Source organism: Vipera berus, assembly GCF_964194415.1.
Source record: "Vipera berus genome assembly, chromosome: 2".
Classification (NCBI taxonomy): domain Eukaryota; kingdom Metazoa; phylum Chordata; class Lepidosauria; order Squamata; family Viperidae; genus Vipera; species Vipera berus.
Window position 1 is genome coordinate 150,485,581 of NC_138203.1, and position 118,759 is coordinate 150,604,339.

Here is a 118,759-nt window from a genome sequence, read left to right on the forward strand (position 1 = left end):
TATTTCTTCATAGAGAATCAGTAATTATATAGATCAGGGGGGTCAAACTCAACATCACGTGACGTGTCATGACATATTGTGACTTTTTTCCCATTGTCGGCAATGGGGTGGGCGTGGTTTCGCCACGGCAATTTGACACCCCTGATATAGACCAAACCAGATCTATATCACATTCTCCTCTACTAAGCAGTCATAAGCATTCTGTCCTGAATCTGTTGCCATATCCTCCTGTCTGGTTTTAGAGACAGCCCTTTTGGTGATCTTTTGACCTTTCTGATAAATTCATCTATCCATGAAATAAATGTTCTCACTCTGATCTACTCTGGAACCTGTTCTTTTGTTGCTTTTTCCATGGTCTATTTGCTCATGGCAAATAAATTGCAGTAAGTGTTTCCTTGTTCTACCAGGGCTGCAGATAACAACTCTGGATCTGGCAACACTTTAGTAGTAACTTTCTTCTGAGCAAATGATAGCAGTATCTGCTGTGCTCATCTAATTTTGTTGCCATATCATTTTAGTCCCAATAAAATACGTTAATGATATAGGTGAAGTTTCTAAAATTATTGGAGCATCCTCGTATGCATTTTAAAAGCATAAGGCTCTAAAACTTTTTTGGTTTCTGCAATACTCTAGAATTATAAGCTACAAGGCTATTTTGCCTTTAGGATGTATTTTATAGCAAAATTGGAGAAATAGCTTCAGTTCTGGAAACCTTTTGAATGCAAAATAGTTTAGTAGAATAAGGTTGATGCTCAGAGGGAAGATTTTTTTTCAGATCAAAATAGCTTTGTACCCCATTCCTATCCCCCCCCATTCTCAGAGGTCAAGATAGTGTCATGAAACATAAGATGTAACAATTGAAATTAATTGTCCCCTAGAAATGGGCATAATTTGTTTTGGTTCTTGTGTTTTGCCATCTCAGACAGTCGTTTTCTTTGTGCATTATTTACAATCTTGCCTTTCACTTCTGAATATTTAACTCTTTGCATTGCTGAACTATTTTTTTTATATTGGCTTTAAAGTTGATGTCTGCAATTTTTTGTAACACCTCTAGGTCGCAGTGTTTGACTTTGAATCTCTATGTCCGTGGTGGCAAACGATGGCATGGGTGCCACAGGTGGCACACAGAGCCCTCTCTGTGGGCACACATGCCGTCGCCCCAGTCCTAGGCCTTCAGCTGGGTTTTATAAAACCTTTTCGCTTTAGGCCTCTGATGCCATGTACCCCCCAAAAAAGGTTCAATTAATCAACTTCTCATGGGAAAAAAAGTTCTTGCAAAGTTGGAATTGATTGATTGAACTTTTTAGTCCCACCAGTGTGTAGCTACCACTCCAGCCACACCCACCCAATTGGCCACGCCCACCCATTGGCCACACTCACCCAAAGGGCCACACCCACCCGGCACCCGATAATACATAAGTGGGTTTCGGGTTGTAGTTTGGGCTCTCGGTCTCTAAAAGGTTCGCCATCACTGCTCTAAGTCATCAACTCATCCCTGAGAAATTCAGATATATGAGTATGTTAGGAGATTTGGCTGACTTCGTATTTGTTTGTAAATCATTCAACTTCCTGTAATTGGTGTATTAAATTATTTTTCTCTCTTTCTCAACTGGGGGGCTTTCGCCCAGGTTCGCCTGGTGCGCCAGTTGCGGCCCTATCTGAACCGGGATGCCCTGTGTACAGTCACTCATGCGCTCGTGACCTCTCGCCTTGACTACTGTAATGCTCTCTACATGGGGCTTCCCTTGAAGACCACTCGGAGGCTCCAACTGGTACAGAATGCGGCCGCGAGAGTTGTCTTGGGAGTTTCCCGGTACTCCCATGTTACACCTTTGCTCCGCGAGCTGCATTGGTTACCAGTTGTCTTTCGGGTGAGGTTCAAGGTGTTGGTCACGATCTTTAAGGCCCTACATGGCATGGGTCCGGGTTACCTCAGGGACCACCTGCTGCCGGCATCGACTCCCCTCCGCCCTGTGCGTTCCCACAGAGAGGGCCTCCTCAGGGTGCCGCCAGTCAGGGAATGTCGACTGGTGGCCCCCAGGGGGAGGGCCTTCTCTGTGGGGGCTCCGGCTTTATGGAATCAATTGCCGGTGGAGCTCCGGATGGCACCAGACCTTCGAACTTTCCGTCGGGGCCTGAAGACCCATCTGTTCGAATTAGCTGGTCTGGCCTGATGGGGGATTATGGGCTTTTAATTGTTTTTAATCTGTACTTCTGTTTTAATTGGGCATGGATTTAATTCTTTTTAATTTTTGTATAGTGTTTCTTATGTATGCCCTGTGAACCGCCCTGAGTCCCACCAAGGAGAAGGGCGGTATATAAATCAAATAAACTATAAACTATAACTATAACTTCTGCTTTTCACCTCTTTGGGCTCTTCAGATTTCTTACATAGCTTTCTATGTTTTCATTCTTAATTTCACTTTTTATATGTTGCTTATGTACTAGACAACATCACCATCAGATGGATCTGTATCTGGCTGGCCAACTGTACTCAACGAGTAGTCCTCAATGGCACTACATCCACATGGAGAGAAGTAAGCAGTGGAGTACCACAAGGTTCCATCTTAGGCCCAGTACTCTTCAATATCTTCATCAATGACTTAGATGAGGGAATTGAAGGGGAACTCATCAAGTTTGCAGATGACACCAAACTGGGAGGAGTAGCCAACACCCTAGAAGACAAGCTCAGTATCCAAAAAGATCTTGACAAACTTGAACAATGGGCCCTATCCAACAAAATGAGTTTCAATGTGGAGAAAAGCAAAGTTTTACATTTAGGCAGGAAAAAAAATCAAAGGTGCAAGTACAGATTGGGCGAGACCTGTCTTAAAAATGGTAACTGTGAGAGGGACCTTGGAGTGCTAGTGGATGATCATTTGACTATGAGCCAGCAGTGTGCAGCAGCACCCAAAAAAGCTAATACAATCCTGGGTGGTATAAACAGAGGCATAGAATCAAGTTCACGCAAAGTATTAGTACCACTTTATAAAACCCTAGGAAGACCACACCTGGAATACTGCAGCCAATTTTGGTCACCATATCACGAAAAAAGATGTTGAGAGTTTGGAAAAAAATCAGAGAAGAGTAACTAAGATGATTAAAGGCCTGGAGACTAAAACATACAAAGAACACCTGCAGGACTTGGGTTTGGCTAGTCTAAAGAAAAGAAGAAAAAGGGGAGACATGATAGCAGTATTCCAGTATTTGAGGGGCTGCCACAAAGAAGAGGGGGTCACATTATTCACCAAAGCACCAGAGTGCAGGACAAGAAACAATGGCTGAAAACATCAAAGAGAGAAGCAACCTGGAATTAAGGAGAAACTTCCTGACAGTGAGAACAATTAATCAGTGGAACAGCATGCCTCCAGAAATAGTGGGTGCTCCATCACTGAAGATTTTTAAGAGGCTAGACTGTCACTTGACTGACATGGTATAGGAGGTCCTCCTGTTTGAGCAGGGGGCTGGACTAGAAGACCTCCAATGTCCCTTCCAGCTCTATTCTATTCTTTTCTATTCTTATATATTGCAAAATAACTACTGTAGTACTTTTTGTTTCTTTAAATTGACACAAAGCAATGGCATTCACCCTTCTGGGGAAGTCTGTTCAAGTGACAAGACAAGCCTTGTTCATTCGAGAAATTCCTGGTGGAGATCTTGTAACTAAGATTGTTCACAATCATCTCTCAGAACTATTCCATATTATCAGTTAAGTCAATACATTTTATTATCCAGGATAACAAGGAATCTGGTAAGCATCTGACAAGATGTTGGTATCAGTACGGCAAGGAATGAAATATCCTTGCTAGATCACTAGCGAGGAAATGCTATGTTGAAAAATATGGTTTTCATCTTAGACCTCATCATATTCAAGCTGCATTGTTTAGTTAGATTTTACTTTGTGGTCTGCTGACTTTGCAGCGATCCATTTTTTAAATGCCTTTATTAGGTTTTGTGTGATTTTGTTTGAGACTAGTAAACTTAAAGATCTTCTCAATGTAAAGGTAACAGGAAAAACAAATATGTTGTGTTCCAGCAGCCATTAGATAAAAATAGCTTTCCCATTTGCAGTGCCATCTATGTAAATGTTAAAAGCTGTAATATAATTTAAGTCATACTTCAATCTATTATAGGTTTCTTCTGCCATCTTTAACTTTTTTGTTTTGGCCAGGCATTTATTATATCCATTATTTTACCACTTAGTACAGGGCTTTTCAACTGGTGGTATGCATACCACTGGTGGTACGCGAGCACCTGGCTGGTGGTATGCGGCATTGCCTTCCCCCCCCCCCGCTCCTTCCCACCTCGCTTGCGAACCCTACTGAGGGCGCGCAAAAAGCAAAGGCGCAGAGTGAGGCCCCACCCTCCCCATGGACTCGTGCAGCAACTGGATTGACTTCTCGTGCAGGATTCCTTTTTTTCTTTGGGTCAAGTTTTTGACACCTTGCTGGGTGACTGGTGGTACTCGGATATTGCCTTATCCTAAAAGTGGTACAATGGGTGAAAAGGTTGAAAAGCCCTGGTTTATTCCACCTTTTTCTAGCTTACCAAGGAGTAGGTTGTGGTCTACGTTATCAAATGCCTTACTGAAATCTAAGTATACTACATCCACAGCATTTTGCTGGTCTACTAGTTTAGTCACTTTATCGAAGAATGAAATAAGATTGGTTTGGCATGATCTGTTTTTAACAAACCCATGCTGGCTACTAGTTATAATGTTGTTTGCTTCTAGTTGTTTGCAGATCTGTTTTTTGATTATCTTTTCTAGGATCTTCCCAAGTATTGATGTTAAACTGACTGATTGAAAACATAAATCAAAGACTATGAATGAGATCTGGTCCGTACTGTGTTCAAGGGGGAAATCTTGAAATTGCCATTTTTTTAGCATTGTGAACTTTGAATGAAGAAAGGGTCATGCTACTGAAATACAGAAACAAATTTGGAGACTTGTGCACACCATGGCATCATGTTGATGTGGGACTGCATTTGCAAGAATTGTAGCTATATCCAGGCCTGCAAAATCTCTCCAGAGGTAGGAGAGATCACTGAGATTGCCCATGATTGTAACAATCTGGACAACAGCTTCTTGTGAGTAGACCATTCCCTGAATCTGCCTGTTTCGCAGTCTTCTTTGGAATTGAGTGAGTAGAAGTTGCAATTCCATCGTTCACACTGATAAAGCAGCCTTTTATTGACATTAAGCTTGACTGACTCATTTCTTGATCAATTTTTGGATTATTTTTTTATTGTACTGGAGAAATTGCCCTTCAGACTGGCAAGTTTTGCTGTACTCAAGTGAATCCCCTCTCATTAGAGGAAAATGGTGCAAATTTGAATTTAAGTTTTGGAAATATATTTTTGGATATGCAGCATAAAAGTGTTTAGATTATGGATCTTGGAAAGTTAACAAAATCTGTAAGAGTCCAGATGGATTTGAAATTATAGCTTTGAATTAATTATAAGATTTTTTTCCCCACAGGATAATGGTGATTATTTGGGAGATAGGGGAGTTTGAATGTTAGAGAGAGCTAGAGGATAAAGAACTAAATGGAAACCAGTAATAGGTTTTTGAACATTGGATTGCTCAACTTGTTAGTTAGGTACCGGTACATTTCTTGATAAGATGGATTGATAATGAAGTTACAGAACACCAAGTAATGGATAATTTTTTAATTATTTTGAATATTAAACTTAGTGAGAAGGATATGGACATTACAAATGGCATTGATGGATATCTTGTTCCCTAAATGAATTGTAAAACTATTACAACAGGAAATTAACTGCACAAAAGAGTTTGGTTAAGATGTTGAAGGATTTCGATATTAGTGGCAAACAAAAAGACAAACTTTACTTATTGGATATACCAAAGGAATCTGCAAAAGTTCTGAAACATTTTTGGCTTAAAAGACAGACAATATAAAAAAGAAGGAACTTTTGGTATTTTGGTATTAGATTGGAAAGTATTATTTTGTATTTGTATAATTATTGATATATTATATATATATATATATATATATATATATATATATATATATATATATATATATATATATATATATATATATATATATATATATATATATATATATATATATATATATATATATATGTTTGGAGTTTACCTATATGAGTTAAAGTTCGATAGTTTAAATAGTTTAGGATTGTTTGCGTAAGTTAGATTATGATTGTTTGTATTTTTATACCCTGTATTCTGCTCTGGGAAGTGGGGGGGAGGGGAAAGGGAGGGAGGGGTTGGGGAGGGGGAAGAGGGTGGGAGGGGAGGGGGTTGGGAGGGTTTTTTTTCTTTTTTTTTGATTTGTTAAAGATAAAATGTATTGTAAAACTTTTTAATAAAAAAAAGAAGGAACTTATTTCAACTTATGAATATTTGTCCTAAAATTTGAATTAAACCACACTTTGTAAGAAAAAAAGAAAATACGGTAAGTTGACTCACATATTACCTTTCATAAAATGAGATGAGTAGTGTAGAACTTTAATAAATAAAAGCAGATGTATCTCATCTGCACACTTCTGTTCGATATGGAATTATAAACTAAATATTTAAAAAAAGGTGTGTGCGAATTCACAGAGAAATAAACTAACTCCAGCCAAGCATTTACCCGATAACCTATGGGCAAGTTAAATGTGTGTGGATTCCGATAGAAGAGAATAGTTGTAGCTAAGGGTTGAAATGTGGGGTCCTTGGTGTTCTTGGAGCTTGACCCAAAACTCGGAAACCCCCAAGGACCGGAGCGGGAATTCATACTGAAGCAGCCACGTGGCTGGCTCAGGTCGCGCCCATAGACGTTCATCGAGGGTTCCTCACACTGGAGAGGATAAAGGGGTGCGTCATGCGATTCAGCAACGGCTCCTCTACTTTCCGAGAGTTTTATTAATAATTTGGATGAAGTAGTGAGAGGAACCGCTTATCAAATTGGGTAGAACAGCTAAAACCATAAAACAGGGGTCTTCAAACTTGGCCCTTTTATGACTTGTGGACTTCAATTCCCAGAATTCCTCAGCCAGCTTGCCTGGCTGAGGAATTCTGGGAGTTGAAGTCCACAAGTCATAAAAGGGCCATGTTTGAAGACCCCTGCCATAAAAGGAAGAAGCAGAGACAATCCAACCCGCACGGACACTTTCTCCCGCTTTCCATCTTTTCTCGAGTTGCAACCCTGCAACTTCGCAACTCAAGACAAGATCGGCCGACCCCCACCGGTCGTCTGCGCGGGCAACAGGCCAATCCCCGCCTCGGTTGGGTCAGCGGGAGCCCGCCCCTTCCTTTGCTCCTCAGCCCGGCTTTCTTCCCGCTCCTTCAGCCTCAAACTTTCTCCACTCCCGCCCGCTTAAACGAGCGTCAAGGCGACGCATGCGCTCTGCCGTTCCTAACGGTACCGAAGGGGTGAGGAAAGGGGCGTCGGCCTGACCACCTCTCCGGGAAGCTTAGATGGGCGGGGACTGCCCAGGCCCCACCCCCTCGTTCGCTACCGCCTTTTTTCTTCTCGCCGGCGGCAGTCACGGCATTCTGGTGGTGGCGGCGGCCGCTGCTGCTGGAAAGACCAGGAGCCCGGGCGGGCGGCGAGTGGAGGAAAATGGCGGCCTTGGCAGCCTGGCTGTGGAACGAGCGCTTCTGGCTTCCGGGCAACGTGACCTGGGCCGATTTGGAGCGAGAGAGCCCCGACGGATACCGCGCCGTTCACCTTCTGGCGGCGCTCCCGCTAGCGGCCGGCCTTTTGGTCTTACGGCACTTCTTCGAGAGGTAGCGATTGCGGGAACCCAGGGGCCGGGTGTGGGGTAGCGGAGGCCGGGGCGGCCGTGGCCGACGGACCCCGCCCCAGGGGATGATGCTTTGGGTCGGGGGCACGCTTCCGCCTGACCGCCCCTCCTGGTTCCGGTTGTGGGTGACTCTGACTTCCTCCTCTGGGCGTGAGAGGCTCCGGGCGAGGCTGGGTTTTTCTTCCTCCCGGGGCTGCGGAGCGGTCCCTTCTCCTGGCCTGTCAGTGGATTCGCTCGAGTCTGCTACGGTGCAGCCTGTGTGGCTCGACGTTGTTGGTCTCAGCATCCGGGCGAGTCAGGAGAACCTCTTCCGAATGACAAGCTTCACTAACCTTTGATGAGATTTCATAAACCGTGGTCGTCGGAAACGTGTTACTAGATTCTCTTTCTGATGGCGTCGACCGAGAGAACCCAGGCCGCTCTGCAAATAGAATCTTATTTATTCGTTTATTTGGTTTCGATATCCCAAAGGAAGGCAGGGAAGGTGTTCCTAGCTCACATCTTTATCTTGTTGTTAGTTGCGAAGTCGTGTCCGACCCATCGCGACCCTATGGACAACGTTCCTCCAGGCCTTCCTGTCCTCTACCATCTCCTGGGGTCCATTTAAGCTCACGCCTACTGCTTCAGTGACTCCATCCAGCCACCTCATTCTCTGTCGTCCCCTTCTTCTCTTGCCCTCAACCTTTCCCAGCATTAGGCTCTTCTCCAGTGAGTCCTTCCTTCTCATTAGGTGGCCAAAGTATTTGAGTTTTAGCTTCAGGATCTGGCCTTCTAAAGAGCAGTCAGGGTTGATCTCCTCTAGGACTGACCGGTTTGATCGCCTTGCAGTCCAAGGGACTCGCAGGAGTCTTCTCCAGCACCATAGTTCAAAGGCTTCAGTTCTTTGGCGCTCAGCCTTTCTTCTATCTTTATCTTATACTGCACCAATCCTGGATTGGTAAAGATGGGCTGAGAGAGGGCATGCAGCTGACCTTAGACCTTCATGGGGGAATTTGAACTCGAGTGTCCCCAGTCGTACTTTGCAACTGAATCTGTCTGTAGACTTCCGCTGTTTGACTCAACATTCATTATTTAGGAAGGTGAAGTCAGTTTTTTTAAAATAGTTTTAGATAGGCTGCAGACCAAAAGATTGTGTCTGTTAATTGTAGTTTAAACTGGATTGGCAATCGCTTTATTTTCTAGTCTGGGACTGAACACGCATTTTTCTCAAGTATTTGAATGCTTTATGTTATTTTTATTAATGTAAATCAAGCCGTACTTTTAGAAGCAATAAATATACAGGAAGTCCTCAACTTACATCAATTTACAATGGTACTGAAAAAAATGAATTATGACCATTTTTCACAACTGTTGCAGCATCCCCATGGTCATTTGATCAAAATTCAGACGCTTGGCAACTGATTCATATTTATGATTTTTTCCCCCACTCACATGAATGATCCATGGCATGAATGGCAACTCCCAGCAATCCTAGCCACATAATAAGGACTCCTGGGAGTTTAGCAACATCCCAAGGGCTAGAGATTCCTCTCTGATGCACACACTGTGGGGAGTACTGAAAATTTTGAAGCCAGTTTTCTTTGGAAAAGTACAACATTTATTATTAAAATTTGATAGAGCTATTTGTATCTAGCTGAATTTTTCAAATAACTTCTATTTATTCTGAAACTGATTTCAATACATTGTAGGAAAAGCTTTTATCAGGTAACAAGGTAACACAGAGATACTATACTTAAATCAACTAATACATAACTGCTGAGCTATATTGTTTCCTTCCATTGTTTTCAGTCATCAAACTGAAATCTTGGGAAAGCAGCTTCAGCACTTTGGTTGGAATAGAAGGGTGTGGAAACGTGTTGGTGCACAGTAGATTTAGTGTTTTCTTTCATTGTTTTTAGCTGATGATTTTTTTCTCATTTCTTATTATACCTTTCCTTCACTTACATAGTGTTGCGTATCTTGAAAGGGAATTTTATGCATATAGTTATTCATACTTACTAGAAAATATGAAACCATATTAATTTCCTTTTAGTTCTTCTCCTATACGTCTGTATCATAGTATTTATACTGATTCATTATATTTCACTGTTCTTTTTCACCAATTCTAGAAATCTGCCAGAAAAGAGAATGGACTTGCGGTATTGATAATTTGCAATTGAGCTGAATTCTCCTGCCTTTATTGCTTTTCCTTATAATCTATAATTATGTTGATTTAATGTTAAGCTTTATGTGAATGATATCTTTACTTTTGGCTCGTTATAATGAAATAATTGTTTCCCACATGCCTGCTGCATTTAGGCTTACACTGGCAATTTGTTTCACAATTTTTAGAAAGGCAGTTACATTTTCAGTGTTGGAAAAATATTTTGTTATGAAACTTCATTTTTTGAGGTTTTTTACCAAACTCTGGTAAGTTCACTGAGATGACTAAAGATCTTTCCCCCCTTCTTAAGACAATTGAGATTAGTTATTTTATTATGACACATAATACAGTATTTTTGGTATAGGAAAAAATCTTCACAATATTTTTTAAAGCTTCAGGAAGATCCCTTAATGCACAAACTTAATTATAAATGTAGAGGAATGCTACAAAAGTTGCAATACTTTTCATCTTTGTGTTCCACGACCTTCTCTTGCTTCTTGGAATTATTTTCCTCTAATGTTTCTTTACTGCTTGGGAAAGAGTATCTCTTTATTTATTTACATTTTAAAATGTATATATTATTGCTTTTTCAACTTTAATGATCAGATTTTTATCCTGCCTTTTTATATTTAACTCAAGTAACAGATACCTAATACTTCTGTCTTCTATTTTCCTGACAACAACTCTTTGAGGTTGGTTGGGCTGAGAGAGACAGAGAGAGAGACACTGGTCCAAAGTAACCCAGCTGGCTTTCATGCCTAAGGCAGGCACAGAAATTGGTTTCCTGGTTTCTAGGCCACCACTTTAGCCAGTGCACCAAACCACTTGTTTTTATTTAGAGCTAATTGGAAGTTTTCCATTGAGATAAAATAGTTATTATATCTTTGTAAACATCTATCTGGTAGAAAGTGGTAAAGATTGCTTTTCTATTTCTATTTTGTTTAAACAGAAAAAAGGCAAATATTTTACATACTATCTTATTCCTTATTAAATTAGATCTTGTCCACTAAGGATTGTTGAAGGAAAAGTCTTCATCATGGTTCAGTCCGAGCCGGGGATAAACAACATGGTGACTGCTTTAGAAAGAAGGTTGTAGTTTATTGAAGAGGAGGGCCAGACAGAAAGATGGCTCTGGAAGAAAAAAAAAGTATGAGCACATGTAGGGAGGCTACCCTCTGGAGGCTTTGTTCGGAATTGTTTCCTGTTCCTGTTTGAGGCTTTGTATTTCCTGTGTCACGTATTCTGACCTGAATCTGGGTGTGCCTTTCTGGTATTCTGATAGTGGTAGGTTAATCCTATTATGTCCCAAGGGTCATATTCTGCTTCCCTGGAGCTGTGGCTGTGGCTGATGACTCTTAGACTTTTGGTGTTGATTCTAGGGATCTTTCTTCCTAATCACAGTTCCCTGATTCCAGTCTTTTTGACGATTCATACATCTGTAATTCTGCAGACTTGGTTTCTGTTTGGGACAGAGAGACTTGGGGGCGGGGGGTTGGTTTCTGCCTTTAAATCCTTTAGGGAAATACATTCTGTCTTTTAAATATTTCCAAAAATATTTCTTTCTCGGGGGGGGGACTGACTTCCCACAAATCCCCCCCTTTGTGCCATAATAGTGTGGGCAACACACTTTTACTGGCACAAGATTAAAATTGATCTGATCAAGGAGACTTGGTAAACAACCTTTAAACTGTTAAGCCAAAAAGAAAAAAAAGGGAAGACACTAATGGAGGCAAGCAGAAAAAGATCCTTGCAGTGGCTCCCAAAAGGGGAACTTCCAACCCATAAAGTTCTAAAAGTCAGGGCAAAAATTCTGTTAGATGGAAAACAAATTTATAGTGTCCAATATTCTGTGCCAATCATTTTCAAATGTTGGATGTCACTTTGAGCTTCCAGTCAGGTTTCCACATTCCTCTCAAAATTCTTCACAGCTATAGTTTACCGCAGTACATAATCACTGGCTGCCCATTTTCAAGGTTTGTTTCCTGCCTTAGCTCTTAGTTCAATTCATCCAGGTTTATAATGTCCAATTGAGGTTAGCCAATATGCAAGCCAGGCTATTACATCTTCTTAAATTGCACATAGTGAGTCCCAGGACTCACAATCAGAGTCCACTAGTGCAAGATATTCAGGGCTTACGGTTTGGAGATCTCTTTCCTTCTACTTCCTCAGTCAGGGCATATGAATTGCAAATTGCCTGAGGGGGGCTGGTTCCTTCCCGCTTGGAATTTGCAGGAAGTTGTACATGCAGAGCTTTTGTGCAATAGAGCAAAAATCAGCCTGGGGAACTTTACTGAAGGTAGGTGGAGGGTAAAGACTGTGTGTGTGTGTGTATATGTGCAGCTGCTTCTACAACTATTCCAAAAGGCCATCTCTCCATAAATACATTCAGCTGGCTTATTACAATACAAATGGGGCAAGAAAGAAAACTTTACAGTAAGTTTCCACCTTCCCCCCATAGTCTTCCTAATTTTCTTCTGAGGCTTCATGTGGGACCAATGGTTCCAGGACTGCTTCCTTCTTCTGCAGCTTTCACAGGCATCTGGGCGAATGGTAGGACTTTGGAAGATCTGTTCCATTCTGGTTGCATGGTGGCTTTTTAGTGGATGGCTGGATTCAAAACCCAATTCCATGGCTCAAATGGATGGAGGCAGCATCTGGGTCAGTGTGGTCTGCTTCCAAAAGGTGGTTGAGTCAACTACGCAGGGCTGAAAGACATGAGAGCAAGATCTCCTCTCCTCTTTCTGGGTGGATTCTCCCAGGAGAGGCAGACAAAGGCATGGTGAACGGATAAGAAAAGTAGAAGTACATGGGGTGGGGGGGAGTGTAGCTTGCAGACAGAGTTTGAAAAGGCATTAATACTGCAGTGGTTAAAGGAACAGACAGGCAGATGAGGACAAAAGAAAGATGGATTCTGGTAAGAGAACATAAATGTTCTGAACTGAACATTTGCAACATGTTAGGACTTAAGGACTTGCAACTTGAAAAATACTGGGCAGCTTGAGAATGCTGAAAGCTCCAAATAATCTTAAAAGCCTAATATTTTAAGGTGTGCAATTTGCCAGTGGCAGGAGAATCTACCTTTAACATTTATTCTAAAATAGACCACATTATTTTAGAGATTGAAAAATGCTTATATTTTCCAGGATTAGCTTCATAGTAATTTCACCAATTAGTGATAGGATCAGAAAAGTAACTTAAGAAGAAGATTATTTCCCTACACAAGCAAACTTGAACTTCAAGAGGCTCTTGCAACTAGACACACCTCATGTTTCAGGAAAAGGATAGACCACAGGTCTGCAACCTGCGGCTCCGGAGCCACATGCGGCTCTTTCAGCCGTCTCCTGCGGCTCCCAGTCCTCTATGTGTAGTCCCCCCCCCCAAAAAAAAAGTGGGACTAAAAAAGTTCACCCAATCAATTCAAATATGCAGGGTAGGTGCATATCTCACCTTGGCTCCACTCTTCAAACCCTGTTCTGCACATGTGCGCATCTACGTCCATGCGCACACAGTTTTTTGCTGCTCCCAGTTTTTCCTTTTGTGAGGGAAACAGTTCCAAGTGGCTCTTTCACTGTTTCAGGTTGCTGACCCCTGGGATAGACAGATAAAACCCATTTACAACACATAGAGTAAATGCAAGAGTGAAACTTTTCCAGCAGATGAACTTAAAACATTCCCTCCTGCTAACTTTGGGCTGTTCTTAAGAGTACAGAGAGAGAAAAGAAGAAGAAGAAAAACAAACACCTTTTTCTTCACTCTGTTGGCCAGACAAACAGAGCGAGAGTATTTCCTTTTGGTGGCTTATTTTAAGCAGAATTTCTAGCAGAATTTTAAAATTCTTTTTTCTTTGGATTAGAGACAACAAACAGTCACATTTACCTCACACACAGAGACTTTGACCCACATATACAAACAAAGACAAGAGAACAGAAAAGGAAACAGAAGTCTTAGTTTTACACATATTCCCACTATAAATCTCAGTTAACTCAAATTAGGGAAGGCACAAATCTTAAACATACCACGTGGTTGCAGAGAGAGGGAGAGAAAGAGAATCACTATTTTCTTATTTTCCCTTTAAGTACCTTTATTTAGCCAAAATTACACTGGGGAGCCTATCTCGACCCTTGAACTAGAACACCCCCCCATGATTCCCTTATTCCTGATGCAGGAGTTCACTTTGGTTCTATCGGGTCTGGTACACCGAAGCCTCCTAGTGAGACGTCTGCCTACCACCACAGTTTTTACTCAAAAAGGGACTCATGGAGCACTCGGGATCCCTCACAGACAACTTTAGGGATCTACTACCAGGGTTTCAGACCAAAAAGGGGTCTGTCAAGGACTCTTCTGCTCCCCTGCATAAGGTACGGGACGCTCTCTTACCAGCTTTACCTTCACTTTTCACCACCACTGTTTGCGGACTTCAAATGTCCGGGAGGATCTCTGCTTGTTTTCCAGAGGTAAGGGACGCTCCTAGTCTGGGGGCTTAATTTCCTAACGTTGCTTTGCTTACAGGGCCTAACCAGCTAGTTGCCAAAATCCAATTCTCTCATTCGATTCCATTTTCATACAGCCTCTCCCTTTTCTCTAACAAAAGGTCCTGTGCTCTGGCCAAACCCCCATGCTTTCCAGGGTCTGCCACTTGAACAGATCCTTTCTGCGGTTAGGAAAGGCCAGAGGAGCAAAATCCAGCGCTGATTGTGAAAAAGGATCTTCACACACACACACACACACACACACACACACACACACAGAGAGAGAGAGAGAGAGAGAGAGAGAGAGAGAGAGAGAGAGAGAGAGAGAGATTTCCTTTGTTCCCCTGGGCTTTAAAGTTAAAATTTAGAGGTACTCGCCTTCTTTCCAAAGCAGCCCTTGAGCTTAAACCCCAAATTCCGTTTACTACTCTGGCTCCACATGGGTAGGGCCTGGGAAACCCATCCACAGACACAAGGGATCTGCTGCCGGCAAGATGGGGTTTATCAGTCTCAGTCCATTGGAGAGGTTGGTTTCTGTTTGGGACAGAGAGACTTGTGGGCGGGGGTTGGTTTCTGCCTTTAAATCTTTTAGGGAAATATATTCTGTCTTTTAAATATTTCCAAAAATATTTCTTTCTCGGGGGGGGGGAGGGGAGGGGGGTGACTTCCCACAGCAAGAATACAATATGTTAATCATTCTGAACTTATTATGGAACAGGGAGGTAGTGCATTTCTCAACTGAGAGTAAAACACTACATCTGCATGTTGACCTTAGCTTCCTTAGGAAATTAGGAAACCTCCAGTTGTGCGGAGAAGTTAATACAGTTGGGTATTTTCGTAAACAACTGTGCTGATCATGATTCACTATTGGTACCATGAAGTATTATTGATATTACAGTATGGGCTTTTAATTATTTTTTTTTCATTTAGGTTATTCAATGATTGATCAGCCTTCAGTTCAGCCTACAATGTTAAAAGTTTAAATTTGATTGTTAAAAAATTCAGTTTTTGTAACAGAGTTGTCAAAGTCTGGACTGTTGTTGTTAGCTGTGAAGTCGTGTCTGACTTATCGTGACCCCATGGTCCCTCCAGGCCTTCCTGTCCTCTACCATCTTCTGGAGTCCATTTAAGCTCACGCCTACTGCTTCAGTGACTCCATCCAGGCACCTCATTCTCTGTCCCCTTTTTCTCTTGCCCTCAATGTTTCCCAGCATTAGGCTCTTCTCCAGTGAGTCCTTCCTTCTCATTAGGTGGCCAAAGTATTTAAGTTTCAACTTCAGGATCTGGCCTTCTAAAGAGCAGTCAGGGTTGATCGCCTCTAGGACTGACCGGTTTGATCGCCTTGCAGTCCAAGGGACTCGCAGGAGTCTTCTCCAGCACCATAGTTCAAAGGCCTCAATTCTTTGGCGCTCAGCCTTTCTTATGGTCCAACTTTCACAGCCATACATTGAAACTGGGAAAACCATAGCCTTGACTATACGCACTTTTGTTGACAGGGTGATGTCTCTGCTTTTTAGTGTACTGTCTAGATTTGCCATTGCTTTCCTCCCCAGGAGCAAGCGTCTTTTAATTTCTTGGCTACAGTCGCCATCTGCAGTGATCTTGGAGCCCAGTAAAATAAAATCTGTCACTACCTCCATTTCTTCCCCATCTATTTGCCAGGAATTGAGAGGGCCGGATGCCATGATCTTGGTTTTCTTAATGTTAAGTTTCAACCCAACTTTTGCACTCTCCTTCTTCGCCTGCAACAAGAGGCACTTTAGTTCTTCTTCACTTTCTGCCATTAGAGTAGTATCATCTGCATATTTTAGGTTGTTGATATTTCTCCCGGCAATCTTAATTCCAACTTTTGATTCATCTAGCTCTGCCTTTCTCATGATGTGCTCTGCATATAAGTTAAATGGGCAGGATGACAGTATACAGCCTTGCCGGACTCCTTTCCCAATTTTGAACCAATCAGTATTCATGTCCAGTTCTCACTGTTGCTTCTTGACCCGCATATAGGTTTCTCAAGCGACAAATAAGATGGTCTGGTATTTATTTATTTATTGATTGATTGATTGATTGATTTGATTTGATTTGTATACCGCCCTTCTCCCGAAGGACTCAGGGCGGTGAACAGGGACATAAATACCAAAATACCCAAAATACAGAAATTAAAACAAATTAAACCCTAGTGCCCAAATGCAGAAAATAAATTACATTAAAACAATAATTAAAACAAAACCCATCAGACCAGGCCGGCTTGTTCAAACAAATAGGTTTTTAGGTCGTGTCGGAAGGAGCGAAGGTCGGGAGCCATCCGGAGCTCAACCGGTAAACGGTTCCACAGGTCAGGCGCACCCACAGAGAACGCCCTCCCCCTGGGGGTCACCAGACGGCATTCTCCGAATGGCGGCACCCTGAGGAGGCCCTCTCTGTGGGAGCGCACTGGGCGGAGGGAAGTTGATGACGGCCGCAGGTGTTCCCTAAGGTACTCCGGACCCATGCCATGTAGGGCTTTGTAGGTCATAACCAGTACCTTGAATCTCACCCGGAAGGCAACCGGAAGCGAATGCAGCTCACGGAGCAGAGGTGTAATATGGGAGTATCGGGAGACCCCTAACACAACTCGCGCGGCTGCATTCTGCACCAGTTGGAGCCTCCGAGTGGTCCTCAAGGGCAGCCCCATGTAGAGAGCATTGCAGTAGTCTAACCGAGAGGTCACGAGCGCATGAGTGACTGTACGCAAGGCATCACGGTCTAGATAGGGCCGTAACTGGCGCACCAGGCGCAACTGGGCGAAGGCCCCCCTAGTCACAGTTAATATATGATCTTCTAAAGAAAGCTGTGAATCTAGGAGAACTCCCAAATTGCCAGCCCTATCTACGGGGGGTAATAACTCACCCCCCATAGTGAAAGATGGAATGATCTGAGTTTCCTGAGATGCTGGCACGTACAGCCACTCCGTCTTGTCAGGGTTGAGCCGAAGCCTGTTCCTCCCCATCCAGACCCGGACCGCCTCCAGGCAACGGGACATCACGTCGAGGGCATCACTGGGGTGGTTTGTGGTCGAGTTGAAAAGCTGGGTATCATCAGCATACTGATGATACCCAACTCCAAAGCCACGAATGATCTCACCCAGAGGCTTCATATAGATGTTAAACACGAGAGGCGAGAGGACCGACCCCTGAGGAACTCCACAAACGAGAGGCCTCGAGGTCGATCTCTGTCCCCCTGCCAACACCGACTGCGAACGTCCCAGGAGGTAGGAGGAGAAACATTGAAGAACCGTGCCTCCCACTCCCAATCCCCTGAGACGCTGCAGCAGGATACCATGGTCGATGGTATCAAAAGCTGCTGAGAGGTCTAATAGGACTAGGACAGAGGAACAACCCCTGTCCCGAGCCCTCCAGAGATCATTCACCAGAGCGACCAATGCCGTCTCTGTGCTGTGCCCGGGCCTGAAACCCGATTGGTACGGGTCCAGATAGTCAGTTTCCTCCAGGACCGAAGGGAGCTGATGCGCCACCACACTCTCAACAACCTTAACAAGAAAGCGAAGGTTGGAGACCGGACGAAAGTTGTTAAATACAGATGGGTCCAAGGTAGGTTTCTTGAGGAGAGGTCTCACCACCGCTTCCTTCAAGACGGAGGGGAAACAACCTTCACTCAAGGAAGCAGATATCACCGCCTGGAGCCAGCCTCGTGTTCCCTCCCGAGCCGAATAAACCAGCCAGGAAGGGCACGGATCCAATAAAAAAGTGGTGGAGCTCAGCTTCCTCATAATCGTGTCCACTTCCTTTGGAGTCGCAGGGTCGAACTCCTCCCAGATAACATCGACAAGACCACCCATGTCCTGATCGTCAGACTCTGCCCAGTTGGAGTCCAAACCGGTCCGAATCTGAGCAATTTTGTCTGACAGATGTTGGCTAAACTCCTCGGCACGACCCTGTAAGGGATCCTCCCTCACCTCCTGATTAAGGAGGGAGCGAGTCACCCTAAACAGGGTGGCTGGGCGGTTATCTGCGGACGCAATGAGGGTAGCGAAGTAATTAGACCTCGCCATCCTCATTGCCGCGAGATAAGACCTAGTAAAGGATCTTAGTCGCGATCGGTCGGATTCAGACCGGGTGGATCTCCAACAGCTCTCTAGGCCCCGTCTCCGACGCTTCATCTCCCAGAGCTCCGCGGAAAACCATGGAGCGCACTGGGATTTGCACCGGGTCAGGGGCCGCAAGGGAACAACTCGGTCAAGTGCCTCCGTGGCAGCCTTTTCCCAGGCTTCCACTAAGGCATCAACCGAGCTGTGAGCAAAGGAGGCAGGTGGGGACCCCAGCGCTGCCTGGAACTTCTCAGGGTCCATTAAGCGCCTGGGGCAGAACCATCTTGATGGTTCAACAACCCCACAACGGGGGGTGGCAAAACAGAAGACCAGCCTCAGGAGATGATGATCGGTCCATGACTGGCATAACAATTGGAGAACCCCCACCAAGATCATCTAACCACCGTCTAGATAGAAAAACCAAATCGAGCATGTGGCCCCCCACATGAGTCGGGCCCTGAATTACTTGTGTGAGGTCCATGGCCGTCATGGAAGCCATGAACTCCCGAGCCAACTCAGATGATCCTCCCAGGGATGGTAGATTGAAATCACCCAAAACCATAAATTTGGGGAACTCAACCACCAGCCCCGAGAGGATATCGAGAAGCTCAGGCAGGGCTGCTGCTGTGCGACTAGGCGGAAGGTACACCAGCAGCAAGCCCAACTGCGCCCTAGGGCCACATCTCAGGAGGAGGGACTCACACCCGGCTATTTGGACAACGGTGGCCTCCTGAGGACAAAGAGTCTCCCTCATAACTACTGCCACTCCCCCGCCCCTACCCTGAGCCTGAGGTCGGTGAAGCACCCGGAAACCTGGTGGGCAAAGATCAACCAGAGGGACACCACCCTCTGGGCCCAACCAGGTCTCCGTAATGCAAGCCAGGTCCGCATGCTCACTCTCAATCAGATCCCGGATGAGAGGAACCTTATTGACTACGGACCTGGCATTCAAGTACACCAGCCGGAGCTCAGGTGGCTGCTTATCCTCGCTCCCGGAGCCTCGGGAAGAAACCAGAGGGTCGGAGCGCTTCACCGCTTGGAGATAGCGGAGACGCAATCCCAGATGTCGATACGGCCCTCTGTCCATACACCTGCTGCCATTCCCTAACGTCGTGGGAATAGGTAATCCCACGACCCGCTCCAGAGCCCCGGAGGCAACCAACCCCAGCTCCCCCCCATTTGATCAATCCCAGACCTGGCCTGAACAACAGTTGGTGGACTCCCCCCCCCCGTTTCCATCCAACCATGAAAACCCTCCCCTCTCCCTAACCCCACAAAAAATTTAACTAAAAAATTAACCAGGGGCCTCTTATTAGATTTGTAACGGAGGCCCCTATCCCTGCCCAGCCATCTCTCAGGGTCCTAACAATTGGGCCCTTCATCAAGAGGAAGAGTGGAAAGTGAGGCGGGTCGTACCCAGGAAGGGGGGGGCACCCCTGAGGGCGCACAAAACCGTGCTGGAGTAGCTGAGTCGAGTCATAGTTATTGAAATAAGTCCGGCAAAAAGGCAATCCCTAGATCGATCAGGAGGATCTTAAATCAGCAGGTAAGTGTCCCGTCTGCCAACCCAGCTCAACTGCCACTTGAGCTGGGTGTACCCTGGAACAGATCAACCCCCGTCCTCTCACGACGGTCAGTTCCGGGGAGCAGCTTGAAACACATAACCGGGATGAGGCATACCACCTAGAGCTCTCACCTCTAGGAAGGTAGCAGATGGTAAGACTAGGCCACTCTCTCACAGTGGCTTTTTGCCCGGGTCCTCCTGAAACCTTTGGGGGAGAGGGGAGGAGAAAGGTAAAGGAGTCAGCAGATTAATACAAGGCATAATAGCCTGCGGAGTCACAAAGCAGTGAAAAGTACTGGCTTCAATGATCTTCTCCGCATCAGAAGAGGGCTAGGTGATGGTAAACCAATAGAGGAGGAAACCAGGAACCCGGAGTGCTTCTACTGGGCCATAAACTCGGTATAGTTGGTTCCTAGCGGCACAAAGTTGGTATGTGCCTCCCAACAGTCCAAAGCACAAAGCGTCTGCTCTCAACCACTGGGGCATGGTCTCCACGCCGGAGCGGACGCAGCACTCCAATTCCTCTCGCTGCTAGCCGCCTCAGACGCCACCATAATGTTTCCACCCCTCCATCACTTCGACGCTGCTCCAAGCCGCGACCATCCGGGCAGCTGGTAGGCTCTCCAGAGCACCGCCGGATTCGTCAAGTTCTCTCAGGCTCCGCCGGGCTCCCACGGCACCGACAATCAGCTGGTCGGCGCCGTATGGAGCACAGCTATTCTGGGCTCTTCCGGGCCTTCCCAGGCTCCAACGGACTCCACCGAGCCCTCCACCGAGGGCCCTCCGAAGGATCAGGGCTCGCGGAGCAACTCCCATAACGGAGAACTGTATAGCCGCCCATCTCTTTAAGAACTTGCCACAGTTTGTTGTGATCCACACAATCAAAGGCTTTAGCATAGTTAATGAAGCAGAAGTAGATGTTTTTCTGGAACTCTCTAGCTTTTTCCATGATCCAGCGTATGTTGGCAAATTGATCTCTAGTTCCTCTGCCTCTTCAGAATCCTGCCTGTACTTCTGGTAGTTCTTGAATATCTTACCCAATTAAGTTGTCTCAGCTACTGACTCTCATAGTTTTAATTCTCTTAACTTCTGTGGACCTCACCCTATATTTAAGAGGTTCCAAAGAGGATGTGCTGTGTGTAAGTGTATCAATGTGTCTATCGTCCCTGACATATTCTATTTTTTTTCATTTTGCTCAAATTTGAATTTGAATTTTGTAATTTTTGATTAATGAATAATAAAGATCAAAGATCAAAACAGCACACACACACACACACACACACACACACACACACACACATTAACTTAATGCACCCATTACAGGTAATCCTTGATTTACAACAATTTGTTCAGTGATTATTCAGTTACAACAGCACTGAAAAAAGGGACTTATGACTGTTTTTCACACTTATGACTGTTGTGGCATCCCCATGGTCACGTGATCAAAATTCAGATGCTTGACAGTGGACTCATATTTATGACAGATGCAGTGTCCCAAGGTCATGTGATCACCTTTTGCAACTTTCTAACAAGCAAAGTCAGTGGGGAAGCCAGATTCATTTAACAACCATGCTACTAACTTAACTGCCACAATTATTCATTTAATAACTCTGGCAAGAAGGGTTGTAAAAATGGGGCAAGCTCACTTAGCAAACGTCTTCAAGGAAAAAATTCTGAAGTCAGAACATTAAAAAGGCCCTGATTCCTCTCTGTGATTGGTCTCTCTCTTGTCCTCTCCACCCTCACATTCACACAAAGGGAAAGATGCCCCTGAGAGAATCCCTGTCTTGGAAATTACACTGAATATTCATTTAGTCTTTTTTGTAACATACCATTTTAGAATAAGATGCATTTGAAATAATTCCTCACAGTGGAATCTCATTTGTATAACATGTTCTTAGGCCTTTACGTATCAGAACCAACATTTTAAACTCGATTGATTTGTAGGCATAAATGAATAAATCTCAGAAGCATACTGCAAAGTGTTTGGAATCCCATGATATAGCTGTTTTAAATTTTACGACATATTCAGGGCATTGCCAGATAATTGTCAAAGACAGATGAACAAACTTGCTGCAGTGGTCTCTGTGACCTATTTCTGCTATATGCGTTATTGTAGTTTGCAATAACTAATGTTAAACTCAGCTTGTAAAAGTTACTCTTGTCTTGCTAAGGATGCTGAAAAAGAACAGTTACAATTTTCTCTTGACTGATTGCAGAAGGCTTTATGAGGCCATGTGTTATATACATAGTCTGTATATAAATTTAATTTGTAGGCTATGAGTGATATAACCTATTTGTTTCCATTCTGAGAGGAGAACTAAATGTGGTAATTTTTCTGGACTTCCTACTAGAAGCTTCAAGAGTTCTCCTCAGAGCTAGGGTTGTATATTTTTTTTATTACTGTACAGTGATTATCACTACAGACCACTGGGAGGCATTAGACAAAAGATTTTGTTCATTTTGTAACTTGTGAGGCATAAGAAGCCCTCATTTACAAAGAAAAAAAATGGATTGTTTATACAGTACGTGTAACACTTAATCTTCAGGGCTGCTTAGACCTCTTCACAAGGACCGACATGAATGAAACTGGCCATCTAGTCTCTCCTAGTGGTCAATAGTTATACTGTTGTAATACAAAATACATATCTATTTTATTTCTCAGACACTTCTATGAACATTTCACTCTTTGGGGTCTGGAAGAAATACACACTATTTCATATTTAAAAAAATCTTTAAAACACTTTTCTGGAGAAATTTGCTTAACCTTAAAAATAATGTGATCATATCGCTTAATATAGTTTGTCTCCATACTGAAGTAAATAGTAAGCAATGCTAAAGTTACAGATTTTTGATAAAGCATTTCTCCTGTTGACAATATATTGTTATATTAAAGCATATAATGTGCTTTAGTAAGAGACCTAGTAGGAGATTCTATTTATTAGCAGTACATACATTGGCTACATTTTGCTTGTTTAAAATAAATGCACACATGCACAGATATCTGGAAACTGAGCCATGGCATCTAGTCTTCTTTTTTTGTTAGTTCAAGAGGTTTAGCTGCTTATTTAAGTAGCTTCCTCAGTTTTAGATAAGCAGCGAAACCTTTCACACCAACAAGAAAAGGAGTGCAATTGCCATGACTCAACTTCCAGGCAACTGTACCTGGATGACTGAGAAACTTCATTAACACAGGAACAGATACTTCATCAGCAGTGACAGCTTGAAACAGCTTTTGTAGTGGCCATGGGAGCCTTATAAAACATGCTGCAGTCCATTCTCTTACAGATCAATACAGAGAAAATCAAAAGAAAAGTCTAGACCTGCTGATAGAACTTTGTATGGTTAGTGGTAAATGGATAAAGATTTCTGATTCCCTGTGGTAAACCACAAAAAGTGGATTTACAGATAGGATGAAAACTAAGGAGTGTATTTGTAGGACAACAGGCTCAAGTAGATCACCTTTTTGTAATTCCTTTCTGGACAAGGAAACAACTTGAGATTACCCACAAGTACTCCATATAGTTGCTCCTCATGAGGATAGTGTAAAACAGCAGTCTCTGATGGATTGACAGTTCTGAGAGACGGGGCATATTTCATTCAAATTGCAGTTGGCACCTTTAAGAAGGTCAGTGGGTTCACACCATTCCTTTTCTTTTTCTTTTTTAATATATATATTTTATTGATTTTTTTAACATAGTCACCTTAATATTTGGTAAACAGCGTGTTATCTGGGTTTGCATTTAAAAATAATTCATAACAATTAATTTCTGTAATTCCATAATCCACATAGTAGCTTTCTTTGATTTTCTCTTCTTCCAGTAATATTCTCTTTAACCAACCTTAAATTAGTACATTTCTTAATATTTTGATAAATAGCACTTGAATATAAACATTTTTCTAGTATTTACTCTAGTATTTAACATAGTATTTGAAAACAGGACTTATTCCCTCACTAAAACAGGGAAAAATGTACTTGGAAAAAGACTGGCCCAACTCACCAGGAGGGCTTTAAAATAAAATTGAGGGGGAAGGATGACCAACCTTCAGAATCTCTAGAACCCAAAATCAATCATAAATCACAAGAAAACAAATCAAACAATGAGGCAGGCAGTGATGAGAAAAAAAGAAACACTCAAACCATCAGGAGATGCAGGAAACATATCCATGGACAGGCATAAAAGTCTTAAATGCCCACCCAGTAGGCCACACCCACCCGGCCCCCTGAGGGCAACCGCAATGCTGATGCGGCCCTCAATGAAATTGAGTTTGACACCCCTGGCCTAGCTGATGGTACCCTGAGGAGGCCTTCTCTGTGTGAGCGTATTGGGCGATGGGAATTCGTTCCCGGCAGCAGATGGTCCTGCAAGTATCCCGGGCCTAGAACACTACATATCTACAGAAATGCACATGATCAAAGATAAAATCTCTCCAGAATGTATATGGGTGAATATAAAAGAGAAAAAAAGTGACAATCAGAAGAAACAGATGAACTCTTTGCCAACCAGTTAACAAATGTATGTAGGAAGCATACCACAATAGTAATGGGAGACTTCAACTATCCAGATATCAACTGGGAGACAAACTCAGCAGGGAGCAGGAGATCAAACAGATTCCTAACCAACCTAGCTGACAACTTTGTCATCCAAAAGGTGGAGAAGGGAATTAGACGCAAAGCTATACTGGACTTAATTCTTGCTAATAGAGAAGAAGGGATAGAGGAAGTTGCCGGAACCTTGGCTGAAAGTGACCACATCATACTGGAATTTAATGCAAACACTAGCAATAGAAAACAATCCAGCCAGTGTCTTAAACTTCAAAAGAGCTGACTTTAACAAACTCAAAGAGAACCTAGGAAAGATCCTATGGATGAAAATCCTAAAGGGGAAAAGAACTCAAGAAGCATGGGAAACTCTGAAAAATGCTATCATAAAAGCTCAGACCAGCACAATACCACTGAAAGAGAAAAACAAGAAATTCAAGAAGAAACCAGCATGACTGCACAAAGATCTCTCTGACAAACTGAAAGGCAAAAGGACAAATACCAAAAAATGAAAAGAGGGGCACATAACTAAGGCCGATTATCAGCAGACAGCCAAAACATGCAAAGATGAAATTTGGAAAGCAAAGGCTCAGAACGAACAAAGACTTGCAACAGAAATAAATAAAGGGTAATAAATAAACTTTCTTCCAAGATATTAACAACAAGAAAAAAGTCAAGGAAACTGTAGGTCCACTAAAGAGAGAAGATGGCAAGGAAATTACAGGCAACAGGAGAAAGCAGAGCTGCTTAACTCATACTTTGCATCAGTCTTCACACAAAAAGAAACTATAGCCAAACATACAAAAAAAACACTGAAAAAGACAAACTAGAAACAAAATTAAAATAAGCAAGAAAATGGTAAGAAAACACCTATCTGACCTTGACGAATATAAATCACCGGGACCCGACAGATTACATCCCAGAGTTCTGAAGGAGCTGGCAGATGTTATTTCGGAACCATTGCACCATATCTTTCAAAAATCCTGGAGCACCAGGGAAGTACCTGAGGATTGGAAAAGGGCTGACTACCTGTACTTTATCACTTTTTTCCTCTCTTTTTTTGGTCATTAAGTTTTTGACACCTTGCTAGGCAACTGGTGGTACCTGGATATTGCCATATCCTAAAAGTGGTACAATGAGTGAAAAGGTTAAAAAGCCCTGCTCAAGAAAACTAGAAAGAATACATTTTGGAAGTTGCCCTGTAAATCTTATTTGGGGGACTTTAAAACAACCCTGTGGAGAAGGAGTGAGGGGGAATGCTGGAAAACAATGCAGTGTCTAGGAATGGGAGTTGGAAGAATAGGCAGGATATGGAGGCATTGAAAAAAGTATGTAAACAGGGAAAGGAATAGTCAAGTTTTATGATCCAAAGATTCTCTTGTTATTATACAAATGCACAGGGCATGGAAGACAAACAAGATCTACATGTCTTGATGGAGAAAGACAAACATGTTTTACCAGATATTGCTGAAAGCTGGTGGGATGAATTTCATTAGTGGACTACAAGGATTTAAAGCAGACATGTCAAACACGCAACGTCATGTGACTCGCACGATGTATCAGAACTTTTCCCCCCTTGCTGGCAATGGGGTGGGCGCGGTTTCATTCTGACACGTCCGGTCCGTGGGCCGGCAGTTTGACACCCCTGATTTAGAGTATATGTTATGCAAGAAGAATAGACAGGACCAAAAGAGAGGAATAGGTATAAGTGAAGGAACAGCATGTCTATATTAACTGCAATCAAAAAACTCTCATTTACTTACAGTCTATATTAGTCAAAAATGAAAACATCCACAAGTTAAAGCCAATTCAAAACATAATAAGGGCAGCAATAAGAATTACATCAATCCCCACCTTAAAGCAGCAGAAACAAAGAAACAGAAACTAAAAGGAGAAAGCAAGATATATTTTAAGGGTACTATATTTTAAGGAAAGGATCTCTGGGATGTCTTTGGAAACTGCAGCAGGAGCAAAATGTCATAGCTAGACTTAGGCCCTCTGCAGACTATTATAGAGTCTCCTTATATTCCAGACACAATTTATTATTTAAATGCACTACATAGTTTTGGATAGAACTGCTTCATTTGGATCTTCCCACTATTATCAAGTGCCATTGTTAAAAAGCACATTACTTGGAAAGGCTGTTTATCTAACTTCTTCCCTCTCTTGCCCATGAAGGTAAAGTGAATTGTCTTTAAAACTCTTGTTTTAGACAGGATATCACACTTTGTATCATTACAATCCTCAAGTAAGACAGTGTAATGCAGGGGTGTCAAACTGCTGGTGCACAGGCTAGTTGCATCATATGGAGCCCACACCAGCTCCGGCAATGCAAAAAATGTCATGATACATCACGACACATCTCATGATGTGGCGAGTTTGATACCCATGTAATGTATCAAAGGATTATTAATTAAATGATTAGGTATGTTGTTGTTAGTTGCGAAGTCGCGTCCGACCCATTGCGACCCCATGGACAACGTTCCTCCAGGCCTTCCTGTCCTCTACCATCTCCTGGGGTCCATTTAAGCTGACGCCTACTGCTTCAGTGACTCCATCCAGCCACCTCATTCTCTGTCGTCCCCTTCTTCTCTTGCCCTCAATCTTTCCCAGCATTAGGCTCTTCTCCAGTGAGTCCTTCCTTCTCATTAGGTGGCCAAAGTATTTGAGTTTTAGCTTCAGGATCTGGCCTTCTAAAGAGCAGTCAGGGTTGATCTCCTCTGGGACTGACCGGTTTGATCGCCTTGCAGTCCAAGGGACTCACAGGAGTCTTCTCCAGCACCAAGTTCAAAGGCCTCAATTCTTTGGCGCTGATTAGATATAATTGAGGCTTTAGAAAAGTTGTGTTTCATTTTTTAAATCTTTAGAAATATAGTGAAATCTTAACATTTTAAATTTCATGTGGGTGAACTCTTAACCATGTAGTTATTACTGCGGTATCCAACCATGTAATTGAGAATATTGAAATGTTCATGTTACCTTTACACAATATTGGTATTATTTTGTGTATGATTGTTTCTCTGGAATTGGCTCCCCAGGTTTATTGCCAAACCCTGTGCTGCGCATATTAACATTCAAGACAGTGGACCTCACAGAGTGCAACCCAATGCAATTTTAGAAAAAGTGTTTACATCCATCACTAAAGTAAGTGATTGTTTTGTATCACATTGTCAGACTGTTATTATCAGATTGTTTTGCAGTATTATATTGCATACTACTTTAGTCCCTTGGGGCAATGGTTCAGTATTCTTTTCTTATGCCTTAATTGTAATATGGAAGTAGTATGTAAGCTTTTAATTATTTAAAATTCTTTTAAGTTGGTCTAAGTAATATTTTTATCTTTTAATTCCTGTCTTAATTTGCTTTGTTTTTTATTGCCTATTTCCTGCTCTCCCTCACCCTCAGATTCATATTGTAGCCGTGTGTTGTTGTAAGAGGCCAATAAATATTGTCAGAATTTAATAACTAATTATTTTTGATTCAAGGATCTCTAGCTACATTGGTAGGGATGCCGGGGACAAAAGAGAGGAAGATTTATGTAGGATTCTTTCTGCTTATGTGAAACATGCAAATACTGTGTCAGATCTGCCATCTTCACTACACTTTGCTAAGCTTGCCAGCATCTTGCCATAAATGGAGTGAGGTGAGAGCAGTAAAAGGGTGGGAGAGATGTGCAGGAGGTGCATGTAAGGGGGAATGGCACTGACAGGAAGCAGACATGTTAAGCCAGATTGATCAAGACGCCTGGCATGGGAAAGAATGTGAAACGGTTGCAGGATGTGCCCAACATAGCGGTTCCCAAAACATCGCACCAGCATGTTATTGGAAAAGGACAATATGATCAAGGGAGGAGGGCCACGAAAGGGGAAAACTTTGTAGTCTCTGCACATGAAACCTTAGTTCTAGCTTTGCTTTGTTTGCAACCACTAATCCTTAGTATAAGAACCTGTCACTTCAACCAAATGGAGTTGAGGGTCTTTTTTTCCTAGGGACCTAGCTGGGGCAAGCCTGACATACAGTCAGCGGTTCTTTTACACATCTATAGTCTTGATACTGTTTATTATATATATGAAAGCCAGCACTGCCTTGTAGAGAAATAAGGTTTTTTTTACCCAGTGCAAAAAAGGGAGTTGAAACCACCTCCAGACACGCAAAAACACAAAAAACAAAACCCCCACATTTCTGCCTGAACTTCACATCCAGATTTTGCTGACAAAATTGCAGGTACAGTAATTATAATGGTTTACTTGGAAAAGTGTCTGTAATTGTGGAGAAAAGGTAGATTTCAGCAATATGAATAGACAGCAGAGGTCCCCAACCTATGAGCTGCAGCCCACTACCGGGCCGTGTCCTCTTGGCCGCCAGGCCATGTGAGTAGCTGGGCACTGCATGCGCAAGTGCGAGTGCTCACCCCCCTTCGTACCACTGTTGCCATGAGTGTTGTGCGGGTGGTTGTAGCACCACTAGTATTGTGCAGGCAGCGGTGTTGTCACGCCACATGCAGGTGGCGGCATTGCTATGAAGCTTGTGTGGGTGGTGGGCCGCAGCATGATCATCATGCAGGGGTGGTGGTGTGAGCCTCATGCTGGGACGGGATTGTTGCAGGCTGTGGCGCAATTCTTGTGCGGGGGTGACAGCACGAGCTTCACACCAGGGCAGCATCACTGCGGGCTGCAGTGCAATCCTTGCGCAGGGGTAGTGGCGTGAAACTCACACCGCAGTGACATCGTTGCAGGCCACGCTGAGGGCCTCGCGCTGGTGGTAGCATCGCCACGAGCCTGGCAGCGGTGGCGCCACAAGCCTCACACAGGCGCTGCCGTCACTGAGAGCCTCGCGCGCATGCTCGCAGACCCATTTGCATGGTGCGCATTTTTGCAGCCTGTATGCACGCATGCATGTGTGGCCACATTCACATTTGCACATACGCGTGTAAGGCGCCTGCCCCTCCCTCTCCCACTGGGCCCGCCAATCCAAGAGGTTTGGTGACCCCTGGTATACAGTATAGGTAGTTCTCAACTTAACCATTTGTTTGATGGCCATTCAAATTTATAATGTGACTTATGACTGTTTTTCATACTTAACGATCATTACAGCAGCCTCATGATCATGTGATCAAAATTCAGATGCTTGGCAACTGGCTCATATTTATGATGGGTTGTAGTGCCCCATTATCATGTAATCAGCTTTTGTGACCTTCTGACACACAAAATCAATGGGAAAGCCAGATTCACTTTACAATTGCGTTACTAACTTAACTACTGCACTGATTCACTTAAGAAAGAAAAGTCATAATATGGAGCAAAACTCACTTAGTAACAGAAATTTTGGGCTCAATGAGTTAAGGACTATCTGTAGTTGAACATAGTTGGAACTTTTTCCAGTACATTTGTGCAAGGATGATAATAATAATAATAATAATAATAATAATAATAATAATAATAATAATAATAATAATAATAATAATAATAATAATAATAATAAAAAAGTTGGAAGGGACCTTGGAGGTCATCTAGTCCAACCCCCTGCTCAGGCAGGAAACCTTATACCATTTCAGGCAAATGGCTGTCCAGTCTCTTCTTAAAAACCTCCAGTGTTGGAGCATTCACCAACTCTGGAGGCAGGTTGTTCCACTGGTTAATTGTTCTAACTGTCAGGAAGTTTCTCCTTAGTTCTAGGTTGCTTCTCTCCTTGACTAGTTTCCATCCGTTGCTTCTTGTCCTGCTTTCAGGTGCTTTGGAGAATAGCTTGACTCCCTCTTCTTTGTGGTAGCCCCTGAGATATTGGAACACTGCTATCATGTCACCCCTCACCCTTCTTTTCATTAAACTACACATACCCAATTCCAGCAACCGTTCCCTATATGTTTTAGCCTCCAGCCCCCTAATCATCCTTGTTGCTCTTCTCTGTACTCTTTCTAGAGTCTCGACAACTTTTTTACATCGTGGTGACCAAAACTGGATGCAGTATTCCAGGTGTGGCTTTACCAAAGCATTGTAAAGTGGTATTAGTACTTCACTTGATCTTGATTCTATCCTTCTGTTAATGCAGCCTAGCACTGTGTTGGCTTTTTTGGCAGCTGCAGCACACTGCTGGCTCATATTGAAGTGATTGTCTACTAAGACTCCGAGATCCCTCTCACAGTTACTACTATTGAGCAAGATACCACCTATACTATACCTATGCATTTGATTTTTCCTGCCTAAGTGTAGAACCTTACTTTTTTCACCATTGAATTTCATTTTGTTAGATAGCGCCCAGTGTTCGAGTCTGTCCAGATCCTTCTGTATCTTAAGCCTATCTTCTGGAGTATTGGCTATTCCTGCCAGCTTGGTGTCGTCTGCAAATTTGATGAGTTCCCCATCTATCCCCTCATCCAAATCATTAATGAAGATATTGAAGAGCACTGGGCCCAGAACAGAGCCCTGGGGCACCCCACTACACACTTCCTTCCATGTAGATGCGGTTCCATTGAGGACCACACGCTGAGTACGGCCTGTCAGCCAGCTACGAATCCATCTGGTGGTAATGCTATCTAACCCACATTTTTCTATCTTATCAAGTAGTAGGTTGTGATCTACTTTATCGAATGCCTTACTGAAGTCCAAGTAAATTATATCTACAGCATTCCTCTGGTCCACTAGTTTTGTCACTTGGTCAAAGAATGTAATAAGATTTGTCTGGCATGATCTGTTTTTGACAAACCCATGTTGACTTTTAGTGATGACTTTGTTTGCATCAAGGTGTTCGCTGATTTGTTGTTTGATTATCTTTTCCAGAATCTTCCCAGGTATTGAGGTCAGGCTGATAGGTCTGTAGTTTCCTGGATCTATTTTTTTCCCTTTTTTGAAGATGGGAACTACATCAGCTCTCTTCCAGTCCTCTGGTAGTTCCCCAGTGCTCCAGGATCTTTGAAAAATATAGTTGAGTGGTTCTGAGATCACGTCTGCCAGTTCCTTGAGAACCTTGGGGTGTAATCCATCTGGTCCTGGTGATTTGAACTCGTCTAGGCTGTACAGGTGCTCACTTACCATTTTCTTGCCTATCTTAACTTGCATTTCTATTCTGTTTTTTATGGCACTGGTTTGGGTAGGTTGGACTGTATTTTCCCTTTGTGTAAAGACAGATGCAAAAAACGAATTAAATAGTTCTGCTTTCTCCCTATTGCTTGTCACCTTCTTGCCACTTTCCCCCACTAATGGACCAATCATTTCCTTAACTTTTTTCTTGTTTTTTATATGTTGAAAGAAGCATTTTTTGTTATTTTTGACTTTGGTCGCAAGCCTTAGTTCATTTTGAGCCTTAGCTTTCCTCACTTCATCTTTGCAGGCACGGGCTATTTGCTGATATTCTGACTTAGTTATGTGCCCCTCTTTCCACTTCTTATACTTGTCCTTTTTATCTTTCAGTTTATCAGAGAGTTCTTTATGCAGCCATGCTGATTTCTTTTGAAAGCTGTTATTTTTCTTCTTTGTTGGTATTGTGCTAGACTGGGCCTTTATTATCTTACTTTTCAAAATTTCCCAAGCTTCTTGAGTTGTTTTCCCCTTTAGGATTCTCATCCATGGAATTCTTCCCAAGGTCTCTCTAAGTTTATTGAAATTAGCTCTTTTAAAGTCCAAGACTCTAGTTTGGCTGTATTCTATTGCTTGTGCTTCCATAATGTTGAATTCCAATATTGCATGATTGCTTCTTGAGTTGTTTTCCCTTTTAGGATTCTCATCCATGGAATTCTTCCCATGGATTTTGTTTCTCAAACTGAATATTTCCTCTGTTTGCCTTTCCTAGCAAAATGTACAATTCTAGATAATATCCAGCAGGTTGCACACAGAAGGACAATTAAGCAGAAATGAGAAGAACCTATTTTAGAAAATTGATAAGAACCAAAAAGAAAGCTCTTTTATATCTGTTTGATCATCTCCTAGTGTCCAGATGCAAGACGATTGGAAGGTTTATCAAAACAGCTAGACTGGGATGTCCGAAAAATCCAGCGGTGGTTTCGTCATCGGGGGAACCAGGATAAACCAAGCACCCTTACAAAGTTCTGTGAGAGCATGTAGGTTTGTGTAGAATTCAAATTCAAATAGTTTCAATTCTTATTCTAAAAGTAAATATCAAATAGTCCTTGAATTTGAGACCTTAGAATTAGTAATGCATAATGCAAAAAAAAGTATATAACATTCATACCAGTAGGGATACTTGTAGTGGTAAAGACCCCAGAAACAACTGTTGAAGACACAATCCTTTATCTAGATCTCTTTCACATTATCAAAACTGTGCATCTTAGTTTGTTAACGCCATCTCCTCTGAGTTATTTCGTAGAATTTACAGTTATAAAAGCATCTTATCTATTTCTTTGCAGGATTTGTGTCTTTTATCGTTGCTTTTTACTGTCTGAGGTTATTTTCCAAAGCATTCACTTGACTTTTTTATAGACTCTTGTCTCTTTTCTGTCCTACTTAAATTTATTTTCTCACTTTTTTAATGCATGGCTTGTATCACTATAGTATCTGAGCATTTTGCCTTCCTGCCTGCTACCTCTATGGTTTCTGCCTCTCTTCCTCAATGACTGCTTCCCCAAGATATGTACCATAGGTGAGTGGGACTCTTATTTGACCTCCATCTTCTGTGCACTAAGGGAAAGCTGTTTGATAAATAGTAAAAGTTTTCAAAAATTGAAGACATTTTGAATCTGAAAGTTTGATTGGGCAAACATTTTCTCTTAGCATGAAGACAGATATACTTTTTAAATAAGGTGTTTTTAGCTTTTATTAGATCAATAATTGTATGTCATATATTTTTGTTTTTTAATTCTAGGTGGAGGCTTACATTTTATTTATGTATTTTTACATATGGACTCAGTTTTCTTTGGTTGGTGAGTATGTCGGACAATCTTCAAATTATGCTGAATGAAATTATAATAATTTAACTGTAGGAGTTGATGCTTGGTACTTTTCCCTAGTGTTTTTATTTGGATGCTCAGTTTTTATTTATTGTCTTAACACAGACATGTCAAACACAAGGCCCGGGGGCCAGATCCGGCCCGTGAAGTGGTTTCATGCGGCCCGCAAAGCCATCCTGGAAACAGTGAGGGAACGGCCCCCACTGCCTTGGCCCTGGCCCAGAGACCCTCCTTCTGCCAGAGACCCTCAGATCTGTCCCACTCCTGCCCAGGCCCCCATAGGCACCCTTGATGCGAACGATGTAGAGCTGGCCACGCCCACCCAGTAGGCCACGCCCACCCAGGCCACACCCACCCGGCCCCTTAAGGGCAACCGCAATGCTGATGCGGCCCTCAATGAAATTGAGTTTGACACCCCTGTCTTAACAGAACTGGAAAAGTAGCTTTCAGTTTTGCTTTGTCATAGAAATGCATTTATATTTTTTAATATAGAACCAGAAGGACTTGTTTGAGATCTGCAATATATTATTCCTTATAGAAGGATAGCATTCTAGCATATAGATTTTCTAGTGTCTTATATGAATGTATCTGTATATAATTCAGCTATTAAAGCATTATACTTATATATTGCCTTTTGATGGCTTAAAGAAAATGCTGAGTTTTTAGATCTATATAAATCTATTTATATGATAGAATTTATCATATAACTATATTAAAATTTGCTGAAAATGTTGTTATTGTCCAATTATGGCAGATGTCATACCTTTACAATCTAATGTTTGTTGATAGGGTTTTATGGATAATTTTAAAGAAATAAATAATTTAGTATTTAATAAACAATTCTAGTAATTTTTCAAAAGATTAGTTGCCAGATTTTATTTTTCTTTGCATGGAAAATGTGCTTGGCAAACTTTGATAAAAATAAGCACCTGAATGGGGAATCTGCACAACTATTCCACTAATGGATACTAGTCTGTCTTGTGAAATTGTAAAATACAATTTTAAAAAATACTGCAAATATTTTATAAAAAAATTAAGGCTAGTTTTCATGCAAGAAGGTGTGTGTGTGTTTTTTTTACTGCAAGAGACATTCTGGAGAAATATTATTTGCTTTTTTTTAAAGATAAAAATAAGCAGTATAAGAAGAAAATAAACTTCCCAAACTGAGTTAAACTAAGAAATCAAAATATTTTTCAGAAGCCACCATTTAGACATTAAAATCCTGCTGATAAAAGCGCTTTGTATTACTCTATTTTTCTCTTTATTGTAGTCACCCTGGTTTTGGGATATACAACAATGCTGGTATAATTATCCTTATCAGGTATCCATTTTCTTTAATAATATTTGTAGCAATGCTAATGTAGTAATGCTAATTTAATGTTTTTATTTTCTTATTTTTATGGTGTTGTAAACTGCCCGTACTCACTCAGTAGTAAGATGGGTGACATATAAATAAAAGAAATACATAAATGCTGTTATAGGATAATTTGGTTTAGCTGCTCTGGAGTTTTTCCTGACCACGGATATATCATTTCCAACATTTCTTCTTTTATTTTCCTAATAAAATTCTGAGCTAGCACTATGTCATTTTAGCATTGAAAGAAATACTGAGCTTCATGATTTGAAAGGTTAAACCAGGGGACGCTTTTATGCTGGCTCAGGAATTCTGGAAGTCCACAAGTCATAAAAGAGCCAAGGTTGCCTAACCCTGGGTTAAACAAATCACCTAGATTCCCCTGTAAGAGCTGCAGTTGCGGCTACTCCAATAAGTAGGATATCATGAAGTAGTTATCATGATGCTTGAGCACATTAATTTGCACATATTTGATTTTAAAATATAATTATTATATTAATCATGACAGTAAATCCTTGGCTGGCTCAATATATCTTTTTTAACTGTTTACTTCATTATTTTATTAATGAACTATAAGAACGCCAAAAATAAAGATACACCAGTGATTGTATAGTGGAAAAAATGGCATACATTACTGAGCATAAATGAAGAAGAAAAAAACCTTCCATGTACAATAGTCCTCAGCTAACAACCATTCATTCACTAACTAACAATATAACCCTGCTGAATGAGGAGATAATGGCCATTGCACAACCATTGCAGCATCTCCACAATGAGGTGATCACAATTTGGGAGCTTGGCAACAGGGTGGCAGTTATGATGTTTGCAGTGTCTTGTGCCCTCACAGGTTTGCCATTTGCTTCATTGCTGACTTCCGATAAGCAAAGTCAAGAGTAAACTGGCAGGAAATCACAAATGACGATCACCTGACACTACAAATTTTAACAGCTTTGTACAATTCACTTAATAACTGGAACTGCTGCAGCTGTAATTCAATCCTGAAATCTTTAAATCTAGACCAGGGGTCCCCAACCCCTAGTCCGTGGCATGCCAGCAACCGGTCCGCACAAAAAAGCAAAGCCCCATCTGCGAGATGCAGGCAGCACACAAAACCACGTACCCTCCGGTCCGTGGAAAAACCTCTCTCCACGGAATTGGTGCCCGATGCCCAAAAGGTTGGGGACCTCTGATCTGTTGAAATGAATTGCTCCATCTTCTAGTTTTAGAATATTTTTAAAAATTCAAAAAATAGTAACAAATGCAGTTTTTGTGTGTATTATCATTATTAGAAATTTGAGGTCTCTTTAAACTTACCTGATTTGGTGTTGCCCCTAAAGGTAAAGGTAAAGGTACCCCCGCACGTGCGTGCTCGTCGTTTCCAACTCTAGGGGCCGGTGCTCATCTCCGTTTCAAAGCCAAAGAGCCAGTGCTTGTCTGAGGACGTCTCCGTGGTCATGTGGCCGGCATGACTAGACGCCAAAGGCGCACGGAACGCTGTTACCTTCCCACCGTAGTGGTCCCTATTTTTCTACTTGCATTTTGACGTGCTTTCGAACTGCTAGGTTGGCAGAAGCTGGGACGAGTAACAGGCGCTCACTCTGCTACGCGGCACTCGGGATTCGACCCGCCAAACTGCACTCATCAAATTGAAGGGGTTTTTTTTGTTAAGGTTCCATTAAATTGAGGTTTTGCTGCAAGTAATTCTGTCAATTTGATCATTGTGCAAATAATGTAAATTAACACAAATGATTTACTTTGGATGTAATGGAACTTCTTCCTCTCCCTGAATGGTTCATTAAATAAGAGAAAATAGGGCTGTGAGCCTGTGAATGAAAAGTGCGAATAATAAGGTGACACACAAACAAACAAATAGAAGTTTTCTTTGTATTATGCATTTAACCAGTGGCGTTTTTGCCCTGCATTAGAATTTAAAGATTTATTTTAAGAAGGATTTGGACAAATGGGAACAGGTTTAGAGAAGGCCACTAAGGTGCTTCAAGGAATTAGAAGGTTTAGTTAGTCTTGAGGAAAGTACTCAAGAGGAGATATGCTGCAGTTTTCAAGGGCCTGAAAAATGTTATAGAAAATAAAGCCGGGATCTATTTATCTGTCAACCCAGAGCACAGAATCATAGATATATATTTGTATTTTATTCTTTTATTTCTCATTATTAGTATGCTGCCCACTGTTTTGAGACTTGGGGCAGGTTGCAACAATAAAAGCATCAAAACATTAGAACTGTAAAATCATAAAATATTCTCCAAATAAAATAATAAAAGTAGAAAAATCAACTTTAAACATAAAAACATTTATAGGAAGACATGCCTCCATTACACATTATGAAAAATTTCTGACAGAGTAGCTCAACAGTACAGATAGTCCTCATTTAACGACCTCTATTTCAGCAGTTGCTCAAAGTTATAATGGTACTAAACAAGTCATACTTATCATAGTTGTGGCCATTATAGCATCCCACAGACATACAGTTGCCTTTTGTGACCTTCACTGCCATCTTATAACAAGCAAAGTTGCAATGGAGACCATGTCATGTTGTATGATTCGCTTAACAACAACTGGAACTGCCATTTCTAAGTGGTGCGTTCATGTGACAGTTACTTAGCAATGGAAATTTTAATCCCACTTACCATTGTTAAATGATGAATATCTGTAGAATCAATTGTTCAGGAAAATGTTGAGCTGCCCCTCCCTTGGATGAGTCTGAATAGAAGCAGACAGCCATCTGGATTCTTCCAGAATATTGATTTTGATGGGATAAATGTCCACTGCCAGATCAGTGGATTTGGTGTTATATTATTTTATGTACCAGAGATAAATCAGGGGGAAAAACTCTAGAATACCTTTTTTTCCTAATGTAGTTTAGGCGTGCTTTGACCTTCCATTACAGTAAGAATGGGTGGAAGACTGTTTTCAGTTCATACCAGTCAACCCATTTAAAAATAGTTTGTGCAGAAGAATTTCAAGACAATATTAAGACATTGATGTTCAATGCTTCTTTGATCTTTTCTTTTTAAAATACCTTTTGAAAGGGAATACTCACCCATTTGAAGCAAACACAGGTCATTAATATGCCTCTTTTCATGGTCTTCAGTTAATTATTAGCCAGGTTTGTCATGTTTAAAAAGCTAAGGAACATATGCAAGTGCATTCTTCCCACCAACCATTCTTCTATTGTTCTTCCATCTCCTATTCTCACCTCCCATATTGCCTCAGAGATGGTTGAGTTCATCCTTTTGCCCCCTGTTCAGCACTGAAACACATCTTTCAGGGATAAGGATAAATAAGGGCTGCATAGGGCCTCCCTCCACCTCATTTGAGTTAATTCTGAAGGGGGGGAATACTTTCTGTACAGATATTACTTGACTTGTGAACTTTTGAGTTTGAGCTTTTGCTGATATGAACAAACCTGTCCTCAACTCTAACCTAGAAGGTTCCAGAAGTCAGGAGAAGGCAGAAAAGGGTTAGTTTATGATGTACTGCATATGTATGCTTGGCAGCACTATTGTAAAAACCATCTGTTGAGAAGGACCGCTGCATCCCATGTCTGAGGGCATGGAGCCAATGGAATATGTCAGCTCATGGGGTGGGTAGAAGTGGACGAGGGGAGGGAGTCACCAAGGTGTGAGGAGGAGTCTACTCTGCCTGAATACCAATCTGGGAGGGTTGGCCTGCCGAGTCCACAATTGATCAGGTGGTGAAATAAAAAAAAGTTGAGCCATGCTTACATCTTCCCTGAATACCCACCCTGAGAGGCTTTCAGTGGGGAAATGCCCCCCACCCCACCAGGAGAACATCCACTTGGTCATCCCCTAGGTGCGCAGGACAAGAGGAAACCAAGGATAACTCTGCATGTTTTTTATGCCTGTTGGACTTGTGAACAAATGGACTTATTAACAACCTCTAGAAACGTAATCCATTTGTAAGTAGAGCATTGTCTCTATTGCCATGCACCATCCTGTATTTTGAAGTTCAGTGGGAAAGGCATGGAAACATCACTTTTCACCTTCTCACTAAGAGCTGCTAGTAGGAAAGAAGATGCTGCTTTGCTTTCCTGCTTTTGGTTTCTGTGATCAATCTAGATATAGATATATTTTCTTACATCTTAACATTATTTCAAAAGAATATTATGGTTGTGATCAGATGTCTCACTATTTAAAGACTGATAGCAATTTTTGCACAGATAAGAATTGTTGTTGTTGTTGTTGTTAGTTGCGAAGTCGTGTCCGACCCATTGCGACCCTATGGACAACATTCCTCCAGGCCTTCCTGTCCTCTACCATCTTCTGGAGTCCATCTAAGCTCACGCCTACTGCTTCAATGACTCCATCCAGCCACCTCATTCTCTGTCGTCCCCTTCTTCTATTGCCCTCAATCTTTCCCAGCATTAGGCTCTTCTCCAGTGAGTCCTTCCTTCTCATTAGGTGGCCAAAGTATTTTGAGTTTTAGCTTCAGGATCTGGCCTTCTAAAGAACAGTCAGGGTTGATCTCCTCTAGGACTGACCGGTTTGATCGCCTTGCAGTCCAAGGAACTCGCAGGAGTCTTCTCCAGCACCATAGTTCAAAGGCTTCAATTCTTTGGCGCTCAGCCTTTCTTATGGTCCAGCTTTCACTGCCATACATTGCAACTGGGAAGACCATAGCCTTGACTATACGCACTTTTGTTGACAGGGTGATGTCTCTGCTTTTTAGTGTGCTGTCTAGATTTGCCATGGCTTTCCTCCCAAGGAGCATGCGTCTTTTAATTTCTTGGCTACAGTCCCCATCTGCAGTGATCTTGGAGCCCAGGAAAATAAAATCTGTCACTACCTCCATTTCTTCCCCATCTATTTGCCAGGAATTGAGAGGGCCAGATGCCATGATCTTGGTTTTCTTAATGTTTAGTTTCAACCCAAGTTTTGCACTCTCCTTCTTCACCCGCAACAAGAGGCTCTTTAGTTCTTCTTCACTTTCTGCCATTAGAGTGGTATCATCTTATTTTAATGTTTGTATTCGCTATTTTATTCTGCCCTGTGAACCGCCCTGAGTCCTCAGGGAGAAGGGCGGTATATAAATGTTATTAAATTAAATTAAATTAAAATTAAATCTGCATATCTTAGGTTGTTGATATTTCTTCCGGCAATCTTAATTCCAACTTTTGATTCATCTAGCCCTGCCTTTCTCATGATGTGCTCTGCATATAAGTTAAATAGGCAAGGCGACAGTATACAGCCTTGCCGGACTCCTTTCCCAATTTGGAACCAATCAGTGGTTCCGTGTCCAGTTCTCACTGTTGCTTCTTGGCCCGCATATAGATTTCTCAAGAGACAAATAAGATGGTCTGGTATGCCCATCTCTTTAAGGACTTGCCAGAGTTTGTTATGATCCACACAATCAAAGGCTTTAGCATAGTCAATGAAGCAGAAGTAGATGTTTTTCTGGAACTCTCTAGCTTTCTCCATGATCCAGCGTATGTTAGCGATTTGATCTCTAGTTCCTCTGCCTCTTCGAAATCCTGCCTGTACTTCTGGTAGTTCTCGATCCACATACTGCTGGAGTCTAGCTTGTAGAATTTTAAGCATAACTTTACTAGCATGAGAAATGAGTGCAATGGTGCGATAGTTTGAACATTCTTTGGCACTGCCTTTCTTTGGAATTGGAATGTAAACTGATCTTTTCCAATCCTGTGGTCACTGTTGAGTTTTCCAAATTTGCTGGCAAATTGAGTGTAGCACTTTTACTGCATTGTCTTTTAAGATTTTGAATAGCTCAGCTGGAATACTGTCACCTCCACTAGCTTTGTTGTTCCTCAGCTTTTCTAAGGCCCACTTCACTTCACATTCTAGGATGTCTGGCTCGAGGTCAGTGACCACCTCATTGTGATTATCAGGGACATTAAGCTCATTCTTGTATAGTTCTTCTGTGTAATTTTGCCACCTCTTCTTAATCTCTTCTGCCTCTGTTAGGTCCCTGCCGTTTTGGTCCTTTATCATGCCCATTTTTGCATGAAACGTTCCTTTCATCTCTCCAATTTTCTTGAAAAGATCTCTGGTCCTCCCTATTCTATTGTTTTCTTCTATTTCTTTGCATTGTTCATTTAAGAAGGCATTCTTATCTCTTCTAGCTATTCTTTGGAATTCTGCATTTAATTGGGCATATCTTTCTTTTTCTCCCTTGCCTTTCGCTTCTCTCCTTTCCTCAGCTATTTGCAAAGCTTCCTCAGACAGCCATTTTGCTTTCTTGCATTTCTTTTTCTTTGGGATGGTTTTGGTTGCTACCTGTTGTACAATGTTGCGAACCTCTGTCCATAGTTCTTCAGGCACTCTGTCTATCAGATCTAATTCCTTAAATCTATTTGTCACCTCTACTGTATATTCAACAGGGATATGATTTAATTCATACCTGACTGGCCTAGCGCTTTTCCCTACTTTCTTTAATTTAAGCCTAAACTTTGCAACAAGAAGCTCATGGTCTGAGCCACAGTCAGCTCCTGGTCTTGTTTTTACTGACTGTATAGAGCTTCTCCATCTTTGGCTGCAGAGCATATAGTCGATCTGATTTCTGTGTTGACCGTCTGGTGATGTCCATGTGTAAAGCCGTCTCTTGGGTTGTTGGAAAAGAGTGTTTGCTATGACCATCGTATTCTCTTGACAAAATTCTATCAGCCTGTGCCCTGCTTCATTTTGTACTCCAAGGCCAAACTTGCCTGTTATTCCAGTTATCTTTTGGCTTCCTACTTTAGCATTCCAATCCCCCATGATGATAAGGACATCATTTCTGGGTGTTAGTTCTATAAGGTGCTGTAGGGCTTCATAGAACCGGTCAATTTCATCCTCTTCAGCACCGGTGGTTGGGGCATAGACTTGGACTACTGTGATATTGAATGGTTTGCCTTGGATTCGAACTGAGATCATTCTGTCATTTTGAGGATTGTATCCCAGTATTGCTTTTCCTATTTTTTATTGACTATGAAGGCTACTCCATTTCTTCTGAGGGATTCTTGCCCGCAGTAGTATACCTGATGGTCATCTGACTTAAATTCACCCATTCCTGTCCATTTTAGTTCGCTGATACCTAAGATGTCAATGTTTAGTCTTGTCATCTCTTGTTTGACCACGTCCAGCTTTCCTTGATTCATGGATCTTACATTCCAGGTTCCTATGGAGAAAAAATCTTTACAGCATCGGACTTTCCTTTCACCACCAGACATATCCACAGCTGAGCGTCCTTTCGGCTTTGGCCCAGTCGCTTCATTCTTTCTGGCGCTACTAGTACTAGCCCTCTGTTCTTCCCCAGTAGCATATTGGACGCCTTCCGACCTGAGGGGCTCATCTTCCAGCGTCATATCGTTTTGCCTTTTGGTACTGTCCATAGGGTTTTCATGGCAAAGATACTGGAGTGGGTTGCCATTTCCTTCTCCAGTGGATCACGTTTTGTCAGAACTCTCTGCTATGATCTGTCCGTCTTGGGTGGCCCTGCACGGCATAGCTCATAGCTTCATTGAATTACGCAAGCCCCTTTGCCACGACAAGGCAGTAATCCATGAAGGGGACAGATAAGAATAAGACAGATTAAATAGCTTTCAAATTTGAAAATATAATAAACAAAGCTTAGATTTATAAAATTTTCCCTTAATGGAGATTTTATTTTATTTAGCTTTATCCTGCTTTTATTATTTTTTATAAATAACCCAAGGTGGGGAACATACTTAATATTCCTTTCTCCTATTTTTCTTCCCGCAACAACAAACCTGAGACAGTAACTGAGCCAAAGTCACCTAGATGGTTGTTCACACCTAAAATGGGATTAGAACTCAGTTTCTTGGTTTCTCAGCTTGACACCTTCACTACTGGACCAAGTTATGTTGGACAAGCCATGTAAACAAGATTACTTTTTGTTTTCCAGCCCATGACATCTGACATTTACTACTATTATATCATCGAAATGGCCTATTACTCATCTCTTTTGTGTTCACAGTTTACCGATATTAAGCGAAAGGTAAGAAACAAGTTTTTTTCTAAGATTTTTTTTTCTAAACCTATAGGAATCCTTCTTAGTTAGCCGGGTTTAAAAAGATCTGCCCATAATAATAGAAATACCACATTTTGTCCTTGATTAAATACTATAGCAGATTACACCACAATTCAGAAGGTTAAAATATCTTAATTGGCTAAAGCAGTAATCTTTTGTCATTCTAAAAGTTATATCTGGAATGTTTAGCTGAAGCATTAAATTAATTGTTTTTCAGAAAATGCTAGATGTTTTAAGTTTTTTAAAAAAATAGAAAGTTTGAATCTTTAAGATGAATGCTGTAGGATTGGCTTTTCTCATTCTTTAGCATTGCTAAAATTGCAAGGGGTTGTGAGTAGCCTTCTTCAGAAGGAATTTCTATTGTTGGGTGCTTATTTCAGAACAAAGTTAATGAATGGAAGGCTATCTAACATTCAAGCAAATTCCACAAGTAAGATTGGAGGGTTTTTAAATGAAGAACAGTAGTCCTCTTTGCCCGGACATTTTCTCCCGTAAAATGAAATGCTGCCCTATTCCAACTAACTGTCTTGAAAAACATAAAATAATTATATTCTGGGATTAGGATTATTTTCTGACGCCTTGCAGCAGAGAAACTATTTTTGTTTTCAGTGAGATGCATAGATAATTTGGATAGTATTGATAAGTCTTGAATCTTAAATTTCAAGTTAGACTTTGTGCGTTACATATGCTTTTGTGTGAGCATATGTTGATTAGTGATGAAGTTGTCTTACAGCATTCATCAATTTGCAGGGGTCACAGTATTATAAGCATCCATCCCAGCGGGTCCCTGCAGGACTTGGCCCTGCCTGCCACCCTACGTGGTCCCACACCTTCCTTCCCCTCCCCCCCCAGACCCGTCACTTATTTTTTCAGTAGAACTGCCCCAGGCATCTTAAGGAACATATATTTTCATTGTGTCTATTTCAAATGGATGGAGCAAAATCCTATGAGGTCGATTTTATAATTAAAATTATACAATTATTCTAATTGTAATTTTAATTGCTTCTACATTTTATCTTTTTATTGTTTGTAAGCAACCATAGTTGCCTTATCGGCAAGAGAGGCAGCATCTAAATTTAGCAGATAAATAACTAATTGTAATACAATGGTAGGGAGGGAAGAAAGGGAGGCAAATAGAGATAGGATTACTATAGGAGTAAAATGACAGAATTGTTAGGGCCATAAATAAACTACATAATCTTGTGCTACCTAAAAATCATTCTTTTCTCCACAAAATACTAATGAGCTTTGAAAACTTAGGCTTTCAAAATTAATCAGGGTTTCTGTCATACCTTTGAAGGGTAGAGAGCGCACTGAGAAGGAAGCAGCATAGTTTCTTAAGAGCATAATTGAGTAACTGAAGATTTGGAAACCAGCTCTCAGTAATTGTTTTTAACTTGATAGTATATTTTGGTGGTATCAGGCAGTTAGCACGCCATAAAAAGTTTCCAAACTTACATTATTCTGAATGCTTCTTTTTATCAAAGTACATTAATTCCTTGATCATTATAGCTATTTCAATCCTGTTTCCTCTAAATTCAGGATTTCTTCATGATGTTTCTCCATCATGTGATTGTTGTTGGACTCCTTACCTTCTCCTATGTAAACCATATGGTGCGAGTAGGTACTGTGGTTATATGTATCCATGATTCAGCAGATATATTATTAGAAGTGAGTACTCTAGGTTTTATTATTTAATACTACTGTATAATTCAGTCTACAGTATTGATTTCCTTACCATTAATTTATGTGGGATTTTTCCCCCCACACAAAAAAGATTAAAACAATGTGTTATGCTGTGTATACACAGCATGGTGATTTGTAAGTAGTCCATTTAAGGCAACGGCTGTTTCTTAAAACCATTTGGAAATCATTTGTGAATGACCTAGTGCAGACATGTCAAACTCGCGACGTCACATGACGTCATGAGATGTATCGGGACTGTTTTGCCATTGCCGGCAATGGGGTGGGCGTGGGTTCTGGATGACCCGTCCGGCCTGTGGGCCGGCAGTTTGACACCCCTGACCTAGTGATTAAGGCACCAGGCTAGAAAACTGGAGATCATGAATTCAAGTGCTGCCTTAGACATGAAGGCCAGCTGGGTGACCTTGGGCCAGTCACTCACTCACACTCTCAGTCCAACCCTTCTCACAGGGTTGTTATGGGGAAAACAGGAGTAGGAAGATGTCTTGGATAAGTTTACCGCTTTGAGTTGTTTGTAAAAATAATAAAGATGGGATACAAATAAATAATCATCTAAACATTCTTGGATGACCATGTCCATCACTATTAACAGCAAACACTTCAATATATAAGGAGCATTTGTTTGGAAATATATACTGTCACTACAAATAGTCCTCATTGAGCCACTGCTTCATTTAGCAGCTGTTTGCAGTGATGAAAAGGCAACTTGACAACCAGTCCTCGCATTGGCAGGTCTGTAAAGCAAAAGAAAGCTGAATTAAAACGAGAAGCACAGTCATGCTTTCACTTAATGACTAAGTTGCCAGTCGCAGTTGCGATTGCTAAACAAGGATTGCCTGTAGTTGTAACTGATACTGACTGGTGTTACTGGATAACACCAGGCCTGAAGCATCTTAATTTGAGAGGCTATTATTTGAGTGTTCTTGATCTTTACCATATTCATTTTCTATTAGTTCTTTCTGAGCTTGTATTTCGAATATAAAGGATATTGGGCTATTTTGTTTTTCTTTCTTTCTTCATTTTTCATTGTGCCAAGATCAGATTCACAGTTACTTTTTCTTTAAAAAAAGAAAAAAAGAAACCCAATCAGTAGAATCTTTGATGTAAATAATAATTTTGTTAGATGGGCAGCTAGAGTTGTTTTAATGCTTTCTGTTTTTCCTAGCTTGCAAAGTTGTTCAACTATGCGAAGAGTCAGCGACTCTGTGATGCCACTTTTATAGCATTTAGTGTAGTGTTTATTATTACCCGCTTGGGGATTTTTCCTATTTGGTAAGTATGATGAAGTGGACACCTAACTGTAAATTATATACATTGGAAAGATCAAGGAAGTCGTTTGGTAGAGACTTAATAGTGCAGTATTCTCAGAGGTAGAAATAACATGCAGGTAATTTAATTGTATAATTTTTATTTGTGAAATATAACAGACAGAAAAATAATATGTCAATAATGGTTGAATTAAAATTATACTTAATGATCCTGAAAATAAACTAAATTTTAAGGGAAATATATCAAAATCCATAAAATATTCATAAAAATTAGTCCAATATTACTAAAAGTATAAAAAGTTGTCTACTCAGTTTTCGAATATAAAAGCATTTCAAACATTAATCAAGAATACATCTCTTGACTTCAGTCTTCAACATCAGTGTAAAATTCATTCCATCTACCAGTACATAAGATAATTCTCTTTATTAAGTCCTAGGCTTGATAAATTCAAAGTTCTTCATAAAATGTTGAATTCCATAGTATTCAGCATCACATGTATAACTATTTCCACCACCACCCCCAGTGTTTATTGTACATATATACAGGCAAACATACATTGATTTAGGACCAGAAGAGAATCATGGAAGAATATGACCAAATCATGTGGGTCAAGAGTCATCAAACATCTTACAGTGCCAAAACAGAAACTCACTTTTTAAAAAAAGTTTGAGAAGTCCAATAAACACAAATTTTTCTGAGAAATTGGCATCAAATCTTAGTCATAAGAAGTCTTATTTTACATTTTTTAAAAACTGACATCCATTGATTTGGAACTGAATAGTCCAATTCCTTATTACACGTATCATAAACATTACTAATATCGTTTCATCATTTAAATACAATTGTAATAGCTTTATACTATTACCCAGGGGCATGTAAGATCTGGGAAGGTTACTAATTCCTGAATTAATTGAATATGGTTTGTTGATTTATTCCTGGTTTTTACTGTATTATTTCAAGGATTCCATTTGGCCTTGATTAATTCCTACAGGAATCCCTATAATTTGTGGGTCAAAGGTAAAAAGACACATTTTTCCTTATGAGGCTTGCTGTGAGTTATCTCAGGCTGCCGAGTCATTCCAGAAGGCCTGATGAAACTTTGCCTCTTCTAACACTTGTCCAGTCTCATTAGTTTGTAGTTTCATGGTTATCCTCAAGTTCAATGATGCTTATGTTGCTGGGATACCATTCTGAGCAAAGAGAGTCAGGAACATGGGCCAGTAAGTTTTGGAACTTGGCGTGTGCCACATGGTTAAGTAGCTCCAATACATTTTCTGGTAAAAAGAGAATTACTGCCTTCTGCAAATTTAGCAGATAATTAAATCCTTAATGATTATGAACTCATCATTGAATATAGAAACCATGGGTCCTTAGATGACCCCACAAGACAAATTTCAGTTATTGATCTGATGGATTTTCTATTATGGATTAATGTTACCCAGAATGTTAGCCAAAGTTATCAGATTATAGAAGATGAATGTGTACTTTTCTCCTTGTCCTTAGTAATAGTTTTACAGGCAGTTCTCAACTTACGACAGTTCATTCAGTGACCATTCAAAACTATGAAGGCACTGAATGAAAAGACCTACAACACCTGCTTGAAGTTACGGCTGCTGCAGTGCCTCCATGATCATAGGAAGAAAATTCTGGTTCCTGACAATCGGCCCACTTACAACCAACCACAGGATTGCTATAGCAACTCTCCATCATTCTGCCCCCCCCAATCCTACACCACCGGGTAGCCCCAGGGCTTGGGCTTGTTTCCTACCCTGCTGAGTCCCATGCTCTCTTCCCTGCCCACCTCCGTCATGACTCAGTCTACTTGCCTTTTCCATAGATCTTTGGGAAGCTGTTGATCTGCCTCTGGATACAGTACAAGGTTGCATGGCACTGTCCCGGAAACAGGCGCCATATGGGGAATGAATTGTGGCCACTCTGAAACGGTGCCCAGTCTGGGATGACAATGCATGCCCTGCGTGTATGTGGGAACTGGGGAAGTACTGTGCTCCGGACCTGGGCCTTCACTAGGCCTCTCAGGAACTCTCCCACGGCAACCCATGCTCCACTGTATAATATTTGCTACTCAACATAATGCTGATATTAGGAGTAATTAAATTTACATGCGGATGGATTCAAATTGATTCAATTGTTGTTGGTGTTGCTGTTGTTAGATTTTTATCATCAAGGTGGTGAACATACCTAACATTCCTGCCTCCTTTTAGGTTAGGATAGACGAGAGCTCCTCAGGCAAGAAAGATGCATTGAATCCTTGGAGAGCTGCTTCGTGCCCAAGAGAGTTACATTTTAGCTTGGAGAGAAATACGTCTTTAATATTTAGTTCCAAGGATAAGCTTCTACCTGAGTTTAGGAGGGAATGCACTGAGATACTGCTGCCTTGTTAATTTTCTTGGCACTCTGGTATTTGCAGATAGGGCTTTTTTTTTTACTATGGTTGCCAGTCTTAATGATTAGGCCATATTAGCCCACTCTGCTATATCGCTTAGCAAACCGTTATTAGGTGGTAGGAAAGCAGTGAATTTTTAATGTTGTTTTCCACTATCCTTATTTTAATTGCCCTGGTTTCCTAATGGAGTCCGCTTCTCTCAGATTACACTGGGAAGTAGCTCCGCTGTTCCTTTGCTATGTGTTTTGCAATACCCTACGGCACTTCTTAGGCTAATTTTTCCCCTCTCCTGGCAAAGAGGTCTCCTCTGAAAACCACAAGGCAAACATAGCTAATGAAGACTGGCAGGAGAGGTCTCATGAGCTCCATATACAAAAGTGAGCTGACTTCATTAGCTTTCTTTTCAACTTTCCACGTGGCTCTTTTTGAAGTTAGCTTCAAAGTTAGTTAATGGAAAGCCTACTATAGGTTGATTACACATTGTATTTATTTTAAAAGATTTGTATAGTCACCCATCTTAAACAACTTTTCTAATTCTGGGAGACTTATGTCTTCCGAATCCTGAAAATCATTTAATAAAATAAAACGGACCATTTTCACTGTTCTCAATAAAGAAATTGGTAAGCAATTCACCAGATTACCCAAATCGTTGTGGGGTAAAACCCAAGCGGAGAGAAAACTGGTATCTCTTCACAGTTACCTGCTGTTATATCAGCACTTTACAGATTTGAGGCATTTTCACTCTGGGGAAAAAATTGTAATGGGAGAAAAGTTTCAAAGTTCAGAATAAGACAATGAATGCAAACCTCTTCTTGTTTGATTTCTAGGATACTGAATACTACTATGTTTGAAAGCTGGGAAATAATTGGCCCCTACCCATCCTGGTGGTTGTTCAATGGTCTTCTCTTAATTATACAAGTATTACATATCATCTGGTCTTACTTCATCATTCGCATTGCCTACAAAGCTGTGGCACGAGGAAAGGTATGCATGACTAATTTCATTACCAGAAAAATGAGTGTGGCTTTCATTTTCTTCACAAGGTCGAAAGAGTCAGTCACTCTGAAAAAAGAGAGTTGCCACCTTACTGAAGGTTTCCATCTTAAATCATACTGTAATGCATATAATAGTTATATTCTGTATTGTAATACTCAGCAAAGATTATGTCAGGCAAACTTGGCTCTAATAAATACCTAGGTTCATTAATATTGTTTTCTTCACAACACAATGGAAATGGTGTGCCACAGCTTTCTTCCATATTTTTGTCAACTTTCCACATTAACCTTTAGCACTGAGATTTCCTAATAGTCTTTCATCTAAGTGTAAACAAGGTTCATCTCTGCTTAAGGCTTGTATGTTTTTTGAGATTGCCAAGATCAGCTAGACTTTTCTCATCTAGACTACTTCGTGCAAATCATATCAGTTTTTCATGCGTTTTAGTCATGTATGTAGGACTCAAGTTGAGTTTATTAAAAAATACCTGATTTTTCACAGTTCTTTATTGTACCAGGAAAGAAAATGGGGGCAGGAAAGGTAGAAATACATGGATTAATGTATTGTGAAATATAAATAACAAATTTCTAGACACTTGCTTATGAAACCATTCCACTCTGGAAGTATTGAGTAATTCAGTTTTTTAAATCTGGAATTGAATCAACTGTCCTCCAAACATTGTGTAATGTTTGGAGATAGAATGATAACGTGATATTTTCATTCCTATTCTGGGCCAAGCCCATTACTACTGACAGTTTCATGTGAAGGGGACAAGAATCCTTCAGCTATCCCTGATCTCCTTGCTACATTGTCTCTGTTACATTTTTGGAAATGTAATCTTAGTGGTCATGCCTTGGAAAGGGAAAGATGCTACTTCTGCTTGTTTGCTCAGAAGTCTGTGTAAAGTTGAATTAATGTAAGGCACAGGTCCCTAACTTTTTTGGTTTGGTGGCCCGGAAAAGGAGGCAGGCACCATTATACGTGTGCGAGCGCACAAATGGGCCGCATGTGCAAGCGCAAATGGGCCGCATGTGTGAGCACAAACGGGGCCAAGCGTGTGCCATAAATGGGGTGGTACTAGCACCAGCAGGATGCTAGGGGTGGCGCTAGTGCCAGTGGGATGCTCGGGGCAGTGCTAGTGCCATGGGACACTTACACCAGCGCTAACGACTACAGGGTCAATTTAATATTTTTTAATTTGGTTCTTAATTTTTGTATTTTGGATTTTTAATTCCCTGTAAACCGCCCTGAGTCCTCAGGGAATAGGGCGGTATATAAATATAAATAAATAAATAAATAAATAAATAAATAAACGTGAATGTGGGAGGTGAGTGCATGCCCACACGCATGTGCACTGGCCATCCCTTCAAGCAGCCTGGTGACCAAAAGGCCACGGCTAAGTAGTGGGCCACGGCCCATAGGTTGGAGACTCCTGATGTAAGGCAAGCTTATGTAATTGGAGCATCTGATGTTATATGTGGGCATCAGTTATCTAGTTAGAGCAAGTTGTGTTGATAGGAAGAGAGTTACAAATCTATGCTAAGTCATGCAAGTAACTGAAGCGGTGTCTTTGGCTTGGGAAAAAATGCTCATCAATTGCCCCTTCCCCTTTGGGTTCCTACATACTTTCAAACCCAGGTTTTTAAAAAAATAATTGTGAAAAACAAGTTTCCAAGGTGTCAAATATTGTGAAATCACAAATCATACATGGGACATCATGTAGAGCCGTGGTGGCACAGTGGTTAGAATGCAGTAGTGCAGGCTAACTCACTGCTCACTCTAGGAGTTCGATTCTGAGCGGCTCAAAGTTGACTCAGCCTTCCATCCTTCTGAGGTCAGTAAAATGAGGACCCAGATTGTTGGGGGCAATACGCTGATTCTGTAAACCACTTAGAGAGGGCTGTGAAGCACTATGAAATAGTATATAAGTCTTAAGTGCTATTGCTATTATGCCAAATGGTTGCCATGTTCTAATTTTAAAAAATGGAGATTGCATGACAAAAAATGTCCTGAATTCAGATTTTATACTATCGGGAGGGGAGGGGAGGGACTCTCATTGAAAAATCACAATGCATGTTTAGCTTTTGTGAAGTTTGTGCTTTTATATGAAAGGAATTCTTCCAGATTATTCTCTTTTAGGCTTTTAATTTTTTAAAAATGAAGAGATTTAGTGTTAATCTGAAAACTTCATCTACTTGCTGATGAGACAGGGTTAGGACCATAACTGCTAGTCTATAAGGAAAAGATTTTTCAAAACCTTTCATGAAAATACAAATATTATCTCAGTAATAATCACAGTGCAGTTATTGAAGCATTATGTAAGAACCACTTATATAAAAACTACATTTCAAGATTCTCAGGAATTTGTGTCATGAGAAGATCTAAATCCCATGTCTACAGAGATTCTCAGTCATCTAGGTCAAATCCCAAAGATGCTTTTTCATGAGGCAACTTGACTCTCTTGTTTTTCTTTGAAGACGTTTTGCTTCTCATCCAAGAAGCTTCTTCAGCTCTTGACTGGATGTGGGTTATTCCACCCATAGGAATTCCACCCACTCACTGTATAGGTATGCGGACGATACTTGCGTCAAGATCAAAACACAGGAATTGGAAGCATTCACCAAACATATCAACTCGGTGGACAGATACATCAAATTCACACATGAAGATGTTAAGGAAAATAGTCTAGCCTTGCTGGACTGTGCAGTATACATTAAGGAAGGCAGACGCCTTAATATCAAAGTTTACAGAAAAACCCCCCACACAGATCCATTTTTACATTTTGATTCTCACCATCCACTGGAGCACAAAATGGGCATTATAAGAACCTTTCATCACCGAGCTGAAGGCCTGTCTACCAGCAAAGAAAATGAAGTAAAACACATCAAGGAAGCCCTCAGAACTTGTGGCTATCCCAAGTGAGCCTCATCAAATCCCCCAAAAGACCCAGCAGACAAAAAAGAAAACAATAAACAAAGCAACGTAGTCATTCCATACATTGCAAGAATATCGGAAAAACTCAGGAGGATCTTCAGCCAACACAACGTATGTGCACACTTCAAACCCAAGAATCCACTAAGGCAGAAGCTTGTCCACCTCCAAGGATAAAAACCCCAGACACAAACTGAGCAACAGTACAATGCAGTGAGCCATGTGCAGTTCTGTACCTTGGGGAAACAAAACAATCGCTTCATAAACACATGGCACAACATGGGAGAACAAACCCATCAGGACAAGATTCAGCAGTCCACCTGCATTTAAAAGACAAAGGCCGTTCTTTTGAAGACAGCAAAGTCCACATTTTGGACAGAAAGGACAGCTGGTTTGAAAGAGGGCTCAAAGAGGACATCTATGTCAAAACTGAATAGCCCTCTCTCAACGGGGTGGGGTGGGGGAATACAACATCATCTATCTTCAGTCTACAACAGAGTATTTTTAACAGTTCCAAGAAGGCTCCACACCCATTTGCACTACTCAGGTGACCCTGACTACAAAGATAAATCTCCAGGTAGCCTCAATGACTCTCTAAAAGAATGCAAATGACCAGCTATCTGCAAGGAGTATAAATCCTTCCATTTCCCACCATCCAGTCAGAGGTGAAGAAGCTTCTTGGTTGAGAAGTGGAACGTCTTCAAAGAAAAACAAGAAAGTCCAGTTGCCTCGTGAAAAAGCATCTTTGAGCTATCTAAATCATACTTAGTTTATGTCTGAATACAAGAGAGAAATAAAGTTTCTGATAAATCAAAATATTTTATTACTGAACTCTTCTTCCCTTTGCATAGTAATTATTTCAGGCCTGTGTCTGCAGTGTTGCTGTCAAAAATGAGATTCTTGACATCTGTAACCTGCAAAATTATAAACTCGTTGAATCAGTGTAGTTTTTACTTCTTTTCTTCTGAGATCAATATGTGAGAGCAGAGACAATGGGGTTTTGTACATCAAGTCTCCTGATACTTTAGAAAGATGGTTTAGCTCTACCTGCTGTAACCCTGTAAAGAAAGATTTAACTATCTGATGTAATGTAAGAGACGGCTTATTTGTAGTGTAGAAAGGGATTGTAGAATTTACAATCATTGGATTCATCATTACTTGAATCTAAATGATTTAGGATTAGTGTGTTGAACTAGAGTCCCAGTAACAAGTATTTTATTTTTTTTACAAATGTAAGCAATTCTGTTCCAGAATTATGCATTTATTTCTCAAAAGAACCTTTTTTATGTTTGGATGATTTTTCTGTACTGTTTATTCACATTATCCCCATTTTCTGTTTGTATCTTCCTGTGTTTCCTTTCTCTAATTTTATTTTGTAGTTACTAATTTAAAAGCGTAGGTGTGTATTTCTGCTGAATGGCTACAAATAATTTCCAAGTTGGGGGTCTCTTCTCTTCTCCTCATCAGGTTCCTAGTCAGGAGTGGACTCTTCCCTGTAATCTCCATTCTCTCTCATTCCTTTTCTCTGTACCAGACTGAAGTTATATTTCTTCTTTTTTTATGTAAGTGCCATCTCTGCTACAGTTGTAAGGGAAAGGGGGAGGGCTGCCTTCCCCCCACCTCCTGGGCTTTAAATGCTATCATCCCAAATTAAATCTCAGAGCTGCCTAATGTCAAGTGGAAACTGCTTCACACGTGTCTTTTAAATTGTTGTTATTCTGAAAGTTTAGACTAAAGGTAAAGTTTCCCCCACACATGCGTGCTAGTCGTTTCCAACTCTAGGGGCCGGTGCTCATCTCCGTTTCAAAGCCGAAGAGCCAGCGCTTGTCCGAGGACGTCTCCGTGGTCATGTGGCCGGCATGACTAGACGCCAAAGGCGCACGGAACGCTGTTACCTTCCCACCGTCGTGGTCCCTATTTTTCTACTTGCATTTTTCACGTGCTTTCGAACTGCTAGGTTGGCAGAAGATGGGACGAATAACAGGCGCTCACTCTGCTACGCGGCACTCGGGATTCGACCTGCCAAACTGCCAACCTTCTGATCGACAAGCTCAGCGTCCTAACCCACTGAACCACCGCGTTTAGACTAGGAGGCTATAATCTTCAGTACTATTCAACTCTATAACCACTTGTTGTATTCCATTTTAAAATTATTTGCATTTAATAAATCTTTTCTTTTTAAAGTAAAAAAGTAATTAGAAATGCCAGACACAATAAAATGTTAAAATATTTTATTTTAGATCACATAAGCTTTATGATGAAAAACTACTGTGTACAAAATATAAAATCCTGCTCATCTCATTGCATCTCAAAATTATCCTTTTGCTCATCTTGGGAAAGTTAAGATGAGATCTTACCAAACAGGTGTTGTATAGGGCCCATAATTCCAGGTCTCCTCCTGATGGTATAAGAAGCCATCATGGTATTTAAAAGTTAAAATTGGGACAACTTATAATTGGAATTGGCACAGAAATCCATAATATAAACGCTTTAAAGTGTTTCCCGGACTTCCGGCGACGCCGAAGACAGCCGTTTTCGGGCTGCCCGCTCCGCAGCTGTGTTTTTCCATCGTAAACAGCGCCGATCAGCTGTTTAGATGGATTTGAAGCCCCCTCCTCGGGAGAAGAGGAGGGGGTGAGGCCCCAGGTAGGGGTTGAGCTCTCCGGGGCCGCCTGAGCTGAGAGTTTGGGCGGCTGAAGGATTGAGCCCCCCCGAAGCCTGGGTTGCTCCGAGCTGCGCAGCGCCCCTGCTCCGGGATTTATGGAGCAGAGCCAGGCGTTAGCAACCACCCCTGCCAAAAGGAAATACTTTTGATTATCAAGATGCAGGCAGAGCGGTACAGGAGGTCAAGGTGATGTGGACTCTTATCTTTACTCTCTAGCTCAATGGATTTTATAGCTTTAAAGTGAAAGTGCGCAATAAGTGAAAGTGGGGGAAGATGGCGGCTAAAACTTCTAAAGCTCTTCGGAGTGCGGGGTCTTCCCTGGTGCAACAGACTGTTGTGATTCAGGGTCAGCCTGTGGGTCCGGCAGCCGGGTCGGATGACTCGGATGACTCAGACGAGGGGGAGGAGGAGGGTGTTGAAGACGAACTTGCTGATGATGGCTTGGAGGCTTCGCAGAGCCCCCAGCCAGGGCCCTCTTACTTGGTGGAGACTCAGATGCGCGAGCCCGACAGTGCGGATGATGATGACCCACAGCTGGCCCTGTTCAAGGACGCCCGACGCAGGAGGCAGTCAAGTAGGAGCAAGCAGAGAAAGGCTGTGGGACTTCTCGGAAGGAGGCACAGGGAGGCCACGCCCAGAACTCTAATAAAGGGAGTGTTTGGGGAAGGGCTGGTTGCTGAAAGCAACCGCTCCGTTTGAGGATCAAAGCTCTGGTATCTTGTTTCATGTTTTGTTGTTTGTTTGTGTAATAAACTTGGCAGACGTTTTCCAGCCTCAGACGCTTTCCAGCCTCTGCCGTTTGTACAGGGGTTGCCTTTCTGCAAGGCCGGTAGCAGGCTGGTACAGAACACAGACCTCATTGCAAGCTTTGCTTCCTCCTGCACCTCCTCCGGCATTGACACTTAAGGATTTACAAGATGCTCTTGGAAAGCATTCACAATTGATGTCTGATATGATGGATGAAAAGTTGAAAAAGCTGGAGGAGAAAATGGAGGAGAAAATGGAGAAATTGGAGAAGAAGATGGAAGAGAAGTTTAGAGCAATGAGGGTGGACATGTTGTCTATGATTGAATCTGTAGCTGAATGTGTGCAACAGCTGGATGTAAAAGTGAAGGATCTCAGTCAAAAGAACTCTATATTAGAAGCAAAGGTATTAGAAAATGAAAAGATAAGGGATAAAATGGACGGAGAATTGAGCCTTGTTCAGTATCATCAGATGCAGTATGCTATTAAAATCAGGGGTTTAAAGGAGAATTGTAAAGAAGATTTAAAGCAGCTGATTTCTGAGGCTCTGGAAGGGGTATTGGGCCAGCCAGCATCTGAAATTGAGGGAAATATGGACAAAATTTTTCGTGTAAATTCATGGATTGCAAGACAGAGGAAGTTACCCAGAGATGTGGTGGTCTACTTCAGTGTTTTTCAACCTTTTTTGGGCAAAGGCACACTTGTTTCATGAAAAAAATCACGAGGCACTCCGAAAGGGGGGGGAGGGGAAATAGACATATTTTTCCAAGCTGTCTTTCTACCAGCTCGTTCTAGCTAGCCGTATCAGTTTCATGCCTTCCAAAGGAACCGAATGCCCAGCATGCATCTTTCCCCTAAATACCAATTTAAAATTGTATTCGAGTATATTATATGCAGATTGAACAATGACAAGAGATCCAAGAGCTTCCCCTTCAGAGGTCATGTGAACGGAAAAAAAAGTGTGAGCCGTCCCGCCAAGGCCTAAAAGAATACCATAAAGGCCAAGGTGGTCAAACTTCGCGGTATTGGAAGGAAGCGGGGTGGGGGGGAGAGAAAGGGGTTACCTTACGGCGTTTGCTTGTTCGTTCGTGTTTTGTTTTCTTTAGCGAGCCCAGATCTCCCAACTACCAACCTCCCTCCCGTTTCCTAAGCCACCCCACCCTGACAACCGCATAATCATCTCTTTGCGACAGCGGGACAAGAAAGGAGACTAAAGAGCGAGAGCGAAGCTCGCAGCTGCTGGAGAGCGCGCGGAGATGGGGAAGACACCCCATCTCAACCCGAGGAGCTCTCCGCGCCAAGCCTCCGTAGGGCTGGCACGACCAAAAAGGGGGAAGGGGGGGCTGCGTGCGAGGGGAAACACCCTGCCCAAATCGCACTTCGGCTGCTCTGCAAGCTGATGTGGGAAGGGAATCGCCGAGAACTTCCAGGCGGACACGAGAGAGACTGCCCTGCGGTGACAAGACTTGCAGCCCCTTTTTCTCCTCTTTCCCCCTTCCCGAGCCAAGCCCAAGTCACGGCAATAGCGGTCATGGCGCTCGCAAGAACAGTCACCCCCCCACTCCACCCCCGAAAAAGGGAAGGAGCCGAACGGAGAGGGGGGGGAGGGAAAAAAAACCACCTTCACCTTGGCTCCCAAGAGGCACGCGGCCGCCCTAGTCAACAAGGTCATGGCGAGCAGCGACCAAACTGGCGTGGCGGCGAAAGGGAAAGCAGAAGTCGCCGCCCTCGCGAGGGGAGAGTCTTTTTTAAAAAAAAATTCAAAGTTTTCAATTTTTCCCACGGCACACCAGGCAACATCTCGCGGCACACTAGTGTGCCGCGGAACAGTGGTTGAAAAACACTGGTCTATTTTACAAAGAGAGTAATTAGAGATGAAGTCATTCAAGCTGCTTATGATACTAAATTGGTAGTGGCTGAGCAAGAAGTTTTGGTTTTAAAAGAGATTCCTCTGAAGATTTTAAGGAGAAGGAAAGATTTTGCATTTCTTGTACAGGAACTTAAGAAATGTGATATTAAGTTCAGATGGGAGATTCCAGTTGGACTGGTGGTGACGCATGAAGGTAAAAGACATCGTTTGGTTACTGTGGCCCAGGCACGTGCTTTTTATAGCAATGTGTTAAAAGCAACCCCCCTATCATTTTTGGAAGCTGTAAAGGGATACGGCGAGGGAAAGCTTCAAGATGTTGCAGATAGACAGATAGAGGACAATGGTGTTGGAGGGGATCAAGATACAGTTTCATCGGATGTTGCAGGAGGCCAGAGGATGACGCGTGCCGCCCTAAGAAGAGCGAGACGAGAGCAAGAGCAAGACCAGCAGAAAGTTATGGAATCTCCAGAGTGTACTTACAGTGAAGCTGTGGGAGGGGCGCGGTCCAAAGAGGTTTTGGGGGTCATGACAGACGTGCTCCAAAAGCTTTGGGGCGTTAAGATTGGTGATTAAATTTTTAAATTAGAATGTCAATGGATTAAATTTATCATAGAGGAGAAAGGTTTTTTTTTAATATTTAACACAATTTAAGATTGATGTTATTTGCTTGTTAGAAAAGTATATTAGGGTTATAAGCACATAGGGGTGCTTATGTTTGTTTTTTGATTTTATACCCTGTATTTAGCTCTGGGAAGTCGGGGGGGGGGAGGAGGGAATGGGGGAGAGGGATAGGGAGGGTTGGGTGGGGGTGGGGGAGGGGGAGGGGGGGATTAAAGTCAAAATGTATTGTAAAACTTTTTAAATAAAGTGTTTCCCAATAGCTTTCTTTCAGCTGCTTCAGGAAAACAATAGTCATAAATTAAGAATAGATCACAGTCCACTTTTTTCTGTCTTCTCTTGTGCAAGAAATTTCAGGCAACAGCAGGATTATTACAGCTCTGAAAAGTAGGTCTCTGCAGTTGGTGTTAGCAATCATTAACTTGCCACTGGTATGGCTTTATTCTGATTTTTATGTGCTTTGCTTGGGCTGTTCAAAGTGCATACACCTGGCTGAGAGTAATCAGGGGTGAAGCTAGTCTGAGCACATTCTACCGTTGTTAGCCTTGTTAAATCAGAGGTGTACCTGCCTTGGCAAGTGCTCAAATGATAATATAAAATCATTAAGTTGGCTCTTAAGAATCTTACCAGTTCAGTCTCCTTATTAATCTCAGTTAATGCTTTTACTTTTCTTTCAGTAATAATATATTGCCACCTTGTGGCAAGCCAAACTACTAAACCTTTGAGGCTTAGGGAATTCTGTTTCCCCCCCCCCCTCTTTCAGTCGAAATAATATGTTGATTGGCATTCCAATATCAATTAGTCAACTGGTCCATTTCTGCTAATGTGAAAACCTTCCTCTATCGTTCATGCACGAGTAACTATAAAATTCGAAATTATGGCAATAATTACTTTTGCTGTTACCGTAGTTTCCGATAAAACATTTTCAATCAACTTCTTGCTTACTAAAGTGGCATAACTATAACAGTGGAATAGAATCACTTTTTAATTACTATACTGGGAAATATTGTTATATCTGAGTTAATTTGAGTGATTTGGAATGTAAAGCCTGTTTCCTCCATTGTTTGATATACAATTGACATAATTTTGTTATCAACTATATTTGATGGTACATCATATGGTAGCATTTCTCAATAGTAACTATCAAATTCATGGGGCACATAGAAGATGATATTCAGGAAAATAAATGATATGTATAATGTTCCTATGTATGTATTCTATTCAGAATATTTCCATTTCGGTTTAGATGTCTCCCTTGATCTCTTTATTGTGATTTTCAATTGTCTTCATTATATCAAAATAATGTTGTGTTATAGTTTATCTAAACTGTCTCAGTTATTCACATTTTTGTAATTTCTTTGAGATAAAATAATTATCAAAGTGATATTATAGTGGGAATTAGAAGAGACAACTTCTAATCACCAGGGTCAGCCAGGAGCTGATCTTGCTAAATATATCAAATTATTTTCAGATTTGCAAATTTGACAGCTGTGAATTGTTGCAGAATATTTCTGTTCAGCTTTAAATTAAATTTGTGGATATGTTCAGTTCTTTTTCCTTTCCCAATTTAACGTGTTGATTCTGAGCTGATCATGTATACCTAATACAAATTGTACCCCAGGGGATTCTGCTAATACAAACAGGATAGGTATAGAACAACCATCAGGTACTTTTCTGTCGTTCTGTCTAGGCTATCTTTAACAAATTCTTCATCTGTTATTTATTATTCTACAGTTCCTTGCTTCTTCTTTGTATTGCAAGCTGAGATCTGTTCTCTGTTTAAGGCCAGTCTTTTTTCTCATTTGCTTTTGATTATTTTGTGGCAACATTCTCTGTGCTCCCCATGATTACTTCGTTGACTTAATATAAAGATGGGAGAAGATAAAAGAGTCAGAAGATGGGCTATTTTTTCTATTACTTTGCTTGAGTACCTTAGTGTGAAAGAGATGAGATCAATTCAGAATAGTGGTTGGGAATTACCCATCTTCTCGTGATACTGCTTTTTCCCCAAGATAAGATTGTGGAGGATCGTCTCTTTCACATGAGATGTTTTGTCGGGCAGGTTATGGAACACCGTATCTTAGGCAGATCAATCTGGCTTCTTTAATTTTACTATAATGAGCTATTTTAAAGATACTTTAAATATTCTTAAGAATATTAAATCTATTTAACTTTTAAGGCTATTTTTTATTAATATATAAACATTTTGATTGTTAACTAGGATGTCTTTGAAAGAGAAAAGGCAGAAAACAATTTATTACTAATTAAAAATATATTCCTGTATAGAATTTAATATATAATTAATGCTATCTGCTCTTTTCACTATAATAGCATGTACTATAAGGTAAAAGGTAAAGGTTCCCCCGCACATGCGTGCTAGTCGTTTCCGACTCTAGGGGCCGGTGCTCATCTCCGTTTCAAAGCCGAAGAGCCAGCGCTTGTCCGAGGACGTCTCCGTGGTCATGTGGCCGGCATGACTAGACGCCAAAGGCGCACGGAACACTGTTACCTTCCCACCGGAGTGGTCCCTATTTTTCTACTTGCATTTTTACGTGCTTTCGAACTGCTAGGTTGGCAGAAGCTGGGACGAGTAACAGGCGCTCACTCTATCACGCGGCACTCGGGATTCGACCCGCCAAACTGCCGACCTTCAGATCGACAAGCTCAGCGTCCTAACCCACTGAGCCACCGCGTCCCTTAGCATGTACTAGCATGTGCATCTATGATTCTGCCTCCCTCAAAATTATTTTATTTTTTGAGCAAACCTTGCTCTCAAAGAAAGCTTGATGATTTTTTGAGGCTGTCCAGTTTCCTGGTATTGTTGGTCTTTTTAAGTTCTTCAGTTCCATAATTAAATGTTTAAACTGTACCATTTAAAGAAAAAGCATCTACTGTATATGAGCTTGTTTTTAATTTTTAAATTCCTTATTTGTGGTATACTTCTCCTTTTTATCAGGTATCAAGAGATGAGCGCAGTGATGTGGACAGCAGCTCTGATGATGACGATGTGACTTCAAACAACAGAAAAGGAATTCTGAAAATTCCAAGCAATGATCGCAATCGGATAAATGGCCATGTAATTAGTGACCAGTGGGCAGAAGAGTAAAAATGGGACAGCTGCCCCCACTCTAAAGATTTGAATTCAAATACCTAGAAATGCCCACAGTTACAAGAAATTTTTAATCAAACTGCCACATCATTCCCAAATCCTCCATGCACAGCATGGGCAATTTTGCACAGGATGAAGAAGCTGATTACTAGTGCAAAAACCTTTTTCAACTTTAACTTTTTAAAGAAAATAAGCCATTTTGTATTTAATGTTTGTTGAAATATGTAAGAGAGGAGGAAAGAAAGTAGGCTTCAGAACATATTTTCTTTGTTAAGCTTGATCACCAACAGGTTCTGTCTGCTTTACTGCATTCCAGGATATTTGGATAGTTAGTCCATATTTCTTGTAGGACCTACTTATGTCCTAGGATGCTAAACTGGGCTACACCTAAAACAACCTGGGGATTGTGGCAGTGAAGGATTTGCTTGTTAGTGCACGGCATATCAATGGTAATTTTTTTCTTCCTCATGTCATCTTACTGAGTGATAAGAAAGAGAAAGCTGGCATTTGTTATTTTTCTTGAGTGGTGCAGCATCTCCAAAGTCTTCATTGTGATTCCTTTTTTCTTTTTTACAAACACTGGATTTGAATTCATGTAAGAATTACCAAACAAAATGAGTAGTTTTCAGTGATAGGATTATAGGTAGGGATGACCAGTGTTTGTTGCTGACTGTCCCATAAAGATAAGTTGTGAACGTACCCATGTTTTGAGAAGAAAAGTTGTATCTCAGACGAACCTCCATCTTGCGTGATACTGCTGGGAAGCAGTGACTGTCTCAGAAGGACTGGATGGGTCTCTTGCCCCTACTTGCCTTTTATTCAATGGTACTTCAAAGGAGATGGAAGATGAGGAAGTGTTGTTAGGACTTGGGCTTTGGAAATCCCCTGAATTATCATCGTTTTATATTATTGTTTACTCTGTGATTAAAAAAGTGCTTGATGAATAGGACCTAAGGATTTTGTTTTATTGAGAAAGGTAATTTTCACTGTGGTCTTCGAGTTCTATTTTGCTAGCTTGCTGTTGTTAAGATTTAATGATGAAAAAGAATTATCATCTTGACACTGCAAAACAAATACCGGTAACTCGTGTTTGTGTCTCAGTAGGTATGATTGTTGATCTAACCCTAAGCATGGCCTTCTGTTGGCATGGATGATGATCCTATATTGCCTCTTAGACTGTTTAAATATAGTTTTCTTCATTACTTTTTATTTTTATTCTGGTGCAATGAAAATGGCTAGCAAAATCATCTGCATGCTAGGTAGCACATAGATTTAAAGAGCTGATGGAATACAAGGACCTACCTATAATCAACCGAAGAATGGTCAGGGAATAAATCATCACAATGCAAGAAATTCACATCTTTCAAAAGGTACTTAAACTATTCCCTACGCCAGAATAAACAATGTGAGATATGTTGTTTTAAAATTGGGACAGGAAGTTGATAAGAATGAAAAACTTACTCTGATTTAATGAGTTGATTCTGTTTGAGGAGGGAGGGGTTAAGGCCAGAAAGAAATGAAAACATATGGCAAATTATCTGTAAATAATTTTTTTAATAGTTGCTTCACAGTTTCTATTGTAGGAATGAGAGAGACTGTGAACGAAGAATGGAATGACAAATATCATACAGATATTTCCACTTTTTCAACACAATTTGAAATTCACATTCTTCATGGCAAAAATCCCAGAAGTTTCTGATAAAGCAAACCAGTCTTTCATTTATTACACATACTATGTGGTGTTGAGTGCTCATTACTTTGCATCATCAGCATTTATCCCTAGCTCCTTCAGTCGCTTATTTCTCTGATATGCCTGATATACACCACCACTCAGGAGGTAGCCACCATATAGAGTAAGAAGCATCATGGAGCTTGAAAAGGTCTTGTAGCCAAAGTCAGCCAGCTGCTTTGCAGAAACCATTTTTGCTGCAAAGAAAGCAAAGAACTTAAATCATAATTAAGACACCTTGAGGGGGGACAAATGCAACCCTTTTAAATATATACATTGTATAGAACTTGTTAAAAAACAAGCAGTACAGGGATGTTTGGAGTTTAGCTGAATAGAGCAAACCAAGTTAATGAAGGTTTAAAAAACTAGAATCACCTTGATCAGAAAAGAGAGTTCTCTATTACTATCATGATTTTTAATAACTGGATCTCCTCCACGCTAGTTGATAAAAAAAATACTTAAAATGTTATCTTTTCTTATAGCAGCATAGATACATAAAGTTCATAAAATTACTTCACAGAAAGAGTAGAGGAAGCTTGGCACCAACTTTCAGCAGAGGTGGATCAATCAACAGAAACTGAGTTTAAACATGCTTGGGATAAACACATGTCCATCATCTGACAATTTTTTTTAAAAAAATAAAAAATTCAAAGGGCACTCAATGAAACACTCAAGTTTTTTTGCCATCAGTTCTCTATGTTTCTAAATTCTGAAAAACATTTAAAATCTGCTGTCCTTGAGATCGAGTGCAGCATCTCATTCAGAACATGAATGGCTCAGGACAGCATTTTTTAGACAGGTCATACAACATGTGCTAAAAATAACCTGTAACAATTGAAATGTTTGTGCATGAACACACTGAAATTTAAAAATCACCTCTCTTGCAGCCCATCTCTTAAATAAGTGCTGGTCTGACACTGAAATGAGTTGCAGGTTACTACAGGACAAAGATACTCAAATAAGCTCCCAATGTCCCAAAGGTGCTTTTAAAAAGGCAATTTTCTTGTTTTTTTTTTCTTCCTTGAAAATATTTCACTTCTCAACCAAGAAGCTTCTTCAGTTCTTGAACTGAGATAACCATGACCTGGATGATTGAGAATCTCCATAGACAAGCCTCCCAATGGATTATAGCGATGCTAGGGGCAAAAGACTACTCATGCAAAGACAGTTAAGAAAAGACAGCTAACATTTTTGCCTTTAAGGCCACATGTATTGGCTGGAGGCCTAATAGATGCACACACAGTCTCCACGCAGCAGGCTGGTTAGGAGAAAGTCAAAGCCACCACCCTGTCATTTACCAATGTTGAATCAATTGTTGATTTTCTGGAAGGTCCAGCAACCAACCGGAGTCCTCTCAAGATAGAAGCTAAAAGCTCAGATTCCTTTTATTCTGACAGGATGCCACAGTTCTTGGGTTTCGCAGTAAGAGGATGATTTCTTATGAATAAAACCATATATTATATATTAATATATAAGCCAGACACAGATTTCTCACCATCAGAGCTCGACTGGGTGGACCTTTAAAAAATGGCCTGCAAACTATGATAGCAACAATGCTAGTAAATTGGCAATGGCTGCCTGTGGAAGTTTGCACGGCAGGCAGCCCACTTAATGCCCAAGCCTGCATTAAATGATGGCAGTAATAAAAAATGTTCTGATAGTGCTTTGGAAAATATTTCAATTCATTATATTTCATATAAGTTTAAATTGTGCCAGCAGCCTAAAGGAGTAGGAGTAGGAGAGACATAAAAGTATTCTTGAACTAAGGGCTTTAAAGCTTTATCAATACTATTTTGAATTTTGCCTGGAAATACAAGCTGATAACTGGCAGTTTAATAGTTGTTGTTGTTGTTAGTTGCGAAGTCGTGTCCGACCCATCGCGACCCTATGGACAATGTTCCTCCAGGCTTTCCTGTCCTCTACCATCTTCTGGAGTCCATTTAAGCTCACGCCTACTGCTTCAGTGACTCCATCCAGCCACCTCATTCTCTGTCGTCCCCTTCTTCTATTGCCCTTAATCTTTCCCAGCATTAGGCTCTTCTCCAGTGAGTCCTTCCTCCTCATTAGGTGGCCAAAGTATTTGAGTTTTAGCTTCAGGATCTGGCCTTCTAAAGAGCAGTCAGGGTTGATCTCCTCTAGGACTGACCGGTTTGATCGCCTTGCAGTCCAAGGGACTCGCAGGAGTCTTCTCCAGCACCAGAGTTCAAAGGCCTCAATTCTTTGGCGCTCAGCCTTTCTTATGGTCCAACTTTCACTGCCATACATTGCAACTGGGAAGACCATAGCCTTGACTATACGCACTTTTGTTGACAGGGTGATGTCTCTGCTTTTTAGTGTGCTGTCTAGATTTGCCATGGCTTTCCTCCCTAGGAGCAAGCGTCTTTTAATTTCTTAACTACAGTCCCCATCTGCAGTGATCTTGGAGCCCAGGAAAATAAAATCTGTCACTACCTCCATTTCTTCCCCATCTATTTGCCAGGAATTGAGAGGGCCGGATGCCATGATCTTGGTTTTCTTAATGTTTAGTTTCAACCCAACTTTTGCACTCTCCTTCTTCACTCGCAACAAGAGACTCTTCAGTTCCTCTTCACTTTCTGCCATTAGAGTGGTATCATCTGCATATCTTAGGTTGTTGATATTTCTTCCAGCAATCTTAATTCCAACTTTTGATTCATCTAGCCTTGCCTTTCTCATGATGTGCTCTGCATATAAGTTAAATAGGCAAGGCGACAGTATACAGCCTTGCCGGACTCCTTTCCCAATTTGGAACCAATCAGTGGTTCCGTGTCCAGTTCTCACTGTTGCTTCTTGGCCCGCATATAGGTTTCTCAAGAGACAAATAAGATGTTCTGGTACTCCCATCTCTTTAAGAACTTGCCACAGTTTGTTATGATCCACACAATCAAAGGCTTTAGCATAGTCAATGAAGCAGAAGTAGATGTTTTTCTGGAACTCTCTAGCTTTCTCCATGATCCAGCGTATGTTGGCAATTTGATCTCTAGTTCCTCTGCCTCTTCGAAATCCTGCCTGTACTTCTGGTAGTTCTCGATCCACATACTGCTGGAGTCTAGCTTGTAGGATTTTAAGCATAACTTTACTAGCATGAGAAATGAGTGCAATGGTGCGATAGTTTGAACATTCTTTGGCACTGCCTTTCTTTGGAATTGGAATGTAAACTGATCTTTTCCAATCCTGTGGCCACTGTTGAGTTTTCCAAATTTGCTGGCAAATTGAGTGTAGGACTTTTACTGCATCGTCTTTTAAGATTTTGAATAGCTCAACTGGAATACTGTCACCTCCACTAGCTTTGTTGTTGCTCAGCTTTCCTAAGGCCCACTTCACTTCACATTCTAGGATGTCTGGCTCGAGGTCAGTGACCACCTCATTGTGATTATCAGGGACGTTAAGCTTATTCTTGTATAGTTCTTCTGTGTAATTTTGCCATCTCTTCTTAATCTCTTCTGCCTCTGTTAGGTCCCTGCCATTTTGGTCCTTTATCATGCCCATTTTTGCATGAAATGTTCCCTTCATCTCTCCAATTTTCTTGAAAAGATCTCTGGTCCTCCCTATTCTATTGTTTTCTTCTATTTCTTTGCACTGTTCATTTAAGAAGGCATTCTTATCTCTTCTAGCTATTCTCTGGAATTCTGCATTCAATTGGGCGTATCTTTCTTTTTCTCCCTTGCCTTTTGCTTCCCTCCTTTCCTCAGCTATTTGCAAAGCTTCCTCAGACAGCCATTTTGCTTTCTTGCATTTCTTTTTCTTTGGGATGGTTTTAGTTGCTACCTCTTGTACAATGTTGCGAACCTCTGTCCATAGTTCTTCAGGCACCCTGTCTATCAGATCTAATTCCTTAAATCTATTTGTCACCTCTACTGTATATTCAACAGGGATATGATTTAATTCATATCTGACTGGCCTGGTGCTTTTAATAGTACTTTTGCAATATGATCTTGCCTGTGAGTACCCTTCAACTATCTCACTGCTGTACTATAGACAACATGCAGTTTTCAAAATCTTTTAAGGGTTTTCCTGGGATCTGATGAGAGAGATATTGCAAAATCCACATTTGGGGGTTAAGAAAATACATTAAAGTAAGCACATCATTATTTTTTTCATTTCCTACCAAGAATCATTCACTACTAGTCAATACAAGATAATATACACCACTCCCCTCCTTTTCCTGTACACACAGCAATTTGAAAATAGGAAAACATTGCAAAAGGTTTACACACACAAACACTAGACTAACTTAAAATTGCTTTAATTGCCTTTGGTTTTCCAAGATGCAATACTGAATTAATATATATGTACACATGGTTATTTCTGAATACTCTAATCATATCCTACCATACTTAGCAGACAAAAGCAAAACTCTAAAAACAGTTGCTAGCTTTTGGCAAATATTGCTCTATCTTCTATTATCTTCAAACCCTAAGGCCTACATTGAATAAAGTGCCATGTAGCTGCCTCCTTTTTGGTTTTGGCACACTTTTCTAGATTTTGCCCTTTTCCATTAAGCTTATTTTCCACTATCTCAGGAACAAAACAAAACTTCAGCTATATAACCCTGCCCAGTCCATTTTAGATACTGTATACCAGCCACTATTGCTTTTTACTAATGCCAGCAATATATCTTCCAGCAGCGTGACATTTAATATTCTAGCTATGACACCCCTATCAAGTTCTCACCCCAGTTGTTCTTCTCACAGTCCCCTCTACTTTTCTTATAAATTCACTTCTGATGCCAGCTCAATAATCCTTTGTTTTATTACTACCTCCTAATAAAAGCTTATCTTACTAGATAGCACAAAGTGTTTATATGGATGTCTCCATCAATACATAATCATCCACCAGGCAGCCATGGGTGAATGCAAGCTTTCACTGTATTCTCAAACACAGAATGCTCAAATGGTGTATTTTAGGCAAAACTTAGGCTTCTATTATCAAAGTCAGTTCCAACTTTGTTAAAGCAAATACATTTGGTGGAGAAGACTATTACTGTACTTCAATCCACAGACATAAGGACAAAGTGAAGAAAGAACATGGTCTTCTTTTAACATTTAAACTTTTCCATGTGCCAGGAACCTTTCGAAAAGCAGATGCTATTTCATTGCCATTCTAAAGTAGACCAGTACAATATAGTTTGACCCAGATTTTTTCCATCAGAGTAGCATGATGGCTGAGAATAGTAATAGCACTGGTATGGACTTTCCTTAGGAATTTAACTTGGCCATGAAAGTAAATCTAAGTAAGGAAAAGCAGCATTTTTGTTGAGCAATATTTAAATTACCCCCAATAAAATACAAATGGGACATGATCTCATCCAAATCTCTTAATATATATACATTATGTTTAAATCTCGCACCTGACTGGCTAGAAGACACTCTTGAATTTTGCAACGGGGAAGGAAATTTCAAACTATCTCCATGCTTACCACAGAAATTAAAAACAGAAAAGTGATGACAAAAAAGACATAGTGGTCCATTAAAACCCTTTTGAGTCTTTTGTTTTCTTTTTTATGTTTTTTGTCAGATGGTGGTCATGTATTTATCAAGCATAAATTCAGTTAGTGATGACTGACCTATTACCTCCATGGAATGTTGGTTCCAGGTTTTCACTACTCTTTCTGTGAAGTACAGGTAATCCTCGATTTACAACAGTTCATTTAGTGACCAAAGTTACAACAGCACTGGAAAAGTGACTTATGACCATTTTTCACACTTATTTTTTATTTTTTTTTAATTTTAATTCCATTTATATCCCGCCCTTCTCCGAAGACTCAGGGCGGCTTACAAGCTTAGCAGTAGCCTTCATTCTATGTATATGCCTGCTTATTAGGGCTTTCACACACACCCCAAGCGGCATTATTACAAAGTCAGCTTATTGCCCCCAACAATCTGGGTCCTCATTTTACCTACCTCGGAAGGATGGAAGGCTGAGTCAACCTTGAGCCTGGTGGGATGCGAACCTGCACTAATTGCAGGCAGCTGGTGTTACTTAAAGAGGCATTAGCCCACTGTTCCACCAAGGCTTATGACCATTGCACCATCCCCATGGTCACATGATTTACATTCAGATGCTTGACTACTGGTTCATATTTATGACTGTTGCAGTGGCCTGGGGGGTCATGTGACCATCTTTTGCAGCCTTCTGACAAGCAAAGTCAATGGGGAAGCCAGATTCACTTAACAACCATGTTACTAATTTAACAACTGCAACGATTCGCTTAACAAATGTGGCAAGTCATAACATGAGACAAAACTCACTTAAGAAATTTCTCAGCAACATGAATTATGGGCTCAGTTGTGGCCCTAAGTCGAGGATCACCTGTGGTTGAGGAAATACATTAGAATTCAGCGTCCATCCCCTTCAGACATCCTTAACACACACCCATCTCTTTCCTATCTGAGGATTATGAGACCTTAAGAGGCTAGAAACCAAAGAGAGCCCGAGTTCCTTAAGCACACAGCCAACCTTGGGCCAGTCACTCACTCTCTCTCTCTCAACCCTAAGAAGGAGACAGAAGCAAATCATTTGCAAAATCTTGACGCTCTCCACCCCACCCCACCCCACAAAAAATACTGACTCAAAGGCGACCCCCCCCCCAAAAAAAAACCCTAACAGAGCATTCTGGCCGTTACAAAGACGGATCAGAAGCGCCTCTTCCTCCCCTCCCCCATCTAGATCCAGAGAGTCAGGAGGACGAGCCCGGGCAGGCGTCCCTTCGTCTCGTGACGCCCGGGCTGCAAACGCCAGCGGCTGCAACCTCCTCGCTAGGCTCTCCTGGGCTCTGAGAGCGATTTCTATAACGGTTTAAGAGTTCAGCCGTTAACTATACTCGCCAGTAATAACATACCCGCAAGGATTCCCTCCGCTGCTTGGCTTTGCGGCCGCGCAACGCGGACTTCTTCTACTTCCGAGTTCAACGCGGCTAACGCCGTAACTTTCACTTGGCTAACTCCCCTCCCCTCGGGAAAAGAGATGTCCTATCAGGAGGAGCTCGATGCGTAGACGTAGACATAAACGTAGGAAAAAGTTGAGACTTCCAAACCTGGGTCTGACAAGGGAACACGCTCTCCTTTTCCTCCACCTTCCTCAGGACCGAGGGCGATTCCTCTACCAGGGGTAGGCAACCTCGGCTCTTTTATGACTCGTGGACTTCAACTCCCAGAATTCCTGAGCCAGCTATGCTGGCTCAGGAATTCTGGGAGTTGAAGTCCACGAGTCATAAAAGAGCCGAGGTTGCCGACCCCTGAATGACCTGGGTTAGGTTTCATGCTCTCGTGCAAACTAAAAGATAGCAACCAAGAGGGGAATCTCTGAGATTGTCAGCTTGGGTTTTACTTTATGAGGAAACCGTTTTTTAAATTCTTAGACGCCGGAGCCTGTACAATTTGAAAAGCTGTAAGAGAAAGCAGCCTTTTGACTTCCTCAGCTCAACCTCGTGTGCCGCGCCCGACGCTCCAGATCGTGAAAATGCAGCCTTCCGCAAAATTGCATTGACGCTCATGTTTAAGGGCCTTGGAACGGTTAATCGTGCCATCGAGTCCTTTTCCTGACGACCACATAGCTTTTCCTCCACGATTACAGCTTTAAAGCAGCAATATATTTATATATAGATAGATTATACATTTTAGCCAGGAGACAAGATGCGATGCTACTCGATGCATTATTTAACTTTTTATTTATTAGGTTTATTTGCCTCCCATCTCGTTTTGAAGCGACTCTGGACGGCTTGCAGCATTAAAAGCAATTTTATAGTCAGCTTTCTCAGGATTCCAGACCTATAATGTACGGCATCTAAAGGCGACAATACATTGTATTCCATGTGTGAGTCTAAGTGCTATAACTCTATGCGTGCTGGTATCGTCTCACGAGGCTGATGCTGCGGTGCATACTGGGGCTTGTAGTTTTTAGTGAGTTTCCCTGCCCTCACGATCTCCGTTTCCATGTTGGGAAAAATGTGTTAAAATAGGACTACTGTGCCTGAGGTGCAAAGTACAGATGGTGACAAGTTGGTAATAGATTTATTCCTATAAACAATCTTTGTCCCTTATTGTTATCTTTATATTTTTCGCAATATAAATAGCCCTATGTAGAGGTGTAGGTCTATTTCAGGGATAGGCAACCTTGGTTGTTTTATGACTCATGGACTTCAACTCCCAGAATTCCTGAGCCAGCTGGTCTATACATATGCTGTATGTTGTTGTTGTTGTTGTTAGTTGCGAAGTCGCGTCCGACCCATTGCGACCCTATGGACAACGTTCCTCCAGGCCTTCCTGTCCTCTACCATCTTCTGGAGTCCATTTAAGCTCACGTCTACTGCTTCAGTGACTCCATCCAGCCACCTCATTCTCTGTCGTCCCATTCTTCTCTTGCTTTCAACATTTCCCAGCATTAGGCTCTTCTCCTGTGAGTCCTTCCTTCTCATTAGGTGGCCAAAGTATTTGAGTTTCAGCTTCAGGATCTGACCTTCTAAAGAGCAGTCAGGGTTGATCTCCTCTAGGAGTGACCGGTTTGATCGCCTTGCAGTTCAAGGGACTCGCAGGAGTCTTCTCCAGCACCACGGTTCAAAGGCCTCAATTCTTTGGCGCTCAGCCTTTCTTATGGTCCAACTTTCACAGCCATACATTGCAAATGGGAAGACCATAGCCTTGGCTATACGCACTTTTGTTGACAGGGTGATGTCTCTGCTTTTTAGTGTGCTGTCTAGATTTGCCATGGCTTTCCTCCCCAGGAGCAAGCGTCTTTTAATTTCTTGGCTGCAGTCCCCATCTGCAGTGATCTTGGAGCCCAGGAAAATAAAATCTGTCACTACCTCCATTTCTTCCCCATCTATTTGCCAGGAATTGAGAGGGCCGGATGCCATGATCTTGGTTTTCTTAATGTTTAGTTTAGTTTAGTATGTTGTATATTGTATGTATATGTTGTATATGGTATGTTTAGGTGTGTGTCATGTATGTGCTCACTTTGAGAGCAGGCAACTAAATTTCATTTTTGATGTGTGTCGTCGTGCCCACAGTAAAAAAATGACAATACAGGTTTTCTTATCTTAGTTAAGGGCCGCAATACCGCTGGAGTGAGCTAGAGTTTACATGCAATTAGAAACAGAGGGGCCAGAGGGACGTTACCCTTTTAGGACCACAAATTAGGAAGTCCAAAATGAAAAGGGAAGACCTAGTGAAAGCATTAGTCCGGTCGCTGCAAGGACATAAGAAACGCTTTGTTGCCATCATGTGGTGGGTGTGAAGTTTTCGGTGGAAATAAGTTGCTCTGTTTCTTCCGAGTCACTTCCGACTGAGCCCTGAGAGTGAATTTTAATAGTTATTTCATATTTAATATTTACTTGAAATTAGCTGGCTGCTATCCTCCTGTTAGCAAAACGACATCATTTAAGACATGCCTTAAGAGTCTAGAGACCACTCCTTTTGCTTATGATGGGATATGGTTAAGATGCATGGAAAATGCACTACCTTAAAATGTATTAATATTGTGACTTATCTTTAATGGGATTGAGAAAAATTTGATGCTATTTACATTAGTACAATCTTCATGCACTACAATCTTAAATCACTAGGAATAATATAAAAGTAGAAGAGTTACAAGAACTTTTTAAGTGAAAGCTGAATATTCCAAGAACGTTTTTTGTTACAACAGTCTAATACTGTCACATCTCTAGAAATTAATAATATACTGAGGAAGTCTTGATAAGAGCAAAATTAGACATGATATGCCACTGTCTTAAGTTGGACAGTGAAGAAATAAGTCAGCAATAAAATCAATTCTTCAGAATTACTTGCTGGTGAAGGGTGCAATGGGTTCCATTGTCTGCTGGTGAACAAACTAATCTTTATTGGAGGAAATCAGACTTAAACATATAACAATGCTATAATTTTTCTGTTTTGGACACGTGATGCAAAAAGAAAGGTTGTTAAAGATTTTGGGTTTAGAAAATGCAAAAACGGAAGACCAGCAAGGTGATATATATCATTCTAGAAATAATTATCCATAGGGCTACCATATTTTGACAGCAATTAACAGCAACAGAGTATGTCACATTTGACACCTTGCCTCTCATTATCTAGTAGCCAGCCCCATTGTAACCACAAGGGCTTATGTGTGCTTTTGCATTGCACTATAAAGGAAGAGCTGAAATAGTTTAATAAAATGAACTTAGTGCTACCTCCCATTCCAAAAATGTATTTGAACTCATTTTATTTGCAAAGTCAATGCACATAGTCCTTGCTTGCAAACCACTTGTTCGGTGATTATTCAAAGTTATGACAGCTCTGAAAAAAGGAGATTTATGACTGATCCTTGAAGTTGCAGTTGTTGTAGTGTCACTGTAGTCACATGATATGGATATTTGGCAACCCGTGTGCACCTATGATATCCAGAGTGTCCCACAGTCACATAATCATCATTTGTACATAATTTACTTTTAATTTTATGATATCCTATTCCTGGTACTTTTCTTTATTGAATCTTTGAGTCTTTCCTTTCTGTATGCTCCCTCACCTGGCAGCAGCCACCTATCTGCCCACTGGCCTGCTTGCAAGCCACGGGGGACTTGCAGTTTCCCACAGGCTTCCCCTTTCATTTTGCTTGTTGAAAGTTGTGAGGATCGTCTTGTTCAAGCAACACAAGGGGCGTGCCAGGTTTGCTGTTGCTAAGCAATGTGATTGTGTGACCTCACACTTTATAACCACATTGCTTAGCGATGGAATTTCTGGTCCCAGTTATCGTTGTTAAGCAAGGACTATTTTTAGCTATCCGAAAAAGTTTAATTTTTTGCCAACCCAGAGTCATTCAATAGACCTCTAGCAGCTGAGTGGCATAACCTTTCAGCTCAGTGACACAAATGAAAGGGACATGGTGGTTTGGAAAGAAGATTGTTAACATTAGTTTGCTGCAGAAACCCGTCTCTAGACCCCCATCTCTTTCTAAATATCATGTATGTCTACCTGGAAAGTGTTGAAATTGCATGCAGAGGACTGAGGGATACTTACTACATCTCAAAAATGTAAGGTCTACATTCATAATTGGGAGCATGTAGTTTTGCTTATGTGGCTTGTATTAATTATCTCACTTTTGTCACCAAGGAATTATTATGGAAGTATAAGGATTGTTTAATTACATGTTGACAAAGAACACGATCTATTTATGCTTGTTTACACACACTTCTCTGGATCTGTTCTAACATGATGCTTTCTTTTAAAGTCAATTTTACCTATTCTTCCCCTTGGAAACAGTGAGAGGGTAATTTTGTCTTCTCAGCGCTTTCATTAAAACAGATCCACACATTCTAAAAATATGTAATCTTGTGATGCCACACTTGATCTTAGCCAAAAGGCCGAGTCTTGTGATGCAGTTTTTGCTTGAGTAAACGATCATTTGCAGATTCTGAGAACTGTCTGCTTCTCTAAGAAGGACGGGATCTAACTCTGCTGCCTTTATCCTTCCAAGTCCAACAAATACTGGATTGTCTAGTTTACACTGTCCGTTTCTTTTCAAGACTGAGAACAGTCCATAACAGACTGCTGTGCTGGCAGAACATAATTCCAAATAGCAAAGGGAAGACTTTTTATAGCAACAGAAAAGGGCAGGAGAATTGCCATTAGACCTAAGAGTATTTCAGAGCACAGCTTTCTCAGTTTGGGCAGTTCATCATGTCTCTTAAGTAAATGTTATTTCTCAGCTGTGGTCAGCATTAAGATAATTTTTCCCCAACTACCGTTACAACTGAAAGCCAGTTAGAATTGTCTGCTTAAAAGGCAAATCTGCTATAGCTTTCATAGCAGTGAATTCTAAAAGAATTTGGGAACGTATCATTGAGTGGTTCAAAAACATATACTTACATCTTAAATCCCTGTTCTACATAGTTTTATGGTAGTAGAGAGATCCCTTTCCAACTGACCACCCTAAATACTTGCATGATATCCCTGGTGCCTTGTTCAAGACAAATATAATAACAAACGTCAATCGGATAAGTCATTTGTGAGTATGTTTGGAAATATTACAGACATTAACAGCCAGTCACATATTTCTATATTGTCTAAAGCCTAAGATACCTAACTAAATGATTTTGCCATTTGAAAAGAAATTAAACACATTGTTTTGTGTATTCTATATTGTTCAGGATGGTCAGATTCTGGACGATATATAGCTACAGTTAAAAATACTAATCTTGTTGATGTCTACATTGAAGCCAGCGTACAAATGATATTTTCACTTGAGATATGTTTCAGGCTACTTCTTTGAATAATAACCTAGTTGTTCCATATAAAAAGGGTATTTGGTTGTTCATATTTCATAAGCTAATTGGTTCCAATATTCTTCAGTACTTACCTGAAGACCCAAGTACAGTTGACATGCAGGGAGAAATTTGGTATATTTAAAAAAATGTCTATTTTGTTAAAGAATAGAAGCACATGTTTTCCATTTGGTATTTTTGAAATTTTGATAAAAAACCTCTTTGGGCAAGGACTGTTTTATGGTTCTTTGAAAATCCCATATATGTTTTTTGAGCTGCATAATGAATACATTGCCCAGACCTGCTTTTAAATGCCATTTGGAAAACTGATTCACCAAGGCTGTGTTTCTTCTAGATGTAGGAGGTCACCTAGTGGTTCCCTACAAAAATGTTATGCAGAAGTGTGCCTTGCCCTTTCGCTAAACCAGAAGAAAGAAAGAAAACAGGCTGAAATTAAGAATGCCCTAGGCTGGTCCTCTGTAGACCATCTTGCTGAAAAAGCATGGCTGAAATTTCTTCACTTGGCAGGAGGTTCTCCTCAAGCTAATTACCTTGACTGTTAGGGGAAAGGAATAATTTTTGAGATAACACAGAGGATAAGTTGGAAGAAGTCCCTCCAGCAGGGTTATGGCTCTTTGGAGGTATATATAATCCACATTCCCTTAAGTTCTCGTAGCATAATATTATATTATTTCATACCCTCATGTACAGGGTTTTTACCCGATTCTCCCTGGGGGTGGGTGGAATACAAAAATATATATTAATTGTGCTTTCAATTACAGTCACTCTAGAGAAGTAAGTCCCTAGAATTGTATGAATTCATGAAGTCCCATGAATCGTGTGAATCCACTGTGGCAGAAAATATGAGGCCACCAATATTCTCCCCCCTCCCCTTTAATTTAATTCTTTTAACTGACTGATTAGAAAGGTCAAAGAGTGTCTTGAGTGTCTAATAAAAGGCATGACTTCTGCCCCATCAGCAGATTAAATTGCTATGGGGAGACAGGCAGGACTGGAAAGGTCACTTCAGAAAGAAAAAAAAGACATCTAGCAAAAATGGGTGGGAAGCCATCTGCCATTAGGAAATCCACCTTCTACTCTCCAGTGCCAACTCTGGAGCCTAAAAGCTTCTGCCTTGAGAACTTTTCTGGCACAAAGTTAGCAGAACAGGAAGTATCCAAGGAGTTCATGTTCTCTTTTGTTCTGATCTTGGAATCATGAGAATCTCCCATTTGATAGGAAGTAGAGAAAGAAGGAAAGTGTCAGGAAATCTCTGAAGGGACAGCATTACCCTTTTGATTGACTACAGTATTTTAGAAAGATCCCTGATACTAGGTGCTACCAAGTGAAGAAAGTATAATAAGACTTTTTAAGACTTACTGTATTTCATAATCATAATCGTAAAGTTGGAAGGGACCTTGGAGGTCATCTAGTCCAACCCTCTGCTCAGGCAGGAAATGCTATACCATTTCAGACAAATGGCTGTCTGGTCTCTTCTTAAAAACTTCCAGTGTTGGAGCATTCACAGCTTCTGGAGGCAGGTTGTTCCACTGGTTAATTGTTCTAACTGTCAGGAAGTTTCTCCTTAGTTCTAGGTTGCTTCTCTCCTTGACTAGTTTCCATCCATTGCTTCTTGTCCTGCCTTCGGGCGCTTTGGAGAATAGCTTGACTCCCTCTTCTTTGTGGCAGCCCCTGAGATATTGGAACACTGCTATCATGTCACCCCTCGTCCTTCTCTTCATTAAACTAGACATACCCAATTGCAGCAGCTTTTCCTTATCCTCCAGACCTCTAATCATCTTTGTTGCTCTTCTCTGTACTCTTTCCAGAGTACATTCTCAAAGATATGTATGTATATGTGATTTCAGCCTCCAAAAATACATGTTAGGGCTATTTTCACATGATCACTGAAGAGGACACTCATTAACTTGCCAAATGCCTCTCCTTCACTTTCCTACTTCTCGTGTAAAAGACAGTTTGAGGTCCTGTATAAAGATGAACTACAATTCTAGTGCCGAAGTGTTCCTTCTATATTGATTCTTCCTCTTGTACTTTCAAAATCCATCCTGTGGATATTTCAGTATCATCCCCTCAGTCCTGGCCTGTATATAATCCAGAGGCCAGCAATCAAACATTTCTCATTTTAAGATTTATTCTTCAAAACAACAAGATTCACATTCATGACAATCTTTCCCATACCTATGGATATCAAGAATGCTGAGATCTTGCATGGTCTTCAGAAAAGAACCCTGAAATTAGTGTTAAATATGGATGGTACAGTACTTCTGATCTGAGGCGCAAAATAAGAACTTGCTCCATGGTTTTAACAGGTTCTTTAGCCGAGTAAAACTATCAAGAATCTAGTTTGAACCCAGTTAAACTCAGGTCAGAGAAATGGAACAGAAGTGAGGCAAGGTTAGGAAACGTTTCTTTAAGAGAGAAGATAAAAGCCAAAGCTTTGGCTGCTGTAGATATTACAAGAGGAAGGGGGGGGGAGGTTACTCCAAAAAGAACTGAGAGCTAATAGGACAGGCAGGATTGTCAGCCTAGACAATTCAGCAGATACGGAAGTCGGGCCTGGTAAAGGACAGGAATCTCCTCCTTTGATCCAGAGTTCTATGGCTGGTGAGCACCGGATGCCTTGCAACCATGCTTTGCTTTGGACTGCCATGGTCTGTGTTGGTTCTTTTCCCTTCTTGGGGTGGCAGTCGTGAAGTTGGTAGGGAGAGATCTTTCTACTCCTTGCTGAAGAGAAGTTAAAGGCAGTTACAAGTGTTCAGGGTGGTCCTGAAGACATGTAACGAACTCAGAAACAGGTTTGTTTTTGTAGCAGATCTCATAGACAGCAGTGAAGAGTGGGAATCTGCAAGGGAAAAGATCAGGTAACAGGTAAACTGAAGAAAAATTATTAAAAACAGACCAGAAGAGAACCTTTCTTAAATGTTCCACCCCACAAGAAAGGCCAGACTGAAAGAACAAAATTATTTTTTCATTACAAAGTTTTTTGGGGGCAGGGGAAAAAAAAAACCTAGACTTTCTTTCAGGTAAATAGAGTTATAGTAAATAAACCAGGATGGCATTTCCTTCTATATAGAAATAGTAATTTTTGATTATTAATCAAGATAGTCTGCATATCTGTAATCTAATGCTAATGTCCTGAACGATGGACTAATCAACTAACTAGCTGGTAGTTGCTAGTCACACGTTATTTAACGGCCTAACCATTCTATGAACTAGCCAGCCACTCTTACCGACCCTAACACAAATTTGCCGGGTGTCAGCACAGCCCAGATATTGATGCCAAGTGAAATGGGAAGGAAGGCTATTGAACTCACTTGTCTGTCAGATTCCTGTGCTTCAGAATGTGATGCAGCTCCGCCGATGTCTGAGGACCCTGCAGTTTCTGTCCATGGAGCATCTCATTTTCCAGTTGTTCGATAGACTGTGAAATATAAGACAAAGCCCTACTTGGGAGTGATGGTCTGGATATTCCAAGTAGCCTTTATTGAGCCTTTCTTAGTGATTGCCTAAAGGAAAAATTTACAGTGGCTTCTCTTGCCTTCAACAAATCTAAACTCCACATGTCTTCATCTCTCCTTAGGGCATCCTGCAGCCTTTGATTTAGTAATCAAAAAAGTGTGCTTGCATGTACGATCCAGATCAGGGGTGTCTAAATTTGGCAACTTTAAGACTTGTGGACTTCAACTCCCAGAATTCCTTAGAGTTGAAGTCCACAGGTCTTAAAGTTGCCAAATTTGAAGACTCCTGATCTAGAGAGCACCAGAGTACAGCTTTTGGCATCTTTAGTGACCACAATTCCCGGGATTGTTTGTGACAAGTCGTAGCAGTAGTGCAACATAAGACAAACATTAATGGATAACTCTTCTTAGAGCTGCCAACCTAAAAGTCAGGGTTGCGTAGAACCATAAATACCATTTACCTCACGTGCGCCACCGCCCCAGTCCCTGCAGAGTAACCATGAAAATTGCAACATCGTCTTAAAATAGTTTGAATATAATTGAAATATGCAGGCATGGTAAAAAAGACCTCACCATCATCTCCTCAGTGCAGGTCTCCTTCTCCTCAAAAATTAAAATATTAATACATGTGGTCTCCAGCCGCGCAGAGATTGCGCATTGTTGCTTTATAGCAGATCAATGTTTCTATTTTCGAGTTTAAAAAATAACATTGATGAAATTAGCCAATGCTCTCCATGGCTGGGGTTTTAGAATTACTTCTTATTTTGAGCCAGCTCAAAGAGGATGAACTTAAGTTGTACTATAGTTTCAGGAGACATGATACAGGATTCCTGTCTCACAATATTGCAGAAGACCCTCTATATGCCATTCGAAAGATGCTTTCCAACTTCTGCAGCACAGCTCACATGGTGTAACAAGATGGTGGGTTTGTTGTCACTGAGTTGTGCTGGTGGGGGGCACGAAGGGAAGCTCAGCCAATCTCAATGTATACATGGTTGTACTTTGACAATAACGGTTCATTCAAAGAAGCTGACGATATGTCACCACATATTGATTCAGAAACAGCCTTGCTGCCTGAAACAAAAGATGTTTACTCTTTCTGTGCTTTTAAGCCACTTCTGATGCCAGGCTTCTTGAAGCCAAATTTTACTGACCTTGCAACCCAGTTCCAAGTCTTGACCTTTGCAATTCATATTTGACATAAATTCTAGTTTTTGTGAAATCCTCAATGTTGCAATCAAAACGAACACTGCCACAATTAATTATATATTCCCAACGCCCTTGGCAAAATATCAATATTTTTGCAGAGCAAGTACTGCAATATGAATCTCTTTTGAATTATTCTCAGTAAATACTTGCATACTGCAAGGGAGAAAAAGCAGGGATCTCGGAGTTCTAGTGGAAAATCACTTAAATATGAGCCAGCAGTGTGCTGCAGCTGCCAAAAAAGCCAACACAATGCTAGGCTGCATTAACAGAGGGATAGAATCAAGATCACGTGAAGTGTTAATACCACTTTACAACACACTTGGAATACTGCATCCAGTTTTGGTCACCACAATGTAAAAAAGATGTTGAGACTCTAGAAAGAGTGCAGAGAAGAGCAACAAAGATGATTATGGGACTGGAGGCTAAAACATATAAGGAACGGCTGCTTATGTCTAGTTTAATGAAGAGAAGGATGAGGAGAGACATGATAGCAGTGTTCCAATATCTCAGGGGCTGCCACAAAGAAGAGGGAGGCAAGCTACTATATTCTCCAAAGCGCCTGAAAGCAGGACAAGAAGCAACGGATGGAAACTAATCAAGGAGAGAAGCAACCTAGAACTAAGGAGAAACTTCCTGACAGTTAGAACAATTAATCAGTGGAATAACCTGTCTCCAGAAGTGGTGAATCTTGCAACACTGGAAATTTTTAAGAAGAGACTGGACAGCCATTTGTCTGAAATGGTATAGGGTTTCCTTGCTGAGCAGGGGGTTGGGCTAGATGACCTCCAAGATCCCTTCCAACTTTATTATTATTATTATTATTATTATTATTATTATTATTATTATTATTATTATTATTATTATTATTATTATTATTATTATTATATCATCATCATCATCTCCATTTCAGCCATGATTGCTCTCTTTGACAGCCACTGAGTTTCATACATATACCTATCTGCCTGCCTCCCTACCTAACTGGAATCTGTTGAGCTGTTCTCAGCTGTCATAGTATATCTTTCCTGTCCTTCATGCCCTTCAATCCAAAGCTCTTCAATTCCAGATAACGTTTTCAAGTTCCTTTTGTTTCCCATTGTGCGTTTCTACCTCCCAATAATTCCAGTTGTTCCTCTCATATAGTATCTCATTTTTGAGTGAGCTGAACTATTATGCCATGATTTCACCATGCCTTTCCCCATAGTTAGGGAAAGCCCTCAGAGCCTCAACTATTTTTTCAGCATTGCTGCTTGATCAAGGTATCACATTCTGAGTCCAGATTATAAGGTCATCCCTCAAAGACCCCATTTAGAAATAGGCCTGTTCCCAATCGGGCTAGTCCTCTGAGATGTTGTTGCACTTGGTGAAACGACTCAACTAGGTTAATGCATCTGTCCCCACAAGCTATGCCACACTGGTAGAGTCATTCCAAAGAGAAAGGTTTGTGGGAGGAATTGATTGCCCCCCTCCTATCCTAATAGAAATCAGGATGTGAGGACACCTGGAAAGGTGGCAGTGAACATAAGGAGGCGTACGATGGAATTGTGTCAAATGTCCAAGTAAATCCTGCCGTGTTTACCAGCAATCATTCCCTGATACAAGTGCTGCCTCAGACATTCTGGGGTGGACTCAGCCAACAGAGATTTATTACAGAAACGATGACTTATATACTCATATCTTACCACTGAATCATAACCACTGGCTTGCTTACCTTGCCAGTCTTGGCAAATGCCTCAGCTACTTTACGGTTACGGCCTCCATAGCAGGTGGTAATTAGATCAGCAACCCCACAGCTCTCTAGGAAGGTGGAAGAAGTGACAGGGCCCTTGCAAAAGAGCTTGGCAAAGGCAATCATCTCCATCAGGCCCAGACGGATGACAGCTGCCTTGGTGTTGTCTCCAAAGCCCAACCCATCACAGAACCCAGCTCCAACAGCCACCACATTCTGGGAGAAAAAAGGGACACAAATCTTGATAACCAGAAAGCTTTGGTACTTAGCTGGCATTGCAAATCAATTCAACACAGCAGCCTTTGGTGGCCAAAGTAAAATCACAAATGAGCCCACTGTGATGACATTGTGCTTGAGAACCCCACATTCTAGTTAATCGTGTATCTGCCCCTACCATCTCCAGGCATGGTAGAAAAAATAGTGGTTTTAACCAAACTCGTCCTGAATGATAATTTGAGATTGCTTCTGGCTGTTCCTCTGTCCCCAGAAGGGGGAAATTAATACCTATACCTTGAGGGCACCACAGATCTCTACTGTGTCTGCTTCCTGTACCACCGTGATTCGGAAGTTGGGTGTTTGCATCAGTTCCTTCAGAATCTGTCCATGCTGTACGTTCTTGCAGCCTAAAAGAAGCAGGAGTTTTGTTTATTTATTTGTAAAATTTATTGGCCACCCCTCTTACCGCAGGGTTGCTCTTGGTGGCTTACAATCTTAAAAGGATAAAAACTATACAAAAGCTAAAAAAAAAGATAAAATACTGTGAGGATTCAAGTACTGCACCCCAATTAAAAGATTGGGAAGGCAGGAGTAGGATGAGGGGAGGAGGTATCTATTTTTAATGTATCAACCACCTCCAGCGTGTTACTCTCCCGTTGGAGACCCAAGCCAGCTGATACATAATGTTCTTCATGTGCCTATTGATGTGGCTGATTTGTCTGAGTGCCAGGCTTCCAGGAATTCTCTGGCATTTTTGGATTTGGCTTGATCCAGGATGCTTACTGTTTCCCAGTTGAAACTACGGTTAAGTCTATCCATATGTTATGGAATGAAGGAGTTTTCATCATGTGTTCTAGCTGCTAATTGTGTTCATGGATGCGCTCTGCTAGTTTCCTGCCTGTTTGTCCTACATCGTGGCTGTTACAGTTCTTAACTGTTATGTTGTAGACTCCTGCCTTTTCTTTTGGGGCTGCTGGTCTTTTGGTTTACTTAGGATGTTTTGGAGGGCTTTATCCTTTTCACATCATCCTTGTGTTGGTTGTGATGTAAAGAAATAGATGTAAGACGTCTTCCAATAAAATGGATACTCGTTTTTGATACTTTATCAAAAAGCGCCTGACCACTCAATCCAATACAGCACAAACAACAAAACAACACAAGTGGTGAAAAGTATAACATTGCCATATATATATACAGTATATATATACAGTATATATATATGACTGATGAAAACAAATAAGTTTGAAAAAATATGAGCTGTCACTGGTGTGACTACTGCCTGTCGATGGCCTTCGGTTAGGCCGAAACAGGAAATAAAGATTTGTCCCATGTTTGGGGCCTAGCAAGGTAATCTAAATAGTTAACAAGCATTTACACATATCTCCCTTGCTTTTCAGCTAACAAAGTGAGATAGAGCTTGCGGCCTAGAAGTTAAAACAACTGCCTAATGTGCAATCAGCCCAGGTTCAAATCTCAGAAGGGTATGGCTGACTGATGAAAACAAATAAGTTTGAAATGCATATCAGTCTCCCTTTAATTCTTTGTTAGCAATCTAAAATTTACACAAATATGAGCTGTCACTGGTGTGACTACTGCCTGTCAATGGCCTTTGGTTAGGCCGAAACAGGAAATAAAGATTTGTCCCATGTTTGGGGCCTAGCAAGGTAATCTAAATAGTTAACAAGCATTTACATATATATATATATATATATATATATATATATATATATATATATATATATATATATATATATATATATATATATATATATATATATATATATATATATATATATATATATATATATATATATATATATATATATATATATATATATATATATATATATATATATATATATATATATATATATATACACACACATATATATATATATACATATATATATATATAAGCCCTGCAAAACATCCTAAGTAAACCAAAAGACCAGCAACCCCGGAAGACAAAGACAATGCTAGAGAAAAATATTATGGGATTTAGTGACAGTCGAGGCTTGGCTGATCAAATGTACATAGTTCCCCCAAACCAGTGGGAAAGCACAGTAACATAGTGGCATGTTGAAGTTGGAGCTTTGCTCTATCATTAAGCCGTGGTTTGTCCCTTGGGAACTGTCAGCAGCCAGAAAGATAGAGAGAAGTGCTGTTGAGTCCCTGAGATCCAAGGAAAGGTGGGGGCAGAATAGATTCATACACAGATAAAGAGATCTTGGATGATTAAGGCTGCTTTTTTCCGGAGATGAAGTAATGATATTTACCAATAACAGAATTTGAAATCCGGCAATGAATTCCTCGACACCATTCAAAGCCAGCTGATGAGCTAATGAAACATGTAATCAAGATGATGTTAGCCACTGATTTCTGCATTGGTTTCCTCCCTTGCGCCAAACAAACTGATCTGTTAGACCAGGGGTCTTCAAACTTTGCCCTTTTATGACTTGTGGACTTCAACTCCCAGAATTCCTCAGCCAGCGTGCCCGGCTGAGGAATTCTGGGAGTTGAAGTCCACAAGTCATAAAAGGGTCACGTTTGAAGACCCCTATGTTAGACTAAGAGATACTATGGGAAAAGAACCGCTCAAGAAGGGGAATAGGAGAAAATCCAGACACATATCGACGTTTGTTTTATAATGGTGAATGGTTTGGCAGAAGGGCATTTGGGTCAACAATGAATCTTTGTTAATCCTGAAAGTGCTAGAAGTCTTTTTGGGCGGAGGGGGAGCTGCAACCAGCCTAAATATCACTCTGAAAATTGTATTGCATTGCGTTGCACTGTGGTGCCTTGGTATTTCCTTTTTATAATCAAGCAACTGGATCTCCAATGTGATCAAACTGGTTCTGGAAATTATGTATGCAGCAGTGCAAGGTCTCGTGGCTGGGTCTAATATTACTACTGCCTTCCCTTGATATCAGATATGTAGTAAGAGAGAAGGTGGCCAGGGCTGTTCGGTTCCCAACCTGTTGCTGTCATTTGCTTTCTAGCTGCTATGTGACATTATCTGGATGCCTGCATACCAGAGAAAATGAGGAGGAAGATGAGTGACAGGAGAGTGGAAGCGAATCTCTGCACAGCCCCCAACTATGCCTCAGCAAGAAGGGGGGGGGGTCTTTCTAGACTGCAGGTGTAATTAACGTAGACCCAGCCTCTCTAAGGGGTCTTGAGACAAGACTTTCTCTACTAGTCTGGCAATGTCTCTTTATTTGAATTGTGCCTGGTTCCTTTCCCTTTAAGAAAGCAAAGCAAAGCATTAGACCATGGGGAACATTCTGTGTGTTCCTTGTTCACCAATCTGTTGGCTCAGCTGGTGCAAATCTTCTCTACTAGGAGAAAAGTGCTTTATGAAACTGGGCAAGGTGGCTTCCCCTGTTCTGCACGACATTTTTCTCCTTACCGCCTACCCACAGCAGGTGAGATGGAACTAGTGCCATCTCAATGGGAAATTTAAAAATACATCGTTAATATATGGGATAGTACAGTGATGGCAAACCTTTTAGAGACCGAGTGCCCAAACTGCAACCCAAAACCCACTTATGTATCGTCGGGTGCTGGGGGGGGGGCGTGGCCCATTGGGTGGGCGTGGCTGGAACAGCAGACTGGGTGGGACTAAAAAGTTCAATCAATTCCAACTTTGCGAGATCTTTTTTTCCCCTCGAGAAGTTGAAATTGATTGATTGAACGAACCTTTTTTTTTGCACACGGCGGCAGAGGCCTAAAGCAAAAAGGTTCATAGGTTCGCCACCACAGGGATAGTATATGGCCACCTTGTTTTCCCAGCGGCAGGCAGTAATATGTCTGGGTGGAACTGCAGTGTCCAAATACTAAAGTTAGCAAGGAAAGGTGGAGGAACACCCTACGAATGTAGCATAAAAATAAAGTACAAATCTAGAGAACTGATCTCCAGCTTGCCTCCAGCTTTCCATATGAATCATAAGCTCAAGTCCATTACCAATGGTGGTCTCACAGAACTTCTCATCTGCCACTTCATTGGCTATATTGGCTCCCATCAGCACACTCATTTCAATGCTTAGCTGCTCACGGATGATGTCTGAGATCAGCTTCAGCCCGTCAGGACCTTTGTCCACACCCTGCAAGTGATGTCAGATCAATTAACTTGACTATGGGACTTTGCAATAGTCCTGCTTGACTGAACTCTCAGTGCCACTCCCGTAATGAGATTCAAGACTTAAGTACATGGCTAGGCCCTCAGTTAATGTAGGTTTGTAAAGGCAGTTCAACTCTTGTAATCGTATCATTTGCTAAAGTTATTAGGATGCCACTAAATGTCACAAGTAGACCCTCGCTTTGCATGAAACAGAAATTGCCCGTTTCACATCTGTGGCCACTTGATCTCCCCTTTCAGAACTTTCACACTCTTTGGCTATGTCGGTGTGACTACTTATAAAGAATATAATATACAGCATATACTATAGTGAACCCATTGGAAAAGAGTAAAGGAGACAGATTTGAGCCATCCACTAATTGATATGGATAAGTGACTGCTGAGAAACAAAAATGGCTTTTCTGATTAATTGTAAAGGCATGGACCCTTTAAATTTGACTTTTAAAGTTATCTCTACTATTCATTTCCAAAACTAAATGTTGCACCAACTCGGTATGAATAAAATATTTTCATCTGCCTTTGGCATTTCAGAACTCATGGTAGACTAGCCGAATAGTTTCTGGAACAGCGTCTTTATGTTATTGCATTTAAATGCAATCTAATTAATCTAACTGGCAGGAGAGACAGACCAGCATAACAGAATAGAAATATTTTAAATCAATAAAATGAAATCATTAAAACAAACTAGCCACTCCCGTTTAACCATGTGATTGTCACCAATGTAACAATGGAGAGGAGAGAGACTGCAGAAATGGTTCTAGATCTAGCCATTCTTCCTTTCCGTGTGAAGGAATTGAAACAAAAGACATTTTACTGAGAGGACTGTGTCTTTGCCGGATGCTCAGAGAGGGGAAGGAACTTCATGGTTCCTTCATGAACTGGAGATCAGAACTCAAGGCAGAACCGTGTAATCAAGTCAAGCTCTCTAATAAAAGAGCATCCTTACTGAACTATATGTGACTGAGATATCTCCCTCTTTCTATCCATTCACATGGTGGTGAAATGTTCTCCCAGCAAAGCCTGGTCAAATCTTCCAATTACTCCTTTAAGAGGTCATACCAGCTTATCCCCCCAACCCTGCCCCCAGCCACACTCACACCTTGATGAGCGAGATGCCTATTGCTTCTTTCTTGATATGTCCCTTCATCTGTTCGCAGAGCTTCCCGATGAATTGATGGGGCACTACAAAAATGAGGATGTCTGCATCAGTGGAAGCTTTTAATACATCAGGCACAGCCACCTGCAGCAATCAAGGAGCCAGGAAAAAGAAGTCAGCTTGTAGGCCCTGGAGGGAACTCCGTTTTCATTCACATGTAAAGAGAGGGAACTAAACATGGGCTTATCTGGTGGACACTTGCATATGCTCAGTATATTCATAAAACCCTCTACTGCAGGCATGTCAAATTTGCGACGTCACGCTACATATCAGGACATTTTCCGCCATTGCCGACAATGGGGTGGGCGCGGTTTTGGCGTGATGCATGCGGCCCGTGGGCCGGCAGTTTGACATGCCTGCTCTACTAGTATTTCTACTAGCCTGTAGAAATAATGCAAATATATTTACGCAGCTTGCCTGCAATTATGATGTGTCTACTTGTCCTAGTAATGAATAGCAGGGAGCTCTACAAAATTGAAAGACTCAAGCCAGAAAGCAGCTCCACTGGATTATGCTTGAAGATTTCACTGGCTGTTGCTCACACATTTGAAGACCATAAATGCAAGACACTTGTTTCTTAGCCTGATTGTCCTTGAAAGCCAAAGCATTCTGGTCCTGTCATCCCAAAGACTGAGTCCCAAAAGAAATTGGGCCCATAGAAGAATACAGGCAGTGTTGGAGGCCATATCATCTGCAACACCTTTCAGGAGCTTAGTTGCCAGACCATTTTATCCAGATTGCTAGCAATGATGGCATGCTGGAATTCTAGGACAAATCCGACGTGAAGTGCATTCCAGCCAGTTCTATCTCCCAAGCTAGGAAAGAATACTGATAGGCTGGAGAGCTTTCAGAGGCATGTTACTGGGTTGCTAAAAGGAATCCTAGGGTGCAAATCCAACTTAAGAAATAGGAAGAATGGAAGATCCTTTCCTGTGTTTGCCCTTCCTAATCTGACGTCCTCTACTTGAGCCATCTATCTCACTGGTAACATTCATTACCATCAACAGATCCGATCTATTAGCTTAATATTACCTATGTTGGCTATCCAACCTTTCTGGCAGGAAAGTTTCTAATCTTCCTTGGAGATCCTGAGGACTGAATGCAATATTTATGTTCTACCCCAGTTCATCAATGCCAATGATAAGAACACGTGACCCGAACACTCAGAAAAGCAGGTGCACAATGGCCTTTCGTTGCAAAAGCTTAGATGTAATGCCTTCCTCTTTCTTGCAAGTGGGCTTCCTGACACCCTGCTAAGCACCAGGAAACCAAATTAATTGGTAAGCAGTGACAGGTTTATTTATTACTTTTGTTACCAAGGCAACATCTTCCCAGATCTTCCTTTTACTGGAAGAAGCACAAGTGTGCTTTGCTATTGCCAAGGCATAATAAAAGGTTTTGGGATGGGGAGAGGGAGAGGGTGGGTGAAGGGCAAGCAGGCTTCTTGAGTGGGTCATGCAATCCATACAAGTTAAATAGTATTACTAGTAACCAATAAAGCACATCTTTTTTATTTCAATGCTATTGGTAAATTTCCGTTCATTATTTTTTAACGAAATTGCAGCTCACCTTAATAAAGCAAAATGTTAAAACAGCAAAAACTATAGCTTGTATTAAAAATCAAGCAGAACTGCTGTTAAGTATGAAGGAAGTGAATGAAAGCAACGGCACAAAAGGCAATCTGAGAGGGTCCTTTTTCGGCAGACCCTTGCAAAAAACAAAAGTGAGCACCCAACATGGGTTCCTTTTAGAGAAAGTTACAACCATGATGGGGCTAGCCATCTAAGGCCATGCTCCTGGCAAAGCCAAGGCCTCACTGCAGAAGATAAGCCTAGGGTACAGTAGGAGTTCACCAGAAGCCTTTTAATGGCACAGCAGAAGTGAACAAGGATGCCCTGAGACAGAACATGTCTAATTTTTGGAGACTCCCTAGACAAGATCCTGCAGTTTGCTTAGCAAGGTATTTCAGAAATTGCTTGCCATTGCCTCCTTCATAGGGCTGAGAAAAAGTGAGTGGCTCAAAACCACCCAGCTGGCTTTGTGCCTAAAGTTGGACTAGAACTCATGCTCTCCCAGTTTCTAGACTGATGTCTTAATCAGTGCACCAAACTGCCTAGTGGTTAAGATACCAAACCAGACCCTGGGGGAGGGGGGCTGTGAGTTCTAGTCCTGCCTTAGGCCCAAAGCAAGCTGCGTGACCTTGGGCCAGTCTCTCTCCCTCAGGCCTAGAAAGGAAGCCAAGAAAAACAATTTCTGAAATTATTATTATTATTTATTAAACTTATATACCGCCCTTCTCCCGTAGGACCCAGGGCGGTTCACAAGGCAATTAAAACATTACAATACAAAAATTAATAACAATTAAAATAGATTAAATTTTCCTTAATTAAAATCTAAAACCCCTATGACTCTGATTAAAAACCCAATTACAATAAGTTAAAAATTAAAAAATTCCTCAGTCCTGGCCGGAAAGCTCAAAGAGCCAGGTCTTCAGGTCCCAGCGGAACGAACGAAAATCAGGGGCAGTCCTAAGCTCTACGGGTAACTGGTTCCAGAGGGCAGGCGCGCCCACAGAGAAGGCCCTCCCCCTGGGTGTTGCCCGCCGGCAATCCTTTGCCGGCGGCACCCTGAGAAGGCCCTCCCTGTGGGAGCGCACAGGACGAAGGGAACTTGATGCCGGCAGCAGGTGTTCCCTCAGATATCCCGGACCCAAGCCATTTAGGGCTTTATAGGTCATCACCAGCACCTTGAATCTCACCCAGAGGGCAACCGGAAGCCAATGCAGCTCGTGGAGCAGAGGTGTTATATGGGAGTATCGGGAAGCCCCCATCACAATTTGCGCGGCTGCATTCTGCACCAGTTGAAGCCTCCGAGTGGTCCTCAAGGGCAGCCCCATGTAGAGAGCAAGATACCTTGCTAAGCAAACTGCAGGATCTTGTCTAGGGAGTCTCCAAAAATTAGACATGTTCTGTCTCAGGGCATCCTTGTTCACTTCTGCTGTGCCATTAAAAGGCTTCTGGTGAACTCCTACCCTAGGCTTATCTTCTGCAGTGAGGCCTTGGCTTTGCCAGGAGCATGGCCTTAGATGGCTAGCCCCATCATGGTTGTAAGCCAAGAAAAACACTTCTGAAAAACCTTGCCAAGAAAACTGCAGGGACAATTCCAGGGAGTTGTCAGCAGTTAAGACTGACTCAAAGGTTCATGCACACACCCCGAAAACAAAATATAAAACAAAACCTACCCTAAAGTTTCAGTATACTAATGGAACCTATAGTTCAACACACTAAGAAGGCACAGAAGACTGGAGAAGATGAGGTAGATAGAATAAAAACTTTGATATTCCTAAATAGTTTTAACTTCATTTTTCCCCTTCTTAAGCAATTTTCTATTATTGGTTAGTGGAAGCTTCCCAAAGCTTAAAGGCTGTGGCATGTTCCAATATTAAAGCATGGTCAACTAACAAAATAAAAAAGTAAGATTCAGATAAAAGTTAAAAAAAACAGCTCTGTTTAAAAAACCAAGGATCATCAGCAACATAAAACTTTGTATTGTGGGTGCAAAAGCTTGATTTTAAAGGAATTTAAAATAATATGGAAATAAAAATGTCAAAATCACACAAATGTTGAGTCATCTGAAATTTCTTGCAATCAATCTCTCTCTTTCACCCTTTTGTATTTATTATATTTTGCATAATAATGACTAAAAGATTTCAAAAAGTCACTGGGTCGTGAAATGCTTTGGCAAAAATTCCCTTATTCATCTTTAAGTGGGAGAGGAAATCCATGACCCAGGCCAAACTCAGTCCAGCCCGATCCAAGAACTCTCCCCAGATTTCAGTTAACTACGAGATGGTTAAGCTTCTTGTTTTGATTCTTCTCTCAAAATGAGGAGTTTAAAAGTTATGCAGCTTTAGCAGGATTTTGTCCATTTTAAAGATGATGGGAATATCTCAAATTCTTCCTTTAGCCATTATAGGATAGATGACATTGAAAAAGAGAGACTTTCTATGTACAGAGCAACTGCTGGAATAGGACTATGTTACAGTGCAACTGCTGATTGTACTTCTCAGCAATAGCTACAAGGCATGTTTTACCATTACGAAAATGACTGTAATTAATGACAGGTAATTAAACAAGAGCTAGTTGTAATTTGAGACATGGTTAAATTGCTGAGAGGGAAGGAGGAAGGTATACACTCATAGATGACCATCTGATAATCTGAAGTCTACTACATAGAGTGAAGCCATGGCTAATTCATAGAACATGTCTTTTAAATCTCAAAGCTCTATATTCAGTCCCAGCATCTCCTCAGAGAATTGCTTGAAGATTTTACTCCCTCTGCCTGAAATCCTGAAGGTACTGCTGATGGTTTGAGTAGATCCCACTGGCTGCCTAAGCCTCATGTTCACTGGTCTGCAGTAAAAGCCCACTTCCTAAGTTTCTGGACAATACAATAATGCAAGTATAAACATATCAAGTGGACAATTTCACAGCACGTCACCTTCAAGCTTTTTGGTCATATGTAAGACCAGGCTTCCCAGTTCTGGAGATGCCCCAACCAATGTCAGTTATGCACGACAGGATGTCTGCATGCACATCCGTGGCATTCAGCCTCATTAAGGAATTGTGGTTTATTTTAATTTTTAAAAGCATATTGCTTTTATTTTTATGTTTTATATGCTTCACTTTTCATTGTTGTAACATTCTGAGCAGTACTGGGGTATACATTTAATTTTTTTAAATTTAATTTAAAACTTTACTTTTAATTTTTAAAGAAGCTTTATATTACTGACCTTGAGCACCTAATCCCCAGGATTACATTTTGTTTTGTGATAACCCCTGCCTATACAGCATCTCCCAAGCAACAAAAACACAATTTTCCACCAATTTTTAGTAGGGGAAACAAAAGAAAAACTTTGTATCTGAGTTTTCAGATATTGTTAATGCACTTAGGGAAGCCAGGTAGAGTGGGGGGAACAGGATGCCTGCAGTTTTTCAAAGCGGAAAAAAATATGGCCCCCAAATTCCATCCTGCTGTCCTTGGTGGCATCATGAAGCTACCGTCATGCCTTCGGTGAGATATAAATATAAATAAAAAGCTGCCCAGTGATGCTCTAATTTGAAAAGCAGGCCTCAAAAGAAAATCCATGCTTTGCTCTAGCTTAGGGCACAGTTCCCCGCCCCCCCCCAAGACTGCCCCTCCAGTGTGCCAAACCCACCACGTTGGGCGGAAGTTTATGGCCGGGCAAATACTTGACGTTCTCATGCTGTGTGTTGATGATCTCGGTGAGCTTCCGGCCAGCAATCTCCTCTTCAAACACCCACATCTTCACAGTGGTGTCAAACATATCCAATCTGGCTGCATTGCTGCCCACAATCTTGGCAATTGCTGAACCCCTGCAGCAGGAAGAGAGACAGAGATGCAAGGCTCCTTCCTTGGGCTACCTCCCCCCCCCCCACATTCTTCTATTGCGAGACCAGAATTCGAGCAAGGGTCTCAGCTTGGAGAGGACCCTAACATAAAGACTGGACCCCCTGAGGTTATTTTCAGAGTTCAGCTCTTTCACAGCTGGAGGTACCATTTCATCTAGCAGCCTTTCCAGCTATCTATTTTGGCTGTGGCTGCAGGGACTTGCAAATGCTGCAGTGCCTGGGAGGCCCAGTGTGCAATAATATGCTCAAAACCAGCTGGGAATCATGTGGTGGCCAGCTTGAGTGGCTCTTGCATGGAAAAGCAGATCCCTAACAAGACTAGGAAATAACAAGACTAAGAAAAAGCAAATATTTCATGAATTAGTGACAACTTGCTTTGGCTATGAACCATGACCCCTTAGCCAGTAGGTCATATACCTGATATGGATTTTAATGTTATAATTAAGTGCATTTGCTTTCCAGATGCCATAAAAGTCTCCGTTCTTTTTGCTGCCACACACCAGGGAGAAAACTCCAAGGGCTCAAAACTAAATTAAAAACAGATATACCCATCCCATCAAATCATTCACATCAAGCAGCTATACTGAGGACTCTGGAAACATATACTTTTGACGGTACTACTTTTAAGAGAGTTTTCAAGCAAAAGCAGATAGACTTTTTTTAATCTACAACTTCACACAAACAGTGGCTGTCTCCACAGCTCTACACCTACATATATTTGTGTCAATGGGAGAGAAAGAATGAGAACGGCTGATTGTTTGATGCTTGAGAGACAGGCTGGATTTAAGTGCTCATCTTCCTCCATCTCTGCTTACTCAAGAGTGCAGAACCAAAAATCTGGCAGAACTGAAGGGCAATCAGGGAAGAGGCTAATCCAGCTGGACTGCCATGACTGAACAACTGGCAGAGGGGATACAACTTGAAAGCAAAGTCAAAGCCACTCAGATAGGACATGTATCCGGACAGAGGTATCCTCACGGGCAGATTTTGAGAGGCTCTCGAGAATCTTGTGTTTTACAACTGTATGAAAAGATTTATTGGGGTTCCCTGGTGGCAAAACTACCTGCTCAATAATGCACTGCCTTATACTGAATGAAGACAGTGAAGCCAATGGCTCTGCTGACCCAGGATGAGGGCAGTTGCAACCCAGAAGATCCTTATGTATTTGGAAGGCACTGGGTCGGGGGGGGGGGGGGGACGAATTCTGCTGGGTAGAACCACAAGCCTAGAACATGACGAATGCATTAAAACTGCAAACGGGAGCTGTGCTGCCTTGAAGCCGTACCTAAAACTTCTTTTCAGAGAAATTTTAAAAAAGAGGAGAATCTTATCCCATGATATTCAGCCCATAAGCATCTCGCAACAAAACGCATGACCTAAGCAGGGGTCGGCAACCTCGGCTCTTTTATGACTCGTGGACTCCACTTGGTGGAGCAGTGGGCTGATGCCTCCTTAAATAACACCAGCTGCCTGCAATTAGTGCAGGTTCGCATCCCACCAGGCTCAAGGTTGACTCAGCCTTCCATCCTTCCCAGGTAGGTAAAATGAGGACCCAGATTGTTGGGGGCAATTAAGCTGACTTTGTAATAATGCCGCTTGGGGTGTGTGTGAAAGCCCTAACAAGCAGGCATATACAGAGAATGAAGGCTACTGCTAAGCTTGTAAGCCGCCCTGAGTCTTCGGAGAAGGGCGGGATATAAATGTAATAAAAATAAATAAATAAATAAAACTCCCAGAATTCCTGAGCCAGCATAGCTGGCTCAGGAATTCTGGGAGTTGAAGTCCACGAGTCATAAAAGAGCCGAGGTTGCCGACCCCTGACCTAAGGAATATGCCTTAGAGCGGGGGGGGGGGAAGCTCCCGTTATGGGCTTATGTTTCCGCGACGGTGGGATGAGAGAGCAGCCCTTGCACCGCGTTCCCCGTAGTTCTAACTGTTGAAGACATCTGCAGCCTGCATCTCTCAAGACGCCCGTCTCTCGGTTACTGGGCGTCGATAACCGAGATCCAGCCGGCGAGAGAGAGAGTCCCGGGGGGCGCCACCGCTCCGAAACCCGACGGGTCGCCGTCTCCGTCTCTTGCAGCAAAAGCGAGCCTGCGAGCCTCCTCCGGGGCACCCTCCGTCCAGACAAACCTTCCCCCAGCCTCCGCTTCCCCAGCTTGCACGAAGGCCCACGGCTACTACTTCGCGAAAGCCGATTACGCCCGAACGAACGCGGCAATCCTCAAGGCGTCGCAGAACTCTTCGTCGCTCTGGCGGTCCTAGTAGTCTACGGCAGCGTTTCCCAACCTTAGGAACTTGAAGATGCGTGGACTTCAACTCCCAGAATTCCCCAGCCAGCATAGCTGGCTGGGGAATTCTGGGAGTTGAAGTCCACGCATCTTCAAGTTCCTAAGGTTGGGAAACGCTGGTCTACGGCGGCCCCCAGCAATCCCAACCTTTCCGCCGCCCCCCCTCTCCCCCCCCCGCCTTCCTTTTCTGAACCTCGTTCGGCGCCTCGGCCCGGCCCGGCCCGCCCCAACGCACCAGTTGCCGGAGCCCACGATGCAAACTTTCTTTCCGCCCATGGCCGTGAACGTTGTTGAATCCCAAGCCGCGGCAGCTGCCTCCCGGCCTTGGGAGGCATTATAACCCCTCGGCTGGCCGGCCCCTCCCTCCGCCCACCAGCTCGTCGCCCAAACCGCGCTCAGGCGGAGAAAGGCGATCGGGCTGCGGGGGCCGCCGCGAGGTGTGCTGGCTGAGCCTTGGCTGGAGGCCGCCTGCCCTCGCCAAGGACCACGCTTAGCGTTCGTTCCCCGTTTCCCCCCCAAGTTTAGGCAAAGCGGCTGGGAGATCGGCAGATGGGCGCGTTTGCAAAGGAGTTCTGCGTGCCTTCCAAGTCAGTCTCACAGGTGGGACTCCCGCAGAGCCGCACTTCGGAACGGGGAGCCCCTCATTTTTTTTCCAGGTTCGTTCCGGGTTCTGTCTGCACCCCGCGCTCCCCGACCAGCGCCCTTCTCAAGGCGGGGTGCAAAGAGGCAAGCATTGGGTTAGGGCAGGGGCCTTCAAACTTGGCCCTTTTATCACTTGTGGACTTCAAGTCCCAGAATTCCTCAGCCAGCGCTGGTCGAGGGGGGGGGCGCTGGGTGTGGGGGGTGCGTTGCTGGCTGAAGAATTCTGGGAGTTGAAGTCCACAAGTCCTAAAAGGGCCAAGTTTGAAGACCCCCTGGGTTAGGGTTTCGGAGAATCTTACGCAGAGAAGGAAACGTAAGCTTCTCCAAATAGCCAGGGACGAGACTGCATTCCTCAACTACGGTGTTGAACGTTATTTAAGAGGAAACGGACGTCATCGTATTGGCTACTGCATGTTAAAAAACAAGAGTACAAAAGTGAAAAAAAGATTAAACAAGATGCTCAAAAACTATAACAATAAGTTAAGTTAAAATACATAAAAACAATCAAACCCATCACCCATGAGGCATTAGTAAATGCTGATTGCTTTAAAATTAAATTTTGTTTCTCCTGGCCCCGCTCGCTTTTTGTCCAATCCCGGCAGGTTTTTGCAACGTCCCCGAAATGGTACTGCGGCTCTACATCTCAAATCCTAGTTCCTCCCCTTGAATGCCGCTCCTTCCAAGTACCTTGCTGGTGGCAGGATGGGGTGGGAGCTTAATCAGAGCCACAGTTGGGCTGCTGTATTAACTTCTGCCAAAAATCCATTGTCAGTACAAGCAAGGAGGAACGTGAAAAAAATGTTCCCACCCCAAACAAAAATATGGTGTTCCAATTCAAATGTCAAGATTCAGGATCGAGTATCTCTGACTTGGCTTTTAAGCAAATATATATATATATATATATTTGCATCTTATTTCTCTTTTAAAGTGGCGTATTGTATTCCATTACAAGAGGCTTGATGAATGGCTTTTTAGAACTGCCAACTCCCATCATCCTTCAATAAAGTATTAGGACTATGGGACAATTGAAGCCAAAGAGAGCCCTTATAACTGTTATGTTCACATTTCATCAAACCCCAGGGATCTGAGGGCAAGGTTTAGAATGCCATGTTGTAACAGTTCAATAGTCGACCTTCTTTCATTCTTCATTTGGATGTTGTTGAAATCCTATGCCTCAGTTTCCCATGTAAAGAGAGAGAGGCTCTATCCTGAGTAAAATTCAGTTCAGTGGCACAGATCAAGATTATTTTCCACATGAGAAAGATAACTCTTTACCAGGGCCATAACCATAATTTCCTGTCTGAAATGACATTTGAAAATAGCATAGAGGCTCATGGTTTTGGCAGCTTGCCAGCTACAAAATTACACTCTGGGCTCTGCCTTTCTGGCCATGCTAGTTTAATGGATTAAATAAACAAACAAAAAATCATTCACGTGCTGTGCAGCCAGTAAATCTGTTCTATACAGAGCACAAAAGTCCATCAATCTTATGCAATCTTATGTACACCTACTGAGGACTCAGTGGAGCATGCTTCTAAATAAGGCAACAAAGGACAGCATTGCCATTTGGCCATCTGCTTTGCAAAATTAAAAGAAGCACCAGCCAGGGTTTAGAAGAAGAGGATGAGCTGGTGCTTAGAAGCCATTTTTGAGAGAGACCGGGCTTGTTGGTCCTACTCAGTTAATGACGATATAAGTTGGAAATATTATGAAAAAGACTTGATAGGGCGGTGTTTCCTAAACTTTTCCCTTCATTATCCAATCACGCATCAGAAAGTCCTTTTTACTCAATGCAGCTAAAACCCTTTAAGTCACTTTAAATGTCCCTGTTATGTTTGGGTAATGGGTTTGTGTGTCGTTATCCAGAGGGGTTGGGGGGAGAAAACCATTTGCTAAATTTTAGGTAATTTGCCCTGGTTTGAGCAGCAGTACCTTAGGAGGAAAAAATGTGTAAACATTCCTTCAAGATAAAAAGAAAACAGTAGTTTAGTTTGGTCTAGATTTTGGGCCAAAGTTAACTGCTTTGGAGAAATACTAATAAGAGGATTGGATTGGCCCTGACTATTAACACAACAGGAAAGAAACAGGCTCTGCTTCATTAAAGATGTGCAGCTCCCAGGAGACAATATCATTCTGAAGGATCCCCCAATGATGTGCTGACATGGCTACAGTGCCCAGGCAGTTTCCATGGTCACCTTACAGTGCATCATTCTGAGCCCACCTTCAGGGTGATGCTTATAGGATTGCAAGTTAATTGTCTCCTGGCGGGTCAGTGGGAAGCAGCACTACCACTACTAGGGAATGTGTGTGTGTGTGTGTGTCCGTGTGTGTGTCCGAGTGTCATGTTCTCTTATCTGGGGCAACAACCTCCCTTAGTTACAACCTGATCTTAATAAAATGGGCTGTGGGGTGGGAGTTGTGCTTTTGACTAAGTTTTAATTCCTGGTGCCTACATGGAAATGTTCCTGCAATTTTCTTGACAAGTTTGGAAGTATTTCTCCCTTGCCTCCTTCCCAGGGCTAAGAAAGAGGGACTGGCCCAAGGTCACCCGCGCTGAGACCTCGTACCTAAGGAAGATTAGAACTCACTGTGTCTTACTTTCCAGCCTGTTGTCTTTAACCACTAATCAAAGCAGCGTAAACCAGGCGTGTTAAAATGACCGGGAGAAAATAAAGTGAGTGAAAGCAATAGATCCGTTATGGCTGTGGGATTCAAGTTACAAAAATCCAGGCTACAACTATGCTACATGGTAGCACTGAGGAAGGGAAACTCAAATTCTTTACTGCTATCTAGATTTTTGCAGGGGAGTCTAGGATTAATGGCTTCAGCAATTGCCACACATCACAGTAGGCCATAGTTTATTGAAGTCTCACAAATGAGCAAAGTTGTTTGGCTGGTTCCTGGTTTTCACTACCCTTGTTCTGCATCTCTGTGGCACCAAAACCCAAAGAAGAGAGGAAATTACAACCCATGCATTCCTGATTGCCACATGATTTCAAACTGACCAGTAACACACCATGCAACACACTGGAATTTCTATTTACAAGATTAACGTATTAACTTGTTTTTGTTGCTCCGAGGCTTTTTCAGGATGCAACTTGCTTGTTCCTTGTTTCTCATCCGTTTCTGCGGCACACCTAGGCTTAACTATATGCAGGCAAATTAGATTTACTGCAAAGACACGCACCTTGAGAGAAATATGATTTGTGGAAGTAATTGTTTATTGGAGATTGTTTTAAAAGGTAACTTTTCCAGTTACTGTCTGAAATGGGAAATTCCATGCCATTCTATGGGTTGTCCTCAACTTATTTATTTATTTATTTATTATTTATTTATTATTTAAACTTGTATACCGCCCTATTCCCGTAGGACTCAGGGCGGTTTACAGGGAAAAATTAAAAATACATACATACAAAGTTAAAATCGATTAAAACTAAAATTAAATTAAGTCCCTGAATTTAAACTAAAACCCCATTAATAAATAATTAAAACCCCTCAGTCTGGGCCAGACAGCTCAAAAAGCCAAGTTTTCAAATCCCTGCGAAATGAGCGAAGCTCGGGGGCAGTCCTAAGCTCCGTGGGAAGATGGTTCCAAAGGGCCGGTGCGCCCACAGAGAACGCCCTTCCCCTGGGGATAACCCGCCGGCATTCCTTGACTGGCGGTACCCTAAGAAGGCCCTCCCTGTGGGAGCGCACTGGACGATGGGAAGTTGATGCCGGCAGCAGGTGTTCCCTTAGATAATCCGGACCCAAGCCATTGAGAGCTTTATAGGTCATTACCAGCACCTTATGACCACAATTGAGCTCAGAATTTCTGTTGCTAAGTGAAACATTTGCTAAGTGAGTTTTGCCCCATTTTAGACTTTTCTTGCCATGTTTGTTAAGTGAATCACCACTTCTGGTAAATTAGTACCACAGTTATTAAGTGAAACTGGCTTCCCCATTGATTTTATTTGTCAGGTTGCAAAGGTGCTTCCATGACCCCGGACACCGCACTATGAGTGAGTTGCCAAGCATCTGAATTTTGATGATGTGACCATGGGAGAGCTACAGCAGTCGTGTGAAAAAAAATTTCAGTGCCATTATAACTTTGAACCGTCACTAAATAAAGTCGAGGACAATCTGTATCTAAAAGGATCCCATTTTGCTATAAAAATGACAGAAATGGTTGAGGGCTGTCTTTAATACTCACTCTGGTCTGGCTCTAACCCAGATTCACTTACTGCGCAAAAGTTGTCAATAGCTTTTTTTTAAAAAAAAATTCTTCCTGCTTGGTCTCATTTTCAGTGGCCTTCAGTTTTAGCTCCTACAGGCAAATTCCATACAGCTGGGTTTATTGTAACTGAACAACTACAAAAAGAACGAACACATTTTCCTCTGCGCCTGATCTGCCTCTTCTGAAATTTAGCTCGTAAGTTCCCTGAAATAAAAGATCGGTTTGCTTTTTACTCTTGTGAAAAGACTGGTATACTATGTTATGACTAAAGCAATTTTTGACTATGTTGATGTAAGGAAAAGTTGCCTCTTCCATCCCCTTCCTTGGAAAAACCCAGGCACCCCTTTTCACATTACCAAATTTTAGTGGAGCAAGCATTATACAAAATCAAAAGTGTAAGTCCTAATATAGCACAAAATAATTTTCAAAATAAAAGACCCCACTCCTCCGAACCCCAGAACCCCCCCCCCCCCAACCCTACTGCATGTCAAGTTAACTCTGGCTGCTTTACTCTCTCCTCAATATTAACTGTGATCCCAGGTACCAAAAGGTTGCTCATTCTTATACTGGTTATCCTTCACCATTGCACACCCTCTCCAAAATTGCTTAAGCAGGCACACACAGGCTATCCAAAACTTTTTTCCCTTCAAGCCAATGAAAGAGCTTTCCTCCATCTAGCCTTTTTGGCCATCAGTATAAAGTATGAAAGGGACGCGGTGGCTCACTGGGTTAGGACACTGAGCTTGTCGATCAGAAGGTCGGCAGTTTGGCGGGTCGAATCCCGAGTGCCGCATAGCAGAGTGAGCGCCTGTTACTCGTCCCAGCTTCTGCCAACCTAGCAGTTCGAAAGCACGTAAAAATGCAAGTAGAAAAATAGGGACCACTCCGGTGGGAAGGTAACAGGGTTCCGTGTGCCTTTGGCGTCTAGTCATGCCGGCCACATGACCACGGAGACGTCCTCGGACAAGCACTGGCTCTTCGGCTTTGAAACGGAGATGAGCACCGGCCCCTAGAGTCGGAAACGACTAGCACGCATGTGCGGGGGAACCTTTACCTTTACCAAGTATGAAGGATTTAAAAAAAGAGGATATTTTGTCACAATACATAGTTTCCTACTGAAAGTCCAAAGAAAAGACAGCGCTGTATTACAAAAGGACAAAGAGAGAGAGAGCACTTTCATTCAGAGGCAGCTTTTATTAAAATGGGGGTGACATCTAAAAGGATACAGTACAAAAAAAATTGGTCCAAGGGGGAAAAGAAAACCACAGAATGCAAAGCATAAGGAGCAATTTAAGAAGTCTGCAAAGACAGCTGATCTCAAGAGTTTAGTTCACATATACTTGCCCTGAGAACCAGTGAGAACCACCTAAGAAACCAGGGTTCCAATCCCCCAGGGTCACAAAGCAAGGAGGGGCCAAAGGGCAAGGTGCCTTTCGTATGGCAAATGTAAGTTTTGAAGTCAGAATCTCTCACTCTGAAGGTGGACATACGAGCGCACACACACACGCATTAGGCTTCCTGAATTCAGAGCAGACCCTAGCTTCATTCTGGACATGGAGGAGGACGGGAGGGTGTGTGGGGGGGTGTTTGTCAGTAACTTGATTCTTGCAGAGATAAGTGTCAGAATGGAAACAGCTGGGACCTGTCCAGCTGCCTTAAAGAGTTTCCAAAATCAGCCAGCAGAAAGATGCAACAGCTTCCCCACCCAGTCCTGCCAACAGATGCCCAAGACTTAAGAAAACACAGACTAGAAAGGAAACGTCCTTTTTTGCACACCGACATCTGCTCCGCTGTGCCTCGGTTACACCTGCTTGCGTAACTCCGCTCCCCACCTTTTAATTTGCCCCAGAAACCTGCTCTGTGCAGTCCGGTGAGGAAGTCAAAAAGGAGAACAACTCTAGTCTGAAGGGAACAATCTTCTACCAAGCACTGTAGATACAAAGGATTCGTGCTGGGGAGTGGGGGGGTAGAAGAAGAGAGAGGAATTGGATTAGGGAGGCTTTCTTCCCCAGAAGGCAGTGACTTGGGATATTCAACTCTGACCAAGAAAGTGGCCTACGACTACCTGGCACCTCTGCCAGTAATTGCCTCCCCTTTAATAAAACACCCACACTGAAACAAAGATTGTGGTCCTGGATTGCAGCTCCCTGAAGGTCACACATAGGGAGAGTCCGCTCCTTCCCCAAAGATGAATCTGTATTGGACTTCCCGTCTGCCTGCCCCCAGGAGAGGCTAGAAAAGTGTTAAGAAGCCTGCCTCCAATTTGGGCCCTGCCGTGCACAGCAACTGCCCAGCCGACTGCTCTTTTGGGGGCGGGGGGGGGGGGCAGGGAGAGAGAGAGAAGGGAAGAGTTCCTGGGCTGGCACACTTGGCTCTGAATGGAAGCTGTCTCAAGTGTGGAAGAACGTCAGGCAGAGGCAGACCTGGGGAGTGCGGGGCTCAAAAGGAAGGAGAGCCAGGCTGAAATGCAAGACCCTTGGCCTGGGTACCAACATCATCATCATCATCATCCCCAATGATGAGTCCATTGGATCAGCAGAAAGAAAAGGATGTCGGCTGGAAATCAGTGGAAGGTTCTGTGCTGGAATAGGAATTGTATAGGCCTGAGCAGTGAATCCCTGCAGTGTTTCTAGCCATTAAGAGATGCTGCCTGTTGGGAGGCCGGCCCGTTTAGGTATTGCGGATTCCCAGAGCTTGTTCAAGTTCTTGCCTTCTCTGCTGGACCTGTGAAAGAAGCGAGACAGGCTATCTTTATGCACGGGTTAAAAAAAAAACCAGAACCGCCTCTGGTATTTTCAAGCATTAGGCTCCAAGCCAGAAGCTCACGTCAAGCCTTTCCCAACTTGCAATCCGGTACTTTCCATATTTATGACAATCACCCCCCACTGTTCACAGCCCACACAGCCAAGGATTAGTACTGCAGGACCACACATTTGGAAGCCTGCTTTGGTCTGAGCAGGAAGGAGTACTTTTCAACTCAAATTTGACACCCGTTTGCTATACAGTTGGCAGAAGCAGAAAAAGGAAATCTGCCCCACCCGTCAGCAGGGCTGAAAGATCCTGAACAAGCTGTTGGGTCCCATTCCAGAAATCCCATTTACAAAGAGATCCCATTGAATGGATCCATTTTACCTTAGAGTAGAAATATCTGCATACAGCCTCTTGGGCCCAAGGCTGGAAGTAAAATTCAGCTCGTCGCTCTTCTTCTGGGTTCCCAACAACATCCGTCATAGCCTGAAGGCGAGCAAAGACTCCAATTACTCATCTTGCTCTCCCTGAAATCCCCGTCTTGGCTCTCGGCTCTATCCCTCTGGCAGGTGACTTTTTTTTTTAAAAGGAAGACACAGCAAGTGTTTCCCCCTCTCCCTGCCCCCCCCCCCATGTCTGTATTCTCCTCAAAGGAGTCTCACCTTCAGGTCTCGACACTGGGACTGCAGCCAGTCATTGATGAAACCCTGGGGATCTCTGGCAAAGCTCAGCATAAATTCACGCTGGGTCTTTAACTGGTTAATGGTTTCTATGGTCTCATGGATCTGAGATGAAAAAATAATGCACAAATACATTGGAAAAATAATGGGGTTATACTATACTCTACCGAAGTGGGTTACCGGGTGCAGGCGCTGGTTTATATACCGTATATACTTGAGTATAAGCCGACTCGAGTATAAGCCGAGACCCCCAATTTTACCCCAAAAAACTGGTAAAAGTTATTGACTTGAGTATAAGCCGAGGCTGGGAAATGCAGCAGCTGGAGGCTGGATCCCCCGAAAGATGTCTCTGCTGAGATGAGAGAACGGGGTGGCAAGCCGCCGAGAGAATGGGGCGGTGGAGTGCTCTGCCGAGAGAATGGGGCGGCTTGCTGTTCTCTCGGTGCAGCACGGCAGAGGCTGGATCTCGCGAAAGAAGTCTCCGCTGAGCGAGAGAATGAGGCGTCTCAGCGCCCATTTTCTCGGCGAAGACTTCTTTCGGGGGATGCAGCTTCTGCCGCCCCTTTCTCTCAGCTGCCCAGTGGAACAGCTTGCCACCAGAAATCAAGAGTGCTCCATCACTGGAGGTTTTTAAGAAGAGACTGGACATTCACCTGTCTGAGATGGTATCGGTCAGTGGTGGCGAAACTTTTAGAGACCGAGTGCCCAAACCGCAAGCCAAAACCCACTTGTTTATCACAAAGTGCCAAGGCAGCATCGGCATTCTGGTGCCCTCGGGGGAGGGGACAGGGAGGCGCCTCTGAGTGCCGCCTCTGGCACGAAAAAAAGGGGGAGCAAAAAATGGGCCACCGTACCGCAAGGCACAAAAATGCCAACCGCCGCGCCGCAGGGTGCAGATACAAGGCACCGCACCACGTGAGAACGGGGCTGGGCTAGTGAGTATCACGCAGGCACTAGCCCCGCCCCCTTTGCAGCATGTGCCTGCTCGTGGCCCCGTGCGCGCATGCACGCATGTAAAATGCTTCCCCCTCCCTTTTCTTCCAGTCCACCAACCGACAAGGACCTGCTGCTGGCAGCGGTGGTGGCGCACGTGCCAACAGAGAGGGCTCTGAGTGCCACCTCTGGCAGGCGTGCCATAGGTTCACCACCACTGGTATAGGTCCTCCTGCTTGAGCAAGGGGCTAGACTAGAAGACCTCCAAGGTCCCTTCCAGCTCTATTCTATTCTATTCTATTCTATTCTATTCTATTCTATTCTATTCTATTCTATTCTATTCTATTCTATTCTATTCACTTTCTATATTTCTATTCTATTCTATTCTATTCCATTCACTTTCTATAATTCTATTCTATTCTATTCTATTCTATTCACTTTCTATATTTCTATTCTATTCTATTCTATTCTATTCTATTCTATTCTATTCTATTCACTTTCTATATTTCTATTCTATTCTGTTCTATTCCATTCACTTTCTATATTTCTATTCTATTCTATTCTATTCTATTCTATTCTATTCTATTCTATTCTATTCTATTCACTTTCTATATTTCTATTCTATTCTGTTCTATTCCATTCACTTTCTATATTTCTATTCTATTCTATTCTATTCTATTCTATTCTATTCTATTCTATTCCATTCACTTTCTATATTTCTATTCTATTCTATTCTATTCTATTCTATTCTATTCTATTCTATTCTATTCTATTCTATTCTATTCTATTCTATTCTATTCTATTCCATTCCATTCACTTTCTATATTTCTATTCTATTCTATTCTATTCTATTCTATTCTATTCTATTCTATTCTATTCCATTCACTTTCTATATTTCTATTCTATTCTATTCTATTCTATTCTATTCTATTCTATTCTATTCTATTCTATTCCATTCACTTTCTATATTTCTTTTCTATTCTATTCTATTCTATTCTATTCTATTCTATTCTATTCTGTTCTGTTCTGTTCTGTTCTGTTCTGTTCTGTTCTGTTCTGTTCTACGTTCTGTTCCATTCCATTCCATATTTTCTATTCCATTCTGTTCCACTGTCAGAGCCCATCGGAGGCAACCCAGTCAGCCCAAACAGGAGTTACACTAAGGCTACGCAGCCTCTCCTCTCAACCTGAACCCCTCCTTACCTTTCCTTTTATCTGCATCCTATTTTTAACTGCCGGCTCTGCCCTGCCCTATTTTGTCCTTGAGCACTCGTGAGCTCATCAAGAACAGAAGGTAACCGTGGGGTGAAAGGCAGGGCAAGATCTGCAAGATCCCCATTTGCATTTGACTTTGCCATCCCATCTGGTTCGAGATAACACACCACACACACACACACACAGAGAGAGAGAGAGAGAGAGAGAGAGAGAGAGAGAGAGAGAGAGAGAGAGAGAGAGAGAGAGAGGGGATGAGGATGAGGATGAGGAAGAGGATGAGGATGAACGAATTTTGCAGCTGCTTCTTTAAAAGCTCTCTTCTCTCAGGGATGCCCGAGATAGTGAATTGCAAGCAGAAATGAATTTCTCCTTCCGTTTCTGATCCGCGCAAACACCCAAGCGTGAACGCCATCACCTGATAGCTTGGGTGCCTGTTCAATTCGTTAGAGAGAGAGAGAGAGAGGGGGGGGGCTTTCTGTTTGTTTGTTTTACCACGAGTTGACAGTTGGGCAGAAACCAGAGGGGGGAAAAAAGAATTTCGGGCTTCGTGGGAACCGAGGAAGCAAAACAAGATGCAAAGTCTAAAATCTATAGGCTCATAAACCACCCCGGTTTCTTGAAACAAACCGGGATTTCTCTACCCCAACCTTGAAACCATGGATCGAGTGAATCTCTTTACCGAAGAATGTGATGAACGGGAGAAGGTGAGTCTTCGCCGAGAAAATCTCAGCGCCCATTTTCTCGGCGAAGACTTCTCCGCCCCTTTCTGTCAGCTGCCCAGCTGAGAGAAGGGGGTGACAGAGGCTGGATCCCCCGAAACAAGTCTCCGCTGAGACGAGAGAACAAGGTGTTTCTCCCCCCCCGCTTTTGCCGCTTTTGTGTGTGCGTGTGTGTGTGTGTGTGTCCCATCTGCAAAGCTTCCGAGGAAGGAGAAGCAGGATACTGGTTGGGGGGGAGCGGCAAAAGCGGGGGGGGGGAGAGAGAAACGGCTCCGCCTTTGGTTCCCCCTCCTAAAGCACAGGGGCGCTAGAGAAAGTTTGGAGTTGGGTAAGGAAGGGCAAAATTCAGGAAGAAAAGCGGGGCGGCGGGCGAACGGGAGACCTGTACAAGGGGGAAGGGGAACTCTCTGCTTTGTGTGTGTGTGTGTGTGTGTGTGTGTGTGTGTGTGTGTGTGTGTGTGTGTGTCCCATCTGCAAAGCTGCCGAGGAAGGAGAAGCGGGATACTGGTTGGGTGGAGGAGGCAGTGGCGGCGGCGGAGGCGGCCGCAGCACCGGCAGTCTTCCGCTTTTGCCGCTTTTGTGTGTGCGTGTGTGTGTGTGGCCCATCTGCAAAGCTGCCGAGGAAGGAGAAATGGAGGAGGCAGTGGCGGCGGCGGCCGCAGCACCGGCAGCCTTCCGCTTTTGCCGCTTTTGTGTGTCTTTGTGTGTCTCCTTCCTCGGCAGCTTTGCAGATGGGACACACACACACGCACACACAAAAGCGGCAAAAGCGGAAGGCTGCCGGTGCTGCGGCCGCCTCCGCCGCCACTGCCTCCTCCACTTCTCCTTCCTCGGCAGCTTTGCAGATGGGCCACACACACACACACACACACACACACACACACACACACAAAGCAGAGAGTTCCCCTTCCCCCTTGTACAGGTCTCCCGTTTGCCTGCCGCCCCGCTTTTCTTCCTGAATTTTGCGCTTCCTTACCCAACTCCAAACTTTCTCTAGCGCCCCTGTGCTTTAGGAGGGGGAACCAAAGGCGGAGCCGTTTCTCTTCCCCCCCCCAACCAGTATCCCGCTTCTCCTTCCTCGGCAGCTTTGCAGATGGGCCACACACACACACACACACACACAAAGCAGAGAGTTCCCCTTCCCCCTTGTACAGGTCTCCCGTTTGCCTGCCGCCCCGCTTTTCTTCCTGAATTTTGCGCTTCCTTACCCAACTCCAAACTTTCTCTAGCGCCCCTGTGCTTTAGGAGGGGGAACCAAAGGCGGAGCCGTTTCTCTCTCCCCCCCCCGCTTTTGCCGCTCCCCCCCCCAACCAGTATCCCGCTTCTCCTTCCTCGGAAGCTTTGCAGATGGGACACACACACACACACACACACACACAAAGCAGAGTTCCCCTTCCCCCTTGTACAGGTCTCCCGTTTGCCTGCCGCCCCGCTTTTCTTCCTGAATTTTGCGCTTCCTTACCCAACTCCAAACTTTCTCTAGCGCCCCTGTGCTTTAGGAGGGGGAACCAAAGGCGGAGCCGTTTCTCTCTCCCCCCCCCCCCCCCCGCTTTTGCCGCTCCCCCCCCAACCAGTATCCCGCTTCTCCTTCCTCGGAAGCTTTGCAGATGGGACACACACACACACACACACACACACACACACAAAGCAGAGTTCCCCTTCCCCCTTGTACAGGTCTCCCGTTTGCCTGCCGCCCCGCTTTTCTTCCTGAATTTTGCGCTTCCTTACCCAACTCCAAACTTTCTCTAGCGCCCCTGTGCTTTAGGAGGGGGAACCAAAGGCGGAGCCGTTTCTCTCTCCCCCCCCCCCCCCGCTTTTGCCGCTCCCCCCCCAACCAGTATCCCGCTTCTCCTTCCTCGGAAGCTTTGCAGATGGGACACACACACACACACACACACACACACACAAAGCAGAGTTCCCCTTCCCCCTTGTACAGGTCTCCCGTTTGCCTGCCGCCCCGCTTTTCTTCCTGAATTTTGCGCTTCCTTACCCAACTCCAAACTTTCTCTAGCGCCCCTGTGCTTTAGGAGGGGGAACCAAAGGCGGAGCCGTTTCTCTCTCCCCCCCCCGCTTTTGCCGCTCCCCCCCCCCAACCAGTATCCCGCTTCTCCTTCCTCGGAAGCTTTGCAGATGGGACACACACACACACACAAGCCCAGCGGCCAGACTGCGCTGCCTCCCCAAGGGCTCCTAATGGCTTGCTGCCCCGCGTGACACCGCTGGCTGACGCTAGCTCGTCTCTCTCTCTCTCTTCTTTCCTCCCTCCCTCGGTCTCCCCCTCCCCCTTTTCCGGCTCAGCCCCACGTCACCAGGAGACCAAAACGGGGACATCATGGCAGAGCAGAGGAGACACAGGAAGCGGATCCAGGTACCGGGCTGGCTTATCTCCTCCCTCTTTTCGCAACCGCTCTGCGGGATGACTTTCCCTTTTCCTTCTGGCTCACCCCCCCTCCCCCGCCCGGTCACCCTTCCCTCCCTCCTCCCCCCTCCGCCTCCTCCGAGGCCGCCGCCAGTCAGCATCTCTCCTACCGTTTTTGCGGCTTTTCCGTCGCCCCCGCCGCCGCTCCCCCTTCCCCGCAGAGCCGGCTGCATCCAGCGCCTTCTTCCTCTGGAGGGAAGCACCGAAGCCTCGGCCGCGCGCAAGTCCTCGGTAAAAATTTTTTGTTGACTGGAGTATAAGCCGAAGTGGAGTTTTTCAGCCCAAAAAGTGGGCTGAAAAATTCGGCTTATACTCAAGTATATACGGTAGTTGGTCTTGGAAATGCACGTGGAGTAAGAAAGACTACAATACCTCCCAGGTCCTTCCCCCTTTGTTTACTCTCTTGTACTTTTTACAAATCAAAGTACATCTACTTCAGAGATACAAACCTCTATGGTTAGACTGTAACTCCTGACCCAGAGTTAACCAGCCTCTTTCTTACCTTCCTTGTATTAATGCAACCATTAGGCCATACTGTTTTTTAGTTTAGCTTCAAGAGCAAAATAACTTTTAATACCAACCCGTGGCATCGTTTTCATGATCAGTAAAAGAAATACACATTATCAAAAAGATACGGTCTCGGTTTCGTAACCAAAGAACCTCGAATACTTAAAACTATTACCCAGAAGTGGAAGGACATGAGAGCCACGATTTTATGCATCTGCCCAAGGCAATTGTTCTATATTAACAGTGAGACTTGTTCGCAGTTTACGCAACAGAATTTTAATCCAGGGGATGTTCAGGTTAAGAAAAAAGGGCTTTATGACTAGAATACTATAGAGCCAACCCAAATATGTCACATTCTCCCTTCCTTGCAAGCTCTTTCTGTTCTGGATAAAGGAGTGGATGTTTCAACTGTTGCCTGGAGTCAGAATCCTACAGCTAGGAATCTGCTTCATTTAATCTTTCAGTGCCTGTCACTGGGCAATCTTCCCAGAGGCAACAAAAAGCTCGCTGCCAGCCTGGAACCAGAGAAACTGACCTTAATCTGTAGGTCCGCTACAAAACTCTGAAAAAAGAAGACATCTTCCCAGTAGCATTTGAATCCTCTGGCAGCCGTACATCAGCTTTTAATATTGACATTTACAATATACATACCTAAAAGTTAATGATCCAACTTTCACAGGCTTCACTGAGAATATAATAAAAAAAAATCCTATGTTCTTAACGGCTGTCTGAAAAAAGATGCCAGTCTCTGCTATATACTTCGGCTGGAGGCAAAGTCCAATGAAGGCAACAGATGTAATCTGAATAGACCCTTATAGGGCCAAACCTCGTATTATAGGAAGGGAAAGAAAAACTACAGCCAAACTAAACCGAAATTCACAAAGGTCTATTCTTGATTCTTTTGGTAAAATTACTGAACATTTTAACCAAACCTTGGTACTATTTGCTACTTTAACGGATTGTAATGATTTAAGGAACTGAAGTAACATCTAACCACACACTGAAGTCTGGGGGAGAGGAAGCGTCATTGCTCAGACGTCCCACACCGAGACACTGCCAAAAAACCCGTTTCCAGGAGCGCACACCTTGTTATCCAGTGCAGCTATCTCCTGCTGGCTAGCTGTAGAAAGCAGGAAAGAATTCATTTGGGTTTTCAAAGTATCATCTACTTCTACGTCAATGTCATAGCAAGCAGTTTTCTTCTGATCGTTTGGATCAACACTGTAAAACAAGACGAGAAAGAAAATGCTAGATTCAGAACTTCGTTCAACAAACCATCTGCACCCACCCCCCACCCCAAACACAGAGCTTGTGAGGCAATGGTCTCATTTTTTTCTTAATGTGGAAGTTTCAATTTTGGATAGTTCTTCACTGCTTTCAAAACCTCTTTCTATCCAGGGCCAAATGTCTGGCCAGATATTGCCTTACTGTCGCGCCCCTTCCCTTTCTTAAAAGTGATCCAGAATGTTTCAATTTCTGGCAACATTTGAATAGGGTTTTTTTTCCCTCCCCCAATTCTGCTGCCACATAACTATTTTGGAAACGCTAAAATGAAACACTTTAAAATTCTAGTCTGTGATATAACGCGCGGCAGGAAGTAATATTGAAAATAGGAAACACGCACTGGGACAGCTGTGTTTGCAGCATATAATATTCAGCAGAGCTGAAAGAATATTTCATGAGTTTGTGGTTCAGCCCCAAGACCTCACATCGGGTACCTTACCTGATGACATGGTTAATAATAATTGGCTCGGGAGGCATCAGTAACGCATGAAGCCGCTGTGGGATCTCTGAGAACTTCATTCGCTGAGACTCGAATATCTGTACGTTCAAAGAGGAATTCACTTAGCAAGAGCCAAGCTTCAGCATGCCAGCAAGGGTTGGGGTCTGTGCCCTTCCTTTTACCTGCTGGAGGTACTTATCACAGATGACATACTCCCGTTCATGGGGGTCCTGCAGCTTGTGAGTCTTGATATATTGCCACAGGGCTTGGATGATCACTGGGCGGGTCTGGGTGTGGATTCCCAAGAGACGAGCCAAACGTGGGTCTAGTTTGAATTGTGGAGGCTGGAAAGAGACAATACAAACTCAAAAGAGCAAGAATAAACATTTAAATATTTTCTTTTGGGGGGGGAATAAAAAGGTAACTAGCCTTAATAATTAAAGTGTGAGTTAAGAATGTTTTGTATTGTAGAAGATGTAGTTAGCCATATATTAACTTTTACGTTTTCTTGTATTCACCTAATGTTTTTATCCCTCGCTATGTTATTTTTTAGGACGCTGAGCTTGTCGATCAGAAGGTCGGCAGTTTGGCGGGTTGAATCCCGAGTGCCGTGTAACAGAGTGAGCGCCTGTTACTCGTCCCAGCTTCTGCCAACCTAGCAGTTCGAAAGCATGTAAAAAATGCAAGTAGAAGAATAGGGACCACTACAGTGGGAAGGTAACAGCGTTCCGTGCGCCTTTGGCGTCTAATCATGCCGGCCACATGACCACGGAGACGTCCTCAGACAAGCGCTGGCTCTTCGGCTTTGGAACGGAGATGAGCACCGGCCCCTAGAGTCGGAAACGACTAGCACGCATGTGCGGGGGAACCTTTACCTATGTTATTTTTTAAGTCTTTTGTTTTATGTACGTATTTTTAAAATGTATTTGGTTTTTTAAAAATTTTGTGCAATTTTATTTTTAGTTTTTTTTAAAAAAAATATTGTTTATATATCCCGCCCTCTTTATGCTGACCTATGACTTTAATAAAGATTTCGACTTGAGGTACAATCCGAATCCAGTGGCCTGGAGAAAAAATTCCTCCCTTTCGGCCCTCGGGAGGAATGCCACCTACCTGGTAGTCCAACATCAGGAGGACAGTGCAACGCACATTCACATCGCCAGGCCTTTTCACCTGGAACCCATCAGTCTCCTGGGTTGTCGCTGTCCTGTGCCACTAGTAGGAGGGAAAGAGTACAAGAAGGGGAAGCAGGGAAAGAAGTAGGCGTTCCGTGAGAAAACAAAACATGGGAGAACCAATGCTGCACAGGGGGTGGACTCCGATCCACGAAATAAAACTTTGGAACACGTAAACGTGCAACCCTACAAGGAAAAGCCCTCAGGAAAGAGGAAGCTGGCATCCCGTATATGGCCTGGAGCCTCTTCAAAGAGAGAACGTAAAGATAAGAGGAGGACGTTGGGAGATCTGCATAAACATAAATGGAATTTTTTTAATACATGGTCTTCTGTGCTCTGAATGAGAAATGCACAACCTGAAGCCAAATCCAGCACGCGGCTCCCTAAATTTTGCCCCTCCCTAAGAACCCCAAAAGATGCTACCAAACTGTTAAACCTGAAAACATTAAAAAAAGTTTTTGTCCCGTCTACCCCACATTTCCCCCTCAGGATATCTGGGGCCAAGAAAGGCTGCACGACTCTGCTATAGATGAAACCTCTCACCTCCACCAAGTGATTATCTGGGCCATAGAGGTCTTTGTCCAGCTCAATCACCAGGGATTTAAAGAAAGACGAGAACTTTCTCTTCTGCTTGGTGGCATCATACTTGGAGAGAGCAGACTGCAGGAAGGAAAAAAAAATCCTTTTATAGATAACAATACCAATAGCCAAGAGTCAGTTACCAACAACACTGAAACACAGAAAGTAAAACTGTGAACTATGGGTGTATCTCTTTCAACTCTACTTTCCGCTTCTTTATGTACATTCTCTTTCCTTTCTCTCCCATCTTTTTCCCCTCTCTTTTCTATACAGATAGTCCTTGGGTTTACAACAACTAGAATTGTTGTTGCCAAGCAACATGGTTTTAAAGAGTGATACTGCATTACTTAACGATGGCAGTTTCAGCCATCCCAGTTGTTGTTATGTGACCACAACTTCTGACTTCCTGCAAACTTCCCTGTTGACTTAGCTCAGGGGTAGGCAACCTTGGTTCTTTTATGACTCGTGGACTTCAACTCCCAGAATTCCTGAGCCAGCCATGCTGAGGGGAAAGGGAGAGGTTTCCAAGCTGAGCCAAGCTGGCTCAGGAATTCTGGGAGTTGAAGACCACGAGTCATAAAAGAGCCAAGGTTGCCTACCCCTGAGTTAGCTTGTTGGAAACTGGCAGGGAACATTAGAAATTGTGAACGTGTGACTGCAACTCACTGCAACGTTGTAAGTATACGAGCTGGGTGCCAAGCACTGAATCACAATCACATCTCCCTGGGGTCGCTGCAGCAGCCAGAACTAAGACATAAATTTGTCATACGTTTGTTCAGCACTACTGCAATTTTGAACCATCACTAAATGGTCATAACCCAAGAAATATTTGTAATTGTTAATGTGTTTGCCTGCACTGCCAAATAACGCTAAAATCACACCTAACAACTTAGTTTTTCCCCAAGATTTCTAAGGGAGGAAGGAATGACAAGAAAGGGAAGACTCTTTTTTAAAAAAAATATTACTAAATTAATTTGTTTGTTTTGTTTTCTCCAGGGGAAAAGGAATGTATAACATTGTATCTGACACTGATCACCATTTTGCATATATTTCTAACATCTTATATGCCCAAGTTCCCCTGCCATAGACCCTTTCTACAATAATGTAGGACCAACTAAGATTTCTTACATTTTACTTTATTTCAAAAAATTATACATCTTTCACTTTATCAATCTGCAAACTTCAAAATAACGTGGGAGCTTTCTGAAGCGAAGAAGTTTAAGAGTAGCGTCTGGGAAAGCTCTTACATCTAATCTCTCTACTACAATGAAGCTCCGATCAGGAGAACAATGTGTACAAAGCAAAGAGCACCTTTACTGCAGAGAGACCTAATTGCTCATTTCAGAAAATTATACGGCAATTTGTGCAAAAATGCTTCTTTGGCCACGCTCTTACTCTTGCCTAAACTAAAGCTGGTACTGCTCTCTCTCCATTTTATCTAGTTCCAAGACCATCAGGAGTGAATAATTCATCTCTGCCACATTTCTAAACTCTGTACAGGAACACGTGGTGGTGTTAATTCCATTCCACACTCACATCTTCCAATAATCGTCCTTCCACTCGAAGTTCCCATGAGGCTACGGTGCCTTCTCCATCTTCTGCATCTGACTTCGCTGGATTAAAAGTGTTGGAGATAAAAATGCGCAGTTTTCTTTTTTGCTAAAAAGGAACAGAATCCCGTAGATGTGAAAAACGAGAGTCAACATTTCAGATTGCTACCATTATTCCCTCACCCCTCCCAAACAGCAGTATTTCTATTCTCACAAATCTCTGCATCTGAGCAAGAACATACCTAAAGCATTTCTACAATATGAAAGTGTCCAGGAAGAAGCTCTAGAGCAGGGGTGTCAAACTGCTGGCCTGCAGGCCGGACACGTCACGAGGAAACCGTGCCCACCCCATTGCTGGCAATGGGGAAAAAGTTCCGATACATGGCGCAATGTCACGAGTTTGACATGCCTGCTCTACAGAAACAATGCCTAGGACATAACAGAAATAACTATCCTTGGGTCAAGAAGTTAAAGACACTATTCTGCAGATCAAAAGTAAGAAGGTGTTTGCAGGCCATCAGTCAGGGACCGTATGCTAATAATAGATGGGCTGCAAACCACAGAGGTGTGTGTGCGTGTGTGCGTGCGCGTGCACACATGCGCATATGATTCCTTCTTTTTGCTTTGCTTCCTAACTGCTCACAAGGAGGGTGAAGAATAGCTCACTGTTGTCAGAGGTAATTGCTTCCAGAGGTCTTGTGAGGTAAAACTAAGGGCTGCGTGTGATCTTAAGGCTGCCAATTGCAGCCTTAAGATATAAGAGAAATATAAGATATATATAAGAGAAAAGATATAAGAGAAAAGTACTGGGGGGGTAAGGGAAAAGGATATTAGATAATCAAAGGCTAAGAGGGGAAGTAATTCAGAAAACTGATAGAAAATAGTTTAGTAAAATCAAAGCATCAGAGACCTATGCACCTCGTGTTTGTAGCAGCCACAACCTATTCAAGTAGAAGCAGCTGAGTCAGAGGAAGCCTAAAAGTTGCTACACATTTTTCTGCTGTTTAGTGAAACCTAACTGCTTACTGCTATCAGCAAAAATACGAAGCAAAAAGCTTGCTATTTTTGCAGATACAGATTATGCTGGAGAATAATGAAGAACCTTGACACGTCTATCATTGGGCCTCCAAAGCAGCAAGCTTTGTACTGGTAGAATAATAAAGCTCCCTGGGCCATAAGACAAACTACTTCAGTGGGGCCCTGCAGGAGCTGATCCCCTCCCCCAGGCCGCAGCAATGAAGGGTGGGTGGGAGAAAAGAAGGCAGTATCTCCCGGATACTGTTTCTTTCTGCTATCAGAGCCCAGAGCCTGAGTGATGCGTGGGTACCCTCTCAGCACTGTCAACGTGGAGAATACCTTCCCCAACAGAGGGTAGGTAGTGGAGGTGGCAGTGGTGCTGACCGAGGCCACAGCTGCCTCAGGAGATGGGACTTCTCACTATGACTACTGGTTTCATATATACTATTTTTTAAAGACAGAAGGCCTGGGATAAATGGAGTGCAGGGCCCCATCACTGTCGCCACCCTGCCTTCACTATGCATGTGCCCCTTATTCACATACCACGCAAATCATAATGTGATCTGTTGATCTTGGTATGACGAATCCACATTTGTGAGCTGTAAGATTATATCTTAGGTATAGGGATCTGTAAAACATTCTGTCGTGCAACATTCCAATCCCCAGCTGGGCTATTAAAATGGGACTGTTTGGAGTATTTTGGAAGTACGTTGCACCATATTTAGAATCCTTTTCTAGATTCAGAACATTTCATAATGAAGCCAAGTATTGTGGTTCATTCAATCAATAAGTTAAAACTTAGCCAATGGTGCTAGGATGATGTGTGAAGATGTGTGTAGATTTAGATTTTTTAGGAAAGCTACAGATAAGTGAGTTTCAAACTTATGCACCCTTCCTCCTTACCTTAATTGGCCTTTTCAAAGCCTCCTGAATATCCAACCGTTTCCTCATAATAGTCTGGTCCAGCTTCCTCTCAAATGCCAACAAATCCATGTATGCTTGAGACTCGGGTACTAATTCCCGGATCTAGAATTCAATGCAGCCAGAGTCAATCAGCACAGCCATTGCTACTGGTAACTGCCACACAAGACCCAACATTTTACTTACCCGCTGAGGTAGAATTTTGTCTGCCATCTTTTTTTTCTTGGCACTGTACAAAGACAGAAAGATTGGATGATAAATTTAATTCTTGATACATGTTGAAGAATATCATTGTTGATTTTGTATCAAAGAAAAATTCTACTGAAACTAAGATTGTTTTTAGGCACATAGGAAAACAGATGTATTTGGGATTGTATTTTTTTTAGCCATATTGGGAAAAGCTTTCTTGAAGAAGTCAATATTAGGAACCAGAGCGTAACCCTAAGCATACCAACCCAGAAAAAAGCTCGACTGATTTCAGTGAAACAGACTCTTTTAAGAAATGCAGAATGCAAATTTGGATTGTATGTTAATAGGGGAAATCAGTCTACATCTGTATGGTGCAGAGACTCAATGTACGTCTTCAACACATCAAGATCTGTGAGTGACCAGATAACTGTTATTTTGGATCTCAAAATAAGTAACACAATGCAGTCCATCTGTACAAACCACATGAAAAGCAGACAGTGCTCTGTGCAAATACCTAACCAAATGCTGAGGAATTACAGTATGAATGGATGCGTTGTTCAGGATGAATAGGGGAAGGAATTATATCAATATATTGATATTTAAGATTTCATTAAATTTTGTTTCCAGTTTCTTCAGCTTGATGAAAAGACCGTTGCTGGAAGATTGCATAAACATGTCTGTCAGTATAGATGCAGCTGAAACCTCTCTTTTTATACACTGCATTTCTCATTTAAGTTGTCCTTATGAGAGGCATCCTCTAATTTTGAATGAACTATTTGCAGACATCAATACATAGGATGATATCTCAAAGGAGATACAGTGGTACTTTGGTACTCATCATTAATTGGTTCTGGGAGGCACAATGAGTACCAAAAATATTTGGTAGCACACAAATTTTTCACATAAGGAATATTGTATTGAGTTACAAGGCAGCCAATATTGACAAGTTCTAGCTTGTGAGTTGTGTACCAAACAAACAATGAGTACCGGAATAAATTTTTTGCATCAAAATGCATTGAGTAACAAATTCTATGAGTTCCAAATCAGTTGAGTACCAAGGTACTGGCTTAAAACAAGAGCATTTACACTGCTGAATGCTAGGATGCCTACACAAGAAAGGAGGAATCTCTTACTTGTGATTCCGGTTTTGTACTGATTGTTGCTGAACCTGCTGAATCTGCTGAGGAGCTGGCCTTTTGCGAGACTGGTCCATTCCTGACTGAGCCATCCCAGGTCGGACAGAAGGGCTCCCGCCATAACCTGGAGGTCCCATTGCAGGTCCTTGAGGAGTCATGCGGCTACCGGGCAACATTCCAGGGCGCTAGGAAAAGAAACAAACCGATTGGTTCGCCATGCCTAAGAACTCAGCTGCTGATTCTTGTTCTCAGCTTGCCACAGAATCAAGTAGCATCACTGCTTTTCGAGTGCACCAATTCAGCAACAGAAATAACTTGCGCCTTTGAAAAGAATCCTGAAATAATTTTCTTGTTAAAAACATCTCATGGAAGATCCAGTATTCCCACTTGCCAATAAATAATGCTTGACGGGGGGGGGGGAATCAAATCAAATCTTTCTTATTTGGGAAGCACGTAGCCCTGCAACTCCCGCTTACAGGAGTATATAATTCAGGAAAAGTATTATTATTGCACTTTTGAGCGCAAGTAAAAAAAACGGACAAGAAAGGTTATCTAAGTTAATATTCAATTTGCCATCACTTTCTGATTTATTTCCCCCCCCCCTCGAATTTGGATCTTTGATGAGACAGGCAGTTTTTTACTCCTGTTTCTCAATATATTATTTCAGATGTTTGAAGGGGAAGCAATAATATGCAATAACAAAACCAGGGAGTATTCGTCCACCATTAACCCAGAGCCAGACAATGTCTTCCCCGCCCCCAACCCTCTAGGTCCATTCTCATCTTCTTTTCTTGTCTCCCGCCCAGCAACAAAGCTAGACTGTTCCTCCCGACGCCCACAGCCCCCCTAGCTCTCTCCTCGCACCCTGCCCTTGCAGCCTCACCCCCATAGTCCCACTATTTGTATATAGATATATATATATATATATTTATGCCGCGGATCCCCTTTTCAGCAGCCGCCTCTCGTCCTCCATCTTTCAGGAATGGCTCTCATTCTCCTCTTCCCCTCCGAGCCCCGCCCACTGCAGCTGAGCCGCCTCCCCCCTCCCCCACCCTCGACCACCACCAGCCCCCTCAGTAGCGGAGCAGCAGCTCGCGCTCACGCCTGGCCTTAGAGCTCCGCCCCACACCAAGGACCGCCCCTTTTTCAGCCGGGCCGGACCGGTACCGGGTATGCAGCGCCGGGCAGAGGGGAGCGGTACATTCCTTGTCCGGGAGCCGGGCCCATCCGCACGGGAGGCCCGGCCGTCCCTGGTCCTAGCGGTCCCGCCCCAGGGCCGGCTCCACTGCCGCCACCGCTCGGAGCTACAGACTGGAAACCCGCCCGCGCCGCCATCTTCCCTCCCTCAGCCGTACAAAGCAGGCGGGAGGGCGGATGTGGGCTTGGGATGATTTAGTAAGGCTTTATCATAGACACGCGGTCTGCGGGAGATAGAGCGTCGCCGGATTCTCTCGGCTTCGCGGAGAAGGGTGGAATCGCGGGAGAGCCTTGTGGAGTCTCGGGCCTGCTGTTGCAGAGGCTGTAGCTCTCGCTCGACCGGAGAGCCCCTCGCTCGTGGTAGAAAGGGCTGAGAGGCAAGTCTCTCGTACAGTTA

At 42.4% G+C, this 118,759-nt stretch overlaps 3 protein-coding genes and 1 long non-coding RNA gene across 5 annotated transcripts; 1 reads left to right on the plus strand and 3 right to left on the minus strand.

Moving 5' to 3' along the window:
- The first annotated feature begins 7,209 nt into the window (after nucleotides 1-7,209).
- Nucleotides 7,210-62,113, plus strand: CERS5 (ceramide synthase 5). The gene is made up of 10 exons (XM_081321424.1): nucleotides 7,210-7,759; nucleotides 27,618-27,723; nucleotides 32,502-32,632; nucleotides 33,394-33,451; nucleotides 34,749-34,799; nucleotides 42,732-42,824; nucleotides 44,400-44,528; nucleotides 45,727-45,833; nucleotides 49,062-49,218; nucleotides 61,012-62,113. The coding sequence occupies exons 1-10, from the start codon at nucleotides 7,593-7,595 to the stop codon at nucleotides 61,159-61,161; spliced, it is 1,149 nt and encodes a 382-aa protein (XP_081177550.1). The 5' UTR covers nucleotides 7,210-7,592; the 3' UTR covers nucleotides 61,162-62,113.
- Nucleotides 62,114-64,195: 2,082 nt separating this feature from the next.
- Nucleotides 64,196-69,941, minus strand: LOC308664210. The gene is made up of 3 exons (XR_014025627.1): nucleotides 69,753-69,941; nucleotides 69,163-69,223; nucleotides 64,196-64,330 (listed from the first exon to the last, which is right to left on the minus strand). It is a non-coding gene; the product is annotated as an uncharacterized lncRNA (long non-coding RNA).
- Nucleotides 69,942-76,855: 6,914 nt separating this feature from the next.
- Nucleotides 76,856-95,158, minus strand: GPD1 (glycerol-3-phosphate dehydrogenase 1). Its single transcript, XM_081320646.1, has 8 exons — nucleotides 95,032-95,158; nucleotides 92,292-92,469; nucleotides 87,017-87,157; nucleotides 85,744-85,882; nucleotides 82,074-82,186; nucleotides 81,546-81,779; nucleotides 78,485-78,591; nucleotides 76,856-78,012 (listed from the first exon to the last, which is right to left on the minus strand). The coding sequence occupies exons 1-8, from the start codon at nucleotides 95,070-95,072 to the stop codon at nucleotides 77,916-77,918; spliced, it is 1,050 nt and encodes a 349-aa protein (XP_081176772.1). The 5' UTR covers nucleotides 95,073-95,158; the 3' UTR covers nucleotides 76,856-77,915.
- Nucleotides 95,159-100,825: 5,667 nt separating this feature from the next.
- Nucleotides 100,826-118,510, minus strand: SMARCD1 (SWI/SNF related BAF chromatin remodeling complex subunit D1). 2 transcript variants are annotated; one of them, XM_081315811.1, is made up of 13 exons: nucleotides 118,333-118,510; nucleotides 117,163-117,350; nucleotides 116,027-116,069; nucleotides 115,823-115,945; nucleotides 113,889-114,011; nucleotides 112,317-112,433; nucleotides 111,712-111,813; nucleotides 110,781-110,942; nucleotides 110,599-110,696; nucleotides 109,961-110,096; nucleotides 103,065-103,187; nucleotides 102,787-102,888; nucleotides 100,826-102,378 (listed from the first exon to the last, which is right to left on the minus strand). In XM_081315811.1, exons 1-13 carry the CDS (start codon nucleotides 118,498-118,500, stop codon nucleotides 102,325-102,327), a joined length of 1,539 nt encoding a protein of 512 aa, XP_081171937.1. In that variant the 5' UTR covers nucleotides 118,501-118,510; the 3' UTR covers nucleotides 100,826-102,324. The 2 variants fall into 2 exon arrangements, with proteins under 2 accessions (XP_081171937.1, XP_081171938.1); XM_081315812.1 differs by lacking the exon at nucleotides 118,333-118,510 and adding an exon at nucleotides 118,049-118,174.
- Nucleotides 118,511-118,759: the final 249 nt, after the last annotated feature.

Excerpts from the sequence above, each read along its gene's own strand:
- CERS5 (XM_081321424.1), top strand. The coding sequence starts at position 7,593 with ATGGCGGCCTTGGCAGCCTGGCTGTGGAACGAGCGCTTCTGGCTTCCG. Across the intron at positions 42,825-44,399 it reads TTACCGATATTAAGCGAAAG|GATTTCTTCATGATGTTTCT; the intron begins GTAAGAAACAAG and ends CTCTAAATTCAG. Across the intron at positions 45,834-49,061 it reads TTGGGGATTTTTCCTATTTG|GATACTGAATACTACTATGT; the intron begins GTAAGTATGATG and ends TTTGATTTCTAG.
- GPD1 (XM_081320646.1), bottom strand. The coding sequence starts at position 95,072 with ATGGGCGGAAAGAAAGTTTGCATCGTGGGCTCCGGCAACTG. Across the intron at positions 92,470-95,031 it reads ATCGTGGGCTCCGGCAACTG|GGGTTCAGCAATTGCCAAGA; the intron begins GTGCGTTGGGGC and ends TTCCTGCTGCAG. Across the intron at positions 78,013-78,484 it reads CACAGGAATCTGACAGACAA|ATTCCCACTCTTCACTGCTG; the intron begins GTGAGTTCAATA and ends TTTCCCTTGCAG.
- SMARCD1 (XM_081315811.1), bottom strand. The coding sequence starts at position 118,500 with ATGGCGGCGCGGGCGGGTTTCCAGTCTGTAGCTCCGAGCGGTGGCGGC. Across the intron at positions 116,070-117,162 it reads GTACAAAACCGGAATCACAA|TGCCAAGAAAAAAAAGATGG; the intron begins GTAAGAGATTCC and ends GTCTTTGTACAG. Across the intron at positions 102,379-102,786 it reads GCAGATATTTCTACTCTAAG|GTCCAGCAGAGAAGGCAAGA; the intron begins GTAAAATGGATC and ends CTTCTTTCACAG.